The 144,179-nt window shown below is 45.9% G+C and overlaps 1 protein-coding gene across 1 annotated transcript; it reads left to right on the plus strand.

Annotated features, from left to right (window-relative positions):
* The first annotated feature begins 3,199 nt into the window (after positions 1-3,199).
* Positions 3,200-101,015, plus strand: LOC146869377 (E3 ubiquitin-protein ligase TRIM39-like). The gene is made up of 6 exons (XM_085599669.1): positions 3,200-4,196; positions 30,168-30,263; positions 40,911-41,141; positions 72,865-72,887; positions 90,228-90,277; positions 99,856-101,015. Exons 1-6 carry the CDS (start codon positions 3,783-3,785, stop codon positions 100,365-100,367), a joined length of 1,326 nt encoding a protein of 441 aa, XP_085455795.1. The 5' UTR covers positions 3,200-3,782; the 3' UTR covers positions 100,368-101,015.
* Positions 101,016-144,179: the final 43,164 nt, after the last annotated feature.

A 144,179-nucleotide genomic window follows, 5' to 3' on the forward strand; every position in this document is an offset into this window, starting at 1 on the left:
CATACAACTATGATCTCCCTAGATTCTTCCTTGAGCTCCTCTCCTTTCTCCCCCCCTGACTCCCAGATGCGCCATCAGGCCACGTTCCCGGGAGTCACAGGCCCACCCTTTATTCCCCCCTACTTCTGCGCCCACCTCTCCCACTCTTCCCACTTCCCAATATGTTCCTCCCCCTATCCCGTCTGCCTTGCCTCCGGCACCCACTCCCCCTCCCCACCCTGCACCTGCCCGAGTCTCTAACGCTTTCGCCTCCCCCCTAATCCATCCAACCTTCCCCCTTCTTAGTCCACCTGTTTTACAACCAGTTCTACCGTTCAACTTTCCTTACCTTCCCCTTTCCCTCCCCCTTTCACCCTATCCCTTTCCTCTCTTCCCCATCCCCCTTACCCCAAATTCTTCTCTTCCACCTCCCCGCTCTCCTCTCTCTTCAACCTCCCCTCCCTCTTCCTTTGCTTCCCAACCATGTCTCCCTCCCCAAATTCTTCTCTTCCACCTCCCCTCTCTCTTCAACCTCCCCTCCCTCTTCCTTTGCTTCCCAACCATGTCTCCCTCCTTGACAGCTCCTTCCTCGTCTCTCCCTCTGACCTTGCAGTCCCATTCTCCCTCAGTTTCCACCTAGCCCAATCCCCCCCACTCCACCTGGCACCTGTCCCCCTTCATCCACCGTTCATAACCTACAGTTCCTGTCCAGCACCATCCTCTCTTTTCTCCCCATACTAATGGCCTTCCTGGGACCCCCCTCATTCCCCCCCTGTACAGCCACCTCTCCCCTCTTCTCCACGAACCTGTGGCATTCATCTAACCCCCTGGCCTCCCCTCCCTGCTCAGCCTCTTCTCCTCGCCTATCCCCTTTCCTTTGGCCTTCATTTGACCCCCCTCCTACTCCTCAACCTTCTCCTCCTATTTTTGATCTCCACTCCTCCTCTCTGTTCAACACCAGTAATATTTTTTCTCTTCCCACCACTGTGTTTCCATCCACTCCTATCGCCCACCACCTTCCCACACCTTCTACCCTTGCTCCCCAAATCCCCACCCATTCCCCTACCCCTCCGCCCCTCTGCACTTCCTCCCTTATCCCGTTCCCCCACCCTGCCCTGTCCTCCCGGACTCCCTGCTCTCCCTCCAGTTTCTCGATCCTCCATCCCGCCCGCCCTCAATCACCCTCTGCACCACCTCACTTATCCTGTTCCCCCCACCCCTCCCCGTCACCACACACCCTCTGCACTCCCACCCTTTTCCTTCGTGCCTCCCAACACTCCGTGCTCTGCTCTCCTCTCCCTGGAAAATAAACTTGATTCTCTCATCTCTTCTATCTCCCAGCTTGTAGCTTCTATCTCACTTTTAAGCGCCAAGATGTCCCCCTTCCCTAATATCCTCCCGAGGAGTTCCGTGCTCCCGCACCCCAATAAAGCCAACCACAGTCTGTCCTCTACAGGCATCTCCAACTTACTAGCCAGCTACAAGTCCACCAGCATCACCCCCCCCTCCACCATCCTCTCCTAAGAATTCTACGCAGTTCACTATTCAGACTATCTCCTCTGTCAGAACCTACCAGCCTCCCTCTTACCGGCCAAAGCCAAAGAAGCGGAGATAAAAATATTGCGCTAGCAACAACAGGGTGCTAACATGCAATATCGCATGTTAGAACCCTTTTTCACTACGCTTCCCTTTGCATCTCTAATGAGATGCAAAATGGCGTTCCAGAGCAAAATAATAGGAGAAATGTCTCTAAGCAAAATTTCTATTATCAAGCTTCACGCTAACCCTGTTAGAGACAAAAAAAAGCAGCGCTAACCACGGTTAACGCTGCTTTTTTACGTCTGCTAATTTTCAGACTTAGCTATGTAATCCAATGGGAGGTGGATTACATGGCTAAGTCCACCATGGGCTATCAACAAGGATATCCCTATCCTTGTAGTTTTATCGCTGCATTACCAGCGATAACCTCCCAAAATGCCGCTGTCGCTGGATTCTTTTATCGCCTAGGCGATTAGCGTTGTTAATAATGCGATAACCAGGCGATATTATCCAGCGATAGCGGGCGTTAAAAAAATTAACGCTAAGCACCCTTAGCGTTAATTTTCCCTATTCCTTGTTAATATGCCCCTTAAAAACCCCTATCCTGTCCGCTCTTCGATGGCTTCCGATTGAGGCAAGATCCATTTACAAAACTGCTTGCATCACACATAAAACCTTACACACGTCCTCCCCTCGTTACCTGGCAAACAAATTGAAATTGTCCGGAGGCTCTCGACCCTCTCGCAATGCGGAAAAGCTTCTGCTTGAGCCCCCCCGTCTTCAAAAGGGAAAGATCGATGGCGCAATCCTTCTCAGGCAATGCGGTGAGAATATGGAACTCACTTCCCCCATTGCTCCGTGCCACCTCCTCTACCCGGATCTTCAAAGCTGATCTCAAATCTCTCCTCTTCCAAAGACACTTTGAGAACTAATACTTTCATTCTCATGCCCCTCTTGGAAGTTCGCTCCTCATTGTAAAATTTTGTATTTTTTCCTGTACATTCCTCTCTCCTGCGTGCTTTATCTGAATTTGTGTCTATGTAACCTTCATTTTTAGTCTCCTGTTTTTCTTTGTAATGTTTTATTGTGTTCCACTGTTCTTTTGTAACGTAACTGGCTCTATTGTACAGCACTACTGTTTTTCTTTGCAATGTTTTATTGTGTTCCACGGTTCTTTTGTAATGTAACTGGCTCTATTGTACAGCGCTCTGACACCTTCGGGTAATGTCCACGCTTTATAAAAATGCACAAATAAATAAATAAAACCAATGAGAACGAGTGTGTATGGGTCTCCTCTCCGGTCCTCTTCATCGGTTTGTTGAAAGTGGGATGGAAGTGGTCCAATGAGCAGAAGAGTTTGGCAGTTTACTTTCCGGCCATGAACGCACAAGCTTTCCGGTACCTTCATTTTTGCAGTTTTATATAGCGCGAACTCGACTCGAAGGCATCAGAGCGCTTTACAGGGGCACCTGTTACGTCACAGAAGGACACCGTCCTTTCTGGTAGGCAGGGTGTGTGGAGGGGGGAGGACAAGTGATTTACACAGAGTCACAGGAAGCTGAGCTGACGCCAATGGTATTTTTGTCCAATGAGGGCGCATCTTTGGTCAACATCGCAGGCGTTTCAGGAAGTATAGATGAAAGGAGTCATGCTATTGGACGTTTCTTAATCCAATGAATTCACACGGTGGGTAGTTTCCTCTCGGGTCCGCTGCTCCTGCCCGTAGAGAATGTCTTGGATTCACGAATTTCCCAGTTATGCCGTCGGAGATAAACATTTGTGATTGGCGGCAGCTCTTGGCCAATGAGTGGGTTTGCTTCTTACACCTTCACGTTGAAAATAACGAGTTTTGACACATTCAGACTCCTTATTGGTGCCAGCTATTTCATGGCATTTTATATCCAAGGAGGGCGCCTTCACCGTGCTGCCCTCTCTGGTCCAGAAGCAATATTTTATTTCCACTTGAAGGATGACACGGGGCTCCGGATTGGTGGTTTTACATTTTTTGTGTAACATGATTGGCCACATCGCTCTTTAAATATGTTGGTAGGGCATTTGGATTGGGCAAGAAGGCCTCATAAAGTGATGTTGCGTGCTTCTAGATGACGTTTGCAGGTTAGTGGGCCAGGAATCCGTTCTCTTCTCCGACTGTAACATGATCCCGGAAGTCCCAGCGCAGCCAGAGAGAGGCAGATGCATAGACACACCCACTTCATAAAGAGAGAGAAACTGAAACGTACCTTTACTTCCTGCATTTTTGAATCATGGCGGCAGCAGCTCAGCTCGGGAACCTAAAGGAAGAGGCCACTTGTTCCATCTGTTTGGAATATTTTACGGATCCGGTGACTATCGATTGTGGACACAACTACTGCCGCTCCTGCATCACTCAGAGCTGGGAGGGAAGAGATGGAAACTTCCCCTGTCCTGAGTGCAGGGCAACATCTTCTAGGAGAAACCTCCGACCCAACAGGAAACTGGGGAACATTGTGGAAATTGCAAAACAGCTTCATCTGCCGCCAGTGAGGGCCCCGGAGGAGAATCTGTGTGAGAAACATAACCAGGCACAGCTGCTGTTCTGTGCAGAGGATCAGAGGATGATATGTTTGGTGTGCCGGGAGTCCAAGGACCATAGAACTCACTTAGCAAGTCCTGTAGAGGAGGCTGCAGAGGAGTACAAGGTATGTGCGTGGGCATTCATGGATTCCAAAGTCCCAGTGTGAGCCCCATTGATGAACCTGCTAAGGAGCACAAGGGGTGTGTGTGTGTGTTCTGGAACGACAAATGAAGATCTCAGGGTATGTCTGTGGAAATTCAGGGTTCACAAAGTCCCTCTGTGAGCCCCATCAGGGAGGCAGACTGAGAGCAGAGCTATGTGTGCAAGTGTTCAGAGGTGACAAGTCATTCACAAGTTAATACATTACTGGAGTCTCTCAAACGATACACTATCTGGGTGTTCAGGGATCAAAGGCACCCTGCGGGTCCCATATCAATGGTTGTCCAAGAGCACAAGGTATGTGAGTGGGAGTTCAGAGTTCACTAACGAAGACACACTATAATTCCCACAAAGGAATAAACGGTATTTAAATCAGATTTTAGGGATCACAGGTTAGTCGATCCTCCTAGAAGAGGGCAAGGGACATCTGTGATCATTCAGGGATCACAGTTCACTCTGTGGGTCTCCGCGGGTCCCTGGAGAAGGGACCTCTGTGATCATTCAGGGATCACAGTTCACTCTGTGGGTCTCCGCGGGTCCCTGGAGAAGGGACCTCTGTGATCATTCAGGGATCACAGTTCACTCTGTGGGTCTCCCTGGGTCCCTGGAGAAGGGACCTCTGTGATCATTCAGGGATCACAGTTCACTCTGTGGGTCTCCCTGGGTCCCTGGAGAAGGGACCTCTGTGATCATTCAGGGATCACAGTTCACTCTGTGGGACTCCCTGGGTCCCTGGAGAAGGGACCTCTGTGAACATTCAGGGATCACAGTTCACTCTGTGGGTCTCCGCGGGTCCCTGGAGAAGGGACACCTGTGGTCATTCAGCTATCACAGTTGACCCTGTGGGTCTCCATGGGTACCTGGAGAAGGCTGCCCATACGCATTAGGTAAGGTTGTTAGTTGTAAGTGAGTTTCAAAGTGTGACCCATGTAAGAAACTGCAGAAGATCGCACTGGGTGTCTGTCAGAGCACTGAGGTTTTCACCTCGCACCACATAAGTAGCTGCAGATAATCAGAAGTCATATGTATGTGGGTGTTTTGTGGGTGTTAGAAGACTTTGGGGCTTATTTACAAGGGCATTGCACCACAATAATGTCACTTTTAATGACGTTCCTGTGGCGCAATGCCCTGCTCCATATTTACAAGCTGGACATAAGCCACTTAACGTGGCTTAACGTCCCCTTGTAAATATGCCCCTTACCGCAGCAGTCCGCTGCAGCGAAGGGAGGGGTTATGGGTGTTTCTGTGGGCGTTCCATCACATAAACCCCATTGCTTTTTGACGCTGCCCGTTATTTACAAGGATGGTGTAAATATGGGGCAGCACCAAAATAAGACCAGGGAAAACCTAGTTTTAAACAGGTGCAATGAGGAGAATTTATTAATTTCTCTTTGTTTTTGCTGTTTCTATCACCATTAGTGATTGTTCTTGTGCAGCAAGGGGTCCCTCTCTGCACATAAACAATCATTAAAAAAATGACGTTTTTCAACTTCTATATGTGCTGCATTCTGTAGCACACAGAGAACATACAAATCGCCATTAGTGATTGTTTATGTGCAAATGAAAAACAAGCATTGGCAAAGCCAATAGGTCTCGCCTTTGGGACCTTGTAAGTGTTTAGTCAGAGCTATTGGTTTTGCTAATGTGTTTAAGCTATAGTGTGGCGCAGCGTGGCTGCTGTGCAGCATGTTGGAAAGTTGTAATTAAAGTGTTATAAGCATTTTTTTGTTACCTTCTCTATAATTAAGATGAGATTGTCTAATTGAATGGCCTTGTTAAAATAAAAACGTATATAACATTTTTTTTTAGTGTTGGCATCTTTTTCTTAACTGTTCTAATGTTTGTTATAGTTTTTTGTTGGAGTGGGGGCAAATATAAATAACAGGGGAGTAGAGATTGGGACATGGTAGGTGAATTATAATTTGAGTAACGGACGGATATTAGGGGAGAATTAACAGATGCCAGATTTTGAGGCTGCTATGGCGCTATAGCAAGAGGCACCCCTTACCAGCGATACGAGGCCATGAAAGTAATAGAAGTGCGTCACACAAAAAGTGAGTAACATAGCCAGCAGTGCACTTTTACCCCATTCTTTACTCTTTTATAGACCCCGCCCTCCACTTTGTATCCAACTTAGAGCACTGTCATCACCATTGAACATGAAAAGGGAAAATAAAGAGTGGGGGAAAGAAGGAAGGACAGAATGCTAAGATAAATAAGAACAGAGCAAGAAAAGAACAGAGGATGAGAAAATAAAAAATAAAAACTGACGAGCCAGTAATGGCAGGAACAAGAGAAGGAGATTAAGAGTCAAGAGGAAGAATAAATAAATAAGAAAGGGGGGCAGAAGAGAAGAGGAAGGGGGTAAGGGCACTATTAGAAAGATAAAGGCAGAAATAAATAAAAAGGTTAAGATAAAAGAAAACCGTGAATACTCCACCATCAGGCAAAAATGCCCCTCATCTCTCCATAGCCCCTTTCTCACATCCATTTAATTTGTTTTAAAGCGCTGGTAAAGGCTGGCTTTACTAATCCACTCAGCTATCCACATAAAATACAGACCTGTTCTTTGCAGCAGGCATGTTAACCAGCTACGCTACTTTAAAGCAAGTAAAAAGTGCCACTAAACAAAACTTCCATATCTCTCTCTTGCTCTCTCTCTGTCTAGCAGGAACATTAATCACAAGAGTTATCTTGACATTTTTGTTGCTGCCTGAAAGGTGGACGCCCAAGAAACCCTGAGGCAGGTGCTTTCTCTCGCTCTCTCTCTGTCTAGCAGGAACATTAATCACAAGAGTTATCTTGACATTTTTGTTGCTGCCTGAAAGGTGGACGCCCAAGAAACCCTGAGGCAGGTGCTTTTAAATCTTAAATTAGGCTAAACACAGCACGCCCCCTCAGGTCAGCGTCCCCCTCCAGGTCAGCGCCCAGTGCAGCCACACTGGTTGCATTTCCCTAAAGCCAGCCCTGGAATGTGACCTCGGTAGTTTGCGTAAGGGCAATATTTGGGCCCCTGCGCTCTGCACTAAAGTTGAGTTTTCCATGAAGTGTGGGGTGAAGGTTGGTCTCAGCTGCCGTTTGCGGATGAGCCCTCCGTAGTGTGCTTGAGTGTAATTAATGTTTAGACTCTGCAGTGCGAGGTGAGCTTGAGTCCTGGCAGCAGTTTCTGGGGAGGGTTGGTCCCAGCTGCTGTTTGAGGTGAGAGTGTGAGGATGAGACCCCTGCAGTTTCCATGAGTACTAAGGTTTGTGCTCTTCAGTGTGCGGTGAACCTGAGTCCTTCATGCAGTGTTGGGTGAATGTTGATGCCACCTACATTTTGGGCTGAGTGTGAGACTGAGACCCCTGCAGCTTCCATGAGTGTGACATTTGCACCTGTGCAGTGTGAGGGTGAGCGCGCTGTAGTTTGCGTCAGTGTGATGAATGTTTGAACTCTGCAGTGTGAGGTGGCCGTCAATCCTGGCTGCAGTGTGGAGATTGTCGTGTGACTGAAAAGTCACGCCTGTTGCATTATCTTCAGCGCATCTACACATTACGACCCAAAAGTACAGGATCTTGAACTGAACGACACCCCAGACAACAGATACCGCTACGAGACATTATTTATATCAGACTGGGGAAATTCCACCCGAAACGCAGGACACGTGCATTTTATGAACAAGGAAACCCCTTCCAAGAAACTTCATGCGCCAAAACACCCAGTAAAACAAGGCTCCAAGTCCAGACTGGATACGAGGAAGGACGGCTCCCGAGAAAACAATCAGTCGAGGTGTTCTTCCAAAAGCTGTGTCCAAAATGCCCAGGGCAGGCGGGGCGTCACTTGAGAGGTCGGTCATGAAACTGAAGCTCACACAACAGGTCTCTTTGCACTGGGGAGATGCGCACAGCAGGGGTAAAGGGATGGCCAGTGCAGGTGACGCTTTTCCTTAGTAAAGGAATTCCTGCTGGCGTCACATCCCCTGCTGTGCACATCTTCACGCGCCATGCTGCACAGCACACATTCCCTGCTTTGCACATCTTCACACTGTAGTGTCCTGGGAATGGACACTAGGCACTGCGATACGACACACACCGTGCTGCACAGCACACATCCCCTGCTGTGCACATCTTTACACGCCATGCTGCACAGCACATCAAACGTGCTTAGCTGAAATCCCTGCTTCCGGCAAGGATATCACCTCGGTGGCACCCCTCTCAAAGAAAACAAAAGGAGGGGGGCAGGGAGGGATGCTGAGACCTTCAGAGGCTGGCTGCCTCGGGCCGGTTCGAGGCATCTCAGGAGGGGTCATTAAAATCACATTCTCGGATTTTAAAGCATCCCAGAACAAAAGTGGAGGCTTAATACAAATGAAAGTGGGGAAACGGTTTTCAGACCTTCATTATTTTAGATCCCTGCAAATCAGGAAAGGGTGCTGTGCTGTCATCTGAACCTTGGCAGCCCGGCTGAAGATGAGGAGGGGGGAGGCTGAAGCCCATTCAGCCAATGGGTGTTGCGCGCCTGAGTAGGATCATAGGCGCTGGAAGCTCGGGTAGGCACCCCCAAAATAACCATGATCGCGATCACATTCAATTTCGCAAAAGTAAAGAAATAGAAAAAACATCTATTTCTTTACTTTACTATAATCGCGGCACCCGTGCTTTACTTGTAATGTTAAAAGTAGGAGTGGGCGATGCTTGTTATATCTAAACTTCTTAGTCATTGTAAATTTGTTATATTTATTTCTTTTTTGTACATTCCTTGCCTGCTGTGTTTTATATTGTGTTCCTCTTGCCTGCTGTGTTTGATTCTGTGTCCTGCTATTTTTGTACGTTCTATTGTGTACCACTTTTCTATTGTACAGCGCGCCCTGACCCCTTCGGGTAAAGTCCGCGCTTTATAAAAATGCATAAATAATAAAGTGTGCAATGCTCTGCTTTGGTGATGCCTGCCGTCCCTGGTTTGCCATGTCTCTAGGGTATTCAATTTCTGTGCCAGTCCGTCTTGCACATGTGGGGTTTGTTTCGATGGCCCTTTCCTCTTGATAGAGAATAGTTTCTACTCTTTGGATGGTGAGAAGTTCTGACATTCTTATTAATATGCTAACACCAGGACATTTCCTTACCGATTTCTGTGAAGTGCTTGGATAGCACCTTTAGTGGCTGACGGCCGAGGAGCAGTTTCAGATATATCAATGGGCAGCCCAGCCTCAATGAATACGTTTCCTTTTGACTCTGTATTATAAGATCTCTGGGGGTGCACCATATCCCATAATGAGGTCGGCTTCACTCTCTTGGTCTTTGCGGCTTCTGCCCTCAGACTAGTGATCCCGCCACCAGGGGGCGCTCAGCAGGATAAGGCGCCTGGAGTTTGTTTAGTGACCTATGATTTGTGGAAACTCCTCGGGCCGACTTTCACAAGTGCCAGCAGACTGCACCCGCCTCCTAGTTCAGCAATCTCTCATGCCTTTAATCTACTGCCCCCGCCTCCTAGTTCAGCAATCTCTCATGCCTCTAATCTACTGCCCCCGCCTCCTAGTTCAGCAATCTCTCATGCCTCTAATCTACTGCCCCCGCCTCCTAGTTCAGCAATCTCTCATGCCTCTAATCTACTGCCCCTGCCTCCTAGTTCAGCAATCTCTCATGCCTCTAATCTACTGCCCCCGCCTCCTAGTTCAGCAATCTCTCATGCCTCTAATCTACTGCCCCCGCCTCCTAGTTCAGCAATCTCTCATGCCTCTAATCTACTGCCCCGCCTCCTAGTTCAGCAATCTCTCATGCCTCTAATCTACTGCCCCCGCCTCCTAGTTCAGCAATCTCTCATGCCTCTAATCTACTGCCCCCGCCTCCTAGTTCAGCAATCTCTCATGCCTCTAATCTACTGCCCCCGCCTCCTAGTTCAGCAATCTCTCATGCCTCTAATCTACTGCCCCCGCCTCCTAGTTCAGCAATCTCTCATGCCTCTAATCTACTGCCCCCGCCTCCTAGTTCAGCAATCTCTCATGCCTCTAATCTACTGCCCCTGCCTCCTAGTTCAGCAATCTCTCATGCCTCTAATCTACTGCCCCCGCCTCCTAGTTCAGCAATCTCTCATGCCTCTAATCTACTGCCCCCGCCTCCTAGTTCAGCAATCTCTCATGCCTCTAATCTACTGCCCCTGCCTCCTAGTTCAGCAATCTCTCATGCCTCTAATCTGTTAGTGGTCACTGCTCCCTGTCCTCGGCCAGGCCCTCCTATGTGCCTTGAAGCGTTCACTTTATTCTTCTGAGTAGGTACTCGTTTCTGTGTGCCCGACTAAATTGAATGCTGAATAATTATACCAGGTCGGCACATCTAAACCCCACATCCCCCCATAGACCACCCGCCATGAGACATTCTGTTTTTCACCCTTTTACTTTTTTAGATGAAAGCGGCCTTCCACATAGACATGAAGGGCACCGCCACTCCATGCCGCGTTTTTAGGCTGCCAGCCCCTGTTATGCTTATGTTTGCAGATTGTGAGCTTGTCGGGTATTCTCCAGAGCGCACCCCCAGGCCTCTTGCTGCGTCCTTTGTGAACAGTTAAATATGTGCTTCCTTTATCGATCACACATTCAGAGAGCGTTGTCAGGTAGTAAAACAGAAAAGAGATTACAATAGATCAAGGTATAGTGGAAAGATAAAGGAAATGCGCTATCCTTTGATACTTCCTTTGATAGCTTTATTTCGGTCAGATGACCATAAAAGCACAGGTAAAATATGTACAAGCATAAAATACATAAATAATTCAGAATTTAAGATAAAAAGTTATTAAACAGCAGTTATCAAAGTGAAAACAATCAAGCGTACAAATATACATATTCAATCTCTGGTAAGAGGTAAAAACATTTATAGGGGTCAGAGAGATCAGTTTTTAAGATTCTGTACATTGGTGCGTATTCCCTACAACCCATATTCCTTATCAACGGGAGGAGCCAGTATTTTCGTGCTATTTTATAGGCAGGGCAGAAGAAAACCACGTGCAAATCAGTTTCTTCCATGGCGTCACAAGCCGGACACTGCTTTAGGGTGGGACCCGATGACCAGGTGCTTGTGAAAAATCTGAACGGCAATGTGCCGTATCTCCATTGGAGGAACAGCTTCCTGGTGAGTACGGGGGAGATGGGATCCAGCACCCTCTCCAGTCTATAGACATCCTTGCTCTGCATGAACACAGAAGCTAGGGACCCTTCTGCCTGGGTAGCTTGAGCCCTGTCTAGTTTATATTCATGGTAGACCTTAGCCAGGGACCTTTTGGATATTTTCGGTGCGGCTCTCGCCGGGTCATTCCATAGGTCGGGGAGCCCTATTCCCACACAAATGGCTTGGATGTTTTTGACCCAGGGAATACTGAGCGCCATTGGGTCTTTCAAAAGTTCAGCCAATTCCGCCCTATATTCTACGAGATCAGTACTGCTCCACAGCCTACGCCAGAGTGCTAGAGGTCTCAGGCTTATTTCGTCAGCTAATGGTCGTAGGCCCAGATCTAGCCTCAGGGGGAGAAGCGGAGTACTGGGAGGGAGTGCGGCTATCTGTCTAATAAACTTGTTTTCCACTAATGACAGACTCTTGCAAGACGTGTGGCCCCAAATTTCCGCCCCATACATTATTGCTCCCCTAGCCTGGGCTTTATATATCTGGATCAATGCCCCCAGTGGACGATATGATGAACCATTCATCATACGAGCAATACCCCCAGTGATCTGCGTGAGTTTGAGGCTTGCCCTGCTCTGGTGGGATCCCCAAGTCATGGTATCGTTGATAGTCACACCAAGGTATTCAAAGGTAGTCACTCTCTCCAGCCGTCCAGCTCCCAATTGCGGATTTGGGCGCAGTTTTTGCCTCGGGTTCAGAACCATATATTTAGTTTTTGCCGCATTAATTTCGAACCCCTATCGTTACAGAAGGCCACGAAGGAGTCAAGAATCCTCTGAATACCCATGGGGGTTTTGGATAGCAGCAGGGTGTCGTCCGCAAACATAATTGCGGGCACCCTGCTGCCATTCAATTTCGGGGCGTCAGTGTATTCAGTGGCATTCAAATGGGCGATTACCCCGTTGACAAAGAGGCAAAACAGGGTCGGTGCCAATACACAGCCCTGCCTTACCCCCCGGTCAACGGGGAATCTGTCGGTCAGTTCCCCCGCCCTCCCACACCTCACTCGGGCATAGTTATTGTGATGCAATCTCTGTAAGATCAAGAGGATGTCCGGGGGGACGCCCATCTCTGCCAAGATGCTCCAAAGTTTCCCCCGGGGCACCAAATCAAAAGCGGCCCGTAAGTCCACAAAAATTGTGTACAAACTACCGCCCTCGATTTTCGCTACCCGCCAGTAGACCAGATTCAATCTAAAAACCTGGTCCACTGTGGATACCCCCCTCCTGAATCCCGCCTGGTAGGGGCTAAGGGCTCCCACCTCCTCAATCCAGTCCTGTAGCCTATTCAACATCACCCTACCAAACAGCTTCTGCGTCACGTCTATCAAGCTGATGGGTCTATAGTTGGCTGGGAGGAGAGGTGAGCCCTTTTTAAAGATGGGGACCACCTCAGCCCCCAGCCAAGTACTTGGGATCTCCATACCACCGATAACTCCATTGAAGAGGGCGGTAAGATAAGGGGCCCATACAACAGGTTCCTGCTTAAACATATCCCCTGGTAGTCCGTCCAATCCCGGCGCCTTTCCAGGGGCAAGTCCTGAAATGGCAGCAATCACTTCACCGAGCGTTATCAGCTCCCCTTCATAGTCCGGGAGGCCTACCGCATCGGCAACAGGGGATTCTTCCGAGTCAGGGCTATATAGAGTCTGAAAGTGAGCCTGCCATACCCCAGGAGCAATATTGGGCTCTAGTGCCGATTTTAAGTTCCCCGACCCCCCATTCACAATCCTCCAGAACAACCGATGATCTTGGGTTGCTAGTGCCTTAGTGAGTTTTTCCCACTGTTCTTCCTCCCATTCTGCCTTAGCGTGAGCAGTGAGTTTCTTATAAACTCGCCTGCTTTGTTTTAGAGTATCACCACCAAGACCCTCCTTGATTGAATGAATGAATGAATGGAAACTTGTAATCGCGCTACTTAGCCCGAAGGCATCAAGGCGCCTAAACAAAACAGTTCGAAAAAGAGGCAGATCGTATCTAAGCGTAGGCCTTGGCAAAAAGCCAGGTCTTAAGGGCCTTCCTAAAAGCCAGAGCCGATGGAAGAGATCTTATCTCCAAAGGCAGGGAATTCCACTGCCTGGGAGCAAGAGTTGAGAAAGCTCTACCTCCCCACCTAGCCTTACGTATCCTGGGCACTGAAAGCAGAAGTTTATTTGACGACCGGAGAGTTCTGGGGGGAATGTAGGGGACCAGCAAATCCTTCATACCCCCAGACCGATTTGTTGCCAAGGCTCTATAAATCAAAGTCAGGGACTTAAAGGATATCCTGGACTCAATAGGGAGCCAATGCAAGGTCCTTCTTGCCTGATGAATCTTGGCCCGTTTAGGCAGGTCCAGGACCAGTCTAGCGGCAGCATTCTGCACCATCTGTAGACGGGTCACCAGTCCCTTATTGATGCCCAAATAGAGAGCATTGCAATAATCAAGTCTGGACCCAATCAATGCCAGGACAGTTTGTTTCCTGGCCTGGAAAGACAGATAGTGCCTGATCCTCCGTAAGATGTTTATCAGTCCCCAGCAGGTGGAGATGGTCCTGCTTACCTGTTGATCCATCCTCAAAAGGGGATCGATCAAAACGCCCAGATTTTTGGCCAGGGTCGACGGTGTAGGGCACACCCCCATAGAGGGCGGCCACCAATCAGCTGACCAGAAATCCTCCTTTCCCCCGAACACCAGAAACTCTGTCTTATCCCCATTGAATTTCAATGAATTACCCACCATCCATTGAGCGACTGCCGTCAAACAGTTTTTAAAATTGGAGGCAGCCAGGATAGTGGGTTGGGTAAAGGACAGCAGAATCTGTGTGTCGTCAGCATAAGAGATAACCTCCATCCCAAAAGATCTAATAAGCCTGGCCAGTGGGGTAACATAGATGTTAAAAAGGGTCGGACTTAGAGCCGACCCCTGAGGGACCCCACAAAGCACAGGAAGGGATGGAGACAGAAAATCCCCCAGCTTTACCCTCTGTTCCCTCTGATTAAGAAAGGATGTCAGCAGACTAAGTGCTGTACCCTTGACCCCGATCTCCCTCAGCCTTGATGTTAATACTGAGGGAGACAGGGTATCAAAAGCAGCCGAGAGGTCCAAGAGGATGAGGAGAGTAGTCAGTCCCTTATCAACCCTTGTGCGAATGGTGTCGAGCACGATAGTAAGGGCAGACTCGGTACTGTGTTCTCTCCTGAAGCCGTGCTGCGAGTGGTCAAGCTTATCATGGGTTTCCAGGAAATCAACAAGATGCTTATTTAGATGGATTTCCAGCATCTTGGCAGGAGCTGGAAGCAACGAGATAGGGCGGAAGTTCTTAAGCACACCCGGGTCAAGAGAGGGTTTTTTTAAAAGAGGTTTGACTACCGCTTTCTTCCACTGAAGGGGGAAGGTCCCTTCCTTAATTGCCCCATTCATCACGCCCAATAAGGGTGGAAGAAGATAGTCTTTACACTGTTTGAGGAGTTTAAGGGGGCAGGGGTCTAATGGGGAACCCGACCTAACCTTGGTCAGGAGACCTTCAAGATCCAGTAGGGAAAGAGAGGGAAAACTAGACAAACTTCCAGAGGGCACCTCCTCAGATAAAGATGGCGGAACACAGTCTAAGGGGATAGATAGAGTCACCCTTTGTAGCTCCAGTGCTGAATAAATATCCACAATCTTGGTGTTGAAAAATTGTGCAATATCATTGCACAGCTGTTGTGAGCTCACCACCGGGTCTGGCATCTTAAGTGAGGTAAGCGTGTCCACGATTTTAAAAAGATCTTTAGGTGAGGAAAGTGAGGCAGTAAGAGAGGTAAAATATTCTTGTTTGGTTTTTATTACCTCCTTCTTATATAGCCTCAACATAGTTTTATGTCTGTCCCTTTCACACACATACCCACTGGACCGCCAACGACGCTCCTGGCGCCGTAGTCCCTGCCTGATTAGTTTGAGGAGCTCTGTTTTTGCCCTTCTGCAGGCAAGGTTGTACCATAGTGTTTTTCCTGGACGCCCCCCTTTTGCCTTTCGCGGGCTACAAGTGAGATGGGGTGCCGCAGCTTTTATAAGTTCCTCATGGGCTTTGAATAATTTACCCTGGGAGTCTTTGTTGTATGGTTCGGCGTCCAAGCAACCCACAGTTTCCAAAATGGGAATTATCCCATCATAGAGCCTAGGGAGTTTATTCTTGCTCGTGGCCAAGTGCTCCCACCTGATCCTTCTGCGGTTGTTGTCAAGGAGAAGTACAGGGGTATTTTCTACCACATTATTCAGAGGAGCTTGGGGGCCGGGATGGACAAGGTCGAGCTCAAGTGCATTATGGTCACTATCAGACCTTTCCATCACCCTGAAGTCCTGGATTGTCGGCCACTTCACTATTTGAGCCAAGACATAATCCAGGCGGGACTCTCTTCCCAGCCTGTTGTAGGTGGTTTTACTGGGTATGTCAGATTTTATTCGCCCATTACAAGCTCTGAGTCCAAACTTCAGGGTGAGGGCTGTGATTTGCACCGCTAAAGGGGTCCACGCCTTTGGGGGTGGGGCTTCCACCATAGGGACTGCCCATTTAACTTCTTCATCAGATGATAACCCATCCAAAAGACCAGGGAGTGGCTCAAAGTGAGAATTAAAATCCCCTCCCACAACATAATATGAGTCACTCGATAGGTCAGTTAGAAAATTGGAGAGTTCATCTATGGTCGGCGATTCCTTTACATTCCCCATTGGCCTGGAATAAATGTTAATAAACACCAGTTTAACTTGGTTAGGCCATAATAGAGAAATTGCAAGGATGTCCTCAGAGTTGGTCGGCATCCGAGTTGCCACACAACCCAGATGGGATGCAACCCAAGTCGTGAGTCCTCCTGACGGCCGGCCTTTGCCCTCCCATCTCGCTGGAATGGAGAATGACATGTAGCCTTGATGGCCATGTTCCTCTCTGGCCCAGGTCTCCTGGAACATACATATGTCCCCCGACTCGATGTAATTTGCCCAGTCCGGGTCCTCCAGTTTGTTAGCGAGGGCAGCGATATTCCAACAGATTAGCCTCAGGAATCCAAGGGTGTTAGGTGCCGGACCAGGAGAATTAAGAAGTGTAATTCCGGGCTCCACTGAAATCGGGGATTCTAACGTACTACTAACAGTAGGGGCCGGTAAATCAAAAGGACTACTGTAGACATTCTCCACCAGTGATGGGTCGATCGGAGTTCCAAAGGCATTGGGAACATTATGGGCCAATAAATTGTCCAAGACCGCCAGATTGTTCAGTGGCCCATGCAATTTAACATCAGTCGAGGTAGGTAGCTTGGGAGAACTACAAACACCGCAATCCAAAGCCATTGGCATGTGACTAGAAAGTCAATCAACCCCATCCAAACTATTCAGGCAATTAAAGCGATTAAAATGGAAATAGGGCCTGTCCTGCACTTGAAGACTTGGACGTTGTACATGATCCTTTTGTCTATGTCTCTGTTCCACCCTCACCCACTCATCTTGTGTCGGAATGTAATGCATATGGGTAGGGGGAAAAAAAAAAGGATACTGGCATGGTCTGGATAGTAGAATCCAGTGACCTATTTATTCCTTTGCAAATGTGCCGCACAGTGCCCGGGTCCTTAAAACTTGTCAGGATACAGTCCCCTATTATTGATTTCCTAGTTTTACCTAACCAGGGGACCCTTCTTACCATAATAATCTCATTGTTAAAATGAGACGGTAAGGGTCGGTTCCAATTTAGCCATTTAATGACCTTGTATTTTAGTGATTGGTAATCTTCGTTCTCCCCTAGTCTTAAGCGGGGGACGCCTGCTAGGACCACCGTTAGACTATTAGCCTCTGGCGGCAAGTCTGGTCTCCGTGGACTTGGAGCCGGCCGACCCGGGGAGGGTAGAGGGATACCACCAACTTCTAGATTGCCGTCAATAGTCCCCAAATGGGAACTTTGAGGGGCAGAGTGCATTGTCTGTATGGGCCTATTAGATGCATTGCAGCGCGGTGCCTGGTCTAAGACAGCCATTAATGGTTGCAAAGGAGGGGCAGTAGTCGCACTCTGGGGGGAAACTTTGTTATTGCCCTTCGTAATTCCTTTTTTAGTAAGGTTTCCTGCGGAGAGATGAGGTCCCGTGTTATTGGATTGCTTACTAACTAAGGTGTTCAGATTAGTAAGAGATGTTTCCAATAAGGTGAGCCTGCTCTCCACTTTTATCAAACTATCGCTAATGGGCTGCAGAAGAGAACGCAGTAGCGATTCTAGGCTCCCTATAGATGTAAAAGGGTTAAGTATGTCAGCCACTGGGACGTTTGGGATAGTAGCTCTATTGGGACTAGGGGCCTTTGAGAGAAGAGCAGTAGGGACAATCTTATTATCCCTCCCAGGTTGGGGTACAAGTGTGTGTTTTTTGCCAAAATTTAGATGGGACGGTTTGGCTTTCCCCCTGCCCCCCATTGACTTTTTACTACGTTTGCTCGGTGGGGGCCTGTGCAACTCTACCTCAACTCTTTGTTTAGGCTTGCTTTTCTTAGCTGCATGCGGAGGTGGGGTTTGAGTAACCAGATTAACAGGGGTAGTAGTTGTCCCAGAAGGGGTTATATCTAGAAGTTTTCCAGGGGCCAACTCAGGGGAAGTGGGGATGTCCCGCAATAAGAGAGGGAAATCCTCAGGGGTCAGAGGTTTTAGACTGAGTGGGGGCGTGCCATCCTCTTGGGTAATGGGATACGGGATGATCTCTGGCAGGGGCGTATTCTTCATGGAATCAATGGAGCGCCGCCGCTCGGCCCTACGTTTCTCCAAAGAGTTTTCCTTACCTACATCTTCTTTGGTAGGTTTGAAGTACTTGTCCAAAGTCCCTGCGTTGCAGCCCCCTTCCCTGGCAGTAGATTTGCAAAGTCCTGGAGAGGGCATCCTCCTGGACTGGTTGTGTTTAGGAAGAAAAGGGTATGGCCCGGCCCGGCCTCCTTTGGCCCCTGACGGCCACAGACGGCCCGCCCTTTGCCCGGGCTTAGCCCGGCGCGTCCCGCACGCGTCCCGCGAAGCGGGTCCCTCTGCGATTTTATGCGCCTCCTGGCGCTTGCTCCGCGTCACCTCGTCGCGCCGCCGCTGAGGCTGCCGGGAGTTGCAGTCCCGGGGCGGCGACGCGGAAGATGCTGGTGACCTTTGGACCCTTGGCGGTGGCGGCAATGGCGGCAATGGCGTAGCGTGGCGTGGCTCAGCAGGTAAGTTTGTAGTTAGACTGCTCCCCCCCGCTCCGCCGGTCCCTCTGCGATTTTATGCGCCTCCTGGCGCTTGCTCCGCGTCACCTCGTCGCGCCGCCGCTGAGGCTGCCGGGAGTTGCAGTCCCGGGGCGGCGACGCGGAAGATGCTGGTGACCGTTGGACCCTTGGCGGTGGCGGCAATGGCGGCAATGGCGTAGCGTGGCGTGGCTCAGCAGGTAAGTTTGTAGTTAGACTGCTCCCCTGTCTGAAGGACCCTGCGGTCTGTCTGCTCGCTCCTCTGTTGCCTGACTTCACTATCGCTCTCTGACCTTCTTGGGAACGTTGGTGTGCAGGGATTTGATATGTGTCACTGAGATTGCTGCCGCCAAATGCAGACCTAACCAGCATTTACAATGCAATGGTCTCGGCATTGTTAAAGTTAGAGCTATTGGCATTGCTCATGACATTATTTTTGTTTATGTTTTTAAAACATTTAAAGAAACAGCATTGTTATTTACAATGTCAAAAGCTTAATCTCTCTCAAATGCTAGACCTATTGCATTTGCACCCACACACAGAGCCACACACACAAATACTACTAATGATGTTACACAAAAAATTTACGCCAGGGTATTGTTGCAGCGTTTGGAGACCTGGTCTAGTGATAACAATATTCTGACGCCGCTCCAGGCGGGTTTTAGGGCAAAAATTTCAACAATTGACCAACTATTCCGGCTGCAAGTGCTTCACTAGAAGCATGTGGTCTTGGAAAGGGGTAGTCTCTATCTCACATTCGTCGATTTAAAATCTGCATTTGATATGGTGGATCGCAAACAACTATGGACCATTTTACTAACAATGGGGGTCCCACCATACTTATGCTACCAGCTTAAAATCTTACACGAAGGTACTTTTGCGAGAGTACGCTTTGGTAAACAAGGCCAGTTAACTGGAGCCTTCCCGATTGAGAAAGGTGTCAGGCAGGGCTGCGTCCTTGCTCCGACCTTATTTTCTCTTTTTCTCAACGGGCTTATCGAAGATCTCCTAGCAAAAAATGATATTGACTCCCCCAAACTAGGTGCCCGAAGATTTCCAGCCTTAATGTTTGCGGACGACACGCTTCTGCTCTCAAAATCCCCAATGGGGATGCAGCGCGTGTTGGACCAGTTCTCCACATTTTGTACCAAAAGAAACTTGGTGGTTAACATAAATAAGACTAAGTACATGGTTTTTAATGCAAATACTGTTAACTGCCCCCACCCAATGATGGATGGCAGACCCCTTGAAAGGGTCCCAACCTTTGAATATTTGGGCTTGACTCTGAATGATAAGATGGGATGGTGTCCACAAGTGGCTAAGGCCAATTTAAGACTCACTCAAGCAGCAGGGGAAATCTTAAAAGTACAGAAGAGCTGTACCCACAAAATAGTTAGTGCCCCCCTTGAAATTTTTAAGATCCAAGCTAGGGCATCATCCTTGTATGGGGCAGAACTCTGGGGACATACACAAGTAAGTAACCTATCAATAACTGAAAATAATTTTATAAGACAACTATTGGATCTCCCAAAAAGCACCCCTCTAGTTCCGCTAAGATTTGATCTAAATATTTGCTCAATCGCAGACGCTATCGCTGTTCGGCCTTTACTCTATTGGAAGCGTCTATGGAGCATTCCTGAGCTGGTGCACTACAAGGAGGAGCTCCAAGTTGTCATGGCATCAGTAGGATTCCTTGGCTAGCATTTGTTAAACAGTCACTTGTACTGACCGGATTTGAGGAACTCTGGTTAAATCCTGAAGTTTCCTGTCCAGGTACCTCTAAGACAACTATAACAGGTGCTGTTAAAGAAACCAACCTAAGGAATCTCTTTCGCACAGTAAAAACGTCAAGCTTAACTGATATCTTTTTGGATGTCAAGTCTTTCTATAGCTTTGAGCCTGTGATTGATCTAATACAACCAACCCTTGCAAAGAAGCTTTATCTACAATTTAGATATGGCACGTTGCCTCTTTTTTATAATATTGATAGGTGGAAAGGGGGACTAGTACGCCCTTGCCCAGGTTGCCGTATGGAGGATGAAACCCCTGTTCATGTTATCCTTTTCTGTCCAGCTTATGCTCACATCAGGAAGAAATGGATAATCCAGTTGTGTAAAAATTTGGGCATAAAGCAATATCTGGTTTATTTTAGGGTACTAAAAACAGACACTGAGCCAGTGATTGTCTCTGCAATAGCCAAGTTTCTTCATTCTATGTGGATAATTCAAAGGAATTTGATTAACAATGCTGTTTTACTCTAAGATTAAATTAAATGAATATTGAGAGAGTGGAACTATTTTATCCCTTTTAGAATGATCATTGTTTTATTAATTTTAGTATATTGGAAAATATTTAAAAGCTTTAAAAGGATTATATGTCAAATAATAATCTGAGACTGTGTATGAAATGGATTGTTTGATTTGCTGTTTTGTGTATTTTTATGTGGTTTTATGGTAAATTTAACCGCAATAAAGCTTACTACAAACAAACAAATACTACTAAATAATAGATGACTGCTGTTCATCAGATCCTACAACAAACACACAGCCTCCGCAGTAAACAGAACTGGTACATAGACAACCTAAAAGGGGCAGCAGACGGTTCAACTGCACATGCCCGGTATACGAGGTAACTAACCACGAAACGCTCCTTGCGCCAGAGCAGAGACACTGATCGCCGAGGCACTCTCATGAAAGCTGGCAGAATCCCTACCAACAGAACACATCGCATTAGGATTTTTGTCTGACGTTTTACCTTTCACGCGTCTTGGAAGTTGGTTAAAACAAGGGCATCTGAAGGGCCCCTGGAGAGACCGTGTTTAGACCGAGGAGCAAGCAGGAAAGGGCATAATTACATAAAATGAACAAGATATAAGCAAACCGAGTGATATGGCCAGAAGCACACTTAAAAGAGTAAGACGGAGCAGACACAGAACAGGCAGGGAGGGCTTCTAGCAAGTAAGATACGGGAAAATAAAGGAGACAAGGAGGGCCGGCAGGATTCAACGTAGATCACACAGAAGACAAGTGAGGAACAGGCACATCGATACATGAACGGCATACAGAGCAGGGATGGTGACATATGAACACAGAGCAGGCGGGTAGGGTGCACTGTATGGTTTAACCTACCGGCAGTCACCTCACTCAGCAGCAGCAGCATCGGTAGGAACGTCGTAGGGACGGCCATGCCTGGGATCCTTGCTTCAGTCTGCCATGCCTCCGGCGGAAACAGACCCACGGCGGCCTCGGTTTACAATCCTGGGAACAGAAACGGAGCCGACTGGAACCAGCCAGAGCGCATGCGCGGACAGAAGCCGAGGCTGGTCGGGCGCCGCTTGGTGGACACTGGTCACACTGAACTCAAATGCCTGGGCAGGAGCGGGGCTCGCGCTACACACAGTACGTTACAACAATGCTTCATTACCGTGACGAATGTAGCAGTATTCTAAAGCCAGTATAGTATGCCTTCCCAAAAATTTTCATATCTGAGATGCATTTCCATTTTCTACACTATCCATTTTAAGAGGTAAGGCTAGATGTAAAGCAGCTTTTTCTGATCTCTTGAGTTTCACCTTAAGGAAATGTGTAGCTTTGTACATCATTCAACCTCTTAATGCCATAAACACCACCGCCTTTCTCCGAGGTCAAGCAGAAATGCCTCGGAGAAACGCAGCGGTGTTTTCTTTCTCTCCTCTTGCCATTGGCTGGAATGTTTACATTCCAGAGGAGAGAAAGAAAGTAAAAAACACGCCCCCGAATCCGAAAAAGACGGGGCTTGTTTGGAGAGACAATGCTCTTCTCCAATGGCTGACCAGTATTTCAGAGGCCAGCCAATGGAGAAGAGGTAAAAAAAGGGGCGGGTTAAAGCCCCACTCCTAACATTAAATCTCGGAGCGAGACTGCGCAAGCGCAGCCTTTGAGCCAAGACCTAAAAACTGGCCCACACACTGATTCTCCAGACCAGCCCTTCAGGCCCTGCCCGATAGCCCAGTCCGATCTCAGGGGCAAACAGGTGCTAGTCAGTACCTGCACTTCTCTATTTACATTTGCAGGCGAGGAAGGAAGGAGCGATAGAAACACTCCGAGTGGTCACCCGTGCCCGGCCTCTCGCAGGGGGCAGTGTCTCGATAAACACTGGACACCAATGGAGTGAGGTCATCTGTACATGGAAAGACCGGTGACGCCTGGAGCGGAAGCAGACGTCATAGAGACAAAGCAGGGTAGACGTTCAGGCGCATTAGTACCAAGAAGCCAATTGGCAAGCATGTGGAGTCTGTGAACAGAAGATAATAAATGTCGCGATCGGTGCTCAGTTCTGTGGTTCCAGGTTAATTCTCGCAGGGCAGGTGAGGCAGAGAGTACGTGCAGTGCCGCAGGAGCCAGTTTTATCTAGTAGGCGCTGTGAGCAATGCATCTTATTCTATGTAAAGATGCATGTAACTCAAGACAGATTTCAGCAAACAGACAAACAGGACCTCCCGAACAGCGTGCGTACAGCGGTACGTTTGAGTCAGGCCTCCCATCAGTCAAGTTACCAAACTTTAAGTAGTGTCACTCATTTAAACGTAGCCGGATGTTTCACCGCGGTTTGCACAAGATCACACCCAGTGGTGTACACAGAATGTCAGCGAAATGTAGTTTTCAGCGGCTCCTCATCTTCCGAGAAGGCAGGTTGCTAAAATGCAGATACATGGTGTAAAAATTCCTTTGGGAAGGTAACCGGTTAATACCACCCACTTAAGTCAGGTGAAGAGGGGATAAATTGTGCTGTGAGATGTTAAGCGGTAATTTTTCAAGAACACGATACAAGGTGACAGCAGAGCTTTTTGAGTGACTTGTCTTCCAAAATATTTCTCACTTTGAGATTAGGCAAGAGGAATGTTTTCATAACCTTAGAACCTGCTTTTGCTAATGTTTGTCTAGCAATAAATGTCACATGTTCCGTAAAAATACCTCCTTATGCCAACACCTGAAAGTGATCCCCCAGAGCGAAAAATCACGTTGCAGGAAAGGAGTGCCTTGACTACAGAGGATGTGTTTGCTCAAGGGCTAGTGCAATGTCAGCTCCACCGTCTTGTTAAGTTATATTGCGTCCCTGCTTGAATCGAAGTTGTATTCGTCCATTGTAGCGCTTCATGGCCTCAGAAGGCGCTGACGCTCCTTTGGAGGACAGATAGCGCTATACTATGTAGGAAGAGTGTGAGGTTATGGTTGGCTATGTAGGGTGTGGTTTTGTGTCGTGCGTGATGATGAGCAGAGATATTTGGTAGTTGTATAGTGCTCGCCAGCTGCTAGTATGGTGGTTTGCTACTGTTGGCTGTCTGTAATGTGCTGCGCCGCGCAGCAGTCGCTTTCTAATTGAACATTGATACATGCTTCTAGGAGTCTCGGATAGGAGGCTGAGGTTGCGCCTGGCGTTAGATGGCGTTGTATCACACGTGTCTTCATTTAGGTGTGTAGTGTGTTGTTTTATGCACACACCTGTTTGGAGATGTAGATCTTGGGCCCAGCTGACAGCCCTATGCCTGGTGCTGGATTCATGCTCGCCTGTCGGAAGAGCATCCTTGCGGTATGTGCCCCTCCGGTGTTGTTTTGAGTCCCACAGTGATTGTGTGAGTTGGTGGCGCGTGGGTCCTAGGCAGTCGTTGGATTGTGCAGGCATCTGAGAGATGAGGGTTTTGGTAGGGTGGAGTGCAGGAGAAGGGCAGGCGTGCCTTGTCGCCATTGAGTTGGCCTTTGGTTGGGGTGGGGGAGGGAGACTAGCTCATGCAGGACGGGTTCACAAAGGGCTTGCAGACCTGACCCCCGGTGGCATGCAGGATGCGCACAAGGGGTTTGGTAGGGGCAGAGAGCAAGCAGGGCGGAGTGTGAGTGTAGTACTGAGAGGAAATGTGTAGCTTTGTACATCATTCAACCTCTTAACGCCATAAACGCCACCGCCTTTCTCCGAGGTCAAGCAGAAATGCCTCGGAGAAACGCAGCGGCGTTTTCGGATTCGGGGGCGTCTTTTTCTTTCTCACCTCTTGCTATTGGCTGGAATGTTTACATTCCAGAGGAGAGAAAGAAAGTAAAAAACACGCCCCGAATCCGAAAAAGACGGGGATTGTTTGGAGAGACAATGCTCTTCTCCAATGGCTGACCAGTATTTCAGAGGCCAGCCAATGGAGAAGAGGTAAAAAAAAAGGGGCGGGTTAAAGCACCACTCCTAACATTAAATCTCGGAGCGAGACTGCGCAAGCGCAGCCTTCGAGCCGAGACCTAAAAATGGGTGAAAAATGCATTTGGCGCTATGTCGTATATTTAGACATGACTTTTCATGTGGTAACCATCAGCCAGTCTAAGGCAAAGCAGTAACTGTGTTGTGGTAAATATTTCGTTACCGGTACTATTTTTTATGCGGTAAAGTCTATTAAGAACAACTCAGTAAAATGAGAGGCAGAATCCGTGGTATTAGAGTTTTTAAAAAGGCTTTATTCCTATATAAAGGAATACAATTCGAATTGTAGGCATTCTATTCCATCACCACGAAAGTTCAGGAAGGAAGGGCATATATTATTGACAGGTAATCATTTTTATAGAAAAGGCATTACAGTGAAACAGATGCAGTAGGCGTATCAACTGATAAGACAAAATAAAATATGCATGCGTAACTAGAATAGGCGTAACTAGAAAACGTCATTATACATGATGTCACAAGGGGGTGGATCCATAAGAGAATCCTGCAATGTCAGCAGAAATATTTGGCAGAGATGCGTGCGCAGCCGCATGACGTGTGATTGACGTGCAACTAGAGGGAGAAGGGGACTTGACATTTAGCTCTACATGTGGAGACAGAAGTCTGAGGTTATGTCAACCTAATCCCAAATCATATCTAATATCCTATGTTTAAAGAACTGTGTTATCCAAAAAGAGAGGTCTCTTTAGGATAGGATCTTATTATATACTGACTATACTGACTGTTAGTGCGTGTACAAGCGTCTAAGTGTCTACACTAGATGCGAGGGGGTAGGAATATTCCATGGTAACAGGGCTATGAATTACTTGCATGAGGACAGCGAGGCCTGGCCCTTTGCACGGCAGCTGGAGGAATGTTTACCTAAACTGCTAGACAGGAATGCATCGGATGAGGGGCGAAGGAGATAATCTTGAAGGTGAAATACAGTTTTTGGCAGGCGACGGGCTGGATCAGGCACCGTTAGCCGCGCAGGGAGTAAGACAAAGTTCATGGTCACAGATGCAGGCTCAGACTGGAGCTTTCAGAGGCAGAAGGCAGGAAAAAGCTTGATGACAGAATTCGGGCCTACTCGCCTGAATCTGTAAAATGTGGAAAGTGAACCACATAAAGTCGGTGGCCTTTCATACTTAGGAAAGGAATATCTGACCCATTCATGGTGGATCTGAAAGAGGACATGTTGACGGTGGACGCACATATATTTGCGTCTTCAAAACTGGAGCAGGAGGGAACATACATGTACTTATAGCATGTACATGGAGCCGTTGGGGTCTACGATAGGGGACATAACTGATCACAAAATTCATATTTCCTCAGTGTGTTCTGCACTTTCCTCTGCAAACTCTCAAGGTATCTTGGTCCCAATGGTGCCCATAATTTAGTTGGCTGGCATGAGTCACGTGTGTCAAGAACTCTTGGGGGTGGGGGAGGTGGGTAGTAGGCAAACGAGTAATTTGTAATGGTGTCCAGTGCTTTATCCAGAATTCTGAAAGTTGTTCCTGACGAATAATTATCTGATGTAGTGTTTGACAATTGTGTGTTGTGGTAGATCTTTTTTTTGCAGAGTTTTATACAGCGCAAACTTGACCCGAATCCAATCGGGTATCAGAGCGCTTTACATAGCACCAGTTACATTACATGAGGACAGACATTAATTTTTTTGTTAGGCACGGGTAGATTAAGTGATTTGCCCAGAATCACAGGATGTTCAGCGTCATTACCGAGACTCGAACCCAGTTTTCCAGGTCCGAGGTCCAGCGCCCTAGCCATTAGGCCAACTCCTCTCCCCAATCTTGTATACTCTGTTTTCCAAATGGTTGTGCACTTTGCAGCGCGACCTATATGCTAATGGGTCACATTACAAATTTCCCACTCTAGGGGCCCTACACGGCCGGCATGGATATAGGCGTGACATGGCCTACATCCCTGAAATTGTTTCCAGAGGAAAAAAAAAAGCTGCCTTGCACCACTTTTTTCTTTTTATTTCTTTCTTTCTGTTCTTTAACACAAGTGTTTCTTGTTGGGGGAAGATATGGGGTATTGTGGAGTATCGACTTCTGCCTGCTCGCCCCCAGGGCTGCCGACAGTTCTCCTTTGCAGATCAGGTGCTACCCCAGCTCAGAGGGTTTTGCTAACTGATCATTTGTTTTGAAGCCACAGATGAAGTTCACAAGCTGTTGAGACACACATTTGCAACTTGTAAATGTGATGTGAAAGTCTCTTTATGCCCTCTCATATTGCAATGCTCAAAAGCCAATTTCTGACCTATAAAAGGCTGCTTTACACCGTAAAATCTCTTTAGTGGTCGCAAACCTGGTGGTGTTTGAATCTGAGTTTGCATGCCTTATGAGTATTTTTGTTGGGATGTCAGTTAATACTCTGCAGGTCCTGTGTCTGTGTGCCAGGTGCCCCGCCGAGGTCCCCTGTACATGTAAAGCTCACAGGAGCTGCCGTGACTTTATCAGGAAGCACTGACTGAGACGGACTGTGCCTCTGCACGGTTGGGCGCTGCAGCATCTCACATAAAGACTTAATGGGCAATGAAACCTAAAGTAAACCGTACTGAAGCTGTCTACGAAGGCAAAAGGTTTCCCAAGAAAAAGTGACTGGTCAGTGTACATTAATGAGAATTGTAGCTTAGTGGTAGGTTGTGTGATTTTGTCTTCTAAATGGTGTGAGGCCCTCCTAATGCATGGTACGCTTTATAAACTTTCTTAAATTTCAAGCTGTGTGAAAATGCGTGCTATTAGCTAACAGGTTAAGTAATGAAACGTCGTGTACTCTGTCTGTTCGCGTGCATAGTTGGTATGCGGTGCCCTGAGCGCTGGAAGGGCAGTGTCTAGGGGCAGTGAGTGTAAACATAACCTGGTGGCCATTGGCGGCATGTGGAGGCCTGTGCCGTGGAGCCAGCTTGATAGCTGATCACTGTGCAACAAAACAACTAATTCGGTCGCTACAAGCGATTTATGGAAACGTTGGGTACATATTTGGCGACACCCGCGTTAAACTAGATTTGCTGATGAAGAAATGTGTTACTTCATTCAGGTGCTTTGCTACTGTTCGTCTGATTCCGAACTTCCTTCTCGGCTCTTATTTCAGCTAATGAGTGAATTTAGTCAAATATAATGTGCACACAATATGGGAGGAGGGCGGGCCAGCCATTTTATCAATAACGGACGCTTATTGTGAGGCCTGATTCGCAAAGTGGGAAGTAAAATTGTCTTTGGATAGTTTTCTGTGCAGAAGGGTTCTGCAATGTGTTCGGATGGTCGAATGCACCTTCCAATCAGTCAGGTTTATAATGCAAGAGAAGCCTTAAATGTATATCTGTGGTTCACATATTAAAATTGAAATTGAAGCCTCGCTTGCTGTTCTCTACCATTTTCATGTTTTACCATGCTTTATCAAAGTGGTTCGCCAAGATTTAAAAAAAATAAATATATATATCTGTGGAATGTATTTATGTATACACGTGTAGGTTTGCATTTTTAAAATTTTTAGAAAATCTCTCAAAGCCTTTGCTATATGGTCCGTGCTGGCCCAGCCTAGACTATGGTGGGGGGAGAAGGGAGGGGGGTAGTGAGAGCAGACAGCAAGGGGGTGGAGGAGGCTAATGAGACATGACAGAAAGGCAGATTGCGGCTGCAGGTGTGCACGCTCACGTGCACTCAAGCTTTAGGCCACCAAAAGCCTCTGGTGGCACTTTAAAAAGCCACTTACTAAATGTCTCAAAGAGACGGCATGCGCTGTCTCAGGCGAGACCTAATCATTGCCTGCAACACAGGCACCCTTGCGGCGCTAGGCAGCTAAATTTAGTGGCATCACTAGGGAACATGCTGGAGTCTATCTTGCAAATACGGCGCATCTCTGCGTTCTGAAACTGTTGATGCGTTTTATTAGCAATTTTGGCTTAACACTGCGCTCCGAACGTTTCTTGTAAATATGTTCACATGATGTGGCAATGCAGGGTTATCTTAGGAGCTCATGTGGTTATGGTGCACAGCAGAAGCGGTGCAGTAATGCAGGGTTGTCTTAGAAGCTCCTATGGTTATGGTGCACTGCAGAAGCGGTGCAGTAATGCAGGGTTAATCTTAGGAGCTCCTGTGGTTATGGTGCACAGCAGAAGCGGTGCAGTAACGCAGGGTTATATAAGGAGCTCCTGTGGTCATGGTGCACCTCAGAAGCGGTGCAGTAATGCAGGGTTATCTTAGGAGCTCCTATGGTTATGGTACACAGCAGAAGCGGTGCAGTAACGCAGGGTTATCTTAGGAGATCCTATGGTTATGGTACAGAGCAGAAGCGGTGCAGTAACGCAGGGTTATCTTAGGAGCTCATGTGGTTATGGTGCATAGCAGAAGCGGTGCAGTAATGCAGGGTTATCTTAGGAGCTTCTGTGGTTATGGTGCACAGCAGAAGTGGTGCAGTAATGCAGGGTTGTCTTAGGAGCTCCTATGGTTATGGTGCATAGCAGAAGTGGTGCAGTAATGCAGGGTTATCTTAGGAGCTTCTGTGGTTATGGTGCACAGCAGAAGTGGTGCAGTAATGCAGGGTGTCGCACATGGTTATGGAAAATGGCAGAAGAGGTGCAGTAACGCAGATGTGGCACAAACATTCTCATGGTACACAGCAGAAGAAATGCAGTAATGCTGGGCATAACACAGTGGCTCACATGGTCAAGAGACACAGCAGAAGAGGTGCAGTAATGCAGGGTGCAGCACACACTGTCTCATGGTCATGGTACACAGCAGAAGAGGTGCAGACCCGGAGATGCAGTAATACAGGGTGTAGCACACAGGCATGCATGGTCATCGTACACAGCAGACCAGGTGCAGTAATGCAGGGTGTGGCACACGCTGTCACATGGTCATGGTACACAGCAGAAGATGTGTAGTATTACAGAGTGTGGCACACGCTGTCACATGGTCATGGTACACAGCAGAAGAGGTGCAGTAATGCAGGGTGTGGCACACGCTGTCACATGGTCTTGGTACACAGCAGAAGAGATGCAGGGTGCAGCACACACTGTCTCATGGTCATGGTACACAGCAGAAGAGGTGCAGTAATGCAGGGGGTGGCACACGCTGTCACATGGTCATGGTACACAGCAGAAGAGGTGCAGTAATGCTGGGTGTGGCACACACGGTCTCATGGTCATGGTACATAGCAGAAGTGCACATGGGCTCACATTGGCTTCGGCGCAGTATTGTTGTTTGAATATAATTGGTAGCATCTCATCTAAACTGTATCCATAATATATGCTTCGAGCACCGCCCGCTATGTACCGTTAAATCAATAAAATGTGTTAATAATAAAAAAAGACTGCACTCCATATATCTACACTTATTTCTTGCACTCTCATCTTTGCAGGTAAAACTTCAAGAGTGGCGGCGTCTTCTGAAGAAAGAGGAAAAATATTTTCAGGAGTCTAAAGTCAAGGAAGAGGAACACTATAAAACCATGAGGGTGAGAGGCTGCAGTGAGTGCTGTGTCTCTGTATATGTCCATGCCCATGTCTTTTTGTGACCTCTTAGAGTTCAAGAACACAGAGGCTGATGAGTCACCCTACAAACTGGGTCATGAACCCCACCAAATAAATATACTGATGGGAGTCACTGCACTTGGATATTGGGGCTGAAATCGGCCAAGGGCTCATCCTAAAAAAAACATAAAATCAAGAATTACTCTTCTGATCCTAAAGTAGTACTTACATACTCACACGGTGTGTGTTAGAGTATGTGTGCACAGTTGTGGCATTATCTGGCTGTGAGTACATACCAGTGTGTGTGTGTGTCTGTGTGTGTGTGTGTTATGTGCATGTTCACACTTAGGTGTACATGTCTAAGTTTTTGTTCAACTATGGATGGTCCTGGAGTTATCTGTGGGAGTGCATGCATGTCTGAGCATCTCTATATCTGCCTGTTGTTTGGGCTTGGATTAGTGCTTGTGTGTGTCTGCATATGCATATATAGGTTTTGAGACACAGAGTATGCAAATACTTGTGTGTGTCTATGTGCAGGCGTGGTTGAGGGATGTGTATGCTTTAGTCTGTATTTATTGGCTGTGGGTTTGTACTTGCGTATGTGGATGCCTCTCTATGGGTTTGCGTATCGCAAGGTCTGATATATGCATGAGTGGTGAGTTACACAACCGTGAGATTGTATATGCATCTGTGTGTGAGTATATATATGCATGGATGTGTGAGTCTGTGTATGCATGGACTGAAGATATCCACCTGTGAGTTTGTACAAGGTTTGTGTGTGAGTGTGCACATTAATGTGTGCATCTATATGAGTGTGTACCTCTGTGGGTTGTGTATGCGTGTATCTGTAGTGATCTATACATCCTACAGACAAATCAAGCCTGGAGTAAGCCCCTTCCTAAACAAAGGTTTTAGCAATGTAATCATGCTATGGTATTGTATATACAACATCAAATCAGAGAACATCCCACACAGTTCACCGAAGTAATGGAAGCTCCAACATTGTGTACATGAGTTTTAACCCACGAATAGTTCATCTACCCAAATGCCTTCTAATCTTAGCACGTTTCGTGACATTTACATTCCATTCTTCAGGACATTTTCATTTCTAATTCTAGGAATGAAATGGGCACAGCTCAGCTTCAGCCTCTGACCTTGGACATTCTCTGTTCTGCTCAATCCTCAATGCAAGGTTTTCCTTCAACAGCCTCATTAATCGGCCTTAGTTTGACGCGTCAGTTTTTATGCCTTCATTAGACCTCTCTTACAGGGATAGGCCACAGCTGACCGGAATGTCCCAGCATAACTGGTGCACCTAGCCCTGCCTCAGGATGGGAGAAGGGGCAGGCCTGTAACGTGGAAGCCCCTTCAGCAGTGGTGCACATTTATCACCACTCTGACACTGCCATTGGTCTGATATTTAAGTATTCAACAGGGGGTGTCTGTAGAGATGCATTTAACAAGGGTGTCATTGCATAAACCTTTCATGGTATCTGATAAACCCTCCCACAGATTATATGAAGTGTTTCTCCTAAGGTGAATTGGGTCCTACTTTATTGTACTCATTTTGCAGACAGAGGAACCAGATCCACCCTCTAAAGCTTTGAAACTTCTTTAGTTGAATCTTATGGCGTGACACAGAGGCTAACATCATGCAAATCTCCTTTATTGCCAGCTCACGGCAGCAACAATTGAAGAATATAGAACTTCAATAACATTTTAATAGGCTATAAAGTCCCGCCGCATGCAGTGTTCTCCCTTTCGTTGTTGCTTCTGCTCTCACAATAAGTACAGCCTTTATAGTACTAATACTTAGGGCTGATTTTGATGTCGCCGGGCCCGACCGCCTCATTAGAATGCGACGGAACACTGTTCTGTCGCATGCCTATATTCCACTATCGGAGCATGCATTCCAGCTGTAAACCGGCCGTAATGCATGCTCCCATAGTAAAATTGGAGGTACGGTTCATCCCTGCACCCAGTGGCAGGCACCTCAATGTGCCAGCCACAAGGTGCTGGGATCTTCAGGGGGCACCATAGGCACCCCCTAGGACTCCAACTGGAGGCTGTGCACCAAAGGGGGCCCTGCTGGGGGCCCTAAACCTGTTTTTGACATGGTTTCCATGTCGGACAGACCGGCCCTTGAGATTACAGGCCGGCTGCTGAATGGCAGACGGGCTCTAAGAGCCCGTCGGAAGCAAGCCGGAATGACCGTCCAGTTTACTTTCCGACTGCCTATATCTTATTTTTCATCTTAATTAGGAAAGCCGAATGGCCCATTACGATGCGGCCCTAAAGGCTCCGACCAAAGGTCGGAGGCTTTACAGGGCATATCCCAATCGGTGCCTTATTGAGTTATTTTACCTTGAAATATACCACCCTCCTCTATAGAAAATAAGAATAATATCCATCTCCTACCCTGGTACTAACACGCTCAACCAGGTTATTGTGTAACTTCCCATGTCTCCCAATGTCTTTTCTTAACCCTAGGAAGTAGGGTGGTTGTTTTTATATATTTAACTTTCTCTCTCTTACAGCGTCGGGTCGGAGGTCCTACTACCTCCGTACCCGACACAACTTTTCGGCGTTTCCCTCGGCTCCTTGAGGCCAAGAAATACGCCCTTGCTGTGGACTGGTCTTTTCTTTCAAAGTCCGACTCCATGCCACTTGTTGCTGCAGGCCAGCTTTCTTTGAAAAGTGTGAGCCCGCATCCCGCTGCCATAATAGAGGGAGCTTCTTGAAAGAAAAAGAAAAAAAAGACCGGCTTGCGAAGGACACCTCCCGCTGACGCCGTCGCGCTGCACACGCGGTGACTCACCCATCAGCAGCAGTCCAGTGGAGTCATCTCACGAACGCGTCCATGGAAGAGAGTCCGTCTACTTAACAAAGATGCCGGCAGCCCTCCTTTTCCCTCAGCGACTGCAGGCCCATGTAAATAAAGGCAGCGGTGCGATGCACAATCATCGCACAGTTTAATAAATAACAACAGAAAAAAGAGAGCGTCTGGGGCACAACAATAAAGAAAGAACCACACAATTAGAGGAAAGACCCTTAAGAGATGGTCAGCCACACTCTGTACACGCCGGTGCCATTTTAGGAGATTGGGACACCTTAGTAAAGACACAACAGTGGCCATTTTAACTGATTGGGCCAACTGCTTGAATTCTGGCAGTTGCAGTCCAATGAACTGCCAGAGCAGCTGTTTCCTTACACTGAGCCCAGTAATCTTAAATAATATTTACCTTCTGCCATGTCCCTTGAACCTTCAGAGAATACTATGGAGGATAGACTGGAAGAACTTCTAAATAAGGACTGGATAAGGTAATGGGACACTGGATGACATAATTAATAAAAAAGTGAAGGTTCTCTCCAAGAAGGGTTGGCCAGTTGCTGTCCCAGGACACCCTGAAGGGGGAGATGGGGCGATTAAGGCCCAGGGGAAAGAGGCTGCAGGGGAAATCCTGCCTAAGAGTGTAAAAAAGCCCAAATGCTCAAAACAAATGACTTCACGCTTTGGCGGTGACAATGTTGGTGCCTCGGGCACTGCAGATGGGCAAGAAAAAGGCCCAGAAGTACCTATTCCCATCAATTGCGATGAAACATTGGAGGATGAAATTAACCTATCCTGTTCCTTCGTTTTTGATACGTATATTGAGGAGATAGAGGTGAGGAATATGGGTACAACTGACGAGTCATCAAAGGCCTCCAGGTCAAAAATGGGCATTGTTAACCCATTCGGAGAGAGTATGTTTGACCCGCTCAAACAACCCTTGTCTCCAGAGTTGGCTCCATCGCGGCATTTTGCCGAGTACCTCTCCTTTTGGCTTAGGAAGGAAATACCAAAGAGGTCAGGTCCCGTCTTAGATCCGAATGCCCACGCCCCGCCCTCCCGGATAAAGTTGGGTCTACCTCTGAGTTGGACGCAAAGGTGGTGGCTCTAAGCGTCACGGGAGGAAAAGGCCCTAGGAAAGGTATCGATAAAGGCCTCAAGTCCTGCCAAGACTGTCTACTTGATATTACTGACCCACTCACAAAGACGTTTGAGATGGCTGAAGTGGCTCATCTTAAAGACACCCTCATTGACACCAAAGAATTGCGCCAATGGGCACAAAGAGCCATCTGCCTCCTGGGGAACGCAAATACTGCACTCTCAAATGAGAGAAGAAAAAGCATATTGCAAAAAATAGATCTCGAATTGGTCAAACTGACCACTAGCGGAGGGGTAGCTGCCTCCCAAGGTCTACTGTTTGGGGGACAATTTTATTAGGGACATAGCTAAGTACATGGGAGCATTTAGCTCCATTCAGAAGTCCTAGAAAGCCATCAAGAAAGTTTTCCAGGATAGGGTTTTTGGCAGGGACGAGAGAACAGGGGGTCGGTTCCTTAGCCGTGGCCAAAGCTCTTCAAGACCCTACCTGGGACATGGTGCAAGATTTGTGCACCCACACTTTGCTCCATATTCGTCATTTATACCCCCAGAAACAAATACTTCACGGGAGAGGCTTCAGAAGTGAGCGAAGTCAAAGAGGCTTTTCAGTAGGTAAGAACTATGAAAGACCTTTCAGATACCCCTATAAAGGTGGAAGGCAGACCAGCCCAATTTTGTGGAATTTTGAATTTGGTGAATCAGGACCCTTTGGTCCTAGACTCAGTGAAGGGATACATGATCGAATTTACAGATATACCATTACAAAGGAAAATTCCCCCAGAACTGATATTCTCACAAGAAAGAGGATTTATTGACCAAAGAGGCAAAACAAGAGGGAACGGAGTCAGGTTTTATCAGCAATATCTTTCTAGTGGAGAAGAAGGACAAGGGGATGAGAACAGTGATAAATCTAAAAGAGTTGAACGAATGGGTGGTCTACCACAATTTCAAAATGGAAGTGATGCACCTCCTTAGAGATGTGCTAAGGAAAGGGAATTGGCTAACTCGGTTAGATCTAAAGGATGCATACCTGACCATCCCAATTTGGACTCCACACCAAAGGTTTCTCCAATTCACCTGAATGGGTGGACTATGGCAATTGTGCAGTCTCCCTTTCGGACTTTCCTCATTCCCTTGGTGTTTCACCAAGGTTCTTCGTCCCATAGCGGGATGGCTAAGGGCGAGAAGGGTGAGACTAATAGTTTACTTAGACAATATCCTGATAATGTCACTGTCCACATAAGTGGTCTCACGCCACATAGAACTTACAATGAGCCTACTAGAACACCTGGGTTTTGTCATAAACAGGAAAAAATCTTGCATGGTACCAAACCAGGAAATGCAGTTCTTGGGTTTTGTCATGAACATAATAAGGGCAGAATTGAAATTGCCAGGGGAAAAGTTAAGGAAACTTTACAACGAATTGAGGAATCTCTTAGGGAGGAAGAAACTCCCCTTGTGGGCTCTAGCAAGGATCTTAGGCCTTCTGTCCTCAACAAGATGAGTAATCTACTGTGTGCTCCAAAGACTCAAAGCCAAAGCATCAAGAGCATGTCAATCTTATTCTCAAATGCTGTCCCTGGACCTGGATTCAAAGAAGGAACTACGTTGGTGGCTGAGGAATGAAGAAGCATGGAATGGCAGACCAGGAGACCGTGATAGAATCAGACACGAGTTTAGAGGGATGCGGTGCAAGATGTGGCGACTCATCAGTAGGGGGACACTGGACAGAGGAGGAGAGGGAGTTGCACATCAACTGCTTGAAATTACTGGCAGGTTCATTTGCAATTCGCTGCTTCACCAAAGACTTAATGAAGTGTTCTGTAATGTTGTGCATGGACAACGTATCTGCGGTCAGATACGTCAACAAAATGGGCGACCCTCACTCCAAGGGTCTTGCAGATTTAGCCATGGTCTTCTGGAGTTACTGTCTGAGCAAGGGCAGGCATGTCAGTAGCAGCGGAGCATATCCCAGGATAGAGAAATAGTGTTGCGGATTGGTTCTCCCAGAATTTCAGAGACTCTATCAATAGGAGGTTGAACAAGGACATTTTCCTCAGTTGCCAGTCGATATGGGGACCCTTCGGGTGGATCTCTTGGCGGACAGATTGAACACTCAACTGTCAACGTTTTTCAGCTGTATACCAGACCCTCAGGGTGGAAGCCTTCCTTCCGAATTGGCAGGGCCTAGCACTTTATGCTTCCCCTCCTTTTGTTATGCTACCAAGACCTACTACTGCTACCTAAGCTACTGTTGCACGTTTGCAGGAACATGGAGGTCACAGTAGTGATAACACCGCTCTGGAGGTCTCAGGCATGGTTCTCAATTCTACTAGAAATGAGCATAGGTTTACCAATCTTAATTCCAACCTTCAGGGAAATAATTACAGGCCCAGACAGACGGAGAGTCACATCCTCTTGTAGAGCAGGGACATCTGACGCTGATGGCCTGGAGGATTTCAGGAGACAATGGAAGATCCTAGGCCTTTCGGCAGACGCTTTTAGACTCATATCCGAGTCATGGGCGCCTGGCACAAGGAAAGCATATAGACTACTTGGGAGGAATGGGTTTGTTCCTTTGAAGGAACTACAATCCCGTTTCAACTGATTTACTACATGTAGTTAATTACTTATTGGATTTATTCACTTCAGGACTCTCTTATAGAACAGTTAATTGTGAGAAGGTGGCCTGATATATGCTGTCCACTAGTTCTAGTGGGCACCTTTTATCAGTCCAAACAAAGCCTTGTGGTGAATAGGTTAAAGACAACCTTTATTGAAAGCTATCCTAGTGGTAGCTAAGGAGAGCAGCCTTCAGGCTAAGTCTTGAAGGAATGTAAAGCAGCTTGTTTAACCAGTCTATAATCTCTTGAATGATCAAATGAAAAGACAACCACACCAGGTATATATTCAAAATATAAGTATTTAAGATAAAACACACCATTCTAGTCTCCTTATGAGACTGGAGTTCGAAGTACTTAGATTACAATTCAGCAATTATCAGTAATAGCACAAATACACGTTTGGGCCCTAGGGGTGTACCAAACCATATACCACAATAGTGGTATAAGAACCACGACTGAACTAGACACAAGGCCTAGAGCCTGTAGAATCGCTGGGACCCCAAGGAACCACCCAAGGTAGTGACACAGGGGACCCACGGGGACTGTATGCAGTGTGTAAACACAACCGCGGGTTCCCGTTATCTTCTATGGGCAATGTCGCGGTTGGAAATGTAAAGATTAGGGACACTTCTAATCAAGTCGGGACCAAACCCCTTTGGACTTAAGAAGTTCTAGGGCTAGCACCCACAGGAGCACCGGAGTACTCAAGTTACCTCACCCAGGGAAGCCGGTTGCATAGGTGTCAAATGGTGTCGCGTCGCTGTTTTCAATGGAAGCTGCTCAGGAAGTGCTGCTGCCGTGAAGAGGAGAAGTGTCCAAAGCGATCCAAGCCTGGATCTAGGATGGAAGGAACCTGAAAGCAGAGGGGACAGAGTCTGGGTCACTTACCAGTGACCAAGGGCACGATAGACCAATGCCCACAGATGTCGGGTGCTTCAGGTGAGTCTTCAGTCACGAGGTCCAGGAGGTGTCGACGAAGTCCACAAGCCGGATTTCAGCTGTCCCACGAAGTCTGTCGAGTGCTGCAGTGTCGGCGACCAGATTGGACCCAACAAGCCTTGGCAACAGCAAGTCACTGGAATTCAGAGAAAGGACTGCGGTGCAGACCAGCAAGGTCTGAGGGACTCATCCAGTGAGGGTAAGTCAGGGCACGTCTGGAGCAACCAGAAAAGCCCAATTAGAAAAGGAGTTGCCTTCGTGGGAACAGGCTAGCCAACGGGCTAGTGATCGCGAAGGACCCTCGAGCGGTCGCACTTGAAACTGGCCCACGGGTCACTCATGGAGTGGAGGCCAGCAATCTTCGGTGCAAGAGGTGCTCAAGGCTGGGGCTACTCGGAGCCCAAAGCACAACTTCGAGGAATCCCAGGAAGATGCTGTTGCTACAAAAGATCGCGGTGTCCAGGGGTCACGGTTCCACGTCACCCACGATAGCCACAGGCCTCAGCTTTGCTGTGGACTCAGGGTAGCCTCGGTGAAGGCAGGAAATTCACCTCTGGTGATGCGAAGGCTTCGGCGTCCGGCGGGAGCTTCAGTGATGCAGACCGGTCAGTTGCTTCTTTAGTGCCTGCCAAGCAGGGGAGCCACTCCTTGACCCCAAGGGAGATTTCTTCCATCTTCTAGTCGTGATAGAAAGTCGAAGGTCCAGGATATATGTTGCAGAGTTTCGTTCAGGGTAATCTAAAGTCCTAGGGACTGGATTCCTATACTTATAGTAAGTTTAGGGGATGGACTAACTCTAAGGCCCCACCTATGGGTGGGCTTGGAAAGAGGGGTGGTTACACCCATTTCCTTTGTCCAGTTTCACGCCAGAACAGGGGCAGGTAGCCCCTGTAACCGGTTTGAACTGGACTATGCACAGGGACACCAAGTGTGCCCCCAGTGCAGGACTTCAAAGCACCAGAGAGTGCTCCCGCCCAGCCCCAATACACATCTGCCTGTCTGGGGAGGTGGTCACACCTCCCTTCGACAGGAAACCTATTGTCCAGGCCTCCCCTGCCGTAGTTTCGGTCAGCAACAGGAGGCCAGACCCGTGTCTGTGGCAGAGGCATCCATTTTGTGATGCCAGCCCTCAGAAAGGTTGTTGTGGGTTTAGCCAGTGTGAACATGTCTCTCCCTCTAGAAGGGTGGAATGCTACCCCGCCGCCAGAACTGGCGGGGGGGGGGGGATAGTATTCCAAAGCGTTTGACAGCAAACACGACATGTTTTGATGCAGCCATTCCAAAGTTAGCATTTACCGTGAGGTTATAATGCACTTAAGAGTATATGGTATGGCTGTATCACAGAACAGCCATAAGGAAGTATTTCCGAAAGCTGCAGAGGGGCTCAGCTCATACTTGGGCACCCTCTCACACAAAACCAAGCACTCTGCCTTCGGGATTGTCAAGGCCTGCCATAGTAGTGGCTTATAGGTGTATATGTGTCTGTATAATGGTAGTGATATAGGTAGCCTATAACACAGTAAGGGGTGCAAGCACACCCTTACCCAGGCTGCAGTAGCAGACCTGTGGTGTTATTTTGGAGTGCTTCCCAGGGGTGGCATAATACATGCTGCAGCCCCTGGTAGGCCTCTGAGGTACCTATGCCCTAAGTACATAGTATACCATATACTAGGGGCTTATAAGGCACTCCAGAATCCAATTAGATATGTACCTAATGTACATGCAAACCATTTTAGAGAGGAAGCAGCTAGGCTGTGGTCCTGATTAGCAGGGCCACAGCCAGACTAAGGTCGAAAAACAGTGAAACACCAGCAAAAAGTGGGGGTACCCATGTGAAGCAGATCCTACTCTCCTACATTAATGTTTGCAGATCAGCTTTTGCCGCATGTCACTGCCTTGTAGACGGAGTCTCTGTGGGACAAAACGTACTGACTAAAACATTTATGTGAAGTATGTGGGTACTAAACCTACCTTCTGCAAAATATCCTGCATTATGGGACATTAGAGATGTCCTACAGGTTTTAATATGTTGGGGAGAGAGTTATGGGTTATCCCCAAAACGTTTCTCTTATAAACTCACTGTCTTGCTATGCCTGGTATCTTTTAGATGGACCTCAGACGTAAATGCCTTAGACATCACCAGCAGGGCCTACCGACCACAAAGGGTTTGCTTTTATTTAAAAGGCGAACAGAGACCATGTCCACTTCTGTTTTCTACCCCTTCTTGTCACAGAATGAAAGACTTTGTGTAGTGAAATCCTTGATAGAATATGAAAGAAGGACTGTGAGTATGAGAGGAAATAAAGAACAATTGCTAATATTCTATAAATTACCTCATGGAGCAGCTTCCTCCCCAACCGTAGCAAGATGGGTGAAGGAAGTAATGAAAGAAGCATGTGTAGACATTACTATGCTTGGTGTACACTCCCTTAGGGGTGCATCAGGCTCTAAACCTCTCTTCCCGGGAGATATCCTTGGGGCTGCCGATTGGTCCATTAAAAGTATGTTTAAAAGTTGCTACTTTAGACCTGTTGCAAGCGCTATTGACAATGTATCAAATGCACTTTAAACTTGCATAATGCTAGCCTCTGTGTCATGCCATAACAATTTGATTTTTCACAGCTGGTGGGCAGAAAATCTGGATTTTATTGAAGACACGGAGGCTAAGATTATCTCTCCACATTGGAATGGAGAAAAGTTATTGATTTTGTATTGTTTTTTTTTTTTTTCCAGAGTAAGAAGTTTTCACTGATGAAGTTTTTTGCTTGAAAGTTATGGATCTTAGAAACTATCTTGTTCGCAACGCCAAAAAAGGGAGAACACCGCGTGCAGGGGAACTTTATAGCCTTTTAGAATGTTATTGAAGTTCTATATTCTTCGATTGTTGCTGCTGTGAGCTGGCAATAAAGGAAATTTGCATAATCTTAGCCTCCGTTTCCTTAATAAAATACAAATGTTCTGCCCACCAGGCTGTGAAAATTCTAAATTCTCTTTCAAATGTCATTTTTTGGATGTCTCTCACACAAACCCTTTGTGCAAGGTGATGACAATCACAATAGGCCTCCTCCTGGGCCCCCACTCTCAGGACGGCCTATAGGAAGCTTTATAAGATCTAACCAGCTTTTTTTTGCTTCTGACAGAACAAGCTAAGAACTGAGAAGAAGAAACTTGAATCTGAGATTGAAAAACTGCGGCGACTCCTGAAAGAAAATGAGCAAACCCTGCACGGGAGACTGGAGGAGATGGAGAAGAAAATTACCATGGTAGAAAATGCAAATATCACCAAACTGTCCAATCAAATTACCTCTCTCAATGCCGTGATAACGGAGATAGAAAAGAAGTGTGAGGCGCCGGCGTGGGAACTCCTGAAGGTGAGATACTGTTTGGCAAATACAACAAAAGAAGGAAGTGAAATATTCCTATTTTGTGTGCATTATTAAATGTATGAGTGGAACACACAGCTCCTGGCAGGGTCAATGCACAGTGACCCCACGCACAGTGGCGGCTGGTGACATTTGAAAGTGGTGAGGCGCGTAAAATGATTGTGATACTGCTCTGCAGCGAGCGAGCGTAGCGAGCGAGCCTGAACAACCTATGGGGAGTTCCGGGGGGTTTTTCCATGAGAAAATTTTGAAAAAACAGTGGATAAATGGTGCATTTTCAAGCAAATTTGAGGAAGCAAGAAGGTTAATAAAGCAATTGTGAAAGTGCAGTTATTACATTAATAAAGAGATGTCATATAACATAGTTAGCTACTTATTCAGTATAACCACAGAGCTTCATAACAGACTTCAAGATACAAGGCATTGCTGAGTAATATCAAAGGAAGCATTTTTTTATTAGCCTCAGTGCTGTACCAAGACTCCAAGAGGCAATATGGAAACATGAAAAACATGAAAAAGGATCAAGGTGCTGAAAAACAGCCTTGAACATAAGCTTCCCAGCCCAGGACATGAGCTCAGGCAGTAACAGACCACAGGAGGTAGCCCATAAACCACAGTGAGACTGGGGCAGTACGTAATATCAAACAACAATGTCTCAACGTGGAATTCAATGGAAGGACAAGTAATTAAAGGTGAGCTGTATATTACAGTATCAGAGGAGTGAATCCATACACAGAGGACAACAGGAGACCAAGTAAGTAGGAAAGAGTTGTATTTTCAATACATGATGAACATATTGCGTCATATGTACATATCATATAGGTTAAAAAAGCACTGTGTGACACTTAGTGAAAGTGTAACCGAAAAGATACTGTGCACAAGTGCTCGTGCAGTTTGTGACGGCGCAAGTGACACATAAAGTGGTATATACAGCGGTGAAACGGCGCAGCAAGAGAACAATGGTATTTTGAATACGCCAAAATTAGGGCATTTACACAGTAAATGTATGGGAATTCAAAGGACAATAAGGCAAATGCCCATGTTTGTAAATGCGCCAACAGTAACGCTGTTGAAGTCGACGGCGTTTCGGCCCGTGACAATCAGGGCCATCATCAGGACTGGTTACACATATTTTGAACAGTGCTAGGGTAAAGAAAAACAATTCTCAAACACTGGACCAAAATGAAGAAAAAGGAGACAGTTGTGCGGATGGTGGTGAACACGGCGACGTGTGGAGGCCGTGGGTAAGCGTTTAATATATGGTCGTGGGCCAAGGAGCAGTGATCGGACGAAACGTGAGCGCGAGAACGGGTATCACATCGGCGCGCGAGTCAGGTGAGGTGTGCCCGGGTGGGCAAGGGTAGAGTGAATGGGGACTGGGGCCAAGAAATGGTGATCTATGTGGTAGAAAAACTATCGGATAGTGCGGAAGAGAAATCACGCAGGTGGATGGTAACAGGGATGCAAGGGAGTGCCACAGTGAAAGAAATGGGGAATGACAAGGGGTAAAGCAAGGAAAAGAAAAGAAACTTACTCGTGTGGAAGGGCCGAGCACGGTGAATCGGCAAGGAGGAGTAAGACTGGTCCGGGGGAGTCCAAACTGGACGGAGGAGAAAAAGGGGGGGGGGGGGTGTGAGGAAAGGAACAGGTAGAACGTGGATGGGGGGGGGGGGGAAAGACAGGGAAAGAGATGGTCGCGGTAAACCACTTACTTGGTTCGAAAAGGACGAGCCGAATGAAACGGCAGCGCTGGACCACGTAAGGTTGGGAGGGTCCCTGGAATTACAGGCTGGAAGGGGATAAGGGACAGGGGGTGAGGAAAAGGCAAGGGGGAGAGAACAGAGGGAAAGAGGGGAAAAAGGAGAGCCACTTACGTCAGGAGGGGGACGGAGATCAATCGATAAAGAAGCTGGAAAGAAAGGAGGAGGTTAAGAGACGGGGCTGATGGACGCATTCAGGGGAGAAAAGGATACGAGCAGAATGTACTTACAATTAGCAGAGGCGAGTGAATCACCGAGAAGGGGTCCGTATGGGAAGACTGTGCCGGTGCGAATCAAGCAGAGATTGAGGACGGAAGAGCACTGACGTGAGTTATAAGAGGTCAGTGTTTCCGGGTCACGAGGAGCGTCCACCAATCAACGGTAAGAAGACGGAGGCAAGCGGCGCGCGGATGCGTGCTGGCGTGTGGAAGGCTGGGGGGTACTAAAGGGGAGTGAAGCGGAAGGATCGGAGAGGGAGTCATGGCAACCGAGGATGATGACCCGCAAAGGCGCGTGTGTCGCTCGAGTGAAAGAAAGCAGAGTGAGGGAATAGTAATTAAAAAATGAAAACATTTTGGTCAATTCAACGGACACAAAGCAAGCCCGCTAGGGCCAGTAACAATATATATAGTATACAAAAAATACAATACATTCGTTACAATGAAGTCATGGGCCATTGACAGGCTGGTTATGAGATAGTACATCAGGGGTAGGCGTGTGGGGGGGGGGGGGGAAAGGGGAAGGAAAGGGAAGGGGGGGGGGGAAAGTGGTTAGGAGGGAAGGGGAGGAAAAGGAGGAAGGAAGAAGGGGGAAGGAATGAACAAACAGCTAATTATCAAATAAATGGGGCGGAAGACAGGGGGAAGGGAGGAAGGGAAGGAGACGGGGAAGGGGGGAGGAAAGGGGGGTTGGTTTGTACAGGGGAAGGGGATAAGATAATTGCATACAAAGGACAGATTAAAGAAACAAGAATGGAGAACGTATCGGCTGTAAAGAAGGCAGATCAGTAAAACACAAACATGCAAAGCATTACAATCATGCGAGGGTAGAGTTCCATTCATCAAGGGAATTCAGGCCCTGCTCAATGGAGTTAAAGCGGGAGATCCAACGGCATTCGCACCTATTCAGGAGTCTTTGTGTATCGCCACCTCTTAGTGGGACGGACGGTTTGTCAATTACCAGCCAGGTGAAATCGGCTTCGCTGTGATTCTTTTCTTTGAAGTGGGAGACCAGGGGGGCTGTTAGGACTCCGCATCTAATGCGGCTGCGATGTTGTAGAATGCGATCCTTCACCATCTGGGTGGTTTGGCCAATGTATATTTTGTCACAGGGACATTTAATCATGTAGACAACGTTCTGAGATCTACAGTTGGTGAAGGAGTGTAGGTCAAATTTCAACCCATTGTGTTCAAACGTCTTTGTGTTTGTGGTAGAGGAGCATGCTGCGCATCTTTGGCATCTATAGTGGCCGAGCACTGGTGGTAGTTTCCATGAGTTAGGGATTGATTCAGATGTGTTTGGTGTAATGGGCCAGGTGATTGCATGCACCAGATGATCCGCTATGTTTTTACCCCTTCGGTAAGAGAAAAGAGGTGGTTCATTGAAAATGGTGAGTGGAGCAAGGATGTTCCAGTTGGCTTTAATAATCTTGGCTAGTTTGTTGCTGGAGGGTGAGAAGGTGGACACAAATGGGATGCGAGTATTTGTCCTTTTTTCCTTTGGGGTAAGTAAGGTATCACGGTGGTTATACCATGCTCGTTTTCTTGCCCTATTGACCAATTTTCTGGGGTAGCCGCGGGCCAAGAGTTTTGCAGTGAGTATCGCTGCCTCCTTGAAGTAATCTTTACGCCATTTGCAGTTACGACGGATCCGCAGAAATTGTCCAAATGGAAGACCGTCACGTAGACCTCGTGGGTGGTTACTAGAGTAGAGTAGCAAGGTGTTACGTTCTGTAGGTTTTCTGTATAGTGCAGTGCCAATTTTATCATCTTCAATACGTAAAGTGAGGTCTAGGAATGGAAGATTATCCTCTTTTGCATCCGCTGTGAATTTGAGATGTTGTTGGCTATTGTGTAACCAATCGATGAAGTGGGATAAAGAAGTTTTGTCGCCTGTCCAGATAAGGAGGATGTCGTCAATGTAGCGACGCCAGAAGGTGATATTGTTTCTGAAAGGATTAAGGTCAGTGAGGATCAGCATGCTCTCGAGGTGATGCACATACAAAATGGCAAAATTTGGTGCGAAGCATGCGCCCATGGAAACTCCCTTGATTTGTAAGTAGTAGGTATCTTTATATAGAAAGTAGTTATTCTCTAGGGCAATTTCCAATAGAGACATCACGAAATCAGTAGGTATTCTTGAGGGAGATGGTCGAGCGTTAAGGATGTTTCTTATAACTTCTAGGCCTTCTCTGTGGGGTATGTTGGTATATAGCGATTCGATGTCCATGCCAACCATTAAATTGGTACCTGGTATGAAAGGAGTATCTTCGATCAGGTTGATTAAATCCATGCTGTCGCGCACGAAAGTATCCGTTTTGGGTACAAATTCCTTCAGGATGCTGTCAATGTATTTGCCGATGGGTTCCAGGATGGATCCACACCCAGAGACTATGGGTCTACCTGGTGGGTTTTGTTGATTTTTATGTATTTTAGGTAATACATAGATTACTGGAGTACGTGGGCTGGTTTTGTTGAGGAACAAAGTCTCCTTCTCAGAGATGATATTGTCCAGTTTGGCTTGGTTGGTTAGAGTAAGGATCTTGGCTCTTATGTCCGGGAGGGGGTCAGAAGGAAGGGTACGGTAGTGTTCCGTGTTGTTAAGTTGGCGGAGAATTTCCTTATCGTATGCAGTCTGATCTTGTATGACAATACCGCCCCCTTTGTCTGCGGGCTTGATGATTAACTCCTTGTTTTTGCTGAGTTGATGTAGTGCCTGTTTTTCTTCCAAGGGTAAATTATAAGGGACAAATTCATGTTGTGATTGAATGTCCTTCATTTCAAGTAGAATCCGTCTTTCAAAAGTGAGAACTTCTGGGGGCATAAGTACTGAAGGCGGATTGAAGGTGGATGGTAAATGAAATGGGGAGCGTATGTTCAGGTCCCGTGAGGGTCTCTCCGAGAAGAACTGTTTGAGTCTGATACGTCTGAAAAATAACAGTAAGTTCTCATGGATTTCGAAGAAGTTACTCCGGTCTGTGGGTACAAACGACAATCCTTTACTGAGGAGATTAGTTTCAAATGGCGTCAGGTTGTATTGAGAGAGGTTGAAGATAGGGAGTGTCATTGGAGAGTTCACAGTGTTCCTTTCAATTACCATTGGTAAAACTTTCTCCTTGTTTGGCGTTCTCCGGAGTATTGGTACTGGTTGTTGCCTCTCGGTCTGCCTCTGTTCCTCCCCCGGTTGGACTCTAAAAAACCGGCTGGTAGTAGGGGTTGTGGTCTCGGTGGTTGGTTAGCTTGGGGTCGTGAGGTGCTAGGTCCTTCTCCTGGACTGGAGTCCTCAGCTGATGTGTTAGAGGAGTTAGAAAATGACACTCGTTGTTGATTCCGGTAGCGGCCCCAGTTTCTTTGTTGTTTAGGGGGTTGGTATGGTGTATCGTAAAAATCGTCCTTTAAGTAAGGATAAGTGTGGTCGTTGTTGTAGTAGCGGATGTCTCTTTGAATTTTGTTGATTTTCTTGTTTTGTTCAAAGGTATTGAAGGTGTTGATGGTGTCGTTCACTTTATCTAGAAGGTTCTTGGCATCGGTGATGGTAGAGTCTTCAAGGATAAGTTTTTCAAGTTCAGCGATTTCGGCTAGTTCCTTGCGGCTATGTTCCAAGGCCGTGTCGATCCCAAGGACCATCCAATGCCGCGAGCAAGTTGTGGCCAGATGGCTGAACCCAGATCTAAATTTGGGGTCCTGTGTGAAGATTGCCGGGACGTTGCGAATCTGTAAACCGAGCGGAATAACGTTGGATTTGAGATATTCCGTCAGCATACGTGCATGAAGATCAGTACGGATCTGTTTCTTCTTAAGCCTTTCAAGTCTGTCCAATAAGATGCGGGATTCAGTCGCACCAGGTGGTGTAGGAGTGATGGAGGATGAAAGAAGAGAGGGTCCAGAAAGAATTTTTTGGATATATTCGTCGGAGTAATTAGGGGTCTCCCTAGAAACCATGCTGTGGGAGAAATAACCACAGCACAGGGCAAGCTAGGATAAATCAAGCAATAATATCGAAACAAGTCCCAAGGGGGACAACCTCTCGCAACAAGCAGTTGCTCAAAGTAGGCAGTAACAGACCACAGGAGGTAGCCCATAAACCACAGTGAGACTGGGGCAGTACGTAATATCAAACAACAATGTCTCAACGTGGAATTCAATGGAAGGACAAGTAATTAAAGGTGAGCTGTATATTACAGTATCAGAGGAGTGAATCCATACACAGAGGACAACAGGAGACCAAGTAAGTAGGAAAGAGTTGTATTTTCAATACATGATGAACATATTGTGTCATATGTACATATCATATAGGTTAAAAAAGCACTGTGTGACACTTAGTGAAAGTGTAACCGAAAAGATACTGTGCACAAGTGCTCGTGCAGTTTGTGACGGCGCAAGTGACACATAAAGTGGTATATACAGCGGTGAAACGGCGCAGCAAGAGAACAATGGTATTTTGAATACGCCAAAATTAGGGCATTTACACAGTAAATGTATGGGAATTCAAAGGACAATAAGGCAAATGCCCATGTTTGTAAATGCGCCAACAGTAACGCTGTTGAAGTCGACGGCGTTTCGGCCCGTGACAATCAGGGCCATCATCAGGACTGGTTACACATATTTTGAACAGTGCTAGGGTAAAGAAAAACAATTCTCAAACACTGGACCAAAATGAAGAAAAAGGAGACAGTTGTGCGGATGGTGGTGAACACGGCGACGTGTGGAGGCCGTGGGTAAGCGTTTAATATATGGTCGTGGGCCAAGGAGCAGTGATCGGACGAAACGTGAGCGCGAGAACGGGTATCACATCGGCGCGCGAGTCAGGTGAGGTGTGCCCGGGTGGGCAAGGGTAGAGTGAATGGGGACTGGGGCCAAGAAATGGTGATCTATGTGGTAGAAAAACTATCGGATAGTGCGGAAGAGAAATCACGCAGGTGGATGGTAACAGGGATGCAAGGGAGTGCCACAGTGAAAGAAATGGGGAATGACAAGGGGTAAAGCAAGGAAAAGAAAAGAAACTTACTCGTGTGGAAGGGCCGAGCACGGTGAATCGGCAAGGAGGAGTAAGACGGGTCCGGGGGAGTCCAAACTGGACGGAGGAGAAAAAGGGGGGGGGGGGGTGTGAGGAAAGGAACAGGTAGAACGTGAACTTGAAAAACTTATCCTTGAAGACTCTACCATCACCGATGCCAAGAACCTTCTAGATAAAGTGAACGACACCATCAACACCTTCAATACCTTTGAACAAAACAAGAAAATCAACAAAATTCAAAGAGACATCCGCTACTACAACAACGACCACACTTATCCTTACTTAAAGGACGATTTTTACGATACACCATACCAACCCCCTAAACAACAAAGAAACTGGGGCCGCTACCGGAATCAACAACGAGTGTCATTTTCTAACTCCTCTAACACATCAGCTGAGGACTCCAGTCCAGGAGAAGGACCTAGCACCTCACGACCCCAAGCTAACCAACCACCGAGACCACAACCCCTACTACCAGCCGGTTTTTTAGAGTCCAACCGGGGGAGGAACAGAGGCAGACCGAGAGGCAACAAACAGTACCAATACTCCGGAGAACGCCAAACAAGGAGAAAGTTTTACCAATGGTAATTGAAAGGAACACTGTGAACTCTCCAATGACACTCCCTATCTTCAACCTCTCTCAATACAACCTGACGCCATTTGAAACTAATCTCCTCAGTAAAGGATTGTCGTTTGTACCCACAGACCGGAGTAACTTCTTCGAAATCCATGAGAACTTACTGTTATTTTTCAGACGTATCAGACTCAAACAGTTCTTCTCGGAGAGACCCTCACGGGACCTGAACATACGCTCCCCATTTCATTTACCATCCACCTTCAATCCGCCTTCAGTACTTATGCCCCCAGAAGTTCTCACTTTTGAAAGACGGATTCTACTTGAAATGAAGGACATTCAATCACAACATGAATTTGTCCCTTATAATTTACCCTTGGAAGAAAAACAGGCACTACATCAACTCAGCAAAAACAAGGAGTTAATCATCAAGCCCGCAGACAAAGGGGGCGGTATTGTCATACAAGATCAGACTGCATACGATAAGGAAATTCTCCGCCAACTTAACAACACGGAACACTACCGTACCCTTCCTTCTGACCCCCTCCCGGACATAAGAGCCAAGATCCTTACTCTAACCAACCAAGCCAAACTGGACAATATCATCTCTGAGAAGGAGACTTTGTTCCTCAACAAAACCAGCCCACGTACTCCAGTAATCTATGTATTACCTAAAATACATAAAAATCAACAAAACCCACCAGGTAGACCCATAGTCTCTGGGTGTGGATCCATCCTGGAACCCATCGGCAAATACATTGACAGCATCCTGAAGGAATTTGTACCCAAAACGGATACTTTCGTGCGAGACAGCATGGATTTAATCAACCTGATCGAAGATACTCCTTTCATACCAGGTACCAATTTAATGGTTGGCATGGACATCGAATCGCTATATACCAACATACCCCACAGAGAAGGCCTAGAAGTTATAAGAAACATCCTTAACGCTCGACCATCTCCCTCAAGAATACCTACTGATTTCGTGATGTCTCTATTGGAAATTGCCCTAGAGAATAACTACTTTCTATATAAAGATACCTACTACTTACAAATCAAGGGAGTTTCCATGGGCGCATGCTTCGCACCAAATTTTGCCATTTTGTATGTGCATCACCTCGAGAGCACGCTGATCCTCACTGACCTTAATCCTTTCAGAAACAATATCACCTTCTGGCGTCGCTACATTGACGACATCCTCCTTATCTGGACAGGCGACAAAACTTCTTTATCCCACTTCATCGATTGGTTACACAATAGCCAACAACATCTCAAATTCACAGCGGATGCAAAAGAGGATAATCTTCCATTCCTAGACCTCACTTTACGTATTGAAGATGATAAAATTGGCACTGCACTATAGAGAAAACCTACAGAACGTAACACCTTGCTACTCTACTCTAGTAACCACCCACGAGGTCTACGTGACGGTCTTCCATTTGGACAATTTCTGCGGATCCGTCGTAACTGCAAATGGCGTAAAGATTACTTCAAGGAGGCAGCGATACTCACTGCAAAACTCTTGGCCCGCGGCTACCCCAGAAAATTGGTCAATAGGGCAAGAAAACGAGCATGGTATAACCACCGTGATACCTTACTTACCCCAAAGGAAAAAAGGACAAATACTCGCATCCCATTTGTGTCCACCTTCTCACCCTCCAGCAACAAACTAGCCAAGATTATTAAAGCCAACTGGAACATCCTTGCTCCACTCACCATTTTCAATGAACCACCTCTTTTCTCTTACCGAAGGGGTAAAAACATAGCGGATCATCTGGTGCATGCAATCACCTGGCCCATTACACCAAACACATCTGAATCAATCCCTAACTCATGGAAACTACCACCAGTGCTCGGCCACTATAGATGCCAAAGATGCGCAGCATGCTCCTCTACCACAAACACAAAGACGTTTGAACACAATGGGTTGAAATTTGACCTACACTCCTTCACCAACTGTAGATCTCAGAACGTTGTCTACATGATTAAATGTCCCTGTGACAAAATATACATTGGCCAAACCACCCAGATGGTGAAGGATCGCATTCTACAACATCGCAGCCGCATTAGATGCGGAGTCCTAACAGCCCCCCTGGTCTCCCACTTCAAAGAAAAGAATCACAGCGAAGCCGATTTCACCTGGCTGGTAATTGACAAACCGTCCGTCCCACTAAGAGGTGGCGATACACAAAGACTCCTGAATAGGTGCGAATGCCGTTGGATCTCCCGCTTTAACTCCATTGAGCAGGGCCTGAATTCCCTTGATGAATGGAACTCTACCCTCGCATGATTGTAATGCTTTGCATGTTTGTGTTTTACTGATCTGCCTTCTTTACAGCCGATACGTTCTCCATTCTTGTTTCTTTAATCTGTCCTTTGTATGCAATTATCTTATCCCCTTCCCCTGTACAAACCAACCCCCCTTTCCTCCCCCCTTCCCCGTCTCCTTCCCTTCCTCCCTTCCCCCTGTCTTCCGCCCCATTTATTTGATAATTAGCTGTTTGTTCATTCCTTCCCCCTTCTTCCTTCCTCCTTTTCCTCCCCTTCCCTCCTAACCACTTTCCTCCCCCCCCTTCCCTTTCCTTCCCCTTTCCCCCCCCCCCCCCTCCCCCCCCACACGCCTACCCCTGATGTACTATCTCATAACCAGCCTGTCAATGGCCCATGACTTCATTGTAACGAATGTATTGTATTTTTTGTATACTATATATATTGTTACTGGCCCTAGCGGGCTTGCTTTGTGTCCGTTGAATTGACCAAAATGTTTTCATTTTTTAATTACTATTCCCTCACTCTGCTTTCTTTCACTCGAGCGACACACGCGCCTTTGCGGGTCATCATCCTCGGTTGCCATGACTCCCTCTCCGATCCTTCCGCTTCACTCCCCTTTAGTACCCCCCAGCCTTCCACACGCCAGCACGCATCCGCGCGCCGCTTGCCTCCGTCTTCTTCCCGTTGATTGGTGGACGCTCCTCGTGACCCGGAAACACTGACCTCTTATAACTCACGTCAGTGCTCTTCCGTCCTCAATCTCTGCTTGATTCGCACCGGCACAGTCTTCCCATACGGACCCCTTCTCGGTGATTCACTCGCCTCTGCTAATTGTAAGTACATTCTGCTCGTATCCTTTTCTCCCCTGAATGCGTCCATCAGCCCCGTCTCTTAACCTCCTCCTTTCTTTCCAGCTTCTTTATCGATTGATCTCCGTCCCCCTCCTGACGTAAGTGGCTCTCCTTTTTCCCCCTCTTTCCCTCTGTTCTCTCCCCCTTGCCTTTTCCTCACCCCCTGTCCCTTATCCCCTTCCAGCCTGTAATTCCAGGGACCCTCCCAACCTTACGTGGTCCAGCGCTGCCGTTTCATTCGGCTCGTCCTTTTCGAACCAAGTAAGTGGTTTACCGCGACCATCTCTTTCCCTGTTTTTCCCCCCCCCCCATCCACGTTCTACCTGTTCCTTTCCTCACACCCCCCCCCCCCTTTTTCTCCTCCGTCCAGTTTGGACTCCCCCGGACCCGTCTTACTCCTCCTTGCCGATTCACCGTGCTCGGCCCTTCCCCACGAGTAAGTTTCTTTTCTTTTCCTTGCTTTACCCCTTGTCATTCCCCATTTCTTTCACTGTGGCACTCCCTTGCATCCCTGTTACCATCCACCTGCGTGATTTCTCTTCCGCACTATCCGATAGTTTTTCTACCACATAGATCACCATTTCTTGGCCCCAGTCCCCATTCACTCTACCCTTGCCCACCCGGGCACACCTCACCTGACTCGCGCGCCGATGTGATACCCGTTCTCGCGCTCACGTTTCGTCCGATCACTGCTCCTTGGCCCACGACCATATATTAAACGCTTACCCACGGCCTCCACACGTCGCCGTGTTCACCACCATCCGCACAACTGTCTCCTTTTTCTTCATTTTGGTCCAGTGTTTGAGAATTGTTTTTCTTTACCCTAGCACTGTTCAAAATATGTGTAACCAGTCCTGATGATGGCCCTGATTGTCACGGGCCGAAACGCCGTCGACTTCAACAGCGTTACTGTTGGCGCATTTACAAACATGGGCATTTGCCTTATTGTCCTTTGAATTCCCATACATTTACTGTGTAAATGCCCTAATTTTGGCGTATTCAAAATACCATTGTTCTCTTGCTGCGCCGTTTCACCGCTGTATATACCACTTTATGTGTCACTTGCGCCGTCACAAACTGCACGAGCACTTGTGCACAGTATCTTTTCGGTTACACTTTCACTAAGTGTCACACAGTGCTTTTTTAACCTATATGATATGTACATATGACGCAATATGTTCATCATGTATTGAAAATACAACTCTTTCCTACTTACTTGGTCTCCTGTTGTCCTCTGTGTATGGATTCACTCCTCTGATACTGTAATATACAGCTCACCTTTAATTACTTGTCCTTCCATTGAATTCCACGTTGAGACATTGTTGTTTGATATTCAGGACATGAGCTCAGCAGCACCCACATGTTTAAAGTGCATACCCGCCTCGCCCAGGGAACTGGAAACCAAACACAGGGGAGGATTACGTTTAACACGCCAGAAACCAGCTCCCCACCTTCAGTCTTCAGGTCACCGGTTTCAGACACTTTTGCCAAGACTCTCATCATTTACAATATTGACTCGGGTGATTTCAGTGGAGAATCTATTCATTTTGTGTGCACCCAAAGGCCATAGTGGAGCCTCTTTCGTTCCCCAGCACACTGGCCTGAAATAAATCATTGCATTGCCCTTTATTATCCACCTCATAGTAACCCAGAGTGACAGACATACAGACGCCGGGCACAGAGGGACAGACCGGCAGAAGAGCAGCCAGACATCTTGCAGTCTATATGACCCGAGCGACATACTTCGGCTTCACCATAAATTACTTCACAGTTTTGTTCTGAGCCACATTCAGCTGTGTTTGATCTCCGTGTCCGTGAACATGCTGTAGGAGCACAGTAGTGTAATCTTACTGATATAAATATTACAGAACGCACTACAAAAGTACAGCCACATGCACTCATCTGCTTCAGGTTATGGAAATCCCGCTAGGTGGAAGAGCTCACTTAACTCTAAAATGGGGTAAATGTTGGCAAACATTTAAAGGCAACCACAAACCCTCGTGCAGTTTCAAAGAATGAGCTTGGAACATCTATTCTAACCCCTGAAGGTTGTGGCCATTCTGCCTCTGCTACTCTGCCGTCGCCATCTCACGGACTACATTACAGTCTCCTTGTTCTAAGGTTCATTGACTGCAATAATGCTACCGTGCAGCTGCTGCCTACGGGGACTGGGCTTAGGGTAAAGGATAGCTCGCTGTATTGCTTTATGAAAAGCACAACATGTCGGAATAATTACAATGAGGTCCCTACCTCATACAAACACAGCATTCACTAACATACTCGGGCACTCTCTCACTCATAGCAAACTGCAAGATGCTCAGCACCTCCCAGCTGTTCACTTTACGCACACAAACATAAATAGCAGACAACGGACGATAATCTCCCCCATCAACATCCCATTATCACACAGGCAGTAAATGCACAAGTGCCGGAAGCAGTCCCGAGTGGGATTTCATGGAATAAGCGCGCACACTAAATGTCAGCAGTCCATCTGATGGTAATCCAATACATTAGTGAGTAATCTGCCCTCCCCCAGATCGCTCCAGCGCCACACGCCTGGCAAGAAGCCAGCCACTGAGCCCCAGGCCGAAAGCAACAAGACGACATGGGAAGTTTGCACAAACACGTCAAAGAAAAAAAAAACAGAGGAGCAAGATGTGATTACATGTCGGCCCAAGGCTTGTGTATTCAAGGCGGGGAGGCCGGTGATCTCAAGTGTATAATGCTACCGTTTTCTGACCAACCTCTTATTCAATGTAAATACTAATAACACACTGCCTATTCACTTGGGGCCACATGCATCAACGCGAAAACTGGTCGCAAACGGGCAGATTAGCAGAATCTGCCCCTTTGCGACCGGTATTTTTGCATTTGGGATGCATCATCCCAAATGCAAAAATCGCAATTTAAGGAATCTCTAAATAGCGATTCCTTAAATTGCGATTGCATTTAAGGAATCCCAAATTGAGATTCCTTAAATGCAATGCATTAAAGTTAAAAAATTAGCGATTTCGCTAATAGGGGGAGCAAATTACCATGAAGTTGAACTTCATGGTAATTTGCAAAAACTTTGAAAAATGCACTTTCGTGCATTTTTCAAAGTTTCATATTGCGCACACACATGCCCTAAGAGCATGTGTGTGTGCAACATATGTGCACAGATCAATTTCAGGGGTGCAATAGGGTGTCATTTTGACACCCTTGCACCCTTGAAATTGCATGAGCAATTTGCGAGAACCTACTGGTACTCGCAATTTGCTCATGCAATCTCCAATTCATTCCTATGGGCCTGGAGGCCCATAGGAATGAATGGGACGGCATTCCTTAATTGCGACTTGCAATTTGCGAGTCGCAATTAAGGAATTTGTAGGAATCGCTATTTTTATAGCGATTCCTACATGCATAAGCTTTTGCAATTCCTTAATTGCGATTCCTTAAAAATCGCAATTAAGGAATCGCAAAAGTCTTTCTTGATGCATGTGCCAGTTATTCGTTTACCAGTTGAGAACACACACACATACCGCTAGTGTTTGCTGCTACTAATTCGAACTGATTTCAATGCTGCCAGTTTTCTATATTTATGTTTTTTAAAAGGTTTTGTTAAAATTAGGGCTACAAACGTATCCGTGGAAACGTGTCAGATCTAGGTACATACGGCTTTAGCTGTCTGCAAGACAGATGATTCATTTCTAATTTATAAATACTGTAGATAAAAGCACACTACACAGGAGGATTACTCGCCACGTGCTATTGGCTATTTGGTGTGTCATTCCTCCTTCCAAAAAGGGAGGACTATTTCTATCTCAAAACTACAGTGAATCGCCACACTCAATCCTTTATGCCAACCATGCATTGAAAAGATCATTACGACAATTATAACCATCTTTACCAGTTTATGTTACTCCAAATTGCAGCGTGACATAGTGAAATTCATATATTCTCAGAGTAACGTACTCCCTAGTTCTCTATAACAAAGATGCTAATTCCCCTCTTCAAAAATAGCATGCAATCATTCGAGAAATTCGCATCTATTTGTACTCCCACCACATTTCTTCAAAAATAATGTAAACGAACTCGAAACAGGTGTAGAACCACAGACCGTCTAATGTTTTTTCTACAAATACATCATGTTATGATTTGTAGCACTCCTTAACGACATCATTTCAGGAGGCTTGCGTTCCACATCCAACAGGTCCCATGTGAATGGTATGTCACCACAGAAGTAAAACAGCCATGATTATAACAAACTCTTGAAACCAGCTGGGGAACGCTTCATTCCAGCTGGTCTCTTAAGTCTGCAGTGTACCTTCCACAAAAAAAGACATGATTAGGGCCGCCACCATAAACCTTAAGCTTTGCCCTTGTAGGACATAAGCTGCCGACCCATCCATGTTGGTGTCAATGCATTCTGGATTTAAGGGATACTCCAAAGAAATATATATGAGCCACTCAAGAACTTTTCAACCATTCATGCTTGATCTTGGTCCATAGATGCAGCCTGTTTACTGTCAGCACCAATGGACACTCTTAACTACCTCCTCTTCCTGGTCTTGTGCATTTATTACAGAAAGTACCACCTTTTGCATTATCCATTTCCATTTTGCACCTCTTTTGGTGGCGCACTCATGCAATACAAACCAGCTTTCCACATTCGCTGCACTGTTATAGCTGCACAACTCTTGGACACTTCTCTTGACAGTTGCCTCGGCTGCTCTATCCATCTGCATTGTCTTCATCAGTCGAACTATTGACACTCCTAGTCTTCCAATCTGTCACACGTCCTACCTTTTATCTCTCCTTCTTACTTGTTCTCACACATCAGGCTCATCCTAGGCTTTGTTTAGAAAGCAGGTGCAGTTCTGCATCCTTTTACATTCAGCCATTTTCGTACCCTTTCAGTGGACATCTCCCGTCAACTGGTTCTACCTCAAAGTTCCCGTCCTTCCTTCAAGTTCCCCTCAGTGCTAGGATATAGCTGTTAACTTTAATGTTCTATGGGCCTCCGGAATCCTGAGGTTCTTTTTCAGTCACGTGGGCCATTGCAAATAAATATTTCTGTGGCCTAAGTTCTCTCTGTAAGATGGTTCCATGAATGCATTTATGGAAACAAAAAGAACGAAACTTGGGTCTATAAGACTTAAACTGGCATTTCTCACCTCTTCAACCTTTCTATCAAGCACACCAAATGGAGATGTGGTCTTCAATATTTACCTGCCGGCCACTGAATACGGTTCTGTGTCCAGTTGCTGCTCAACCCTATCCCCTGGGCTGAGACATGACTTCTTTGTAGCAGACTCTGTCCTTCCTGGAAAGAAGGCTCACAGCTTGGCCTGATAGCATGAGGTGTACAACAACACTATTAACCAATGACATGAGCCACAAACCCCATACCCAAAGGCTGCTGTACGTGTGGCGAAATGGAAAGGCCTTTCATGTCACTAACACCGGTCAGTCTGAAACACCTCCACCCAACGCATGCAGACATGTCCGTACTGAGGCGTCCCAGAGAACATCCAGATTAACTAAGAACAGTGCGCCCGCATCAAGACACCAACACAGGATTACGACTCGCCATTCCACTTGTATTTGTTTCTGTGGAATGTCTCTGTTGCATTTGATGACACAGCGTCTGTGCTTTCCTGTGTGTGCCAGACACCGTCTGGAGCCGCTGGACCGTTCTTAACATGGAGGGTTCAAACCAGGGCTGGTGTTACGGCCCGTCTGGCTGCATCTAGGGCTCCCGGTGACATGTACCGGGGGTGACCAGGACGGACGGCGGGGACTTCACTGGCTGGTGTCGTGCGCCGAAGGTCACACTGCGCAAGACTCACTCTGCAGCCAGAGCACGGGGAGTAGATAGAAAGTACTGAAATCTGCACCCTGAAATCCACTCCCCCCTCACCATTCAATCATAATCCGGACTCCCGAGCCTCCCGGCGACATGTACCAGCAGCAGTGACAAGGACGGACGGCGGGGACTTCACTGGCTGGTGCCATGCGCCGCAGGTCACACTGTGCAAGGACTCACTCTGCAGCCAGAGCACGGGGAGTAGATAGAAAGTACTGAAATCTGCCCCTGTAATCCACTCCCCCCTCACCATTCAATCATAATCCGGACTCGCGAGCCTCCCGGCGACATGTACCAGCAGCAGTGGCATGGACGGACTGCGGGGACTTCACTGGCTGGTGCCATGCGCCGCAGGTCACACTGTGCAAGGGCTCACTCTGCAGCCAGAGCACGGAAGGTAATTACAAAGTACTTCGCCCTCCCTCCCCCCAATACAATCATAATTAGGGCTCTAGGGCCTTAAGGTGGCATGTGTGTGTGGGGGGGGGGGGGTGTGACAGGAAGGGCGGGGACTTCACTGGCTGGGTGCCATACGCCAAAGGGCACACTGCGCAAAGACTCACTGTGCAGCCACATCACAGAGGGTAGTTACAAAGTACTGAAATCTGCACAAGGATGCAGCTTTGCACTGCCCTTTATTTATTTCCGTTTATCGCGCATTCATGTAGCACTAACTAGGGAGAGGTTGTGGCCTTAGGGCCACAGCTTATTTTTTAATTTTTAATTTTGCCTACTTTGGAGCTGGGGAACCAGATTTGAGCCTCAACGTCGGCTTGGCTCAACTTCCTGTGATTCTGGGCAAATTTCTAAATCTCCCCATACTTAACAACTAATGAATGTGTCCTTGTGTAACATAACTGGTGCTCATATAAAGCGCTCCAATACGTTCGGGTTGAGTTTGCGCTATATTAATCTGCAAAAAAAAAAAAACTCGCCACGAAGGGCCTGAAGTGCTTTGCATGAGCACCACTTCCATTACACAGGGACACGTAGCCCAGTGCATCTGCAGCGTCTTTACTAACCCCCCACCCTTTCTGTAGTTGCTGTTTTGCACTAAGCAATGCTTTTGACACCACCACCCCTCCCCACGCCCCCCGCGTGACCCACCCCGTCCTGCTCCCTGCCTCCTTTCCCATTGCTTGGCCACTAAAGGCAAGTTTATGGCCTCGTAGCCATGTGGTGGTCTCTCGGCCTCTCTGGAAGTGGCGCGGCCTGCATTGATGCGCGTGCCCCTGATCCAGATTTCTGTACACCGGGCATGGCTTTGTCTTCCTCCTACTGCACATTTCTTCTGCTTCAACGCAAGTTAGGCTGTGAATTCCATGCCCGCTGCGTTTGTTCTCAATCTTACTCTTATCCGAGCCCAAATGTTGGCATGTGACCCCGAATCCTTTCATTGCTCGCCAGAAGACGGCTTCGAGAGGCTGGCTTGGTTTTTGTTTGGGGCGCTTCTGAGTCAGAGTGAGTGATGTCATCAATGTGTGCACACAACCGTGACACATGGTTTAGTGCTGCAGTGTCTGCTTCCGACCTTCATGCCTCACCACAGACCCACTGACCCCCAACACCCCTTGACGCTGCCGCCACCCACGGACACAGAGAACCTCTCAGCCCTCGGTGCTTTAACCAAAAGTGCTGCCATGCACTAGCCCTGGGCACATTCCGGAGCTACACCCAAGCAAGCCACAGAAGTGAATTCAGAGAACTGCATTTGTCAATAGAACAAAGGTCACGCTGGTATGTTATTAGCTGCACCATTTTTATGTGTTCACCAATGACACTCGGGTTAAAAAATGGAAACTACTGAGAAGGCCGGATTCTTGTCTCTACCTAATTATCTACAAGAACCCACTCAGGTCGCCAGGATCTTTTTACTTGCCAAATAGCGTAGAGGGAAGAAACACGATTATCAGAACGTATTTACTGCAACTTGACATATTCATAAAAGATGACTCAAAGTCTAGGAATTTGACCTTCTATTATCAGCAAAAACATCTGAATATAAAGGCACCTCAATACAAGGCACAGAAGATAAATGAACTAACACAAATGCTACTCTACGAAGTATCCGCATTCGACTAAGAATAAAAAGAACTACTGCTTCTAAAAGCATCAGGTACAAAATTGCAATCGTGATATCAAATTTTAAAGTCATTAATTATAGCATTTCTGTCCCTACTCTATTCTACAGTGACATCCCTACACAACATTCCCTTTCAGTTGAGAAAAGCATAAAAGGTGTCAGCAGTGAAACTTCCTAAGAGGTCTTTACTTAGTGAGAGCTCGATCTATGGTGCTCCTTCTAGCCTCCATCCTAAGTCCCCTCTGTCCAACCCACGAGGCACTGACCCTAATACAAAATCCCAAAACCTTTGCACACGCCCTTTAGCACACCCCTTCAGCCGGGTCTTCCTTCTTGTAAATTTCCATGTACTATTTCATCTTCCTTTGTTCATTAATTCGACCTTGGGTCCCAGGCTCCTTCCGTGCTAGGAGTTGCAATTTCACATTCCAATTCACTCCCTTCCAGTCTGGCCCTCGTATCTCAACTCCTACAACAAAGACTTATTCTACTAACAAGCTAAATGTCCTTGCACCTGCAACAGAAACCTGAAAACTGAAAAAATCCTTTCACCACGGAATTTTACATGTACTGCAATTTAAGCTTTTCTAAAGTCTACCAACCTAATAAACATGGCTAAAATAAGGAACGAATAGGCCTTCTCTGCTACATATGCAGTTGGGCCTTGCAAATCAAACGTATTGCAATTACATTCTGAACATTGGTTCAACATAATCATCTTATACCTGCACATAAGCAACCTACATTCTAACTTCTTAACGTGACCTAGAGTTACTTAATACATCACATTATTGCAGAACTAGAACATTAAACGTAATACAAATACATTTCACAATAACTGATGGCCTGCATTTCTCTCAAGGCCTGATTACATTTCTACATCTCTATGCCAATGAATATACTTTTATTACAATTCTAAACACTCTCGAATATATATACGGGTGCTGACTAACAGTGAATATGGTGCACCCCTCCAAATCTTAACACCAATGACGCTCTCTCACTTCCCCCCTTTGATGACAACTGTCATCACATCATCTCAATCTCATTTCGTCCTAAAGAGATCCAATTTAGACAGATGTGGTAGCCATCCTGCTCTGTCGAAAGCCTTCCATTCTTTTAAGATCCTGATATTGACTATCCTGTATATGCGCCATTCGTCTTTCATGCGCTCTGAGAGTCCTCTCAGCCCTATTTCCTCGGTACCACTTAAACGCTCTTACAAGTCCCCACAGACAAATCACGCAAACCACCACAATGATTATTGGCTTCAGCACGTATCCAAGAACTCCTTTTCCCAAATCTGCAAACCAGCTCCCTACGTGCCCAAATCCCTTGCCAATCTTCTCCCACACATTCTCTTCCGCCAAACTTGCAATCTCTTGGTGAATCGTAGTAATGTTAACTATATATTTCCTCAACTCCTTGCTATTGTCTGAAATATACGTGCAGCATTCCTGAACTTTCAACAATTTACAGACTCCGCCCTCTTTTGCCAGTAATACGTCTAATGCAAGACGATTTTGCAAAACCATCGTTCTGATCGATAACATCCCTCCATCCACCAACAGCAATGACTTCGCCGTGTTCATTGACAACTCATCAACCCCGGTTGCTAACTTTCGTATTTTCACATCATTCAAGACCACGCCCGAACTGGGTATCATTGCTCCAAAAATATCACCAGTCACTGCTCCCGCACTTGCAGCTCTCCGCACTCTAGAATGACGTCCGGTCTCCAGCAGATTCAAATCTTCTGCATGATATATCTTCGGGAAAATAACAGCCAAATAACAAGTCCCATACCACTGCGCAGGCAATCTCACATACGCATTCTTTCCGCATACATAATACACAGATGGAATCACTTGTACCGGACCTTGCAAAAAGTTCCTAGCTGAATCTTCCATAGTGAAGGTATGATCACACGTACTATGTCCAACACAGATTTTGTCCTTATCAGACTGAGGACGAGCAACACACAAGTTTCCCTTCTGTACATGGTCTAAAGCTATAGGTCCATAGCTTCCTTTTGACTTATGTAGTTTTTCCTCATCAGTCCAGTCTAGTGACCTCTTTCCTTCATCTTGGTCCTGAGTCAACTTTCTATACCTGTCTTCAACTTGACCAATAAATTTCTTTTCAGTGTCTGATAACAAACACGTCAGATTATGTCTATGCGCATAAGCTGTATCTAAACTTGTAGTCGGTATGAAATAAGCCCGAGGTCTTTCTTTCGACTTATAATAATCATACTTGTTCAAATGCTTAAATGCCGGTACGTCAGGAAGCACTGTGTCATAATTAGAAAAATAATACTCAAACTGTTTCCTTTCGTAAAACAGGCTAAGCAATAAACTGCAAGAGATCCCATATGTCAATGGGAGGTAATGGTATCTAATACCCTCATCTACGGAAGCAGGCAGCTGCATACACACATAGCAATCCTTCGCATCCATCGCATCAACATACTCATACAACAGCTTCACATAAGCATTAAGCTTGAAATCGCCTCTAGACAGATCTATATGAAACATGCGACTTTCTTCTAGCAACAAAGCTCTTCGGTCTCCTATGGTATCCCCCTGTTTACTGGAGGTGGTAGGTGTAGGTGTCCCCTGAACCTCCCCCTCCTGCTTGTGTGCCACTACATAAGACGCTATGACTACTGCAAATATAGTAACTATCACTACCCCTAAAAGTGTACCTATCACTAATTTAGCTCTACGATGAGAATTTCCAGCTTCAGACATCTCCACACTGTGCTCAGAGTTCAGTTCAATGACAATAGGCAAAAGTCTCTTTCTCATCCAGACTTGCGTCTTCGACTCAGTGCGATCATTCTCTGTAGCTGGTATTTCCTAACAAAATTTCAGTTCCTTATTTACACCATCCAGAAAAGACTTCCCTAACCCTTTCTCGATATCTCTAATGGAAAAGTCCCTAAATTTACTCTTCTTCCCCTCGGATCTAGGTTATCTTCTTTTCGATCTTCTTCTCAACAAAGTTCATCATTAGTCCAAAATAACTGCCGGTCCCAACAGCTCTAGGACCCCATGTAGGATTTCAAGTTTCAGGTCTTTCAGTTCATGGGGAGCGGGTACAACAGCAAAGGTCGGAAAAGCCAATGTATCCAAGATCAGAACACGAACGTTACTCAGAAGCGGTGGATCCGGAATATTGATGGTCAATATCCCCTCGATCTTCAGCAGCACTTCCACCTTCGGAGTCGGATAACTGCTGACCAGTGTGATCGATCTCAGCCTCCCCGTGCTCAGCAAACCTGGCATCTGTCACTACGTATGTCCACTCTGGCGAGGCGTACCTTTGACACGGCACTCTTGCTCTTCTCGATCTCCTCAGAGCATCTGGGGCTTGATCTTCGTCACTCTGCTCTGATTCTGACACTTCGGAAACTGGGGCAAGTTTTCTTCTTGGTGCCAATCTCAAGTTTACCCGTTTCTTGCTCAACTTGGCCAAACTCTTCCTGCTTCTGTAGCACCACCACTCTCCCTTTCGGTACCCTGTGCACTGCTCTCTTCTTCGGGAGAATTTGATTCAGTACTACCCACTGCAACTTCTCCTTCCTCTGATTCCGATTCAGGGTTACACTCACATCCACTTTCGGCTCGGTCCAGTGCACAACCAGCTGCGTCAGCTACCCCTACAGCTTGACTTGCCCTCTCAGATGGCCCTGCCACCTCAGCTGGGTTTTCGTTCACGAGAGGGGCTGTGTCTTCCAAGGGTGCTGGGACTCTATGGGTATGGGAGGCATGCACCCAGTTCGGCAATCCCCCACACTTCACTGCTGTGTTCGTTACCAGGATAACTTGATACGGCCCCCGCCACCGAACATCCAAGCAACTCTTCCTCACGTGTTTGCGCACCAACACCCAGTCCCCTGGGCACAAGTCGTGGCACAGGTCACTTGCGGCTGGAACAGCTACTGCCTGCACCTGCTGGGACACAGACCGGACCACATCAGCCAGGCCTTTACAGTAGTCGAGAATTACATCATCAGTGATATTAATCAAAGCAGAGGCAGGTATTGCTGGCACACGCATCGCTCTCCCCATGAGGATCTCATGGGGTGACAGTCCAGTTCTCCTATCAGGCACACTCCGGAGACTCATGAGAACCAAAGGCAATGCGTCTGGCCACTTCAGAGAAGTCGAGGAGCACACTTTTGCCATCCGGGCCTTTAATGTCCCATTAACTTGCTCCACAATCCCAGAAGCCTCAGGCCGATAACTGCAGTGCAACCTTTGGTCTATGTTTAGAGCCGCACAAAGCAATTTCATGATTTCGCTGTGGAAATGCGTTCCACTGTCAGATTCAAGAGAGGTCGGGAAACCGAACCTCGGAATAAGCTCCCTCAGCAGTAACTTGGCTACAGTTAGTGTGTCACAGCTACGTGTTGGGTAAGCCTCCACCCATCTGGAAAAGACACATACTATGACTAATATGTACCTCAACCCATTACACTTTGGCATCTCAATGAAATCCAACTGCATTCTATTGAAAGGCCCACCTGACCTCCCTATATGACTCAATGTCACAGCTGTTCTCTTCCCTACATTCATTTGTTGACAAGTGACACACCTCTGGCACACGGCTTCGGCCACTGCCCGAAACTTCGCATTATACCATGTTTGGCGAAACACTCGTACCATTGCATCTCTACCAAGATGTACAGCACCATGTATTAATCTTGCCATTGGGTTCAACAGACATTCCGGTAACACAGCTCTCCCATCACTTGAAACCCAAACATCCACGTCTCCTTTCTCACATCCGGCTCGCACCCAACTATCCCATTCCTGATCAGACACTTCGTCTTGCAGCTGTTTTATCTCTTCCCATGTATCGGCCATGGCTAGCATTACACTGAAGTCAGTTGCCTCTTGGCTTCCCTCAACATGTCTTTCTCTTAAAGTACATCCCTGTTCTGCACAAAATCGAGCAACTTCATCTGCATAGTTATTTCCTAATGACACAAAAACATTTCCCTTCGTGTGAGCAGAACACTTTACAACTGCGATTTCATCTGGACATTGCAATGCTTCCAACAATTGCCTCACATAATCCCCATTTCGGATGGGTGAACCAGATGATGTCATGAACCCTCTCTGGGACCATAACTGTCCGAAGTCATGAACAACACCAAACCCATACTGGCTGTCCGGATAAATCGTTATACGGATCTTATCAGCAGCCAAACAGGCACGAGTCAAGGCAATCAGTTCAGCCACCTGTGCGGAGTATACTCCTTCTAAACAAGCAGCTTCAACCACTCCAGTGATGGTACATACAGCAAATGCTGCTCACAATTGACCAACACCGTCTCTCAAACATGAACCGTCCACAAAGAAAATGTAATCTGACTCTGGAAGTGGTTCATCGACAATGTCCGGTCTAGGTTTGGTGCACAATTCAGTCACATCGAGACAGTCATGATTCTCACAATCTTCATCGTCTACATTTGGAATAGGTAACAATGTAGCAGGATTTAAAACAGAACACCTCTTCAAAGTCACATTCTCTGCTGCAAGAATAACTTGTTCATAACGCGTCAACCTTTTGTTTGTGAGGTGCTGTGTTTTAGTCCTAGTCATCAACAATTCAACAGAATGTGGTACATGCACAGTAAGCGGGTGACCCATTACAATGCTCTCACATCTTTCGATACTGAGACCTGTTGCAGCAACGGATCTGAGACATCCGGGCAACGCAGAGGCTACTGGATCTAAAGTAGCCGAAAAATAGGCAACTGGTCTACGAACATTCCCATGAACTTGAGTTAACACTGCCAATGCGCAGCCTTCTTTTTCGCAACAGAACAGTGCAAACGCCTTGTTATAGTCCGGCATCCCCAAAGCTGGGGCGCAACACAAGGCTTCTCTCAGTCTCAGAAAGGACCTTAAACTGTCTTCATTCCATGGTACCGGATCACTCACATCCTTACGCGTCAGCCGCTGTAAGGGCTTCGCTTCAAAGGAAAAGTTTGGGATCCATTGGCGACAATAGCCAACCATTTCCAAAAACATTCGAACTGCCCTCTGGGTAGTCTGAACAGGCATTTTCAAAATAGCCTCAATGCGATCTGGTGACACCTTCCGTTTACCTTTTTCAATCCGGTGACCCAGATACTGTACTTCACTCAGACAGTACTGTAATTTACTCGGAGACACCTTGTGCCCATTCTCCGCCAGGTAGTTCAACAGCGCTACCGTATCAATCCTGCATGCGTCTTCAGTTTTTGACGCCACAAGCAGATCATCAATATACTGCACAAGGACAGACTCCTGTGGAAGCACCAAACCTTCGAGGTTGCTTTTCAAAATCTGATTGAAAATAGACGGGCTCTCAGTATATCCCTGTGGGATACGACACCATGTTAACACACGATTTTCCAGTCTAAAGGCAAAAAGAAATTGTCTCTCCTCATGCAGAGGGATCGAGAAAAAGGCTTGACACAGGTCGACCACTGTGAACCATTCTACGTCACATGGGATTTGGAACCGGATCACCGACGGATTCGATACCACGGGACAACATGGGACAACTATCTCACTAATTTTTCACACATCTTGCACTATCCTGAATATTCCGCTCGGTTTCTGGAGTCCCATGATGGGCGAATTACATGGGCTACCCATGATCTCTCTCAAGATTCCCTGCTTAATCATAGATTCAATTACAGGTCTAATTCCCTCAATAGTTTCAGGTGATAACTTATACTGGGGTGTTCTCGGGTACTCTGCATTTGGCTTAACCTGGATTTTTACTGGGTCTACTCCTTTAACTAGTCCGATCTCTTCACCACTGAGGTCCCATACATCAACTGACACGGAATCCCTCAGATCGAATGGGAGTTCCTCCACCGTCAGTGCTGGATACATTTCCACACACCAACGTTGATTCGCTACCTTAAAGGTCGCATAATCATCCCTCGTTTGCACTTCCACTCCCTTCGGGGTGCAGTAGATAGTGCAGTTAAGCTTGCACAATAGATCTCTTCCTAACAAGCAGACGGGACTAGAATCGCACACCACAAACTGGTGTCGGTCCCTGAAATTTCCTATCCTGATGGGTATGGGCTCCGTCAGTGGGCTAGTCAATCTCTTGTTGGCCACTCCCAACAACTTGGATCATTTGTCCAGAAAGGGGCAGATCCAGAACCGCTACAGACCTCACAGTCGATCGCGTATCACCCGTATCAACCAAAAAGGTCGTAGGGTGACCATCGAGCTCAGCTTCCACAAAGGGCCCCTTCTGATCTACCTCTAGTACTGCTCTGAGCGTACAATCATTCTCTCTTCTCCAGCAGGGTCTCGCCACTGGATCTAGGTCTTCTTCCCCATTCACTTCGAACAGGGGCATCTGCACATAGGTCCGAGCTCCCTGCTGCATATTCGGTATCCTGGGCGGTTGGGGAACCTGCACCTGTGGAACCCCTGTCCCCCCTTTGGCCATCCTCGGTCGAGTCACTGTAGGGATCGTGTCCACCACAGGAACCTGAACTATCTCCCCTTCTTGCTGCATCTGGTTCAACGGGTTCAAAGGACACTCGCGTCTCCAATGTCCGATCTGATGACAAAGGTGACAAGCTGTGGTCTTTTTCAATATCACCACCTCTATTCCTGTCCTAGGGTCGACTCCCCTCGGCCTTCCTTGTCCCTGGACATTTGGTACTCCTTGATAATTTCCTTGTCCCTGGACATTCTGTACTCCTGCTTGATAATTTCCTTGTCTCCTTCCCAAAGTTCCTCCATTGTGCTGTCCCTGTGCTGTCTGCATCTGTACCAACAGCAAATTATCTTTCAACTTCCTGTGCTTAGATTCTATCTCGTCACTACAGTATCTAGCATACCGTAGAATCTCATCCACTGGCTTGTTCTGCCAACAAATCAAATGCTGCTGTATTATGAGGCTAACCTCTGGCCTCAATCCCAACACAAATTTAGAAACAAACTGTCCCATATCTTTGGTATCCAACGCATCTAGGCCACTGTACTGTTTGAAAGCTTGCAAATGCCTTTCATAAAACTCATGCACTGTCTCCTTAGGCTCCTGCACTGTCCTATCTATCTTCACCCAGTCAATGTCTTGAGGTGAGATTTTCGACTTCAACCATGTGATTACCTGTTCGAACTTTTCCATCACTATTGGCGACGGACCATTTTTAATCTGGTTCCTGTCGGGCTCCGAGGTCGGCCAATCAATCGCAATTTTACATGCCGATCACAGATCACCCGGAACCACTATGTCAAACAAAGTATTCAAATCAATCCACAGTACTTTCGAGATTTTGACAAAGCGATCAACTTGCTTGTACCACTCCACAGGCTTTTCCCTTAGGTACGTGAACATACCCTCCATTCTGTACCTCCCGTAAAGGGAAGTTCCCTACCTCTGGTATGCCTCCACCCAGAGGTGGCGTCTCTCCTACCACTCCCCTGGAGCTTTTCTTCTTGGACCACCTTTCTTCCCATTTGTCAAGCATGATCCATGCACGCATTGCTATGATTAGATCCTTGACATGGGTTCTCAATCCTATGATTCTTTTCTCTTCCAGTTCCTGATCACTGTACTGTAACCTATGATTCCCTTGCAATGCTTTAGTCTTCGACAAATCCACCCCATATCTCTTGGCCAATTCTGACAATTTCTCATGTGCTGTCCGCGCTTTGCGAGTCACATCCTTCGCTACAAAGAGTAATTCATCCTGTTCATATGTTAATATTGTCTCAAGGGGTAAATTTCCGCATATTATCTCATCCAATTCTACCTTGAGTCTTACGACATCTAGCATCCTCGCTCTCAGAGCTCCCCTCAGGACTTCTCGGTATCCTGCACCATCCCTTTCATCGTCCTCACATTCTCTTTCCTGTGGCCTGCCCTCTCCTGACATGCCAATAGGAACAGACCGATTTACAATCGTCCTTCGTTCCCTCTCTGCTGCTAACACGCCCTGACTTTGGGTTCTCACTGGTGGTGTCCACATTCTCAAGTCTGATCTTGACTCGACTAAAGACCTTGGTCTCCCAGGCCTCGACTCTCCTTGCCCTCCTGAGGAGTCTGCTGTAGCTGGCTGGCAGCGGCGTACTCCACTCAATAGGCTTCGGGGTCTGCTCCATTCTCCTCACCGACCCATTTCCCTCGACCACACTCCTCACCCCTACCTCTGACTGCTGTGAGCTTCCCACCTTCTCTGGCTCCAGTTCATACATTGACTCAATAGGTCCAATGATAACCGGTATTTTCAGAGCATCCGGTAACCTCACACCTCTCTCAACCTCTAAGCCAGTTGCAGGCTTGTTCCTCGTAATCTCGGTTCCCATCGAGATCTTTCCTTCCACCCTCACCTCTGATCGGGATAGTACTCCCCTACTCTCTTCTACCTTTGTCTCATCTTCCTGTGAGGCATCTGGGTTGTATGGAGGTGGTCTCTCAGATAACAACCTTTCCAATAAGCTGTCATCCGTATCACTGCCCTCTTCCTCCTCTTTCGACTTTTCTTTCACGTTATCTGTTTGTACTAATAAGGGGTACAGTCTGTGTCCTTCTATTGCCTGTACTCTCCACCTTTTCTCTTGCGCATCCCACCTAGCATCCTGGAACGCCTTAATCGTCTTTTTCACTTTTTCTTGGTTTCTATCTCTGTTCCTATCATACGCTGCTCTAATCCACGCATGCAATGCTTCAAATTGTGTTGGCCTCGGCAAAGGTCGTAAAGCAGCCATCACAGACTTTAACTGGTATAACACTTCTAGCCTGAATGAGCCATTCCTCGGGAAAGCTAACTCTCCTTCACTTTGGGTCAATTTGTGCCAATTCTCAAGCCAAATTATGGTATGCAGCCCCACATTTCTTGCCATGTAATGTGCTGGCGTATCCTCGGGAGGGGCTTCTTCTCCCTCACGAGTAACCACATGTTCATCACCTCTACACAATTCTCGAAATACCTTAAAACATTTCATAATGACCAAATTCCGAACGCATACAATTTTCTGTTTACTTCCTGGTAACTGTCCACTAATGACAGCGTCTCGCACACCAACCAACCTATCGCAGCGCAACACTTCCTGACGTCACTTCTTTCTCCACTCGCAGCCGTTCTTCCTATTCCTAACTCACTTCGCACTCTAGCATTCGTCCCATTCATACCCTGAAATAACCGAAGTTACTTCTCTGGTTGTCCGTCCACAGCCTCTGACTGTCCGTCCACAGTCTCTCGAAATTGTCGACCTCGGTTGGCAACTGTCTGTCCCCGTCCAGGCAGACAGATCGCCTCTGATAGGTTACAAGTACTCAAATCCACATGCAGCAACCCACGACCAGCGTCAGGTTGACATACACACACACATTCGCTCCCCCTATCTCGGTCCAGGTGATCGATGGTACCTCACGATCCCCTTCGGGTGGTCAACAAAATCTACCACGGATGTTTTCTACACCCAATCGCTTAGGCTTCTCATCACCTAAGACTTTCCCGGGCTGCGCGCGCTCACAGCCTGATCTCACAATCACTCAACATTCACACCAACTCCGCAAGACATCTCACACAAATCAACACCGCAATCTACAACACCGCATCCTATTCATACTCACTCCTGGAACTGCTGCTTCCTGCCGCACTGCTACTCGCCATCTATGGTCGTCCGCCAGGTCGTCTGCTGCCCACCGTCCGATGATTCAGCATCACTTAACATTTATGGGCCTCAAGGATCACTTATCCTAGTCTGAATCTCCCCTTGTTACCGGAAATAACCATCCGTTTCTGCTACCAACTGAGATGGCCGGATTCTTGTCTCTACCTAATTATCTACAAGAACCCACTCAGGTCGCCAGGATCTTTTTACTTGCCAAATAGCGTAGAGGGAAGAAACACGATTATCAGAACGTATTTACTGCAAATTAACATATTCATAAAAGATGACTCAAAGTCTAGGAATTTGACCTTTTATTATCAGCAAAAACATCTGAATATAAAGGCACCTCAATACAAGGCACAGAAGATAAATGGGAACTAACACAAATGCTACTCTACGAAGTATCCGCATTCGACTAAGAATAAAAAGAACTACTGCTTCTAAAAGCATCAGGTACAAAATTGCAATCGTGATATCGAATTTTAAAGTCATTAATTATAGCTTTTCTGTCCCTACTCTATTCTACAGTGACATCCCTACACAACATTCCCTTTCAGTTGAGAAAAGCATAAAAGGTGTCAGCAGTGAAACTTCCTAAGAAGTCTTTACTTAGTGAGAGCTCGATCTATGGTGCTCCTTCTAGCCTCCATCCTAAGTCTCCTCTGCCCAACCCACGAGGCACTGACCCTAATACAAAATCCCAAAACCTTTGCACACGCCCTTTAGCACACCCCTTCAGCTGGGTCTTCCTTCTTGTAAATTTCCATGTACTATTTCATCTTCCTTTGTTCATTAATTCGACCTTGGGTCCCAGGCTCCTTCCGTGCTAGGAGTTGCAATTTCACATTCCAATTCACTCCCTTCCAGTCTGGCCCTCGTATCTCAACTCCTACAGCAAAGACTTATTCTACTAACGAGCTAAATGTTCTTGCACCTGCAACAGAAACATGAAAACGGAAAAAATCCTTGCACCACGGAATTTTACATTTACTGCAATTTAACCTTTTCTAAAGTCTACCAACCTAATAAACATGGCTAAAATAAGGAACGAATAGGCCTTCTCTGCTACATATGCAGTTGGGCCTTGCAAATCAAACGTATTGCAATTACATTCTGAACATTAGTTCAACATAATCATCTTATACCTGCACATAAGCAACCTACATTCTAACTTCTTAACGTGACCTACATTTACTTAATACATCACATTATTGCAGAACTAGAACATTAAACGTAATACAAATACATTTCACAATAACTGATGGCCTGCATTTCTCTCAAGGCCTGATTAAATTTCTACATCTCTATGCCAATGAATATACTTTTATGACAATTCTAAACACTCTCGAATATATATACGGGTGCTGACTAACAGGGAATATGGTGCACCCCTACAAATCTTAACACCAATGACGCTCTCTCACTACCATTTGCAAAGCAAATCTGCCTTGTATTTTGAGTGCTGCCTATAATATTCTAAAGGCCTGTTGCAGTAAAAACAAAACATACTGCTCTCTATATACGAATGATCTTTGAGATAACTTATCACTTATGTGACGATTCAGTGTACTTTTGCATACAAAATGGCCCCTTATGCATTGCAATGCAATAGGTGCTGTCCCATTCATTCCTATGGGCCTCCAGGCCCATAGGAATGAATTGGAGATTGTATGAGCAATTTGCGAATTCTGAGAATCTGCCCGTTTGCGACCGGTTTTTGCTTTGATGCATGTGCCTGAATGCTTTTTAATGTATTAAAAGCATTGGCATTTACAATGCCAATAGCTCCAAAACTCGCAGTTGCGAGACCTATTGCATTGCAAATGCTTGTTTATTTAAGACCTCTGCTACAGAAGTTCCCATTCTAGATCCTCGTGCCCCATTTTTTACTACACTAACAGTGAATAATAATCTATTATTCACTATTAGTTTAATATAAAATTGGTTGAAAACAAAGGCGGAGCACGACTCCCATAAAGGCGAGCTTCCACTGTGTTTTCGGTACTCATTTTGCTACCTCTGAAGCCAGAAGTCGCACAAACAGTGCCAGGGGTAAGACAGGAGTCACAGCTGCGACCCCTGGCAATCCCTAAATGATGCCCATGCATGTGACCCTTTTACGAACATCATACAATGTGTCAGGTGACTCCATTCAGAATATCAAAATGTGCTGTGTTTTTGTGACCTCATTCAGAATTACACTGTGCTATGTCATTACCATTCCGAAGATCAGTTTCTGTTATATCATGTGACGTCATTCAGAATCCCTCATTCTGTGCTTAGTCATGCGATACCCCAGAATGTGCTGTGTCATGTGACCCCAGTCACTGTTTTTTAACCATAGATAGAAGTGTGTCACTCCTAAAAATACTGCCATAACTTTAACATCACCTGTGGAAACTGATTTCTCTGTGTTTCTTTCTCTATTTTTCAGGATGTCAGAAGCACCCTAAGCAGGTAAGGCTGGTTTATTATCCTCCTGTCAGTGTGTGAGGAGCAGGTCTCACTGCTGCAGTGTGAATGCCACTGCTGAGCTCACACAAAGTGTTAGGAAACTTTCAGACCCTCATAAAATCACTTCACATTCTAAAAAATACCTTTAAGTCCTCAGTCTCTCCTGAAAACTTAATTTCTCAGTAAACTCCCCTGTGTCATCAGGAAACCCTTACATTTTCATAAATCCCTGCGAGTTGTCAGAAGACTCCTGGGAGTCCTGAAATAATTGCAACAAAAATGAGCTGCTGTCCTCACAAAACCTGTTTGCATCTTTAAAGTTTAACTGAAGTCCTAAGAAAAGTAACCTGAACACACAGAAAACGCACGCACATTCTGGAAAGATCTCTTTACGTTTTACTCAAATCAGAGTTGTGCCTATACTAAGACATAATTTCCTAATTATACAAACACAAATGGTGACTCTGCTCACAACAACTGCAGATCCAATTCTCAGCACTATTGTCAGGGATGTTAGATCATACACATATATCTTCATGTGGGGTAGAGGTGCGACAATGTTACTACAGACACCCTGCCACCTAGGGTGTTCACCTGCTTAGGACAATGTCCTTGGCAAAAAATATAAAAAAATAATAAGTTCTAGAGCACACACAGAAAGGCATTTAATAAAGAAAGTAGTCCTAATGTGAAGTCCATCAAATTATTTGCCCTTTTTTGGGAAGTTATTTTATTCCATTTGTAGTTTCCACAATGTTCGGTTTATATATCAGCAGGAACGGCCAATATCTGGTCTATACGAGCACAAGCAGCTGACACGTGTTCGTCCATTGGGCTTTGTCAAGGCTGCCGAAAATATACATACATTGGAATGGAACATCATCTCTCATGAAATCTTTTACGTAAAATTCATATGTGTCAACCTCATGTAGCAGTGATGAGGCGTTGGGAAATAGTGACATGAAATTCTATATGCCGGTCTCAACGCACTGAGGATATTGTGTAAAAATGCATTGTAGCGTCAGCTCACCCAAAGCCATAAAAAGCGGTACCCATGATAGGTGATGATGACCGAAAGAAGAGAACCCATGGAGGCCACAGGGAATGCCGGTATATATTATAATACAAGTGAAAAACTAGATTTTGCATGCATTGTGCTCTCTAAGATACAAAGAAATATGTGCATTTGGTGTTCCTTTTTGCGTGCAAGGAAAGAATATATATTTGTAGTGAGATTTAATAAGAATATAGAATAGCTGAGCGCCCTGTAGTAAGGACAATGTCCAAAAGTAGTCCGTTAGATACAGAGAGGATATTGTCGGAATCTATTTAAAATATATATAAAACTGCATGTATATGCAACCATGCTGAGGAAAATATAGGATTGTGCAGAAAAGTACACCGTAAGGAGAGCAAAGTCTCCTGAGTAGTAAAAAGGGAAGTGCAAATAACAACATATAAAAGTAGACCAGTTTAGAATGAAAACTAGTCACCCAGGTGAGACGAGGGAAGTGATTCCATGTGTAGCGGAATACAATGAAAAGGGCCAATGAAGGAATAGTTGTCCTGTGAATTTCCGGATGGAGTATATCATTCCATTTCTAGGGCCTTGAAAAAGTCACTCTTGTCACTGCTTTAAGCAAGCAGATATTCCGGCCATTCAATAGGTTGTGTATGAGTATGTAGCATCCTGTCACGTCCGCAACCCGGCCACTCAGCTGAAACAAGAGCCCCGAGCCACCCATATGGATACCTCTCTGGCATAGGATGAATAAGTGGATGAGTAAATATGTCCCCTCCATTTTTTGTGGAGTTTCTGGGCTTCTGTCTCCAACATATGTGTCTCTCAGAGGAGAGCTAAATGAACTCTAATCCTTCTAAGATAGATGCGTGTTCTATACTGTTTCACGAAGGAGTTTAGACCCCTCACATTCCATGTGGCAAATTTAAAATTTCACCCATCTCGTAACATCCCACCCTCCCCTCGCTCTCTTCCTCCGCAGACACACCTCCCCACACCATTCCCAAACCCCCGCCACCCTCGGACACAACTGATGCTTCAACAACGATAATAACCTCAAACCATATGCGACTCCCATTATACCACCTGGGTAAACACCTTTCAACTTAGCTAGTGTACTCCCACACATAATGCTACTCCCACCCACCCAAAAACAGTCTCAATTGAACTACAGTGTGTGTACAATCCCTCTATTGGGTATAAACTGGTAGTTCGAGGCATATGAGCTGCAGATCACACACTGAGGATAAGATCGCCATCTGGTGTTGGGCTCGGATGATTGCAGGTTGTTGTTGTCTTCGGAAGAAGCCTTTGGTCACGAGGTTGGTGACTCCTCCCCTGGACAACAGTGCGCATGGGCATCCACTCCATTGTCAGATTGTTTTTTTCCGCCATTGGGTTCGGATGAACTTTTTTCCGCTCCAGCAGAAAACTTTTAGCAATCGATTTAACTCCTTAATCTTCATTCCATCGACGTCGAAATCAACTCGGACCGGTTCCGGAAGCGGCTGATGGACAGGACACCCTTCAAAAAATGCCCCCAGTGTGGAGCGAAGTTCCCCCACAGTGACCACCACGAGGTTTGTAACCTCTGCCTGTCGCCGGAACACAACGAGTCCACCTGCCCAGCTTGTGCCGCTTTCCGTTCGAAGAAGACCCTCCGGGACCGAAGAGCGCGACGCCATATTATGGCCAAACCAGCTCCAGAACCAGAGGACATCTTTGCTCAAGATGTTCCCGAAGATGACACCGAAGATCTCGAGATCGTGTCCGAGGCCGACGATTCCGATGACCTCATCACTCCAGGGCAGCGTGTGAGTACCACCCCCCCTGCCCCTGCCCCATCCAAAAAAGCATTGGTCAAGACTCCGCCAGCTGGGCCCAGTCGCGACCGAAAATCCTCTTCAGAAGCCCCGCACTCGGGCCCGGCTCCGAAGACATCTAAGCCTGTAGGTGGCTCGGGCTCGAGCAAACCTCATCTGATTGTGCCTTTAACACCCTCTGCACCGAAAAAACCACTATCGGCACCGAAACAGGCTTCAAGACCGAAATCTCCTTCGGCACCGAAACGTTCCTCGGCACCGAAGTCTCCACCGGCGCCGAAACGGTCTTCGACACCGATGCCTAAAAGTCCCTCGGCACCGAAACATACATCGGCACCGAAACATACATCGGCACCGAAAACTCCATCGGCTCCGAAAAATCCACCGGACCCGAAACATCCTTCGGCACCGAAAACATCATCGGCACCGAAAACTACGTCCACACCGAAAAAAGCTCATAAAGACCCGAAGCGGCCGTCGCCGCCACCACCTTCGGAGCCAGATGAACTTTTTCGACCAGATCCTACTCAAAAGCGGATCTACATCAATCCCGACACTGGACATGTGACTGCCGTCCCATATAAAAAGCGGAAGCTGGACATTACACCTCCTCCAGCTCCCATACGGAAAAAGGACTGTGCCACTTCACCACTTCGTCCTTCCTCTCCTGTATTACCTCCTGACCCGTCCCCCCCTCCTCCTCCTGCTTCTCCTTTACCTTTACCTTTACCATCTCCCTATCATTCACCTCCTCCACAGGATGATAATGATGACTTAGGGGGAGGGGCGGACCCTGATTTATTTAATGATCCTGTTGATCCAAACGACCCGTTTACATTTCCAGACACAGCACCAGTAGATGACTGGTCTTATCCAATGCCTGACATGCCTGACCCCACTACCTACCCCTCCAAGCCCTCCCCTCCTGATGACCATTTGGGGTTTGGCCAACTAATAAATAGGGCAGCAACATTCCATGGTGTCACTATGCACACGGACCCCCTTGAAGAGGATATTCTCCTCGATACCTTTGAGCAGTCACAAAAAACTGTTCATATACTTCCCATGATTAAAGGGGTTATAAAGCATGCCACTGAGGTCTTTAAAGACCCTGTTCGAGCGAGGGTTCTCAACCCCCGCATCGAAAAAAAGTACCGACCAGCCCCGCAGGACCCTGCATACATTAAAGCCCAGCTCCCTTTAGACTCCTTGGTCGTATCAAATGCCAGGAAGCTCGTTAACTCACAGACAACTGGAGAAACGCCCCCCCCCAGACAAGGAGTCTAAGCTTTTAGAGGCCTCAGGCAAACGAATCGCCGCACAGGCGGCGAACCACTGGCGTATTGCCAATACCCAGGCCCTGTTAGCCCGGTATGACAGGGCGCATTATGACCAACTTGAGGACCTTATGCAACACCTGCCTGATCCCTTTAAGTCCCAGGCCGCTGACCTCATTCAAGAAGGCAAGTTAATATCTAATGCCTCTATTAAATGCGCCTTAGATGCGGCAGACACTGCTTCTCGGGCGGTCAATACTAGCGTCTTACTCAGACGACATGCCTGGCTTTGTATTTCCGGTTTTAAACCTGAGGTTCAAACCGCAATTCTAGCTCAACCTTTCAACCAAGAGCAGTTATCTGGCCCTGCAGTGGACACTGCATTAGAAAAAATGAAAAAAGATAATGAAACTGCCAAGTCCATGGGAGCACTGCAGTCTCCTCAAAACCGGGGTTCCTTTCGTCGCTCCTTTTATAGAGGAGGCTCCAAAAACACATCAACTGAGACCACGTCCACCTTTAAAAATTCTGGACAAACATCCCCTAACAGAGGTTATTTCCGGGGAGGTTATAGGGGAAACAATAACAAAGGTCGAGTGCGGGGCAACAACAACAACACCCGCACCTCCCCAGCCACTAAAAAGTGACTTGCCACCACTCCCCCCAGACCATTCCACTCCGGTCGGGGGGTGACTCCAACAATTCCTACCTGTCTGGACTTCCATCACCACAGACAGATGGGTAAGACAAATTATCCAGTCTGGCTACTGCCTAGAACTCCTACAATCCCCCCCCCCCAAACACACCACCCAAACAACGTCCAATGTCCTCACATCATCTCTCTCTCCTCAAACAAGAAGTTCAATCCCTGTTACAAAAACATGCGATAGAACCAGTTCCCCTTCAACATCAGGGAACCGGGGTGTATTCTCTATACTTCCTCATTCCCAAAAAGGACAAAACATTACGGCCCATACTGGATCTCAGACTGCTAAACCAGTATATACATTCAGATCATTTTCATATGACTACCCTCCAACAAGTCCTCCCACTGTTAAAACAGGGAGACTTCCTTGCCACATTGGACCTCAAGGACGCGTACTTTCACATCCCTATGCATCCCGCTCACAGAAAATATCTACGATTTGTGGTAGATGGGCAACACTATCAATTCACAGTTCTCCCATTCGGAGTAACAACAGCACCCAGAGTGTTCACCAAGTGCTTAGCAGTCGTGGCAGCGCACCTCAGAAGACAACAGATCCATGTCTTCCCCTATCTGGATGATTGGCTCATAAAAGCCAATACTCACCAAAAATGCGTTCTCCACACTCATCGCACCATTCAAACTCTCCACGATTTGGGGTTCACGATCAACTACCCCAAATCCCATCTACAACCTTCCCACTTACATCAGTATCTAGGAGCAACCATAGATACATCCAAAGCCAATGCTTATCCCAGCACTGCCAGGATAGCCAGTATACAAAATCTCATCTCTCAATTTCAAACTCATCCATCTCTTCCAGCAAGAGTGTTCATGCAGCTCCTAGGCATGATGGCGTCCTGCATCTCCATAGTCCCACACGCACGACTTCAGATGCGTCCCTTACAGGAATGTCTAGCACAACAGTGGAACCAAGCTCACGGACAACTTACCGATCTGGTGTTGGTGGACAGTCGCTCGCTTCGCTCACTGAAATGGTGGAACACCATCAACCTGTCCAAAGGACGACCGTTCTTAGAGCCTCTTCCACAAGTTGTGCTAACTACCAACGCATCTCTCACAGGGTGGGGAGCCCACCTCCTTCACCATACCACTCAGGGCAGATGGACCAGTCAACAGAAACTGCTCCACATCAACCACCTGGAACTCTTAGCAGTGTTCCTAGCACTAAAATACTTTCAAGTTCACCTAAAGAACAAAACTGTCCTCATACGCACAGACAACATGACGACAATGTATTATATACAGAAACAGGGAGGGACACATTCTCTCCAACTGTCCCAACTGGCACAGCAAATCTGGAGATGGGCAATTCCCCAAAACATCTACCTATTAGCAGAACATCTCCCAGGGATCCACAATCAAGTGGCCGACCTCCTAAGTCGCCACACACAGCAGATCCACGAATGGGAACTACACCCCAAGGTTCTACTCCCCTTCTTCCAAAAGTGGGGCCAACCAGACATAGACCTGTTCGCCACTCCCAAAAACACAAAATGCCCAACCTTCGCCGCCAGGTTTCCACACCCACAGTCGAAGGGCAATGCCCTATGGATGAACTGGTCAGGCAGATTTGCGTACGCTTTTCCGCCTCTCCCACTAGTTCCATTTGTGGTACGCAAACTGAAACAACAGTCACTAACACTAATACTAGTGGCTCCCACTTGGGCACGTCAACCGTGGTTCACCACACTTCTGGAACTATCTTTAGTTCCACATCAAAGGCTACGCCTCTCCCCGGATCTATTAACCCAGAACCATGGAGAAATCAGACGCCCAGATCCTCAAACACTGAACCTAGCGATCTGGCTCCTGAGGTCTTAGAGTTCGGTTACCTCAATCTCCCTCCAGACTGTATGAATATCATAAAGGAAGCCAGACGCCCTACTACTAGAGCGTGTTATGCCGCTAAATGGAAACGATTTGCCATCTACTGCGCTAATAATGACATACATCCATTGGATGCTTCCATCCAAAACATCATTTGCTATCTACTACACTTGCAAAGATGCAATCTAGCGTATTCCTCTATACGTTTACACCTAGCAGCCTTAGCAGCCTACTTGCAAAATAGGCAACACCTGTCCCTCTTTAAGGTACCAGCCATCAAAGCGTTTATGGAAGGTCTGAAAATAATTCTTCCCCCAAGATTGCCACCTGCCCCAGTGTGGAATCTCAATGTGGTTCTAACAAGACTCATGGGTCCCCCATTTGAACCTATGCACAAATGTGAATTGCAATTCCTAACATGGAAGGTAGCTTTCCTTATCGCAATCACTTCCCTACGCAGAGTAAGTGAAATACAAGCCCTTACACTAGAGGAACCTTTCTTACAACTACACCGTAACAAAGTGGTTCTTAGGACAAACCCTAAATTCCTCCCAAAAGTGATTTCCCCTTTCCACCTTAACCAATCAGTAGAGCTACCAGTCTTTTTCCCAAACCCAGACTCCGTAGCTGAAAGGGCCCTACATACCTTAGATGTCAAAAGAGCCTTGCTTTATTACATCGACAGGACAAAACCTTTTCGAAAGACAAAACAACTCTTTGTTGCTTTCGCACCACCACATAAAGGCAATCCGATCTCCAAATCAGGTATAGCCCGGTGGATAGTTAAATGCATCCAAATATGCTACCTAAAGGCTAAACGTACACTTACAGTTCCCCCTAGGGCGCACTCCACGCGTAAAATAGGGGCTTCTATGGCCTTCTTAGGTAACATTCCCTTAGAAGACATTTGCAAGGCAGCCACGTGGTCTACCACGCATACCTTCACTAAACACTATTGTGTTGACGTGCAGGCCAAACAGGCCTCCGTGGGCCAGGCTGTCCTAAAAACTTTATTTCAAGCTGCTGCAACGGATACAGGCGACCACCGCTAACGGGAAGCACTGCTGTATAATCTATCCTCAGTGTGTGATCTGCAGCTCATATGCCTCGAACGGAATATGCTACTTACCAGTATGCATCTGTTCTTGGCATGTAGAGCTGCAGAGTCACACACGCCCGCCCGCCTCCCCGGGACCTGTATCTGTTCCAGCATCCGTCTTACTTGGACATTACACATGGACATCCTTTCTTTCATTCCTATACACTCCATCTTTTCCCATCATGGCGAAAAAACAATCTGACAATGGAGTGGATGCCCATGCGCACTGTTGTCCAGGGGAGGAGTCACCAACCTCGTGACCAAAGGCTTCTTCCGAAGACAACAACAACCTGCAATCATCCGAGCCCAACACCAGATGGCGATCTTATCCTCAGTGTGTGACTCTGCAGCTCTACATGCCAAGAACAGATGCATACTGGTAAGTAGCATATTCCTTATATCTTGGGGGCAGAAAACAGTCAGATCTCACCCCAGGGGGCGGCTCAATCAGCAGTTCCGCTCCCTAATACTCTGAGGTTCTCACACTGGTAATCAGGTAATCAGTCACACCACAGAAAAGTAGAAACGGGAGAAGGTATGGGACAAAAACAAGAAGTAAAGTATAATAGAGCAAGGGAAAAAGGGAGGGTTGGCAGCTTGGTGGGTGAAAGACCCGGGCCCTATATCAGTGCCACCACCTCATCTTATCACACCTCACTTAAAGTCTGTACAACAATGACCGAGTGTCCCAGGGGGAGCCTCAACAAACAGACTAATCAGTCCCGTCGTACTACTGGGTGGCATTCCCCCTCCAGCCCTCCTCATACCTGTCACGCCTGGGGCAAGTGCAACATCATTCTACAGCACCTTCAGTGTGGTCCATAAATATGTGTCCATATTCGACCATCTGCTCGCTCGGGTGTTCGTGAGTCCCCAACAGATCAAATTCTGTGCTTGAAGAAGCAGCAGAAGTAACTGCCTCAACTAAGGCCCCGGCTGCTTCTCACTCCTGTCATTGTTTTGCTAGGTCCAGAGTACCATCAGATTGCACCACCGTTCTCGCAGCAGATCTGGAACGGCGTCTACGTTGGCTTTGTCTCCTTGGAGTAGCCGAGGGGCCTTCTTTCTGCCACAGTGAATCCCGAGCCCGTCCCGTTGATGTCGAAGGCTGACATTCAGCACTATGGACCTCCAGCCAGCCCCAAGGCATTATGATAAAATGAGAACGTCCATCCCGCCGCACCTTCAGTTTGGCAGGATAAGGCAACATATACTTCAAGCTAATCATTCTTAGCTTTTGTTTGACACTAAAGGACTACCATTGCAATTGGACAGCTCTCGTATAGTCTGGGAATATTCGTATACTGCTATTTACAAATATCGGGTCTCCATGGCTCCGAACCCCTCATAGTAGTTTATTCCCTTCTCTGTAGTTAAGAAATTTCCCTATTATGCTTCGGGGTCTAGCTCCTGGTTGCGGCGGTGGGACCAATGACTTGTGGGCCCTTTCCACCACAAAAAATAGTGTCACGTTTGTGAGTGCCGTCTTGATCTAGTCTTCCATGAAGGTCTCTGGAACGTCACCCTCGGCGCCCTCGGGGAATCCCATAAATCATAGGTTCCATCTGCGGGACCAGCCCTCCACATATTCCATCCGTGCCTCCAATCGACTCAAGCAGACCGCCCTGCCGGCCACCGTCACCTTCAATGTGGAGATCTCCCCCCGCACTTCCGTGACCTGTGTCTCCGTTTCCACTAATCGCTCCGCTACCATGCGAAGATCGGTGAGGAGGAGGTTCATGTCTATGGCCATGGCTTCGGTTTTGGCCTGAGGCTTCAATTGCTGCCAGAATCTGGGCCCCTGAGGGCTCCATTGCAGGTTGTGTCGCCTCTTCAAGAGACTGTGATGTGGTGGTACCCGCTCCCTGTACCGTGAACTGGTCAATCTTTGTCTGCTTGCCGACCCAGCGCAGTTTGTCCTTACCCATGCTACCTTGAGGACCTGCAACTTTCTCTCCCTCAATATCGCCAGGATTTCGGGCGAAAGCGCTGCAGTTGTGGTCGCTCCCCACACCTTGTGTGTCTAGAATGAATGCCACCAGTGGTGTCAGTCCAATTCTGCACAGGTAAGCTGTGTGAGGGACTCCAGGAGTAGCAGCGGGGTGCAGCAGCACAGAGGATACAGAGTTCCCACCTCCTGGTGTCACCTACAGTTCTGATTCAAATCCAGGGTCCGGTGTTCAGATGCCTGAGCAGGGATCACACCAGGCAGTCATGTGACTATGGAGGCCATGCTCTTTGTTCAGAGCTAGTTACCAGCGAAAATCCTACAGGAGGAGAATGTCAGGATCAATGGCAGGTTGCAAGTCACACAGCCCACTCACCAGTCAATGGGACCGGCCACCAAGAGTGTGGGTTCACATCCAGTCCAGTTCACCTCCACGCTGCCAAGGCTGACTGCTAGTCTCCTCTCGCTCCTCTGCACAACCCTCAATCCCAGGGTGGGGCGAATAAACAACTGCTGGCAGCCTCTCGCTTGTGTGTGCAGCCACATTTATTATACCCTCTAGGCATACCCCTGCACAGCACCTGGGGTGGGGGGGGAGTCCACAGAAAAGCTCCACCTCAAGCACCATGAGTCCACCAGGGCCACCACTGGATCCGTCCCCAGCATCCTACTGAGGGCCCCTTGCATCAACCAGGGTGCACTGTTGTTGCGGCTCATCTCCACCACGGCATGTAGGAGTGCCTGCAATGTCCAGGGGATCAGCGGTCACAGTCTCTCTCGCACTGGGTCACAGGAGGGGCGTAAATCAATGCAGCCACCATGTTGGGGGGTCTCTCCGTGGCGAGGCAGTCATCAAGAGCGGAGGCGTGCCGGGGCTCCGTTACAGGATGCAGGTTCTGTCAGCAGGCCGGCCCCACCACTATCGGGGTATCAGCCATCCCACTTTACCACCCACACTCCGTTCACCTCCTTGTGGCAGCTCCCCAGGTCCTCCCCACAGCTTTGGCAGGCAAGGTGGTCTCCAGCAGAGAGGTGGTGACTTGTAGGCCTCTCCTCGGTTTCTGCATCAGCGCGTTGCAGACAGCTCCGGGGTGTCACTATTTCCATGCCCCCTGGCGCCGCCCTATCCGGAGATCAGTTTCAAGATTTTCAGAGTCGAGGGGGCGGCAGGAGGATGTAGTATGCCTGTGTCTGGGCTGGAGCTCTCTTTCAGTGCTGCCTCCCGGCCATCTTGTTGGCCACGCCCCCCAATCTTATCTATCATTAATAAAATGAATGGCCATGCTGATCCTATGGATCCACCATAGGCTAAATGAACAGCTAGATCCTATGGATGCCGGAGCCAAAGATGAAAAGAAGAATCCTAAGAAGTAACAGTGCCTAGAGGTTACAGCGTACAGTGACATGACTTCTCCTCTCTGCAGAGGTAGTATGCGGCACTAATCATCTACTGAGGCCGACTTGCGCTCCAAGTCCAGTCTACTGACATCTCTTACAGATCCGAGCCATTCTGATACCTTTGGTGGGTCGGGAGTAATCGATTTCTTACAGATTTCCGTTCTTGCTAGCAATATCAGAAAAAATATCAGTGAGGCCTGATCCAAGTTTAACTCGTCCCAGTACGGGCACAAGTCCATCCCAAATCGGATCAGGCAGGGTGTTACCTTAACTTCGCAGCCATTAATTTCTTAAAACGCCTGACTTACATACCACCAGAAGAAGGCAAATAATGGGCAGTCCACGAACATGCGTATATCATCCACCTCTGTGTCACCGCACTTCTAATATTTTGATGGTTCCTATTGATCTTAGCCAACTTCGTTGGTGACCAGTTAGGTCTATGGAGAGTAAACAAATGATTATTTTTAAGTGGTACTGGTTGGGTCAGAGTGTATAACAGATTTAAAGATACTCGCTATAATTGCTCTTTAGCCAGCGCCAGAAGATCCTTTTCCCAGCGCAGGTATGGGACTCCCATTTTCACATCTGTTACGGAAATGAATACCCAATGCCACTGGGAAACCCCTTTTTTAGGTTGTTACTCAGCCCTCACCCACTCAAGACCATCAAACTGCACCGAACCGCTCACCTCTGACTACGCTTGGGATGACCACTAACAACAACAAAGCTGCAGGCAGTTACATTTTGAAAGCCCCCCTTCAAAAGTTTAGAGAGCGCTTGTCATGTCACTCCAGGTGGAAAGGTTGCCATGCTGGAGAGGGTAACTAAGTTTATCTTTAAGTCACTTGGGGGTTCCAGGAGAGCCCCAAATTGGTGCCAGGTCCGCATTGTAATCTATCCCGAGAATTCTCCTAAAGGATTCCCACACCCTCAGGATTGTTAAGAGTACCATTAACCTACCTTGTTTAAAAACTTTGGGTCCCCAAACTTAAACAAAAAACGTTTTCAGGCTTAAATGCTTCAACATAGCTCTACACAATTGACCCATGTGAGAATGATCTAGCTCTCCAGCCAAGAACCAGGAATTCTTGAACTGGAAAGAATAATAATAGGCTTGAAAACCCGGAAGAGCGAGCCCCCCTTGCTTCAGTCTCATCCAGACCTTTTTTCATGAGATCCTGGCTCCCCTGGATGCCCATATAAAGCTGCCGACCCTCCCTTGCTTCAGTCTCCTCCGGGGCTTCTTTCATGAGATCTTGGCTCCCCCGGATGCCCATATGAAGCTGCTGGCCCTCCCTTGCTTCAGTCTCCTCCTTCTTTCATGAGATCCTGGTTCCCCTGGATGCCCATATAAAGCTACTGACCCTTCCTTGCTTTAGTCTCCTTCTTCCATTAGATCCTGGCTCCCCTGAATGCCCATATAAAGCTGCTGACCCTTCCTTGATTCAGTCTCGTCCGGAGCTTCTTTCATGAGATCCTGTCTCCCCTGGACGCCCATATAAAGCTGCCGACCCTCCCCGGCTACAGTCTCCTCCTTCTTTCATGAGATCCTGGCTCCCCTGGACGCCCATATAAAGCTGCCGACCCTCCCTTCCTTCAGTCTCCTCTGGGGCTTCTTTCATGAGATCCTGGCTCCCCTGGATGCCCATATAAAGCTGCTGACCCTCCCTTGCTTCAGTCACCTCCTTCTTTGATGAGATCCTGGCTCCCCTGAATGCCCATATAAAGCTGCCGACCCTCCCTTACTGCAGTCTCCTCCGGAGGTTCTTTCATGAGATCCTGGCTACCCCCAGATGCCCATATAAAGCTGCCGACCCTCCCTTGCTTCAGTCTCCTCCGGGGCTTCTTTCATGAGATCCTGGCTCACCTGGATACCGATATAAAGCTGCTGACCCTCCCTTGCTTCAGTCTCCCCCTTCTTTCATGAGATCCTGGTTCCCCTGGAGGCCCATATAAAGCTGCTGACCCTCCCTTGCTTCAGTCTCCCCCTTCTTTCATGAGATCCTTGTTCCCCTGGATGCCCATATAAAGCTGCTGACCCTCCCTTGCTTCAGTCTCCTCCTTCTTTCGTGCCATCCTGGCTCCCCTGGATGCCCATATAAAGCTTCCAACCCTCCCTTGCTTTAGTCTCCTCCGGGGCTTCTTTCATGAGATCCTGGCTCCCCTGGATGCCCATATAAAGCTGCTGACCCTCCCTTGCTTCAGTCTACTCCTTCCATGAGATCCTGGTTCCCCTGGATGCCCATATAAAGCTGCTGACCCTCCCTTGCTTCAGTCTACTCCTTCCATGAGATCCTGGCTCCCCTGGATGCCCATATAAGGCTGCCGACCCTCCCTTGCTTCAGTCTCTTCCGGGGCTTCTTTCATAAGATCCTGGCTCCCCTCGATGCCCATATAAAGCTGCCGACCCTCCCTTGCTTCAGTCTCCTCCTTCTTTCATGAGATCCAGGCTCCCCTGGATGCCCATATAAAGCTGCTGACCCTCCCTTGCTTCAGTGTCCTCCGGAGCTTCTTTCATGAGATCCTGGCTCCCCTCGATGCCCATATGAAGCTGCTGACCCTCCCTTGCTTCAGTCTCCTCCTTCTTTCATGAGATCCTTGCTTTCCTGGATGCCCATATAAAGCTGCTGACCCTCCCTTGCTTCAGTCTCACCCTTCTTTCATGAGATCCTTGTTCCCCTGGATGCCCATATAAAGCTGCTCACCCTCCCTTGCTTCAGTCTCCTCCGGAGCTCCTTTCATGAGATCCTGGCTCCCCTGGATGCCCATTTAAAGCTGATGACCCTCCCTTGCTTCAGTCTCCTCCTTCTTTCGTGCCATCCTGGCTCCCCTGGATGCCCATATAAAGCTGCCAACCCTCCCTTGCTTTAGTCTCCTCCGGGGCTTCTTTCATGAGATCCTGGCTCCCCTGGATGCCCATATAAAGCTGCCGACACTCCCTTGCTTCTGTTTCCTCTGGAGCTTCTTTCATGAGATCCTGGCTCCCCTGGATGCCCATATAAAGCTGCTGACCCTCCCTTGCTTCAGTCTCCTCCGGTGCTTCTTTCATGAGATCCTGGCACCCCTCGATGCCCATATAAAGCTTCCGACCCTCCCTTGCAATTTCTGCAAAAGCTTTTTGGGAAAAGGAAGTGATTCAGTGTTAAACAAGACGATCACCTTCGGAAGAACCAGCTTCCTAATGGTGTTCACCCTCCATTGATACCGAGGGGCAGATTTTCCCTCCATCTTGTAAGGAGAGCATCTATATCACGGTGTTGCTTGAACATGAAATACCTTTGAAAAACCTTTGGCAAAACAGGAACAGTTTGTTTAATTAAACATAGCGGCCGGGAGAACAATTACAGGCACAGGGTCTGAGGAATGTCTCAAATTACAATCAATCTGTAGCGCTCTTATATACAATTCATTATAGGCAATAAAATGTTTCTGGAGATCCTTGTAGGGAGAGGAATGTAAATTGCTCCCTCTAGATTCATAAATTAATTTTAATTGATAATCCAGGTGGGCCTCGACCTTGCAAGGACAAAATGCGGCCAGTGGTTAAAGTGTCCAGATGTCTGGCACGGGGAGCACGTGATCACTGTGTGTTCTGTGATGTGATTTTCTCTATGTTCCCAACTTATGTAGCATCTGACTTTATGGTGTTTTTGGAGCGCGCGTATCCCCTCCAGCCATGCGTGCTATATTGGGGCCAATCTCCCTTAACAATTGTAGTGTCTCTTCACTAATCTGTGGGATTGATCTCGGATTTCCCGTCCATGCATTTGTCTGCAGCCTACGTGCCACCCCACCTTTGGCCTGTCAATCAGTAACCTTGGGCCTAGGTCTCAGTGCTTGCCAGACTACGTATTTGCGAGTCGAGGTTGATGCGGCGTTCACATCAGGTGAATTTGTTAATAAGGACGCGATTTTGTTCACATAAATAAATGTATAATTTGTCATATCAGCATCGATTTTTTTTTTTCTTAATTAATTAGTTAAGTTTACATCCAGTATTTCCTCCAAACTCTGAGTTACGATGATCCCATGATTCCTAATCTGGTTTCTGGTTTGAAGCCCTACCTTCTCTTTAGCCCATGTCATAATCTCTGTCTCCCCTTATTGATTAGATACCCTGACAGACTTCCAAAATCTCTGGCATGCGTCTCAAGCTGTGGAAGAGAGAGCTCTGGCTTCGATGCATACAGAACTATGTCATCAGCACACAGTGCTAGTCTGGTTGGTAACCCTGCAGCTTCAAAGGGAAGAATGGTCTAATCCTGTCGAATCATCTGGGAAAAGGGCTCAATATATACACAGAACAGAATTGGCGACACAGGACACTGCTGTCTAGTTCCCCTGGATATCTGAAACGAAGCTGTAAGTTCGCCATCCAAAATCTTAGCTGCTGGCACCTTATATAGCATTTGCACAACTTCAGTAACATTGCTGCTGAAACCATAATCCTGCAATACCTCCCAAAGATAGACCCAATTAACCCTATCAAATGCTTTAGCAGCATCAATTCTTGCGATTGTTAACAGGAGATTAGAGGCCTTGGCCATATCATTCGCACCGATGTCATTGGGTTAATTCATACAACTTCCATCCAGGCACAAACCCCTTATGATCGAAATGGATCAACTTTTGAAGGACAATTGGAAACCTCTTAGCCAAGATTCCTGTAATCATTTTGTAATCACAGTTCAACTAACATATACATCTGTAGGGATCCACTAACCTAGCGTCTTTACCCGGTTTAAGGATTAGAACTACAGGTGCCTCATATTAGGAAGGTGGAATTTAACAGCCTTCCGGAGACATCTCCTTAAAATAAGATGCCCAGAAAGAGGATTCAGATGGGATCCCGTCTGGGCCTGCTGCTTTCCCTTTACTGAGCCTCCTAACCTGTTCCCTTATCTCTCCCTCTGTGATCCCGTCTGGGCCTGCTGCTTTCCCTTTACTGAGCCTCCTAACCTGTTCGCTTATCTCTCCCTCTGTGATCCCGCCTGGGCCTGCTGCTTTCCCTTTACTGAGCCTCCTAACCTGTCCCTTATCTCTCCCTCTGTGATCCCGTCTGACTCTGCTGCTTTCCCTTTACTGAGCCTCCTAACCTGTTCCCTTATCTCTCCCTCTGTGATCCCGTCTGGGCCTGCTGCTCACCCTTTACTGAGCCTACTTACCTGTTCCCTTATCTCTCGCTCTGTGATCCCCTCTGGGCCTGCTGCTTTCCCCTTACGGAGCCTCCTAACCTGTTCCCTTATCTCTACCTCTGTGAGCCAGTCTGGGCCTGCTGCTTCCCCTTTATGGTGCCTCCTAACCTGTTCCCTTATCTCTCCCGCTGTGATCCCGTCTGCGCCTGCTGCTTTCCCTTTACTGAGCCTCCTAACCTGTTCCCTTATCTCTCCCACTGTGATCCCCTCTGGGCCTGCTGCTTTCACTTTATGGTGCCTCCTAGTTCCCTTATCTCTCCCTCTGTGATCCCGCCTGGGCATGTTGCTTTCCCTTTACTGAGCCTCCTAACCTGTTCCCTTATCTCTCCCTCTGTGATCCCTCCTGTGCCTCCTGCTGCTTCCCTTTACTGAACTTTCTAACCTGTTCCCTTATCTCTCCCTCTGTGATCCTTCCCCTACGGCCTAAAATCTGCTGTTCTGTAAGATGTGGGAGTTTTTGTTTTGTAACCAGTTTTTCATTACTATGCGGTCTGGGTTCATATCTTCCTTATATATCCCACTAAGGCTCTTCAATATCTTCGTTGTAGAGAATGTTGACAAGGTTTACACTGGCAGGAATTGGGTGTGACAATGTTGTGTTGTGGGTGCTGTCGGGAATTCATGTGGACCTCAGGTAAGAAGGTATTTATTAAGTATATACACGAGACCCGACCAGGAGCAGATGTAACCTGTTACTCAACCGCCCCCCCTCACTCAGCCAACGGCCGCTCCTAGAAGACCCATGCTGAAGCACTCCATAGCATCATATAAAACACGCTGGTCTCACTGAGCCATCTGCCTTAGAACACCCACATCCTGTCATAAGATGTTAAAGGTACTTTTGGATATCGTTAGAGCTTTGACTGTTGTGTATGAACAGTAACTCACACTGAGCTCTAGTCCGCAGGCGCTGCTCTTAATACTGAATCTTATTTCAAATACAGGTCTTGTGTGATGTTCATCCTTTGTTCCTGTAGCTGTCATTGCTCTTTAATACAAAGATGATGTGTGTGTTATTACAGGTGTAATAATGTGAAGATTCAGATCCCAGAGGTGGTGAAGAGTTATAAAGGTAAATACCATTGCGATGATTAGCTCTGAATATTACTGTTCATGAAAATTATATGGTATGATATGGTGTGCTGTGGTATGCTATGGTAAGGTGTGGTATGGTATGCTATGGTAAGGTGAGGTGTGCTATGGTATGGTTTGGTATGCTATGGTAAGGTGTCGTGTGCTATGGTAAGGTGTCGTGTGCTATGGTATGGTGTGGTGTGCTATGGTATGGTGTGGTAGAATGTATGACGTTACAACGCTTACATTTACAACGCATGCCTTTACAACCCAGTTTTTACATCGCAAGATCCTTTACAACGCGTTCTTTTACATTACATGCCATTACATCGCATTTTCAGAAACTACCTTTACAACGCATAACATTACTTTGCATTATACCTTTACAACCCATACCATTACAATGCACACCATTACAACGCATACCATTACATCACATTTAAGGTAAGTGTTGGATAGTATAGGGGTAATAATTACTATTCTAACTCCAGTGAGTGCAACAGTTGGGTAAGTGTTGGATAGTGTAAGGGTACTATGCGTTGTAATGGTATGCATTGTAATGACTTGCGTTGTAATGCCTGCGTTGTAATGACATGGGATGTAAAGGATGTTGCGATGTAATGACTGCCATGTAAAGGTAGTGCGATGTAATGACTGCGTTGTAAAGGAGGTTTCCCAGTGTGGTATGGTATACTATGGTATGGTGGGCTTTGGTATGGTGTGGTGTGGTATGCTATGGTATGGTGGGCTTTGGTATGGTGTGGTGTGGTATGCTATGGTATGGTGGGCTTTGGTATGGTGTGGTGTGGTATGCTATGGTATGGTGGGCTTTGGTATGGTGTGGTGTGGTATGCTATGGTATGGTGTAGTGTGCTACGAAATGGTATGGTATGTATGGTATGTTATGTTATGGGATGTTATGGTGGGATGGGGTTGGATCGGATGGGATGGTATGGACTGGTACGGTATGGAATGTTATGATGGTATGTAATGTGTGGTGTACTATAGAGGGAGATCATGGTATAATATGGGATGGTTTGGTATGGTGGTAATGGATGGAATGGGATGGCGGTATGGTATGGTATGGTATTGTATGACATTTAGTGGTAACGTGCACTCACGTCAGGGTACAGTTACTTGATTTGTCTCTAAACTTTGTCTTTTCTAGATTTCTACTTATCTCCATTCTGTATACGTGCTGCTGCATTTCCTTTCTTTAAATCATTCTTCCCCTTGGACATTCATGCTAAGTTTATCGGAAATTCAGTTGCAGTAATTTCACACCTCACATTTATTTATTTATTTATGGGGTTTATATAGCGCCTGAATCACCCCCAAAGGGGTATCTCTGCGCTTCGGACCTTGCTGCTGGACAGGCTGACGAGCATTATCAGAACAGAGCAGTCTTAAGAAGCTTTCTAAATCGGAGATAGTCAGGACATCGTCTCAGGTAAATGGGGAGCTGGTTCCAATAAAGGGGAGCGAGGTAAGAAAAGGATTTCCCACCTAACCTTGATTTCCTGATCCGTGGGACCAAGAGAAGCAATTTGGTTCCTGACCGGAGGGTCCTAGAAGGGACATAATGATTAAGTTTCTCGGCGATGTAGAGGGGCCATTGTTAAACAAGGCCTTGTGGACGGTGCAGCAGTATTGAATTTAACCCGCTTGCGCACTGGATGCCAATGAAGCTGTTGAAGGAGAGGAAGGGAGGCAGTTTTCGGGGGGGCATTCGAGACAAGGCGCGCTGCGGTGTTCTAAACCACCTGCAATCTGCTCAGTGAGCACTCATTGGCCGAGACCAGGAAAGCGTTGCAGTAGTCTAAGCGGCTTACTACCATTGTCTGAATGAGGGTTTTGCGAGTGGAATCTCGGAGGAAAAGAAAAACTTGCCGTAACAAACCCAGCACGTATAAGCGGCATGCTCCTTCATGGTCAAAGCCCGGTCTAGGCGAATGCCCAGGTTTTTAACAAGGGCCTTAGGGGTAAGGGGGTGCCAAGGGCTACTGGCCACCAGTCTGGTGTCCACAGCAAAGATATCTCTCTGCAAAGCATAATCTCCGTCTTCCCTGAACAAAGGGGGTGGATTTATTAAATGAGAAGAGGAGCTGAGTGTCGTCAGCAATGCGTATGAAATCGGCGTACAGCCACAGGTCCTGAGGAGATCGGCGAAGGGAGCAACATAGATGTTGAATAAGGTGGGGCTTAAACATGAGCCCTGGGGAACTTCCTTGGTCAGTTCCATCGTCTTTGACCGAAAAGGGCCTAAATTGATGGTCTGAGAACGGGAGGACAGAGAAGCTCGTCATCCACTAAAGAGCAGGTTGAGTCCAATCTCCTGAGCAAGATCTGGTGGGCGACAGTGTCGAACGATGATACTGTTATGATACTGCTAGGCTTGATAACTGCGAGTAACTCAGTTACTGCAGTATTCTGGGACTATTGAATGGAAAATGACCTCAGAATTTGGTATTTACCACATAACACATTGGGGTATATTCTCAAGAACGTGTAATAACAATCGCAAATTTAGCTTAACGCAACTTTGCATATCGCAGTCTATCGCGAGAAAACAACACCGTCTTAACGTTCAATTTCCAACACAGCGGCACCATGCGATAGCAGCATGATAACGTGCCAAATGACAGCGTAAAAACCAATGCGACAAACAAAAAATACGAAATATAAACGGTCAAAAATTTGCGATGCCACAAAGCGCGATACCAAAATTAGCGAAAACCAGCGACAGGCCTGCAATTCCAATGCGTCATGCGGGAAAATGCACTATAAAAGCAAAAAAAAAAACACCAAAACCTATTCAAACTGCGTAGCACCATGGATGCACTCGGACCGAGTGCAGAGGACAAGCGGAACCCCACAAGCCCCACGGAGGACCAGCCATCAACCCTGTGTTCGGGGAAGGGCAAGGAGAAGGAGAAGAGGCGGAGGAAGACTGGGTTCAGGATCATCCTCAAGGAGGTGATAGAACACCATCAACAACTGTTCGTCACCTCCACTGCGGCACTGCCAACCCATACGGAAATAAGGCAGTCCATCGTCACCAACGTCAATGCAGTCGGAGTGTCGAGGAGGTCAATAGAGGAGTTCAAGAGGCGCTGGCATGAAGTGCACAGCCAAACCAAGGAGAAGCTTGCCGCCAACAGGAAGGCAGCAAGGGCGACTGGAGGTGGGCCTCCTGCGCCACAGGAGGAGGAGCTGGATGAGCTGGACCAAATGGTGGCCACAGTCATCAGTGTGGAGACGGTAGCAGGAGTTGGGGGGCCTGGACACAGCTCAAAATGACCTGACCCAACCGCAACAGAGTGAGTAACCACCAGGGACTGGGGACGGGAGGAGATGGGCACAATGACACACATGCACAATTATGTGTAGCACACTGCACACCCACAATGACTGTGGAACATGTCCCTGATACCCTTGGCACACTGCAGCACACATAGGAACACCAAGTAGGCCCCCGTCCACTATGTGCACATATTGGCCTCCTCCAAATAACCAACGACACAACCCAGCCATGCACATGTGATGAATACAGAAAAGCAGTGGCTTTGTGAGCCACACTGACTATGCAAATGACACTGCATGACCAATAGCATGGCTGCAGCCAATATACATGACATGGTGCACGATTTGGCATGGAGGTGGCCCAGTGCGGATCACATCCGTAAAGAAGCAGGTCAAACTCTGACTTATCTACGTGCAACCACAACCCATACCGTCCAATATACGCAGCAGACGAACAATGCACAAGGCCAAAAAATCTTTCCAAGAGCACATATGACCCAAGTCGCAAACATTTCCGTCCCCGAAAAGCACACAATTCAAAGGCACACCGCCTCAAAGGGATAAGGGTACACAAAATCAGATCTGCATGTGAAACTCCTCCACAATGCAGCACACACACATAGCAATCACAGAACATCAGCAATGACGGCAATGTGGTTTAAAGTGCAACACCTACACCACAGGACAGAGGACACAACAGGTTCCGCTTGTGCGTAGAAACTGGCCACTCACATCTGGCATTGACTGATCTTGTGAGATGATAATGTACTACCACACATCCGTCATGTAGTCGAAAATCCCACTGTCTGCCATCAAATAGCCAGCTCCACCAAAACAGTCACAATGTGCATTGTCATGCAGTCTGTATGTAAACATCTGCAATGCGTCAACATACAGGGGAAACTCAGTTAACCTGCATCACCCCTTAACATTGCAGAGAGACAATCAACACTTACTGCAGAGCAGACCACAAATCCCATCATTGATGATGTAGAGGACAGCCTGCACATATGTTAAGACACACTCCATCGTATAATGGACAGCCTCCGCAGCCCACCCCCAGGAGCAGGGCAGGCCAGCTGCCTCGAGGTGACCCCCCACCCCCCCCCCCACACTCCACACAGCAGGAAACACACACCACCACGGCTGTCTCCCAGGACCCCCACAAACAATACATGAAATTTCAACGCCGTGTGTTGCCAGGTGGAGTTGGCGGATCAGCTGCGGGTGGGTTTCGAGCTTGTAGCAGCCAAACTCGAGGCCATACGTGGGTGTCTGAGTCCCATCAGGGACCACGTACAGTCCCTTACGGACACCCCCTGTCCGCACCATGCTCACCAACAATCCTTTGCTGACCTCGCTGGGGCCATTACTCGGATACAGGAACTGTGCAGTCAGACAGGCACCAGCGATGACAGCACAGAGTTGGCACAGATGCGGAGGACAATGGAGACCATGGAGCAGATGCAGGCTGGAAGTATGGCTGCCACGGCTGAACACCAGCGAGATGTAGCTGGGATCTTCCATGCCCTGCAGTTCATCATCTTGCCATTGCTGTCACTGAGCCAGTCCCAGATAACTGCAGCGGGAACTTTGACACACACATCTCCGACCCCTGATGTGCCAGTGGCACACAGTGATGCAGCCCCATCACCTTCACACCCTATTGTGTCAGTGGCACCCAGTGATGCAGCCCCATCACCTTCGCACCCTGATGTGTCAGTAGCACCCAGTTATGAAGCCATTTCACCGCCACACACACCGGACACAGAAGAAGTATCAGAGGAGTAAGATGTGGATGGTAATTACTGTGTGAGGAAGGAGGTAGTAGCATCTATCACCGCCAGATGGCCTGTTCCTGCCTGGTTCAGCCCTATGCATCATGCCCTGGGACAACACCTCCCACTGTCCCCCGGAATACTCTGGGACATACACCCGGACCCCGAAATGGACTGCCACATCTTCACTGCTTGACAATTACACAGCAATCCTGTTGCGGACTGCACTCTCCCTCTTCCCAATCACTGTGCAATCCCCAAAGGACTCTGGTCGGCCCACCACTAGGCTTCCATGTTATGTGGGCTTGAATGACCATGTACGGCTCCAGCTCCGTCAATCACCTGAATGTGAATAAAACATTCTAAATCACACAGATGTGTCTTCACTATGTACACACACGCATGGAAGTATGGCTGGATGTAGGGACAATGTTTGCACATGAAGGTACACCCTGGTAACTGACATCTATGCGCATGTCTATCCCTGAGACACCTGGCCAATTGGATGACTGTGAGGTGAGTACTAGCTGTGTCCCCATTGCACATTAACAGCAATCTCACAACCCCCAAACGTAGGCACGCGTCCATGTATTGAATAGGGCTGTATGTAGGAATGACTAAATCGGTAGCAGGCCAGGAGTGGTGTCCTACATCGCATGACAACAGAACTTCATGTCACATACCTACTCACACACATCTGTGTGGACACATTCTGTTATGATTTATGACATTGCTCCATATGGTCAGAGGTTGGTCACCATACTCACATTGCTGAAGTCACGTAAGTGCACAGGTCTGCCAGCAACTATCCCAAACACAATGTCTGGCTCACAGAGGTGGAGCTGCCAAAAGTGACCCACCACCAATGTACATGCGTCAGTCAGACCCTCCCTGCATAGGGACGATGCTCATTGTGGCACACGAGTGGTCAATCTAATCTACACTCCTCACAGTTAGACACCAGTGAAGTTGCGTAGACTATATTGGCATGTGCGTCTCAGTATGGACAAGGTAACGGCCACAATAGGCAGGGACATGCTTAAGACACTTGCACGCAGCATGGGAACCTTTCGAGGTGCAGGAAATGGGGAGGCAGATCTGAACACCAATCATTACGGATGGCAACGGTCTCAGCCCACCTTGCCTTGCTGGACGAGTGATGTGTTGTTTGGCGTCTGCCCCGTTTGAGGGGGCACGACATACAGCCCATGGGGTCTGCATAGTGCTCTGCCACCGGACTGCGCCGACTGTCTGCTCTGCTGCCAGTGATCAGGTGAAAGGGTCCGACAAGGTCACATGTCGTGCTACATTGCCATGTGTGTGCTCTCCCCCCAACAGTGTGTCCAAATTGGTAACGTTGTCAAATGACGCTGTGCTGCTCCGACCATGGAACTGCATCACCTTGCACAAGGTGTGTGTACACAAGCGTAGTTCCACGCACATGCATTCAGAGTCCAGACGAAGGCTGACATGTTTTGGGATCTGTGCTCTGGGTGACAATCCGATGTGGCTGCAGGAACGTAGTTACGCGTCCATGAATGCCAGCGCAGCCTCATGTGCAATGTGTTCCAATAGTACGTCGTTGTCGGGTTCAAGGAACACCAGGGTGAGCCAATCCATTAATTGGTCTGAGCAGATGTGCTCAGTCCACGCCGTTTCCCCAATCCGCAACACAGCCCAATAGGGGAGCGCCACGATGTGGTCACTGCACACGCGGAGTTGTGCAATCTCCCATGCGCAACTGCCAGTACATACGCCAAAGATCAGTGCATCCCATGCACGGCTATCCTGGTGACACTCCTGTTTGTGGGCCAACAGGGGGCGCACTGTCAGGTCACAATCCAATTCAGCTACTGTTGCGTTGGATAGGCAGACCTCGATGGGCCACTCGAATGTGCATGATCGACAGTGGAACCAGAGCTGGACGCAGGTGATGTAGGCAAGACGGAAACTCAGACGGAAACTGATTTGCAACACTGCCATTGGCAGGGATCCCAACAGATGCAGCATTCATGCACACTACAGTTCCACGTGACAGGGGTTGTGCATGTGCCCGGGAGTGCCTGCCATTGCGTTTGTTGGGCTCGTGGCAACGGCAGTCCTCAGACCGGTGGAAGTTCGGTGGACGATATGCCACAGCTCTGGGCAATGAGTTGTATGTGTGTGCGACGTTTGGACATATGAGTAGTTTTTAACTTATGTGTCAAGGGCATCCCTTGCATGTGTAGGTCGCGCAGGGACAAGTGTGTGTGGGGTGTGGGCACGTTGGTGTTTCATTGTCGCAGTTTGTGGTGTGGGAGTTGTCGGAGGCTGGCATGGTATCTCATGCAGGGTGTGCCAGCCGCATTCAGGACCAAGGTTGGGGGTTTGGTTGGCCTTCAGCCTTGTGTGTTGAGACAAAGGGGCTTTCATTCCTGATATGAATCTGACCACTGCTTGTATTTCTTGAATGTGATGTGGACTTCGTGCTGACTTTGATGCCAGGCCTGTGATTTGGGGTGCACAGATTTTGAGACACACGCAGCTGTTGGCTTGTTTGCATGAGCCAAGGGCTCGATTGGCCTTGCGCTCCTTGTTCAGTCTTTCTCTTTCTCTCTTTCTTTCTCTCTCTCTCTTTCTCTCTCTCCCTGTCCTTTGATGAGGGCCTGACACACCTTCTTATCTTGGATATTGTCTTGCAGGCTGTGAGTCACAGATTGTCCAGGGATACCCCGCCATGACTCTTCAAAATAGTTGTTTGGTGACAATTTTGGATGTGACATTTTGTTTGGTCTTTCAATGGTGGATGTATGAATCAGGATTTCAGTGCTCACATGTATGTTGATTGTTGCAAATGTGTGACATCAGGCGGGTGCTTTTGTTCATGTTTTCGTGCCGTTGATGTGCAGTGTATTGGTCTGGGGGAGGTGGGGGGTGCCCGGGGTGAGGCCCGAGGGGGGCTGTTTGGATCTGGGGGTGGTGGCGGTTGGTGTTTTGGCCCTCTTGGGTGTCCGGTACGCACGTTCCGTGGCTCCATGGCATCTTTGTTCTTCAGGTGTGGCTCTGGGCTGGGCTCTCTTTTCTGGTGCAGGTTTTAGTCCGACTTTGCACCAGGTCGGAGCAGGTGTTAGTTTTCTGGTGCTAACGCGTCTTACTGCATGTTTTGAGATCTTATCACAGATCTGGCTGGTCATTGAGAATGTTGCGGTGTGGTGTTGTTGCGGCTTTGTGCACAGGATCACCTACTCTGCATCTCATTAGCGATAGTTGCCGGGGTCATCTGTGGCGATGTTTTTTGAGGATGCTATCGCCGGAAAACTGGTGATATCGGCTGTTTGCACCAGCTTGTTAATGGGGCGGTAAATTTATCGCGACTTTGGCTGCGATAAAGTGCTGATAACTCGGCGATAGCTCCTTGAGAATATGCACCTCTATTTTCCAGAATTTTAGCACCAACAGGGACCTAGCGCATGCATCTACACGGACCCAACGCATGCATCTAAACTGAGCTAGTGCATGCACCTGCACTTACCTAATGCATGCATCTACACTGACCTAGCGCATGCACCTACTCTGGCCTAGTGCACAACCTATACTGACCTAGTGCATACATCTACACTAACCTAGTGCATGAACCTGCACTTACCTAGCACATGCACCTGCACTTACCTAGCACATGCACCTACACTGACCTAGCACATTCACCTGCACTTACCCAGCACATGATCTACACTGACCTAGCACATGCACCTAAACTGACCTAGCACATGCACCTACCCTGACCTAGCGCACACACCTACACTGACCCACCGCATGCACCTACACTGACCTAACACATGTACCTACTCTAATGTAACTGATGTGGCAATACTGCATGTGTCAACCCTGTATGTGGTAATACTACACATGGTTATGCTGCACATGGCTGTACTGCATGTGGTAATACTGCATGTGGTTATGCTGCACATGGCAATACTGCATGTGGTAATACTGCATGTGTTAATCCTGTATGTGGTAATACTGCTAGTACAGTGCCCCACCTGCTGTCCTCTCTATGTAGGTTTGGTGTAGATGAATGCGCGCTTTAGTGTAGTGAGCAGTCTAGTGCTGTGTGCTTTAGGGCAGTGAGCAGTCTAGTGCCGCTCACTTTAGTGTAGTGAGCAGCCTAGTGCCGCTCGCTTTAGTGTAGTGAGCAGTCTAGTGCCACTCGCTTTAGTGTAGTGAGCAGTCTAGTGCTGTGTGCTTTAGGGCAGTGAGCAGTCTAGTGCCACTCGCTTTAGTGTAGTGAGCAGTCTAGTGCTGTGCGCTTTAGTGTAGTGAGCAGTCTAGTGCCGCACGCTTTAGTGTAGTCAGCAGCCTAGTGCCGCTCGCTTTAGTGTAGTGACCAGTCTAGTGCCGTGCTCTCTAGCGCCGCGTGCTCCTTCCAGGTGTGGTGTACATTAATCATATGTGAAGCAGTAATTACAGCCTTTCTTTTGTGTCATTAAATCTCTAATTGTGAATCTCTTCTCTGCAGTGATGGTGACTCTGGATCCTGACACGGCTCATCCTCAGCTCCTCCTGTCTAAGGGGGGGCGACGTGTGAGACGGATGGACAATGCACAGACCCTGCCGGACACCCCCAAGAGATTCACCCTCTACCCCTGTGTGCTGGGGAGCGAGGGGTTCACCTCCGGCAGACATTACTGGGAGGTGCTGCTGCTGCAGGAGGGGTGGCAGTGGCATGTGGGGGTCGCAGCAGAGTCTGTGAACAGGAAGGGAATGTTCACATGGTCACCTGAGGGGGGAGTCTGGGCTGTGCAGGGGTTGTGGCAGGGTCAGTTCTCGGCTCTCACCTCCCCTGAGACCCCTCTGTCCCCTCGTGCGAAGCCCCTGAAGCTGGGGGTGTATCTGGACTACGAGGGGGGGCGGCTGTCCCTGTACAAGGCTGACTCCATGGAGCTTCTCTACTCCTTCCCGCGGGCGCCCTTCACACAGAGGCTCTTCCCCATCTTTGGTCTCTATGGAGCGGAGCTGAGGCTGGTGTGAGAGCTGCAGGGTGCTTCAGCCCCTCATCCTTCTCTCCCCCACTACAGGGGAGGAGCGGAGCTGAGGATGGTGTGAGCCCCCCCCCCCCAAACTGTCATTTGCAGTTTAAACTTCAACATTCCAAAAAATCTTCAAACTCCAACATTCCAAACAATCTTCAAACATCAACATTCCAAAGGACCTTATTCACAAGGACGCTCTCACCTGTTTCCATGACAACCGGAAGCCTCACTTGAAACTATGTATCTCTTTTCCTTGTACAGTTTTAAAACTAGGGCAGACAATATTTGCCGTGTGACTCATGCACCAAATAACATGTAAACATGATAAAGTCTCTGCAAAATTAAACAAGCATTGGCATCGCCAATAGGTCTCGCCTTTGGGACCTTATAAGTGTTTAGGTATGTTGTAGAGCAGTGTGGCTGCTGTGCTCCATGCTGCAAACTTGGTGTCTAGTGCAGTGACGTGGGGCAGTGGCATGGTGTGGTGTGTTGTTATAAGGTGTGTGTTGGTGGGATGCATGTGGGTAGTGTGCTGGGGTGCATGTGGGTGGCATTTGCATCTTTACAACAAAAATCAAACATCACCAATTGTAATTAGATTTAAAGTTCTCCCTTTTTTACAAACAATAAACCTGGCCAGTTATCAGCTCTCTTGTTTTTGTTTTTCTTTAATCCGAGGACCTTTTAATTATCATGGAATCAGCTGCTTTCTGCACTAACAGCTGTACGGTTGGTGGCAGATTTGAATTTGCTGTTATTGTTATTAACAGAGGTATTGTTTTAATATCCCGTCCCATTCCTGACATTTTCCACTGAAGTAGGTTTTGTTATGCCTCTTGGGACGCTGCGTTTTCCTGTTTATCAGTGCAGCATCACCTCAGCACAGCACCAACTCAGCATCACTCGGCAGCGCCTGAGCATCAGTGCAGCACCATCAACTAAATATCACTCTGCATCACTTCAGCACCAGCACACCACCACCTCAGCTTCAGTCAGCACCACATACCTTTCATTCAGCCTCCCTCTGCATCACTTCAGCACAACCACACCACCAACTCAGCCTCACTGAGCACCACATACCTATCATTCAGGATCACTCTGCATCACTTCAGCACCACCCCAGCACCACCTCAGCCTCACTCAGTACTACATACCTATCATTCTGCATCACTCTGCATCACTTCAGCACCAGCACACCACCACCTCAACCTCACTCAGCATCACATACCTGTCATTCAGCATTACTGCATCACTTCGGCACCAGCTCAGCACCACCTCAGCTTCACTCAGCACCACATACCTGTCATTCAGCCTCACTCTGCATCACTTCAGCACAACCACACCACCACCTCAGCACCCCCCAGCCTCACTCAGCACCACATACCTGTCATTCAGCATCACTCTGCATCACTTCAGCACCAGCTCAGCTTCACTCAGCACCACATACATGTCATTCAGCATCACTGCATCACTAGCTCAGCACCACCTCCGCATCATTCAGCATCACTCTGCATCACTTCAGCACCAGCACACCACCACCTCAGCACCACCCAGCCTCACTCAGCACCACATACCTGGCATTCAGCATCACTCTGGATCACCTCCACACCAGCACACCACCACCTCAGCACCACTAAGAATCACCTCAATATGCCCTCGGAATCTGGCATCTGTTGATTCACCCCTAATATCTGCACGTTGCTTAAATTGTAATTCTGGAACTATTTCCTAACATCCACCCTCCCTTGTTTATGCCCACCTCTGGAAAAAAATATATATAACAAACAAGCATTAGAACAAGCAGGTAGAAGTTGCCAGCATTTCAAGGACAAAAAACTAGATGAAATTTTTTATGTAAATTCATTTACTACAGTAGTTCAGTTGTACATAATGCCTTCTTGGTTATATGTAAGTTAAGAAAAATGCTTAGAAAACTATTTAATTGTAACTTTTCAACTTTTCAAGTTACTAAACATAGCTAAAAAACATTATCAAAACCAATAGCTCTGGCTAAACACTTATACGGTCACAAAGTGGACTTGCTCCTTCCACAGTGCAGTGCTGTCTGGTAGCTGCTACTGCGCTCCCCATCTGCTGCTGTTTGCGCCACTGACTCAGAGGTCAGGAGTTCGAGGCGCTCCTCCACCCCCGGGCTCCTGCCTACACCTCATCACTGGTGGTCCAGTGGTAAAGAGTCACTGCTCTGCTGCATGATTGCCGTCCTGTCCCTCTTTTTGCTGTTTCTGTCCATCTATGCTTTTTTCTTTCCCGTTTCGGCCTCTACATTTGGCTTTGCTTTTTCTCTTGCATTTTTCTCTATCGTTTTGTTTTCTGCCCTCTCCCTCGTTGCCGCTGCGATCCCCCGCAGCCCCCCTCCAGTGTCCTTTCCCACTCCCACGTGTCCTGCCTCCCAGCTGTCCCGCCCTCTTGCCGCACTGCTTAATGGCGGCCGCTGTGATCCAGCGGCGCACTAACAACAGATACTCCACTACCCTATACTCACCTGGCCCATCAAACATACTCCTCATACAACAAGTAGTAAACCACTGGAGTCAAAGTTTATTTATAATTTATAAACTCTAAGATCAGTTGTTCATTATTCCTAACTAACCATTCACTGATCAAAAAGTTATTTCCTCTGGTCGATGGACCATTAGTTGAACTAATTGATGGTGATGATGCACAGAAGTTTAACTTTATATATATATATATATATATATATCTCAAAGTAAATAACCAAAGACTCAGGAATATTTTAAAGCTTTATCTAAATTAAATGCATGTGAACCACTTCAAACCCACAATACAGGCACCCTTATTCACAGAGGAGATACATCGATTAATTAAACACATCCATTAGCTCACACAATGACTTGTACTCAGAAAGGAGAGGATGGAGAGAGAAAAACATCAGCAAATACGCAAAATCTATAGTTACCAAGAATGTTGTGAAGACCAACTCCCTGGCCAAACAGCTAGTAAGGGTCCCCTGGGATAGGTCAGGCGACAAAGGCTTCAGGACAGGAATCAGGACAGAATAGTGGACCTCTATAGAACCGACAAATTTGTCGCACCTTTTTCTGACACTCTTCCTCCTCAAAATTCTTCGCGATCTTCTTATCTAACCAAATTGCTTGGGATAGAAAGTTCTGCATTCAATTCTTCAACAGCATCTCACAGCTTCTTCACCGACATCAGCATCTCTTGCCACTCCAACAGCACCCATGCCTCACAGCATCTCACCTCCCGAATGGACTAACTAACTAAGGCTACCTCAGTTATACCTTTCTGTTTTCATGAAAACACCCACTAAAGTTGCAATATCGTAAAAATACGAAATCTAATTGGATAGGCAAGGTGTCAGGCCTCGAGAGGACGAAGAGGCGATAATGGGGGCAACGTTGGGGTCTTTCTGCCGCCCACGACTGAACAGATGAGCAAAGGACAATTCATGGACTGAACTAAATAGAAAGAGGAACTCCAAGATGGCTGCCGCGCTGGAAGCATAGCGGCAGTCTTGTCTCTGGAAGCATAGCGGCAGTCTAATCTTTCCCCCCACAGGTGTTCCGAGGTTAGGTGAGGCGCGCGCTCCAAGAGCAATGCGCACTTCACTGAGGTAATTCAGAGAGAGAGCAGTTAGAAATTAGAGTTCCTGAGTAATACTGAGTGAGCACCTGAAGAGTTAGTTAGTAGCGTCAGAGCAACCGAATAGGTTTCCAAGTCGGAACCCTTACACAGCTCTGAGAGAATTACTGAAGAGAATTCCGAAGATTCACAGAGACAGAAAAGACGAAGAATTCGCTCCTACTTTCGTGAAGACTTTCCTATGTATCTCCGTGTTCCTCGAGCAGATAGTAGAAGGTCTTTGGCGCCATCCTGTGACAGAAAAAAGAAGACCGAAGCTAAGTACTTTTGAGGGGCATGGGAGATAGAATGTAAAAGTATATGACAGAAGAGAATGCTTAGAAGTCGTACCTGATCATCCAGTCTTCCGTAAACGCCCTGAGGAAATAAACAGACGTGTTAATATTTAGAGTAGAAACAAACAGTATTATAAAAATACTCACCACAGTTTCCAAGAACTAGGTACTAGAAAGAAGGGAAAAACGAAGTATACACAAGCTTAGTGCAAGAACAGAATAAAGTAAGAGAATGACACTTCAAGAAGAATACACGGAAGAAGAGGACAGCTAGAAATAATCCACTCTAGAAGTAAGCCAAAAATAATAAATTTCTAGTTTAAAAAACATTTAAAAAGAGAAAAAAGGTATGAGAAAGATTTAATAGAGGAATGTTTTGTAGGGAAAAGAGTTGGAAGGAAGTATCCAGAACCACAGAAAGGAATGGAAAGAAAAACACCACACAACAAGACAGACATACAGAAGAGGGGCACAGAGCTTGAAACCCAGGGTAGGTGTTAACACGAAGAGAGAGAGAGAGAGTTAGAAGCAGAAGGGAACAAGGAAGTTATTGTGTCGTCTTCTTGTTAAAGGTTCTCATTTACAAGAGCTGACAACAGCGCTAGAAGAAGCGGAGAAGAATAGTGAAGAACCGGTATTTCAGGACCAGTCTCTTCTTGGTTTATTATTTTATCCACTCCCCCCTTCCCCCTGCAGGGTAGTTGCGGAGTCCAGGTGAATATTGCTGGAACTCGGCCTGCCTTGAAGAGGGAGTTGGGAACTAGCATCTCTGTTCCTGTGCAAACACTTCAGGTCAACGTTTCCTTGACCCAGACAGAGTGAAGTGCCCAAGTGGTATAATTGCACCCGGACAGAGATGACAGAAGGAATAAACTTACAGACTCTGGGGGTGGTGTTAGAGACCATTCAAAAGGAGTTAGTGGCAGTAAGAGAGGAAAACCAAAACTTGAGGCAGGAGGTGATGAACTCGAGAAAAGAGACAGCTGAGTTAGTTCAACGAATCAAGCAACCATTCGGCTCAGGGAGGGACACGTCGGGTCCATCTACTGAAGACCCAAATAAAATAACTACACAAGTAATCCATTCATTGTCCCCAGTGATACCGTTGGCTCCCGCAGAGCGTTTTAGTGGGGACCCACAAAAGGCACAGCTATTCATCACACAGTGTTCCTTGCACTTCATGTGTCGCCCGTCCATTTTCCCTGATGCGCAGTCTAGGGTGGCCTTTGTTTTATCGTACTTGAGCGGAGATGCAGCGTCCTGGTCAATGCCTCTGGTTTCCTGGGATGATCCTCTGTTACAAAACTATGAAAATTTCAAGCAAGAATTTCTTCGAATTTTCGACAGACGAAGAATATCTCAAGCAGTTGATAATGAATTATTGGACCTGAGACAGGGAAATCGAGATCTAGTAGCTTATCTGGCCCAATTCAATAAATTAGTCATGGAAACAGACTGGCCAGAAAGTAAAAGAGCTGCAGTTTTCTATAGAGGCTTAAGAGACGAACTTAAAGATGTGTTGGCACAAATACCAAATAGACCCACCGGAATCTCAGAATTAGTGGATCTGGTCTTGGAAATAGACTTTTGTCAAGGAGAGAGAAGAGGAGAAAAAAGGAAGGACTTCAGGCCAATAGCGCCAAGATTTGACCGGGTTCGGCCAGAAGGGAACAAGGCTGTGGAAGGACAAATGAATTCGGAGCCCATGCAAATTGGAACGATAAGAGGTCCCTTAACCAAAGAAGAGAAAGAGAAAAGAAGGGCAGGAAATCTATGCATGTATTGTGGCTCCAGTGGGCATTTTGTTAGGGGTTGTCCAATAAAACCGAAGACCCCCTTTAAGCCGAAGGAAAACTCGCAGCACCACCTGTAGCGGGAGTTGGACCGGTGGATGCTAATCAGAAGTCAACTCCAAAAGAACATCAAGTGGCTAATACTCTACAGTCGTCAGCCCCACATCTAATTTTATCCATGGTACTCAAGTTCCGGCAAGAAACGTTGACAGAACTTTCCGTAATGATAGATTCCAGAGCCACCGGAAACTTTTGTGATATAAAATTTGCTGCCAAGGTGGGGTTACGAGCTATCTTGAAATCCAAAAGTGAACCGGTTCGGGCAGTAGACGGGACGAATCTCTCATCTGGACCAATAGTGAGTCATACAGAACCGGTACAACTGATCTATGGTGATGGACACGAAGAAGTCATTCAATTCAATCTAATAGACGCACCTCAGTTTCAACTCATCCTGGGCCTACCATGGCTCACGGAACATAACCCGACAATAAACTGGAGCACAAGAACCATAGTGATGGATTCAGAATATTGTCGAAAAAATTGTTTTGAAACTAGAGAGGGAACCAGAGAGTGTAATCCAGCTCAGGCCTTGTGCGCAGCGGAGATGACGGAGATGTCTGTCTGTGCGATAGACTCCCAGGAGATTCCGTCGGAATATGAAGATTTTGCCGATGTTTTTAACGAAACAGAAGCAGAACAATTGCCACCCCACCAGGTTTATGATTGTAAGATAGATTTGGAGCCAGGTTCTAATCTCCCCTGCAGCCGGGTATACGCCTTGACAGAAAAAGAACATCACCATTTGAAGGAGTATTTGGATAAATATCTGGCGAATGGATTCATTCGTCCATCCCAGTCACCCGTATCTTCGCCTCTTTTCTTCGTGCCAAAGAAGCAGGAGGGAGATCTCAGAATCTGTATAGACTATCGTGCAATCAATAAGATCACCAAAAAGAACCGATACCCACTACCTCTAATTTCTGTCTTATTGGATCAGTTGAAGGGTGCGCAGATCTATACAAAACTAGATCTCAGAGGAGCCTACCATCTTGTGAGGATACGCGAGGGGGATGAATGGAAGACGGCTTTCAGGACTCGATTTGGGCTGTTTGAATACCAAGTTATGCCTTACGGTCTGTGCAACGCCCCGGCTGCCTTTCAGCATTTCATCAACGATGTTCTCAGTGAGTATATTGATCAATGTGCAATAGTGTACATCGACGATATTTTAATCTATTCGTCAGACACGAGTCAACACCAAGAACAAGTTAGAGGAGTGCTACAAAAGCTTAGAGAAAACAAACTATTTGTAAAATTGGAGAAATGCGCATTCGGGGTCACCCAAGTGGAATTTTTGGGTTTTGTTCTATCTCCGGCTGGAATGAAAATGGACGAGCAGAAGGTGAAGGCCGTGGTTGATTGGAAATCCCCGGAGTGTGTCAAAGAAGTCCAGAATTTCATCGGGTTCGCGAACTTCTATAGAAGATTTATAAGCGAATTTTCACGAAAAATATTACCCCTGACGCGCCTACTGAGAAAAGGAGTACGTTTTGAATGGACGGAAGAAACAGAAAGGGCCTTCCAACTCCTAAAAAAAGACTTCACTACCGCACCGATACTCCTACACGCTGACCCTGCTGAACCTTTTTACGTGGAAACGGACGCCTCAGATCTGGCGGTTGGAGGGGTATTATCCCAACGGCATAAGGTAACAGGTCAATTACATCCAGTCGCCTACAGATCACGAAAACTAACATCTGCAGAGGTAAATTACACCATAACAGAGAAAGAGTTACTGGCAATCAAGGATGCATTTAAAGAGTGGCAACACTATCTCATGGGGGCTCAGCATCAAGTGACAGTCTTCACCGACCACAGAAATTTGAAGTTTTTGAAGTCTGCCCGAACACTAACACCCAGACAACTCCGTTGGTCATTGTACTTCTCGGACTACGATTTCGTGATTACCTATAGGCCAGGAGCCCAGAATGGGAAAGCTGATGCTCTATCCAGATTGGGAACAAATGACCAGAAGAATCAAATCAAAGATCAAACCATAATCCCGGGTGAAAAAATTATTGGAGCTACGATATCTTCTGATTTAAAGGAGCAGATCCTCAAACAAATGAGTCCAGAGGAAATGCAGGAATGGGTGAAGGAAGACAAAGGAAGAAAAATTCAGCAACAGCTGCCTTATTTTAAGGAAGCTCTGTACTTGCCAACCCCGGAGTTACGGAATCAAGTGATGACTGAATGTCACGACAATCTTTTGGCAGGACACAAAGGAGAAACAAAGACAGAAGAGTTAATTAAGAGACATTATTGGTGGCCACATATGACCAGAGACATTGAGGAGTACGTTAGAACTTGTGAGATCTGCGCACAGGGAAAATCGGAACGGCAGGCCCCCAAGGGGTTGTTGCAACCTCTACCCACTCCACCATATCCATGGCATACTGTTACATTAGATCTAATAGTGGATTTACCTTCAAGTTTGGGTTATAACACTATTCTAGTGTTCGTAGATGCATTTTCTAAGATGGCACACTTTATGGCCCTGAAGGAAATTAGCCAAGCAGTTAGCCCACCACTTTAGTACACAAATTGTAAAGCTACATGGGGTTCCCAAGGTCATTATTTCTGACGGGGGAACACAATTTGTATCTCATTTTTGGAAGGCCTTTGTGGGTGGATTGGGAATAGAAGCCAAGTATTCAACTAGCTATCATCCAGAGACAGACGGGCAAACAGAGAGAGCGAATCAGGAGTTAGAGCAGTATTTGAGGTTGTTCCTTCTGAACCAAGAAGGAGAGTGGTCAGAGTTGTTATGGGCGGCAGAGTTCGCACATAACAATGCCAAAAATGTCTCCACAGGCTATTCCCCATTTTATTTAAATTATGGAAGACACCCGAATGCAACTATTAGACAAACGGATATTTCAGTTCCAGCAGTAAAAGATTTGGTGTCCCATCTGAATCAGGTCCATCACACTGCTAAACAAAATTTAGAACAGGCAAAACAGAAATACAAACAACATGCAGATAAAAAGAGACGAGAGGGTCCTTCCCTAGAAAAAGGAGATAGAGTTTGGTTAAGCACAAAAAACCTTAGACTGAAAGGAAACAGGAAATTTCAGCCCAGATTCATAGGACCATATCTGATAGAAGAGAAAACCTCACCAGTTAACTACCAGTTAAAATTACCTCCCAAGTTGAAAATTCATCCTGTTTTTCATGTTTCCTTGTTAAAAAAGGCATCAGCAGGCTTACGCAGTGAATTGACACCAAAACCCATTCAGTTAGAATCAGGGGTAGAGTACGAAGTGAAAGCGATTTTGGATTCCAAAGTGGTAAAAGGAAAGCTATACTACTTGATAGACTGGAGGGGCTACGGGCCTGAGGAGCGGTCTTGGGAACTACAATCAGATGTTCATGCTCCTAGATTGGTGAAATCATTTCATCAAAGATTCCCAACCAAACCAGGAATGAGAGGACCTCCTTTGTTGGGGGGTACTGTCAGGCCTCCGGAGGACGAAGAGGCGATAATGGGGGCAACGTTGGGGTCTTTCTGCCGCCCACGACTGAACAGATGGGCAAAGGACAATTCATGGACTGAACTAAATAGAAAGAGGAGCTCCAAGATGGCTGCCGCGCTGGAAGCATAGCGGCAGTCTAGTCTTTCCCCCCACAGGTGTTCCGAGGTTAGGTGAGGCGCGCGCTCCAAGAGGAATGCGCACTTCACTGAGGTAATTCAGAGAGAGAGCAGTTAGAAATTAGAGTTCCTGAGTAATTTTGAGTGAGCACCTGAAGAGTTAGTAGCATCAGAGCAACCGAATAGGTTTCCAAGTCGGAACCCTTACACAGCTCCGAGAGAATTACTGAAGAGAATTCCGAAGATTCACAGAGACAGAAAAGACGAAGAATTCGCTCCTACTTTCGTGAAGACTTTCCTATGTATCTCCGTGTTCCTCGAGCAGATAGTAGAAGGTCTTTGGCGCCATCCTGTGACAGAAAAAAGAAGACCGAAGCTAAGTACTTTTGAGGGGCATGGGAGATAGAATGTAAAAGTATATGACAGAAGAGAATGCTTAGAAGTCGTACCTGATCATCCAGTCTTCCGTAAACGCCCTGAGGAAATAAACAGACGTGTTAATATTTAGAGTAGAAACAAACAGTATTATAAAAATACTCACCACAGTTTCCAAGAACTAGGTACTAGAAAGAAGGGAAAAACGAAGTATACACAAGCTTAGTGCAAGAACAGAATAGAGTAAGAGAATGACACTTCAAGAAGAATACACGGAAGAAGAGGACAGCTAGAAATAATCCACTCTAGAAGTAAGCCAAAAATAATAAATTTCTAGTTTAAAAAACATTTAAAAAGAGAAAAAAGGTATGAGAAAGATTTAATAGAGGAATGTTTTGTAGGGAAAAGAGTTGGAAGGAAGTATCCAGAACCACAGAAAGGAATGGAAAGAAAAACACCACACAACAAGACAGACATACAGAAGAGGGGCACAGAGCTTGAAACCCAGGGTAGGTGTTAACACGAAGAGAGAGAGAGAGTTAGAAGCAGAAGGGAACAAGGAAGTTATTGTGTTGTCTTCTTGTTAAAGGTTCTCATTTACAAGAGCTGACAACAGCGCTAGAAGAAGCGGAGAAGAATAGTGAAGAACCGGTGTTTCAGGACCAGTCTCTTCTTGGTTTATTATTTTATCCACTCCCCCCTTCCCCCTGCAGGGTAGTTGCGGAGTCCAGGTGAATATTGCTGGAACTTGGCCTACCTTGAAGAGGGAGTTGGGAACTAGCATCTCTGTTCCTGTGCAAACACTTCTGGTCAACGTTTCCTTGACCCTGACACAAGGGGAGTTAGGTCATCACACCATGCTTACATAGCACTTTTTTTCAAGTTGTCCATTGTTAATAAACCCATCCCCTTAATTCTTTATTCAATCTTTATTTTCCCACCCACATTCACACCATAATTGCAACATTTGTCCTAAAATTTTATGCTGATCCTTCCAGGCTGAAATCTTGACTTGTCTTCTCTCACGCTAGGATACTTTGGTGTCCTTGTACTTCATCCGAACTCTTCGTCATTCTTCCGAGTTCACTTCTCAACAGCCATGCGCATAGATAATGTGACTCGGCTCATATCAGACATGCACGAGAGGCCCAATCGCACTCTAATAATAATATCAAGAAAACAAATGTTACTTATAGAAATAGATGGTTTCACTGTATAACACCCAACTCTACTCTATTACCTTTTATTTATTAGTACTTTCCCCGCATTAGCTTTAGTGAAATAGCTTGTTTTCAAGACAGCTAGGCAGGTGCCATGCATGTGGGTCTTAAAGACGCCATATTAGTGCTTCCTGCTCATACGCAAGAAATTCCCTCCAAGCATTAGTCGTCATATTTCATAGATGCAATCGACACATGCACAGTAAAGATTTCCCTGGTACAGCCGCGTTTAGTCCTTTAGTTTAGTCCCTTAGTTATTCACATTAGTAAACACATAGGCAAGCTTCTCTAACCCACATTTTGGTGTGGTGCTCGTTGGTTATTCACGAAACGTAATTAACATCATGTTAGTAAGTAACGTGCGGATTACATACAAACAAGTCTCTCTTTAATGAGTCTTTGCTCCATCAATCCCCTCTCTGATGGCATTTTGTGCCATCATAAAATTGCCCATCCCTAACCAGATGCCAACTTTCAGTATTCCTCAATTTAATTTTCCTCTTTTGCTTTTTCATCTTCCCCTTTGTTCTCTAAATCCCTCATCTTCATATACATCCTCCCTTTCATTTCCTCCATGTCAATCTCTTCGTTTTCCCTCTTTCTCTTCTCTTCTTTTCTTTTTCATTTATTTCATATTTTCTTCTTTTTCCTTTGTTTCTACAACATTTACACAAAATCATTATTACTAATACTATTATCATTATACCAACTAAGGGCAAGATTATTTGACCTATAGGACTTTTCCCTATGTCAGCAAACCGAGTCCCTATTGAAGTTAGACTTTTTGTTAGTCTTTCCCAGACACTGTCAAACTCCAGTGGTTTCAATTTTTCATGAAGTTTTGTAATATTCTTTATATACCCTCCAATGTCCTTGCTTTTATCAGGAATGTAAGTACAACAATGTTGAACTTTTAAAATTCCACAGACTCCACCCTCTTTTGCGAATAAGATATCAAACGCAAGTCGATTTTGTAAAACCATTGACCTAATCGCAACCATCTCCGTGTTAATCATCAAGAAACCTCCAGCAGTATCCGTCGATAGATGATCAACTACTGTCGAAAATTTACAAATCCTATGTGAATTCAGAATGACTCTCACTGAAGGTATCAATGCACCAAATATATCACCTACTATTTCTGAAAAACTATCTCTCTTTCTTCGTGTTATTCCATTAGGGTTTTCATTGCTTCCAGTGATTCTTTTTACATGATATATTTTCGGTAATACAATCCCAAAATAGCAGTTTCCGTACCATTGTGCAGGCACCTTATAATAAGCATTATTACTACACACGTAGTAAGCCCCAGGAAATGCAGGATCAGTTCACTCTTTTAGCCCCCAACCTCCTAAAATTAGGAAGTTATGTTCACGGTCACTGGAACCAATGAATACGTTATTATAATCTGTCTTTAATCTATTGAGGCAGGTCTTCCCTTTCTTCACAAAGTCTAGGGACATCGCAGCATGAGTCTTGACAGCTGTATAAATTCCCTCCCTTTCAGCCCATGATGGTTCATGGGTTTTCTGTTCAGCAGCTTAGTTTGGAAATTCTGTCTCCTTCCCTCAACTAAATTCAAAAAAGATTTTTCTTCTTCACGTAATATACAGGTTAAATTATTCTTGTGTGCTTTAACTAAATCTATTGACTTCATTGTTAGGAAAAATTCACCCTCTGCATTTTGTCCACTAAGTACTGGATTCATGTTTCTTCGAATAGCAAGTTCTGAAAATACTACCTCTAAGTTTGAATAATAATACTGAAGTTTTTCCGTTGCATAGAATAGACTTGCTAGTACACTACATGATATACCATATGTTAATGGTAAATTGTGATATGTAACTCCTTCCGATACTGACGCTGGTAATTTCATACAAACATAATAATCACTAATCTGCATTGTATCTAATAACAATTTTGTGAAGACATTTAAAGATGTGTCATTATCTATTATTGTGTGATGGAATTCTGTCTCATCTGCTGCTTGTAATTCTACTCTCTCTCCTGTAAATGTAGCTGTTTTCTCATTAGTAACTGTATCATTCTTCTTGTTTGTTAACATAAGTAAACGCACTGCTACTGTTAAGAATAGCCATACTAAAATCACTAATATAATACTACATATGCAAGCTTTACAACATCTTCGTACTAAACTTTATTTCGGTTGCTCAGGGACTCTATTTCTCGCCATTTTAATCTGAGAAGATAATTTTTCCTCTTACTTTCAGCACCAGGAATTTTAGACTTTTAGTTTAAGGTGGTCTCACTTCTTTTTCATCAATCTGTGGACCAATCAATTTTTCAGATTTCTCTCTTATGTCCAGATCTTCAAATTCTTCTTCAATAACATAGGTCCATTCAGGGGCCTGGTATTTATTGTTCAAAATTCTCAATCTTGGACTTCTTCGTACGTTTTTCTCATTTAATTGTCTAGACCAAGTCTGACTTGTAATCTCATTCACTTGCTCTGGTCTTTTTGTTGTTTTTCTCAGGAAATATCTCAATCTTTTCACTCCTCCTGGCCAGTTATAACCTATTTTGGCCCTTTTTATTTGCACTGCACTTTCACCCTCTTTGTCTTGTTCCAAAGTTCTCTTATTTTCAGAGGGTTTTGGCACAATCTGTCCTTTTTCTTTTGAATCACTCTTTGCCTGTTTTTGTTCAGGTCTTTTTATTGTTATTTCATCCACCTGAACCTGTTCTTCTTCTTCTAGCTGGCCCTGTCTGGGTCTACTTTCAAATAGATTTTCTTATTCTGCCCAAACTTGTTGTTCTTCTCCTATCTGGTCCTGTTCAGGTCTTACTACAATTTGCTCTTCTGCTACCTGAATGTGTTCTTCTCCTATCTGTCCCTCCTCAAGGGTTTGTACAGTTTCTTTCACTTTTACCTGAGTAAGTCATTCTCTCCCTCTCTGTTCCTGCCCAGGTTCTAGAGTTGCTTTGTTCACTTCTTCCTGAGCTTGTTGTTCTATACCTATCTGTTCCTCACTACTGTCTTGTCTTTCTAATCTTGTTCTGCTTCTGGTTTGGACAACAACTTCAGGTATATCAATCACTGGTATCCATCCCTCCTGAGTTGTGCTCGGTTGTTCAAAGTCTACTTCTTCGGAATCTATCACTCTAGATTCTTCGACTTTACAACCTTCAGCTACTTTAACTGATTCAGTCAGTTCTTCATCAGAAGGGCCGGAACCCTTTTGGTATGGCTAGCATGAATCCCATTGGGTAAACCTGCACACTTCACTGCTGTAGGAGTGACCAGTATGACTTGGCGAGGTTCATCCCACCTGGGTGCTAGGCACGACTTTCTGGCGTGTTTCTTCAGTCCAGGATTCAAATCATGCCCTTGCATTGGCTGCCTGGCAACTGGGTCTTCTCCAACCTGGTGAGATACAGAATGCACTAGGTCAGCAAATCCTTTGCAATAGTCCAATTACAAATCATCATCTATACTCATTAACTTGTGTCCAGGAATAAATGCTTGTCTCATTGCCCTTCCCATGATGATCTCATGGGGACTTAATCCGGTTTTCTTGTCAGGAATACTTCGGAGTCCCATCAACACAAGAGGCAATGCATCTGGCCATGTCAGTGATGTGGATGCACATACTTTTGCCAGTCTTGACTTGATTGTGCCATTCAATTGTTCAACCACTCCAGAAGCCTCTGGGCGTTATGCACAGTGCAGTTTCTAATCGATTGTGAATGCTTCACAGATCAATCTAATTATTTCATCATTAAAGTGAGGTCCTCTATCTGATTCCAAAGTGACTGGGAAACCGAATCAAGGAATCAACTCCCTCAACAGTAACTTAGCAGCTGTAAGGCTATCATTTATCCTAGTGGGATATGCTTCCACCCATCGGGAAAACAAACACACTATGACAAGGACATACTTCATTCCTCGACTTGGAGGCAACTCTGTGAAGTCGAGCTGCAGTCTCACAAATGGTCCTTCTGCCTTTCCAATCTTCCCCCAACTGACTACTCTTTTCCTGCCTGGGTTCTGCTGTTGACAAATTAAGCATCTCTGGCAAAGACTCTCTGCGACTACCCTGATCCTTGGATTGTACCAATTTTGTCTGAATAGTCTAATCATGGCGTCTTTACCTATATGCGTGTCGCCATGATATAATCTGGCCATTTGAGAAAGTAGGCAATCTGGCATAATTGGTCTGCCATCAGGGTAAACCCACACATCGTCTTCTGCCCTCCTTTCACAACCTGCCCTCATCCAAAGTTCCTTTTCACTAATTTCAACTTCATCCTGTAATTGTCTCACTTCATCCCATGTTTCAGGAGCTGAGAAAAACATAAGTTGGCATCTGTTTTCACTTGTTTCCATTTTTCGATTAAGTGCCATGTTATTTCTGGCACAATATTGAGCAATTTGTTCAGCGTATCTGTTAACTGCCGCTACATAGTCATTTCATGACTGGTGAGCAGCACACTTGACCACTGCTATTTCTTTTGGCAATTGTTTTGCTTCCATTAATTCCTTCACAATGTTCCTGTTTCTTATAGGAAATCCTGAAGAAGTAAGAAATCCCCTTTGCATCCAAAGCTGGCCATAGTCATGCACAACCCCGAAACCATATTGACTGTCAGTAAATATGGTTATTCTCCACTTTTTCCCAAATTTGCATGCCTTTACTAAGGCCATCAATTCAGCTACTTGTGTAGACTTGACTCCTGGTAAATGCGATGCTTCAATGACCCCCGATACCTTACAGACTGCGTAAGCTGCATTGAGTCCTCCTCCCTCATTTCTCAGGCAAGAGCCATCGACAAATAGTTTGTGATCTGGCTCTTACAGGGGCTCTTATCCTATGTCAGGGCAGGGCTTGGTACACATTTCAGTCACATCAAAACAATCATGATCCACTTCATCTTTCACTTCTTCACAACAGGGATCCGGCAATAGTGTGGCAGGGTTCAGTATTATACATCTTATTACGGTCACATTTTCTGCTCCCAAAATCCCTTTTTCATACTTAGCCATCCGACTAGGAGTGAGTTGCTGAGTTTGAGTTCTTGTTAAAAGAATCTCAACTAAATGTGGGACTAAAACCTTAATTGAATGTCCCATCATAATAGATTCACTTTGCTCTAGGCTCATACAAGTAGCAGCAACTGCCTTTAAGCAGCCAGGTAAAGCTGAAGCCACGGGATCCAAAGTAGCAGAGAAATAAGCTACCGGACGTCGGCTTAATTCATGCCTTTGAGTCAAAACTTAGAGTGCACAACTTTCTCTCTCACAACAGAACAATGCAAATTCTTTTGTATGATCTGGCATGCCTAAAGCAGGGGCCTCACACAGACAGTCTCGCAATCTTACAAATGCTTCCACACATTCATCAGTCAAAATAATCGGGTCTTTTGCACTTCTCCGGGTCATAGGAATTAATGGTTTGGCTAGCAGGGAGAACCCCATAATCCACTGCCTACAGTACCCAACTATTCCAAGAAACATTCTCATCTCCCTTTGGGTATGAGGTAGTGGCATTTTCTTGATTATTTTTATCCATTCCCGGGGTTACTTTTCTGACTCCTCCTTCTAATTTGTGGCCTAAATATTTCACTCCTTGTTGACAAAACTGCAATTTTCCTGGAGACACTTTGTTTCCTCCTTCTGCCAAATGGTTCAGTAATGCAATTGAGTCAGTGACACAATCTTCTTGTGTTTTTGATCCAGTACGTCATCAATGTACTGAACCAGGACTAAGTTACGGGGCATGACTAATGTTCCTAAACACTTTTTCAGGATCTGATTAAAGATTGAGGGGATCTCTGTTTACCCTTGAGGAACTCGGCACCATGCCAAGACACAGTCTTCAAACCTAAAGGCGAACACAAACTGACTGTCTGGATGCAAAGGAATAGAGAAAAAGGCTTTGCATAAATCAACTACTGTAAACCAGCCTGCATTTCAGGGTATCTGATATAAAATCACTGCAGGATTTGGTACTACTTGACAACAAGGCACTACAATTTTTTTTTCTTAAGTCCTGTACTACTCTGTACTTTCCATTAGGCTTTTTAAGTCCTATTATGGGCGAATTACAAGGACTACTCATTATTTCATTTAAAATGCCTTGTTCAATCATTCACTCAATTTCTAGAGCAACTCCTGCTTTCACTTCTGAACTCATCTTGTATTGTCGTGTGTTTAGATAGACTGCAACTTCTTTCACTGGATCTACATTTGCCATCAATCCAATTTCTTTTCTTGTAAAATCCCACACTTCTGGGTTCACTGTGGTTCTCAACTCTTCTGTTAATTTATTTGGAGTCATCAAGGAAAACATTTAATTTACTTCAGTACCTTGCTTGGCAAGCATTACCTTATATATAATATCTTCATCAGGGGTTTGGAACACCATCCGGTGGGCAATAGATTGTGCAATTCATCTTGCTTAGTAGGTCCCTAACTAATAGATTTACTGGACTGGAATCGCAAACTACGAATCTATGCATGTCTTTAAAATTTCTAATATGCACTTCTATTGGCATTGTAAGTGGGCTTTTAATTTGCTGATTTGATACGCCTACAACTTACATTGTGTCTCACGAGTGGGGTAGTTTTGGAATGTCTGCTGTTCTCACAGTAGAACGGGTAGCACCAGTATCCAAGAGAAAAGTGATGTCATTACCTTCCACTTTCCCATCAACAAATGGACCTGACTGATCTACCGGCAAGGATGCTCCAAGGTACGCACTCCTCTTCCTCCCCTCTCAGTCACTGTCATTGCTCATCAAATTCATTGTCATTATCCTGTAAAAGATATTGTGAAATCACAGAATTTTTCTTACCACTTCCTCCTTGAAATCTGGCATCCGTATTGTGCTTTTGAGGGTTCACAAAGTTTGGCATAGGAGCTGGAGGCACCTGATACTGTGGATTAACTACCTGCTGTAGCTGATTCATAAACCCTTCATTCTGCGTCTGTGGGTTCAAATTTTGATTTGGCCCATTGTTATTCTGAATACTCTTACACTCATTTTTCCAATGTCCAAGCTTTCCGCATCCATGACAAGGAAACTTCTTTTCCGCGTCTTCTCTATTTATTCGTCCACTCATTCTACCACCATTCATCACTTGATCACTCTGGTTCAGCTCTTTCATCTGACTGTCAGTCAGTGCATTTAATTTCAATTCCTGCTGGTCTGCCAATTTCACTTGTGCCCACGTCATTTTCTCTTTCAACTTTCTATGCCTGGCCTCAATGTCATCCCCGCAATATTTCACATACTTTAAAATACTTTAGAATATCATCTATTCTCTTACTTTGCCAACACAACATGTGTTGTTGAATCATCTGACTAATCTCCGGTTTCAAACCATACACAAACCGATACACAAAATGTCCCATGTCCTTATCACCAATGTTCTCAAATCCACTGTACTGCTTAAACACCTATAACAACCTCTCATAGTACGCATGCACAGACTCATTTGATTCTTTAGTTGTTCTATCTATCTTTACCCAATCTGTTTCTTGAGGAGAAATCTTTCCTTTCAAGAAGGTGATTACTTGATGGTATTTCTTCATCACCTCATCTGAAGGCGCTCCTGTTTTTGAATCCCTAGCATACTCCTCACTCGGCCAATTAACTGTGATTTTGTCCACAAGTCTCCAGGCACCTCAATGTCAAACAAGCCATTCAGGTCTTTTAACAAAACCTTCGAAACCTTCACAAATCTTTCAACCTGTTTGTACCACTCAACGGGTTTTTCTCTCAACCATTTGTAAATGACAGAATATCGTGTCTGCTCCACGGGACAAGAACACATCCACCACCAGCAACTTCTATCATGGGGCATAACCTCTCTGCCTTTTCTGAGTCTTTTAATACAAAAGCAGATGATGCTTCTTTTGCTTGTGCCTCCTCCTTCTTTCTTGTCCACCTAGTTCTCCACTTGTCAGTGTCTCCCCATTTCTGCAAAATATTCATTAACTCCTTTACATGTAGTTTTCCTACCAGACACATTCATATTCTCCAAATCCTTGTCAGTAAACTCCACTTGATATGGTTTCTGTAATAATTTGGATCCCCCTATTTCCACTCCAATCTCTGCAGCCATTTCTGTCAACTTCTCATGGTACACCTTTGCACTTCTCGTTATACTTCTACATATAAACAACAATTCTTCTTCACTGTAATCATTCAATCTCCCTATTCCCACATTTCCAGGATTCCACCTTTAATTTGTAAATATCTAAAATCTTTGGTACTGAACTTCGCCTTTCTATTCCCTGTGCCCACCTCTCGAAATCTTCTGGAGTGACTGCTGTTGTTCTTTTAGTTCCCGAAGGTGCTATTGACACCCTTTCTTTCAAATAGTCTGGTAGGACTCTTTTCGGAGTTTCAATTACCGGCTCCCTTATAGGAAGGTCCATTAATTAAATGACTGAACTGCACTCACTGGCTTGATCATCTGTTATTACTGCTTCTTTTCTGGGCTCATTCACAGGAATGGTTACAGCTTGAGGTTTTGGGCAATTTGTTTTATCTCCATATAATGGAATAACAGGACCTATAGTTACTGGTACTGTCAGGGCCTCAGCATTCAAATTCAACTGGTTCATCTTCTGGATCAACTCCTCCCTATTTGTATTCAGTGCCTCTCTTTCTTTATCATGGAGTACCCTATTTACTGAGGTATCATGTACAATTTGGGGAACTAAGGGTGTTCCCTTACTGGTGCACTTGGGGTGATTACTCCACTGGGTCCTTCCTGATACGGTGGAGGATTTTTAGTTAAAATGTCCTCCAAAAATTCATCATCTGATTCACTATAACGTGTCACGTTTAGGTGTTTCGTTTTCTCCTTACACTTGCTTCCAGGCTGTTCCTCGGCCATTAACACTGGATATAACCCTTCTGAAACCATAGCTCTTCTCCTCTGCTTCATCTGACCATCGCATGACTCATGTAAATATCTAGGAAAAAATCCTCTATATCTTTTACCACCTCTGCATTTCTCTAGCTCAAATGACTCACCCTCCCATTCTTCCAAAGCCTCATACTGAGTTAACCTAGGTCTTGGTTCTAAATCATTCATTCTCATTCTCAAATTCTGAAGAATTCTCCCATTAAACATATCATTTTCTGGAAAAGGTAGCACTCCATCACCTTTTGTATATTCTATCCAATTCTCCAACCATACATAAGTATGATATCCTCTCTCCATCATCATAAAGGAAGCAGGTGTTTTCGGTGGCAGAATAGGAATTCCCTCTCTAGTCAACACAGGCTTATCTTTCTTAAAGAAATTCTTAATTTTCTTCATTAGCGTCATTTTTCTCTTTTCTCCATACATTTCGGATGTATTATATATGAAATTGTAATCCGCAAACCCTCGGTAACTTCTATCTGCGCAACTTAATAAAACAGTCAAATCAGGATTCCACATACAATTTTCCCTTCGTCCAATCCTAGCGCGGCTTCTACTTTTTCAGCCAATTAGGTTCAGGCTCACGCTCGTGGTCTGACCAATGCCAGCGTGGCCTTTTGTGATGTCAGTATTACTCCTCACTACTGACCCCTCCTTTACAAGGCTACTTCTGTCACTCACCCACTGTTCCAACCAATCCCAGCGTGGCTTTTTGTGACGTCAGTAAAATTCCGGCGACTGACCCTCCCATCACAAGGTAATACAAAAACGTATTTCTCAATACTTTTCATTTAATTCTTCGTTAATAACAACATAAAAACATTTGCTACCCTGTCTGTTCCACTAAAAACAAAGGATAGATTTCACTTTTATTCTTGGAGTCTCAGCTCATCTTTTACTGCAAGTAAAACCTCTGTTTACCCTTCATTCAAGCTCGGAAGAACCTGTTACTCCTTCAGTGTTACCCTTAATACTTAGGAGATATAAGACCAAAGTTTCACCAGTGAACTGCCAGCCGTGCGTAGCTTCTCAGTGTTATTCTAACAGACGAGTAATCTCACTGCAGTGTGGCTTCCATTACCACCAGCTATTCCTTTCCCGGGAACTACTAGACAACATAAAACGAGAAGTTAACTTTTTGTTAAAACATAAACCAACAATCAATAATCAATACTCATCACCAAACTAGTCAATAATAACCATCCTCTGCCTCCAGAAAACTGATCCAGCGACGTACTAATAACAGATACTCCACTACCATATACTAACCTGGGCCCATTAAACATACTCCTCATACAACAAGTAGTAAAGCGCTGGAGTCAAAGTTTTAATCTCTAAGATTAGTTGTACATTATTCCTAACTAACCTTTCACTGATCAAAAAGTTCTTTCCTCTGATCGATAGACCATTAGTTGAACTAATTGATGGTGATGATGCACAGAAGTTTAACTTTATATATATATATATATCTCAATGTAAATAACCACAGACTCGGGAATATTTTAAAGCTTTATCTAAATTAAATGCACGTGAACCACTTCAAACCCACAATACAGGCACCCTTATTCACAGAGGAGATAAATCCATTAATCAAACACATCCATTAGCTCACTGTAATAACGAGAGATCATCACATAGGAGGTAAGATAAATAGATGATTTATTCTTCGGAGAACAAGATGACATGCACTCTTACGAGCCTGGGTCAAACCGTCACTCCCGGAATCCGGAACACGTAAAGTGTTCTAGATTCCAGAAGTGCCAGCAAGTCACCACACATTTCCCTTCTTTGAAAAATTAAGAAAAAGCTTTTATGAGACAACATTCGTAAATGAGTAAGAACAAATGAGCTCAAAACCTTAAACATCACACAAAATTATACATCAGAAAAAATACATTTACAAAAATACTAGAATGAATTGATACAATGAGGAATACATAAGAAAATAATGTCACTTGTTTACTATATAATCCTTATGCCGGGGCTTTGCCGGGATCTTTGTACATGACATTTACCAGTAATTCCATCATTTGACGGAATAGACTTCGTCCAACTAGTTCTGTAATAAGAGATTTTGGGTAAAGTTAATCCACTAGAAACAGAAACCTCCCTATCAGGCCACAACCACTGAGAAATCCTCACCAACTTGGAAAAACTCCAAACATTTCCATCAGACAATTAGGCAACTTGACTACCAACACAAATTACTTTCAAAGGATGAGAAAAGCGAGATTCACCAGATTTAACAAACCTTCCTTTCTTCACCCGAACCCAGTCATTAACTTTAACTGGCGAATTGATAACTTTATCAAAACACTCATGTGGCATAGCATTGTCATTCTTTTTGACAAGTAATTTTCTCATCCACGCTTGACTCAAATTAGCTATGCACTTCCTTCCCCTCATCTTTTCAAAAGGTGATAGATCACCAGTGTTCCTAGGAGTATTCCTATAACTCCAAAGAACTTCACTAATGGCTTGATTACAATTCTTACCATTGGCAATAGCTAATTGCAAACCTTCTTTAAAAACCTTAATCCACCTTTCTACAATCCCATTACCCTGAGGATAATAGACAGAAGAACGTTTGTGGATAATACCATGCCTATCAAGAAAACTTTTAATTTCAGTAGAAATCAACTGTACTCCATTATCGGTTATGAGAAATTCAGGAAAACTTTCCCTTTCAAATACCTCGTTTAAAAATTTAATGACTATTCTTGAAGTAATATGTGGAACAATTTTAACCTCAGGCCATTGAGATAAGTGATCAATCAGAATGATTGCGTAAACAGGATTCTGACCTAAACATAAGGGACCTGCAATATCTAAAGAAACACACTCCCACACCCGAGATGGTCTGGACACAGGAAAATGTTCATATGATTCAACTTTCTGAGATTTATCGCTAATATAGCATTCTATGCAGTCCCTGGCCCTTCTTTCCACCGCTTTGTCCATAGCTGGCCACCAAAATTCACTTCTAATCCTGCGTTTCATGCTTGTCATACCAGGAAGTCCTTCATGAGCCATATTCAAAATGGTTTGTTGCAAATCAGTAGGAACAACAAGCTGTAAGCCTCTCATTAAAACATCATCCTTTACAGACAATTCATGAGAAATTTGATAAAATGGGCGCATGCACTCCAACACATCAACCTTTTTAGGCCATGACGATTTGATGTGCCCCATTACATTCTTGAGTACAGCGTCATTCTCACAAGCAGATTTCCATTCCTTTTCTTGTACACAACCATTCAATACTTCACAAATAGAAATTACTTTTTCCAGATTATCATTATCTTCTTCAACTTCATTGTCATCATCAACCGGTAATCTTGATAAACAATCTGCAAGAACATTTCTTGTACCAGGGATATATTCAATTTTAAAATGAAAGTCCTGTAATTTATATTGCCATCTAGCAATTCTTGAAGTAGCTCGTCCACAACCCTTTGTTGTAAAAAGATCCACTAAAGGCCGATGATCTGACCTAACTTTGAATACCGTGCCATATACATACTTACGAAAATATTCAATACCCCACCAACAAGCAAGAGTTTCTTTTTGTAATGTGGAGTATTTACACTCTGCACCTTTCAATGGTCTAGATACAAAACCAATGGTGACCAAATGACCATCCTGAACCGCACCTAATCCAACATTGCTTGCATCAGAAACAATTATTGAATCATATGCAGTGTTGAATGTGGCTAAGGCAGGTGCAGATGCAATTTGTTTTTTTAAATGCGTAAATTCATATCCACAATCATCATCCCAAAAAAATGAAACATTCTTTTTCAATAGATTTCTCATGTGTATGGTTTTGTCAGCAAATAGTGGTATACATTTTGCATAATACTCAGCAAGACCTAAAAAAGATCTAAGTTGGTCTGTATTTTGAGGATTAGGGGCTTGCTCAATAGCTCTAATTAAATTTTTCTTGGGTGAGACTCCATGTTAGTCAATTGAATGACCTAGATAATCAACAGATGATACTCCAAATTTACACTTGTCTTTGGTCAACGTTAAACCATTATCCTGAAGAATGCACAACACTTTGTGTAGAGTGTCAGTATGTTCAGTGGAATTAGAAGCAAAAATAGAAATATCATCTTGAAAATAAAGTACATTGTCCATATCTTTAAATAACTTGTGCATTAACCTTTGAAATACAGAAGATGCGGAAATTAATCCAAAAGGCATTCTCTTATATCTAAAGGCTCCCTCAGACGTAATAAATGAATTAAGATGTTTGCTTTCCTCATGAAGAGCAATTTGGTGATATGCATTGGATAAATCAAGAGTAGAAAATATCGAGGCACCTCTTAATTTTGTAAACATTTCACCAATATTTGGTAAAGGATGCCTGTCAACCCATACACTATTATTAAGGTCCCTCAAGTCAACACACAACCTGACTTTACCATTAGGTTTGTGCGGCACAACAACTGGACTTAACCATAATGATGATTCTATTTCTTCAATGATATCAAGATCACATAGTCTTTTAAGTTCATCCTTAACTGCTTCTCTCAAATGTAAAGGTACATTCCTAACTCTATGAACCTTTGGTATGGCGTCACGCTTTAAAATTATTTTGTGTGCAAAATGTTTTAGGAGACCTAATTTTATAGATGAAAATACACTTGGAAACCTTTTTTCCCACTCAGATGCAGGATCAACATCAATGTGAGAAATTAAATCCGAGTACCCTAGAACTTGCTCGGGATGATTAGGATCTAAAGTGATCATTAAATCCCACTCCTGGGGCCACCCCAGAAGACATGAGCCTTCTTTAGCAACATAAATTTTGGATTGGATGGTTTTACCTTTAAAGCTGAGAGTAGATGTGAAAAATCCTAGTACATCAATTGGTTTCTTACCATACCCTACTAATTTAATATCTGGAGGTGATAGACACACATCAGAAAATTCTTTTAACCACTCATCCCCAATAAGTGTGTGTCTAGCACTAGAGTCAGCCATGACCCTTACCTCCTTATTTCCAATCGTAATAGTGCAAAACAGAGCATCCTTCATGGTACCATTTACTTCGTAAACTGCCAAAAGAAATTCATCTTCATTGATATCATCCTTAACTTCTTTGACATTTTCATCAATATGACTTTTATGCTCAATACTTTTGTTTTTTAGCCTGTTCCTATTTCTACACATCCTTGTATAATGACCTTTCAATTTACAATATGTACACACGTGACCAATAGTGGGACATTTTTTGTCGTTTGCTAAGTGACCAGGAATACCACATTTAAAACAAATGTACTCTTTTTTTTCTTGAATTCCCTGAGTTTTAAGTCTTGCCTTACTCGAATTGGTTTCCGTAGAATTAGACTTGTTAACAATGTTGACTTCAGCTGCTTTTTGCTCAGCTAGTTCTTTTAAGTCTAGTTCCATGTCTTCAAAGCGATGAGCATTATCAAGAGCTTTGTCCAAGGTTAAGTCTTCTGCAGCAAGCAGTTTTTCCTGAAGTCTTACATTTGCAACTTTGTGTACCATTTGGTCTTGTAGCATTTGATCATGAAAAGTAGAGTAATTACATTTTGATGCTAATATTCTTAAATCATTAACAAATGTATCTATTGATTCATTTACTAGTTGACCTCTACTAAGAAATTTATGACGTGACACTACCTCATTAACTTTTTTTATGTAGCGTTTGTCCAATTTTTTTATTGCTTCTTGAAAAACATCCATGTCATCCTCTGACGAAGATAAATTATTCGCAGTGGGTGGTAGATGACTCAATATGTGTCTTCCTTCAGCACCAAGGCAATGTTTTAAAATAGCCAGTTTTCTTTTTTCAGTGTAATCTTCACCACCTATGGCTTCAATGTAGGCTTCAAACCCTTCTTTCCAGCGTTTCCACTCGAACACTGGTTCACCAGGAGATGGCAAAAATGGAGTGGGGGCATTGAAACCTTCCATTTAAATAAGGATAAATTTAATATATTTATATATTAATGAGCCTTCGTGGAAAATAATTAACCAGATTAACTTTGGCAATAAATGAATTGCCACTATGAATTAGTTGACACGTACAGCTCATAAAAGTAACATTGTTTTTACAAAAAGCGCGTTATCCAAGTCACGCTTATTGTATAAATACGACTTTTCCAATTCTGATCAGCTTGACGCTTGATGTACTATTTAACTCGCCACTTTTAATGATTTGCTGTGCACATCAGCGATGCGCAACTGCCATAAATGAACACTCTCAATGACCCAAACGCGTTATCCAATTCACGTTACATAGTCAGAACTTAGCGCGTTGATTAACTCTGCCCACGACTCACCACTTTTAATTAATTGCTGAGCGCATCAGCGATGCGCAACTGCCATAGACGAACACTCTTAATGAGTAAAGCGCGTTGTCCAGGTAATGTAGAACACAACGCTCACGTTGCGTGCCGATTGCCCAAAGTATGGCCGCCAACGTGATGACGTGATGCTTCGAGAGTGCGCATGCGCATAAGAAAAGACTGCGCCGATGAAGAAAATTGTTGAAAATCTTTAACAACCTCACCGGATTTTTTGAAGAGATCTGGTTTTCAGGAACGCGTTAGTGGCATCAGTGGCAGTTCGTCGTGAACCTCATCCTTCGTGAACGTTAGTGGCAGACCGTTCGAGGATGACAGTATCTTGATCTGCTGATTGCAGGACTCCAGGCTCGCTTCCTTGGTTTTCCAATCGTCGCCAGTGTAATAACGAGAGATCATCACATAGGAGGTAAGATAAATAGATGATTTATTCTTCGGAGAACAAGCTGACATGCACTCTTACGAGCCTGGGTCAAACCGTCACTCCCGGAATCTGGAACACGTAAAGTGTTCTAGATTCCAGAAGTGCCAGCAAGTCACCACACTCACACAATGACTTATGCTCAGAAAGGAGAGGATGGAGAGAGAAAAACATCAACAAATATGCAAAATCTATAGTTACCAAGAATGGTGTGAAGACCAACTCCCTGTCAAAGAGCTGGTAAGGGTCCCCTGGGATATATCAGGCGACAAAGGCTTCAGGGCAGGAATCAGGACAGAATAGTGGACCTCTGTAGAACCGACAAATTCTTCAAACCCCTCTCTGACACTCTCTTCCTCCTCGAAATTCTTTCACGATCTTCTTATCTAACCAAATTGCTTAGGATAGAAAGTTCTGCATTCCATTCTTCATCAGCATCTCACAGCTTCTTCCCCGACATCAGCATCTCTTGCCACTCTGACAGCACCCAAGTCTCACAGCATCTCACCTCCGAATGAACTAACTAAGGCTACCTCAGTTATACCTTTCTGTTTTCATATATCACCCACTAAAGTTGCAATATTGTAAAAATACGAAATCTAATTGGACAGGCAAGGGGAGTTAGGTCATCACACCATGCTTACATCGCACTTTATTCAAGTTGTTCATTGTTAATAAACCCGTCCCCTTAATTCTTTATTCCATCTTTATTTTCCCACCCACATTCACACCCTAATTGCAACATTTGTCCTTACATTTTATGCAGATCCTTCCAGGCTGAACTCTTGTCTTGTATAGGTATTTGGATAAATTCAGGGCTTGAAATGAAACGTGAAATTATTCACGATTGCCTAGCTCTTGATCTAGCTAGTAGCATCCCCTAGCTAAGCTATGTGAAAAGGACTGCCCTTTATCTGGTAAGGCCAGAGCTTTTTAGCTGCCCAGAGAAACCCTTAAAGGCGGATTTGCTCTGGGTTAAAAGTACCTACTTGCAGTTATCACAGATGGATAGAGAGGCTAGGAATTAAGCAAGACTCTTGTGCGGGCACACCAGTTGTTATCCACCTCACAAGTAATTGAACCATATTTAAATAATGTCACCAACCGGCATCATTGCTTCCTTTGAGTGAGGTTTAGGTTTAATCAATTGCATCTACTTCTTGCTGAACCAATGGGATGGAAAAAGCCTGAGGACCTGAGTGTTTGTACATATGATACATTTTCTACTCAGGACTCCATGCATCTTGTCTTCTTTTGTGAGCATTTTTTGCACATTTGAAATCGGTTCATTTTACCCATTTTAAAAGGCAAAGGTTTTATTCAGGCTATACTGGCTTTTATATATTTGCAAATGTTGACCAATGTTTGTGAAATTTTTAATATATGTTATGTTATATTAACCTCCATTTATAGCACGCATGGCTACTCAGAAGTGTCCCGGCGCGGAAGCCAAATGGTGGAGACAGAAAGGAGCTGACCCGGCTGGAGGATTACTTGAATAACAAAGTTTTTAAATGTTTTTTAAACAGCCTGAGGTCACCGATGTTTCAAAGGGCAAGGCATTCCAAGTCATGGCCGCTCTAACAGAGAGGGAGCTGCCTCCCATTCTAGCCAGGCGGTACCTAGGTACGACAGCGAGGCATTGGCCTGTAGAGCGTAAATGTCTGGGTGGCACATAGAACGTGAAGCATCTCCTAAGATACTGAGGCCCTGCCTTGTAGAGGGCACCGTGGGTCAGTGTAAGAGCCTTAAACAAAATCCGTTGGTCAACCGGGAGCCAGTGCAGATCCCGTAGAGTCTGCCTTACTAGACCTGCCAGGATTGCCCAATAAAGCTCTCCCCGTCGCGTTCTGGACAATCTGCAGCTTTTTTTAGCTGATATGCCGGGCGACCTATGTACAAAGCATTGGCATAGTCCAGACGTGAAAGGATGAGAGCATGGGTCACCATTTCTTTAGCCACTAAGAGCAAGAGGGGCAGGAACTTCTGTAAGCATTTCAGTGTGCCAAAGCACACACCAGCTAATTTATTAATCTGAGGCAGAAATCTTAATTCCTCACTGAACCAAACGCCCAGATTTTTCGCCGAGCTCCCCATACAGTTAGGCAAGGGGTAACCCACCGGCCAGATGTCCTCTCTAAAATGTGGGGGGAAGGATCCATAGAGGATCTCCTTGTTGCATTTCTCCTTGTTGCATTTCAGTTGGGCCTGCGCTAACCATTTAAAAACTTCCGCAAGACAGTTTTTGGCAATGGTCGGAGAGAAATCAGTTTTCTTCCACGTGGAGAGGAGCTGGGTATCATCAGCATAAGCTATTATCTTAGCACCCAGCGCCTCCGCCAGGTAAATAAGGGGCGTCCTATAGACATTAATCAGAAAAGGGCTCAATATTCGAGCCTTGAGGAACCCCCGTAGTCAGACTTCTCGGAGTTGAGGAGAAAGGAGGCAGCCATACTTGCTGTGTTCTATTGGCTAGAAAGGATTCAATCCACTCCCACACCTGACCAGAGATGCCGATGTGAGACAACCATGCCAAAAGTTGGCGGTGTGGCACGGTGTCAAACGAGGCAGAGAGGTCTAATAGCACCAGAGCCACTCTGCCGCCGGCATCCAGGCACTCTCTAATAGCCTCCGCCACATCAACCAGGGCCGTCTCGGTGCTATGAGAGGCCCTGAAACCCGACAGGGCGGGGTGGAGGGCGCCAGAAGTCTCAACAAACTCAGAGAGCTGCTTGTGAGCGGCCTTCTCACACACCTTAGCCACAGCCGAGAGGAGTGAAATTGGGCGGTAACTAGCCGGAGTTGCGGGATTTAATGAAGGTTTTTTCTGCAGGGGAAGGAGTTTTGCCTGTTTTCACTCAGGCGGGACCATAGCAGCCAGGAGGGACAGAGTGACAATTTTGTTGACTTCCGGGTTAACCACCTCCGCTACTGCTGCCAATAACCTTGCTCGGCAGGGATCCGTAGGAGAGCCTGATTTAAGTATTGCCAGAGTATCTGACAATGAGATGGACGGACTGGATCTGAGTCTACAGCTGTCTGATGCGAATAGATCGCCTGCAGTTGAATAGCAGTCCCGAAGCTATCCTGTATGGCATGAATTTTATCAATAAAAAATCCCGAAAGCTGCTCACACCAGTCGTTAGAGATGGGCGAAGCCATCTGTTCAGCGCATGAATTCAGGAAGCTTTGAACGATTGCAAATATTTCTTTTGAATTATTTTTTGATTTGGCAATGCACTCTGCAAATAAGTTGCAAATAAGTTGTTCTGAGCCTTCCTGAGAGCTATGTTGGCTAGCGGACAATAGGCCTGTCTCCAACAGCGCTCAAGCTTTTTACAGGATTTTTTAAGTTATTTTCATTCCTTTGAAAACCAGGGTTGGGACGTGGATTTTCTCGCTCTTTTGTGACCCAGAGGAGCGGAGAAATGCTCCACTGCTCTGGCCAGCCAAGTATTAAATCCGCCAACCACTTCCAACAGACCCCCAAAGGTATCCGGGCGGCTATCTGTCAGGACTCTGCCCAAGGCAGCAGGCTCAATGCGAGGAGGGGGTCTAGCCTCCAAAGCCTTCGTAGAAGAATAGGATGGCTTAATGGTACAAGAGAATTGAATTAAAAAATGATCAGACCAGGGAGACAGGGAGAGGATCTTGTGCAGCTAAAGGGAAGTTGGAACCGACCCCATCAATGGTATGCCCCCCACTATGGGAAGGGGCGTTGATCCATTGGGTCAATTGGGCAAGATGCAGGGACTCATTAAGGGTGCATGTGTCGGAAGCCTCTCTACAGTCAAAGTGAACATTAGTCACCGAGCAGTAGATAATTAGAATAGTGTAGGGCTCTAGCCACGATGACTTCATCAAAATTTAGAAAAGAATTAGGGGGCCCAGGGGGACGATATAACAGCGTGGCTCCCAGTAAAAAATGCGGAGAAATAGTAAGGGAAAAATCCAACGCTTCCCCCTCCCTAAAATCCTGTGGCTGTCCCTGAGTAAGAGTCCAATTTTCAGACTCCGGCAACCCCTCCTCCTCTGCCTGTTTTGCGGTCGACCCTGGCAATGTTATACCCTGCAGGGATAGCCAAGGCGATGACCGGAGCTGAACACTCATTCAGCCAGGTCTCTGTAATAAATAACAGATCTAACTGGCTATCTACCAGCAGCTCAAAGATGTCAGAAGCATGTTTAGCCATGGACCGCGCATTAGCTAGTTTTTTGACTGCAGCATTCAGAATAAGGAAAAAGAAAAGGACTGCTATTAATTAATATATTTTATTAATCAATACAATGAATTATTCCTGTGTATATTGATGATCTAGATGTTTTCCCATTTGTATCCTGTGATGTTTGTGTTAACTTGACATTTTAAATATTTATTGTGTTTTTATGTAGTATGCTTTGCTGGTTTTAATTAACCGAATAAAGTGAATTTGACTGACTGACTGACTTGTCTTCTCTCACGCTAGGATACCTTGGTGTCCTTGTACTTCATCTGAACTCTTCGTCATTCTTCCGAGTTCACTTCTCAACAGCCATGCGCATACAACATGTAACTCGGCTCATTTCAGACACGCACGAGAGGCCAAAATGCACTTTAATAATAATATCAAATAAACAAATGTTACTCATAGAAAAAAATGGTTTTACTGTATACCACCCAACTCTACTCTATTACCTTTTATTTATCCGTACTTTCCCCGCATTAGCTTTAGTGAAATAGCTTGTTTTCTAGACAGCTAGGCAGGTGGCATGCATGTGGGTCTTAAAGACGCCATATTAGTGCTTCCTGCTCATGCGCAAGAAATTCCCTCCAAGCATTAGACGTCATATTTCGTAGATGCAATCGACGCATGTGCAGTAAAGATTTCCCTGTTACAGCCGCGTTTAGTCCTTCGTCTGTGTTAATCACATTAGTGAACACATAAGCAAGCTTCTCTTACACACATTTTGGTGTGGTGCGCATTGGTTATTATAAGAAACTGGCTCTATATATACTGCACCAAAGTGAGGTACAGTGTGTATAGAGTCCAAGAGTCCCCAGAGGTAGGCAGAGGTTAAAGTTAGATAGAAAATTACTCTCTAATAGTGGTAGCTTGGTCGAGCTGTAAGGCAGTATCAGAGGACAGTGTTAAGCATTTGATGTACACACTCAGTCAGCAAATGAATTCACACACTCAAGAACTGAACTCTAGGCCAATTGTTTTTGTATAAAAACGATACTGTTGTTTTATTTAGAACCAAGCAAGCCTAGCACAGGTAAGCATAAAAATAATTTGTAGTAATAAATTACTTAATTGCTTACAGTTCGAAAATGCAGCAAGAATTGTTCTTGGTTTGAATTACAGCTAATGTAGATTGCAACACTCAGCAAGCATAGTACATTGGGATTATTAGGCTTTTTCACCAGATTGCAGGTAAGTACTTTTTACGATACTCGTTCTAACTGAGTGCTTGATGCCTAGATTAAGCACTGGGACATTTCCTGAAAAAAGAGTAAATACGTTTTGGTTATTTGCACGATTTTTAAGGAATATCTTAAATTGTTAAAACTCCACAGTAATTTTTAGGATGGAAAATTGTCAATGTTATCCTATTGAGGAATAACAGGTTATCGGTTTGCAGGTAGGTAGGCAAACAACTGTGGGAGTTTCGGTTCTGGGGTGAGACTCAGGGGGTCCCCGAGTGTCAGTGAGGCACTGAGATTGCACCCTCAGCGGCACTAGGGCGGCCAGCTGCATAGTGTTGAGGCCCAACGATATCCTTCGGAGGATAGGGGGTCTCCGGTTGGTGGTAGCTGGCAAACAGGCCACACAGCTGTGGGAGAAAAAGCTCCTAGGGTTAGGTCAGGGCTAATGGGGAAACAAGTAGGCACAAAAAGTGCACCTTCAGCTGTAGGAAAGTGGGTTTCTGTTGCAGTAACCCCCCACTTTTTGCCAGACTACTGATGCACTTCGACTTGATGTGCCCTGGGTCCCTGCCAATCAGGTTCCCAGGCCCTGTGTTCTTTCCCCAAAACTAACCCAATTGACATCTCTGGCCACATGTCAGCCCATGGTAAATGGTACCACAGGTACCCAGGGCGCTGTGTCCAGAGAAGGCCTATAAGGGCTGCAGCACTTATTATGCCACCCTTAGAGATCCTGTACCCTGACACTCACACACTGCCTTTGAAGGCTGCATGTCCTGGTGCAGAACAAAGTGAAGAGTCGACATGGCACACATCCCTGTGTGCCATACCCACAATCCACTGCCCTGGCATACATCAGTCACCCTTCTAGCTGGGTGCCCTATGTCAGTGGTGAGGGACAGGTGCATGAGCCCTGTACCCCTACAGTACCCAGGTCCATTCCTGGGCACTGTAAGTGCAGTGATGACATTAAGAGTATATGGTGCTGGGAGTTTGTCATTACGAACTCCACAGCACCATAATGGCTACACTGAAGACTGGGAAGTTTGGTATCAAACTTCTCAGCACATTAAACCCACACTGATGCCAGTGTGGGATTTAATGTAAAATAAACAACAGAGGGCATCTTAAAGATGCCCCCTGAAACTCAACCAACTTCTAGTGACCTGACTGAGTGGCTGCTTAGGCTGCCACCAACAGACATGTTTCTGGACCCCTGGGTCGAGAGCTGCTGCTCTCGGGGGCCTGCAACAATGCAAATCCTGGGTCGAGGTGCCAAGCCTTCTCCCCCAGGATGGGCAGGTTTCACGAAGGAGAAGCTTCAGAGGCCTTCTGTCTTTGTGAGCCTCTCCAGACCATTTGCTGCTTTCAGCAACCGGTGCCCACTGGTTCTAACCCCCACTTTGGGTGGGAGAACCAGCCGGGAAAACAAGCGAAGAAGGGAGGTGTGCCCACCCTGCCAACTCCACCCCTCAGGTGGGGGAGGCGAGGTGAAGCACTACCTCGAGTCCCCGTCATCTTGAGGATGGGGGGACCCAGCCAACCAGGGACAGGCTCCTGCCCCCCTCCCACTGGAGAGTGGCAGAATAGGGGTTGTATCCACCCCAGGGAAGGGACCCATTGGTCCCTGCCCTTACCTACCTGTAACGCCCCTAAATCTAGTATTTAGGTGGCACTCTGAGCCTAGCTTCCTCAGATCCAGCCTACCTACAAGAAGAAAAGAAGAAGAAGGATGAAGAGCCGTGCAGAGCTAACAAGAGGACGACACCCAGTGACTTGGCCCCAGCCCTACAGGCCTGTCTCCCCTCGAACCTACTCCTGCGAAATCCCGGCGTGTCCAGCAGCCAGCAACCTCACAAACCCCGGAGGACCTGCCTGCCTTCACTTCCCAAACTGTTTCTCCTGTGAACACCGGACGTGTTTAAATTGCAGCTTCTGGTGCCAGCCAGAAACCGCGAATCCAGCCCACATTGCACCCGCCGAACCCGGCCCGAGCTCAAGTGGAAAAACACCACGAGGAGGTCCCCCCGGCGATCCTCACCCGAGATCCGGCGACCCCTGACCTGCCTCCAGACGACGCCTGCAGCCTCAATCCAGAGGACCCCCCCCCCTATAGCGACTAGAGCGGGTAAGATAACCTGACGTCCAAAGGCCCCCTTACATGGCCTTGTGTGTCCAAACCAACGGTGCCTAACCAACCCTCAACATCCCAACTTACCCCTCGAAGTGGTGATCACACTGTAGTGTAGTTCCTATTTCCCTAATAGGCTTTGCGCATTGGAATAATATACCCTACAGATTTGGCATAGGACTGAGGTCAGTATGCCCCTATCGAGTATATTAAACTGAATTAATTTGTACCAGCTAACTCAGAGGCCACTAGAAACTCCTTGTAAACAAGAAGGGAGTAGTTTCTGGCAACTGCATAAACATGACAACTTTGTTTCTCTTTAGAATCGTAACACTCTCAGAATCGTGGAAACAATAGATAACAGTTTTACTCAGCTAATCGTGCATGCTTAGTTTGTTCAGAGCTACACAACAGAAAGAATAGACGGCCGTTTCAATAAAAGGATTTATTGAACAGTCTTGTTTCTCGTGTAAGAGATATGAGCTGCTAGAATGATAAGACAGTATGCGAGATATATTATGTACAGCGTAAGCAGTAAAAAGAAATAATACTGCGCTAGCATTATATTTTAGCTATGACACATATATTCATATACATAAATAACATAGGCTAAAAATGCGAGTACTCATAAGATGCTTCTCTAACTAGTTCTACGCCAGTGTACCTAACCTAAGTGTAGTACAATGTAAGAAGTAGGTGCTGTATTCTATAGGATGTTATTCTATAGTTTAGTATAGTATGCCAAGAGTCCCTCTAGGTTCTAGTCAGCTCCATAACTTGAGAATGAGAGAGGTGGGAATCTGTTTCGGGGTCTCCAACTCTAACACCCCGCAAAGGGAGTCAGAACACTGGAAGCTGGATTCTCTGCGAGCAGGGATGACAACCTCTCTTGTCAGTGCGTCAGGCCGGGACACGGGCTCCGCTAAAGTCGAGGTCTCTTCCTACTTGCTTGGGTACGGGAAGGTATATTTATACCTGGTAGGTGCCTTGGAATGTTAGCAATCCTGTGCTAGGGAAACTCCCAAGAGCTTAAGGGTCTGGTTTCTAAGAACTCGTTGTGACGTTGGGGTGGACAGATGTAGGTGACCATGTCTGTATTTGGATAGCATGGCTAATGCCTAAATAAGGACTGGGATCTTATGCCTATATAAGGACAATGCAAATTGGGCCTATATAAGGACATGTATCGCGAAAGCCTATATATGGACACCTAAAGAGGAATACAACACCCACTCCACTTTCGAATGAACGATAATACTAAATGCTAAACATTAAAACAGAGTACCACATGTTGCTAAAACACTTGTAAAAGCATAGTAAAAGCTCAACATGTAATGCAAAGGTACTGTACATTTTAAAGCAGTTTTTCATTCTCAAGCATATATTGGAAATAAATGCTACATGAATGAATAGAATAAACAGAAATATCTACATATGACGAAATGGTTGATAAGTTTTCAAAAATCAAAGCTGTTTCATAACATGGTACTAAATGAAATTGTGGTAAATAAGGTGACAATGTGTCCCTGGAAGTATTCAAAGAAGTCCGTTCTATATGAATAGTTCTACTGTAAGCAGATCGAATTGCCATGTACTTTAAAAAAAAAAAAAAAAGCACGCAGCGTAGAAAAGGTAAGATGCAATCTTGCAAGATTGGTCTAAATGACAGAAACCATGTTGTATTAAGTTCCCGTAGACGAGGTATGCCCAAAAGTTGCACTATGCGCTCACGGAAACTTCCGTTCTAGGAGAGCTTTCTCCAAGTTGCTGGGAGTGATGCCGGTTGATAGGCTTACCATAGCGTAGTAGTAGGAATAAAAACAGGATTCCTGTAACGAGTGCTAGAATTAATGGCACACCACCAAACACTGAATGCACGAAGTTTGGAATGATTCCGAGGACTGCCTGAAAAGGTGTTAACAGTACTGAACAGATGGTCTTAAATACATGTACAATCCCGCTCGTATCAGACATGTTTAAGGTACGTCCCATCATTTCTATGAAATGTATAGGGCAGTTTGTACGAATTAGAGCCTGTATCTCAGCTGAAGTCCTTGCAATTTGTAGATCATAGGTTTTTTTGGCCGAGGTCAAAGGCATGGTCTGTTGCAAAAGCATGGCTTTCATTCTGCTTAAAATATCAAAATGTATAAAAGAAACATTCAATATAGGCCATAGAGGCGACTCCCTGACTGTGTCTATTTGGGGGAACAATACTTGCATAAAACAAGTAACACTGGAGCTAACCATTACCAGATATGGGATTCCTGGCAACATGCCACAGCAACTCTGATCATTCAACATGAGTTAACTCCCATTAGAAAGTTGGCCAAACGTTGGATTAATCACAGCAGCTGGTGGCAGGACAAGTTTGCCACAGAACCATTACAAGCCCCGTGTAAAGAAATGTCCTGACATATGAGAGATCCGCTCAGTGCATTTTCACAGTGTGTACCGCTTATAAACACTTCACAATCCCCACTCTGTATTCGTAAGGTAAAACCCAGGCTGCCTTAATGTATTCTTTACCCAACCTTTCATATTTGCCTGCTTGCATTTGTTTGAGGCAATACTGAAAATGAAAAGTAGCGACAGGCAGAGTTATTTTGCCATGGATAAGCCATTCTGTAGCTGGTTTTTCTGCTACCGTAAATGGTAATTTTTCCAGTCTTTCAATGCTCAGCACTGTATACTTTGCTCCCCTTTGTGCCAGTTCGACCTGTTTATCCGTGAGATTGTATTTTGAAAACAGAGGCGACGTGTTGATAAAACACCAAGGCACATAGCCCGCACGCAAGGATTGCAGCATCTAGCCTAATAACATAATAGAACGTAACTGAGATTGGACTTGTTGTAACATGGCTAAATCTGGTTCCAGTATGTCAACAGCAGAGGATACAATGTTGTTCAGTGAATACATTCTAGATGGCAAAGTTGTTAACCCATTGTCGACCACAGTGAGAGATTTCTCTAAGTTAATACGATCAAGCTAACGTATTCTTTCTGCGGCCTCTGCCTGTGAAACCTTCCATATGTCATTATAAGCAGCATAAATGCCGGCATATATGAAACGTTTTTGATGCGGTTTTCTTGGTCCTAGCAAGAAATCCCTAAGGCCTGCGTCTTTTTTAAGTAAAGATAAGTGTTGTTTCAAATCCTCGAGTGTAGATTTTTGTAGCCAGTCGATGGCACAATTTTCCCACTCTGTATGTTGTTACTTCCCCCAGATGCTGTCTTTGAATATAACGTGGGTCTGGCCTATGGATAGTAAAGCCTTGTATTCTGTAATCTTTCTTGACAGATGTTTGTGTCTGTGGGCCAGAGCAACCATTTTTCCCGAGCAGGATCTTATCTGTTGTTATGTAGTATTGTGTCTACTGTGACCGCTCCCTGTGTAGTGCTATTACTTGCAGGTGTTGGAAGGTGTGTTCATGTCTTTAATCATGGCTAATCCAAGGCAAGATGTTTGTTGCACAGTGTCATTCAAAAACATTATTTGCTGTGGTATGATACAGGCTCTAAACAAGGCTTCTATCCTCTGCACTTGGCCTTAGATCGATTTGAAGTAGCCATAACTAACGCCCTAGACTCCATTGCTCCTCTTAAGAGGGTAAAGATTCAGGCAAGGGTTGCTCCCGCCCCCTGGTACTCAGACAGCCTCAGGAGAGAGAAAGCCACCTGTAGGACAAAGGAGAGAAGATGGAGAAGGTCCAAGTTGGAGCAGGATGAACTGCTCTATCGAACCGCACACAGATCATACTTGAATAGCTGTAATTCAGCTTGAAGATTGTATCTGGGTTCCCGTATCATGAAAGCTAAAAACTCATCCCAGGAACTCTTTGTCATCGTAAAGGAGTTTACTAATCCCAGAGCCAATAACCCACTCCCACCGCCTACACAGGATTTATGTGAGAACTTAGGCAGCCACTTCATTAACAAAATTGACGTGATCTATAGTACCTTTGATTCTGAAGAGGGCACTCATGGTAAAGCCTCTATCTCGGAGAATCAGAGTCAGTCAACTCTAGAACTTAACCCTAATGTTACGAGGGAAGAAGTGTGCTCTCCATTAGCGCGAGCAAAATCCGGCTCTCTATCAGATCTAATGCTACCCGTTGTTATGTCAGCGTTATCTCCAGTCCTTGCAGAGGCCCTTACAAATGTCTGCAGCATCTCGCTTGCAACCTCCACTGTCCCGCACAAGTGGAAAGATGCGCGCATAAAACCCCTTCGGAAGAAGGTGCTAGCGGATCCTAGCGATCTTCAGAATTTTAGACCGATCTATCTTTTGCCGTGCTGTGCAAAAATTATGGAGGCCTTAGTTAACCGACATCTCTACCATTATCTTGAGCAGAACAACATGCTGGATGCCTCCCAGTCGGGCTTCTGTGCCTCACACAGCACGGAGGCGGCACTGTTGGAGGTAACAGACACCATAAGGATGTCCTTGGATAGGGATGTCTCTGTGATATTGGTGCTGTTGGATCTGTCGGCTGCCTTCGACACCATCTCCCATCGGATCCTTTTGGACCGGTTGCGAGAGATCGGTGTCGGAGGCAGGGCCCTTAAATGGCTCCAGAATTTTCTGGTGGACAGACCCCAATGTGTTCAGCTTGGGTCATTTAGCTCCCAAACTACTAGCATTGACAAAGGGGTTCCCCAGGGCTCGGTTTTGAGCCCTACTCCATTTAACATATACGTGGCCCCCCTGGCCTCAATCATCAGAGAGTGTGGGTCTGAAACCTTATGCTGATGACACCCAGGTGATAGTCCCTATCGAGGAAAGTCCTGTGGTCACCAGACTTAAATTTCGCCATTGTATGATCAGCATAGCGAAATGGATGAGGAAGAACTTCCTCCAGCTCAACTCTTCAAAGACCGAGATCGTCCTATATGGCAAGGAGAAGGAGATGTGGACCCCTGAGTGGTGGCCATCTGAGCTAGGAGATGCACCCGCCCCCAGAGGTTGGGCGAAGAATCTGGGCATAAAAATTGACAATAACTTAGCAATGGATGAGCAGGTAAAATCAGTGGCAGGTGCCTGCTTTGGAACCATGCGAATGCTCAGAAGGATTTTTCCATGGATTCCGTTTATGGCCAGACAGACCCTTATCCAGTCACTTCTGATTAGTCAACTGGACTATGGTAATTCACTGTTGGTTGGGATGAGGGAGGATCTAGCCGCCAAATTACAGGTGGTCCAAAACACGGCGGCCCGTATTGTACTTACCAAGCCGGCTCGGACCCCCTCGCTACCCCTCCTGCGCCAACTACATTGGCTTCCCATCAAAAAGAGGTCCACCTTTAAACTGCTATGTCTAGTTTATAAGTCCCTTCATGGGTTGGGCCCAGCCTACCTGACAAAGAAGCTCGAATGGTACCATCCTACACGACTGCTGAGATCCAGCAATCAAAATTTGCTCTGTGTTTGCAGAGTCAGGAAGGCCAGAATGGGCGGCCGGGCTTTCTCGTACCTGGCTCCCACTCAGTGGAATTCCTTGCCAGACGAGATCCGTGCCTGTACCAATTTCTGCTGTGTTAAAAAGCTGCTCAGGACCTGGCTATTCTAAAAGTTTCCTCCACCTCTTGGTGTTCCTCTCTCATGCGCCAAGAGATCCCCCTGGGGATGATTCATTGCGCAATACAAGTGAGTAAATAATAATAATAATAATAATAATGCAAGAAATGATGACCATAGTGGTTGTAACAATAAGGCTGTTCGTAGTCTGATGAACCCTTAAATTGTTAGAGAACACAGCAGACCTTTCTAGATCAGACATCATGTTATTAACAGTATCAAAGTCCCAATCATCAGAATAGGTACTGGAGGTAATAAAGTCACTTAATGAAATGTTAAATAAATGAGGAATCTTTAAAAGTTCCATCGGGCCGAATATGTCGAAATCGGTTTTGTCCCAAACTATACAATCCTGTATAGGAACAGCTGTGATGTTCACTGCTGATAAGTCTCTTGCTTCATGATGAGAAGACTTGTGTGGCTTTAAAAGTAAGTTCACATTTTTACTTTCAGTGTCCATATGAATGTATCTGCCATTCAGAAGCACGCTAAGAGTCATTATCAAAGCTAGCCAAAGCAGAAAGAAAAATATTCCAGAAATAATCCATAGTTCAATTACTGGTGAAACCAGATAATTCTCTTTCAGAAATTGACAAAATGCTTGTACTTGTTGTTTGAAAGTTTTTAGGGCTTGCGTCGTTTCAGGCTCACTTGGATCCTCAGAAAATGTACCAAAGTTAATGGAGTAGCCAGAAGCAGTTCGGTCAATTGTTGGAATTGCATCAGGATCGAAATCGCTGGAACCAGTTGATCACGTGTTACGTTGGTGTAGACAGGTGTATCTGGATGAACTGTTACTTGAGTTTCAAGAGGGATGAGTTCCATAGCATTGTTGCTTAGTCCTGCATCTCTTACTGCTGAATTCTCGATGGTCATGAGTCGTTCAGTCTGAACCTCTTGAATAGTAGCGAGAGGAGTGGGTCTGCTACTAGGTCGGAGTCCACGAGGCCTACTATTTAGTATTGGCCACATAGTGTGGTTTGAGGAGGTCGATTGACACAAATCTTTTCTCCTTTTTTCCAGCAAGGGGCGGTAGAAGTACTGTTCTTGTTCCGTGGACGGCTAGGACAGGTACTGGTTGTCTGTAAGAAGGTCCAAATTCCTTCTTGACCGCAATCTTTTCTTTGACTAGATCCCCAACTTTTGGGATCCAGACAGGTCTTGGTGGGACTGACGGTTTTTCCCCAGTGGTGGTTGGCTTCAGGAACACGTTGATTTGTTTCGATCTTAGTTCATTTAGATCCTGTACAACAGCCAAACGATCTCTGATATCAAAGGGTTTATTTTCCACCACTGTGCCTTTACATTCAAGACCAGAAACCCACATTCTTGTCCCAAATAGGACCTCATATGGAGGGACCCCCCCCAGAGAACTTCTTGGCAAATTATTTAATGAGCGTTGGACCCCATAAAGATGTTTGACCCACCCATCACCCGAACCTAATGCTCTAGCTGTTATAGACTGCTTTATGTTCCGGTTGGTTTTTCCTTTCCACAACAGAATTTCCCTCAGGATGAAGTGGAGAGGAGTACCGCAATGCTACGCCCAAACTGGATATGGCTTCTTTGTAAGCCCGAGAGCTAAACGCAGGGCCCTGGTCAGAATGTAGTGTGCCAATTGCGTATGTGCCGATAAAGACTTGCAAATCTTTTATACCAGTTCGAGCGTCAGCCGAGCGCTGAGGCCACATCCATAGGAACCTTGAGCACAAATCTACTGTGACCATTCTATATTTATAGTTACCATCCCTTTTCAAGGGACCGCAGTGGTCCAGGTAAACACAAGCTAATGGTTGATCTGAAATCAACAGGGGTGTCTGCGCAGGAAGTTTCAGCGTGGAGACTTTCATCTGTTGGCATATTTCACATTCCAAAACATAGTTTTTGGTCTGTTTCCTAATGCCAGGCCACCAATATCTTTGTTTAAGTAAAGATACTGTTGCAGAAATACCTTCATGTGCTGCTAGGATCAGTCCTAATCTACGTTCCATGTTTGGAATCATCTGTTGCAGCAAGAGAATTAAACCATTGTATCCATCTAGGATGTAAAGCTTTTGCATTTGGAATGCTCGCTTTTGTAACCGCCTCTAAGGCTGGCACTGGAGTCACAACAATAATGTGTTTCCCTTGAGCTAGAGCTCTTTCTTTTGCTACAGCGGTTTGAACTGCTGTCAGTATCTTTTCTGTTGAAGTGAAGCGCATTTCTGCTTGTGTATACAAATGTGATTTGTATGCTATTGGTACTTTTTCACCCTCATTAAATGTTAAATAGGTGAATCCGCATTGACCCGAAATTATTCGGATCACTAAATTGCATTTATTTACGCACGTTTGTAAGTGATTTGTTGCTAACATGTTAGCTTGGAGTGAACGCAGGATTTCGGTGTGTTCTTGTGTCCAATGTTTTGTTGAAAAATCAGGTTTGATTAATTCGTAGAGAGGTTTAATCCTTTCTGCGTAATTTAGAATGTAAGTTCTTCCAAAAGTTAGGAAACCCAAGATGGATTGTACATTTTTCAGCATTTTTGGAGGTTGGAAGAAGCGTGCACTTTTCTAAAAAGTTGGCTGCCAGGCTCTTGCCTTCACTTGAAAGCTCATATCCTAGGAAAAGGACTTTGAGATGGGCAATTCTGGATTTTTTAAAGTTGAATTTATAGCCCTCAAAGGCGAAGCCCAGTATAATGGTATTCACCCTGTCCAAGTGCTTATCTAGGTCATCGTTTGTCAGATAGATGTCATCAACATATGACAATGCCTCATTATCATACATTTGTAGTAACTCTGTTACCCTTGCTGAGAATAAACCCAGGCTGTTTTTGAACCCTTTTGGGAGTCGACAAAATTGACCCTGAGTCCCCATTATTGAGAAAGCTGTTAAGTACCTGCTTTTAGGTGCTATGTTTTGACAAAAGAAACCATTTGAAATGTCCAATGTGATTTTATATTTATTATGCACAATGTTATTCATTAATGCTGTACTATGTGCATTTTGCACTACAAATGGTTTGGAACAAGTGTTCAAGTGTCTGTAATCCAAAACTAGACGATATGTATTGTCTGGTTTGGATACAGGAAACAAAGTATTTTTCATTGAGGAGGTGCATGTTTCAATCACCCCTTGGTATTCAAGTTGATCTAAGATCTCCCTGACATGTTTTTTAGCTTCTTGCTTTATTGGGCACTGCCTTTAAGCAGTAGGTTGATTTTTTTGCTGTATTTTGTGGTGAGGTGAGTCTTCATCCCGTCCTACATGATTTTTGTAGGGGCCTGGGCAACTGCCCATTTCCTGGCATCAGTATATTTTAGGTGAATTGGAATATGGTTGGAGAAGGCTGGCATAATGATGTCCTCGCCATGTGGGCACTCCCTGATAAAGTTTGGCGGCCAGTCCTTTTGTGCTAGAAGTAAATCATAACCACTTGAAAGTTTCTCCCAAAAAAGTGTTTTCACTTTCCTTGGTATGTCTCCCTCTATTCGGAGTGTTATTTCATATAACTTTTGTGGAGTACTAACCCTGGTGTCTACAGTCTCTACTGTGATGTACTCATTCAAGTCCACTATCTCCAGAAGTTCCTTCAGGTTCTGGCAAGCTATTTTTACTTCTGCAGCACTGTCCAGCATTGTCTGAGCCCATTCCCCGTTCTTGAGCTGTGTTCTCAGTATTCTCGGCATGTCTGATCTTCAGACCTGCTACCTTCTTTTTTGTGAAGTGAGGTTTTGTTTTATTTTTCTGAACCTGTTTATCGTCTTTGGACTTCACGCGTTCTTCTTTGTGATCTGACCGTCCTCTTCTTTCTGATGTCTGTGACGATATCTGAAAGGTACGAGAGGAACGTGTATCAGTATCTTGATACCTGTCAGGTTTTCTTAAATTATACCTATTCCTGAGGTTATATCTCCTTTCAGAGGGTGCCTGGAACCCACCAACGGACACTACCGACACCGACTCCGTCGCCCTCAACCTCAGGCAATGGATCGATGACTGCGCCAACACTTTCGCCCCGATCAAGAAACCCTCGAACAGATGCACCGACAGAAAAGCCATCTGGTTCATCGCCAACCTCCAG

Source organism: Triturus cristatus, chromosome 1_1 (genome assembly GCF_964204655.1).
Source record: "Triturus cristatus chromosome 1_1, aTriCri1.1, whole genome shotgun sequence".
Taxonomy (NCBI): Eukaryota; Metazoa; Chordata; class Amphibia; order Caudata; family Salamandridae; genus Triturus; species Triturus cristatus.

What these genes read in the sequence shown, in the direction of transcription:
- LOC146869377 (XM_085599669.1), top strand. Translation starts at nt 3,783, where the DNA reads ATGGCGGCAGCAGCTCAGCTCGGGAACCTAAAGGAAGAGGCCACTTGT. An exon ending in CGGCGTGGGAACTCCTGAAG is followed by an intron (nt 41,142 to 72,864) that starts GTGAGATACTGT and finishes TCTATTTTTCAG; the next exon opens with GATGTCAGAAGCACCCTAAG. An exon ending in GGTGGTGAAGAGTTATAAAG is followed by an intron (nt 90,278 to 99,855) that starts GTAAATACCATT and finishes TCTTCTCTGCAG; the next exon opens with TGATGGTGACTCTGGATCCT.